This window comes from Colias croceus, chromosome Z (genome assembly GCF_905220415.1).
Source record: "Colias croceus chromosome Z, ilColCroc2.1".
NCBI lineage: Eukaryota > Metazoa > Arthropoda > Insecta > Lepidoptera > Pieridae > Colias > Colias croceus.
This window is the reverse complement of record NC_059568.1, coordinates 7,524,174-7,633,204: the sequence shown is the minus strand read 5'-3', so window position 1 is coordinate 7,633,204 and position 109,031 is coordinate 7,524,174. Positions and strand designations below refer to the sequence as shown.

The window sequence follows — 109,031 nt, the reverse complement described above, 5'->3', positions numbered from 1 at the left end:
ACTTTGCTATCTGACTGTACTTTTGATAAAAATATTTAACTAATAAATATTATAGTACTAAAACGAAATCGGGGGCTTCCACCACGGGGGCAAAACACACTGGGGGCGTAACCTACGGACCCACCTACGAGAGTATCTTTATCTCTATCATATATATCATATCTCATAAAAAATACGTCAATCTGAATGCGTAGTCACTATGCATATCACAATCAAACCACTTTACACATTTTTAAACTGTATTATAGTTATTAATACCTAAAATATATAATTAAGAGCTGAAGACAGCAGAATTCTCATATGTAGAGCAAATATGTGGGTATCACGTAGGATCTTTATGTAACCGAGTCACAATAAAAACCAGCAACTTATTGCTCATGAGTGATTCCTACCTCTATACGAATTAAATATGTAGCCTAGGTACGTACTTTCATATGAACATTTGGGATTCTTGAGTCGTGTCTTTATTTTTCTTCGTAAGCGGTAGCTTCATACAACTAGTTTTTACGTCCAACAAAATAACACCGTTCCGAATGGGAGTTTAAATTGAGGTGTATCTATGTTATGTATATCCATCGCGCCGCTATACGTTAACACCTTGTTTTATCGATAGTTTCACACTTACAGTGTAAAACACAAGGGTTTTAAATGTCGTTCTGCATAAATTATAATCCTGCTTAAAATAAAGTAAGTTACCGTGTACGTTAATTGTGATGGTATTAAGAACATTCGCATGGAGCTTCATTTAAGTGATGTTAGTAAAAGAATCGTGAATAAAATGGAGAAACTAAGCAAGCAAGAAAAAGCGGAAGCGCGGCAGCAATTCGAGAACCAACTACGATATGCGTTCATAAAGTATGATTATGTAGATGACGAAGAAGATAATACGGAGGTCTGTAAATTATGATATAATACCTGGAAATGCTTAAAAAAATTGTATGAGATATGCATAGAGTAAAAATAAATATTCATAGTCCAGGCTATATCCGATTATAGAGTAAACTTTGATTGGTTTAGATTTTTGAAAATAATCTTTATGTAAAGTAGTACTTAGCGTACAGTAGATTTTTCAGTAGTAGTATGGACCGAAATAATTTTTTTTTCTCATTACTGATTTGAAGTTATTTGATTATTTATAATGTAGGTACTAGTAGTTACCGGTATTCCTTACTATAAGGTCATTCCAGATAGTATCCCAAAACAAATTTCATAAACATTATAAAAGTGATGATATAACCTTTTGAGCAAATCAATATAACCATATAACGGAGAACTACAGTCTCCCTGCTGGTAGCCAAGCAGTCAGGTTGCTGCTCCCATGGATTATACACGATAAATAAGGTACGGGAAGGAAATAATGTAAAGATCTAGGAAATCGTTTTTGAGGGAAAAGCAGAGCATGTGGGATTCTTACTCCAGAATCTCCGGGATCTGTTATAGCATCGTTGATCTTGCATCAGAGCCCCTACAGCAATACCCCTGATATGGTTAGATTGCTCATACTAGAGGAACTCCGGAATCCTGTCGATCATAAACAAATAGGTTTTTATAAAGTCCTGCGATATAATAGCTGATTGTATGCTCTTATACACGAATCCAATCTCTTTATAAAACAAGTAGTACAACAAGTACCTAAAATGTCGCTCTTTACGTCTATGTCTTGGGATGTTGGCTTTTCGTGTTCCTTTGTTATTTGTTTTGGTGGGCCACCTTAAGTTGCGTTGTTTGCCACCACCGCCTCTAAATACTAGTTACACTGTTAGTATTATAGGTGCTTTGCAGAATTTTTATGACCAAGTAAGTTCTGCTTTGTTCTATTTTCAGAGGTACATAAGTAGTAAGCGTTTACTCTCTTCGGCATACAAATAATAAAACCAATGTCTATTTTTTAAATGGAGTATTGTAAAGTTAAAAAAAAAAATGTTTATAACGTTAATAATAATAGGTATAGATGGTTCTTGAATAAACTGCAATCTTTCAAAAACATGACTCATCTACTGCTTTCAATTTGGGAGCAGTTGTAGGTAATGTCTGTTCTTTGGTATATTATGATATAGAGGTATTATGTATTTAGATATAAGTTACATATTATGTAATATCGACATGATTTTAAAAGAGCAACTATGGAGTTTCTTGCCGGTTCTTCTCCATAGATCACTGCTTTCCGAATCGGTGGTAAATCATCAATACATATAATAAAATTCTAGAAAAGTCGTGTCTGTACAATCAAAATATATAAAAAAAAAATTAGCAGGTGCTATTATTAAATCGATCCCAAACCCAAAACTGTAGTTAAAAAATTTTTTGTCTGTTTGTCTGTTTGTCGGTTTGTCTGTTTGTCTGTATGTTCGTGCACGCTAATCTCAGAAACGGCTTATCCGATTAAGATGCGGTTTTCACTAATATATTGTGGTAATCTTCATTTAACATTTAGTGTTTATTTCATGTCAATCGGTTCGTAAATAAAAAAGTTATGACCATTTAAGTATTCACGGCGAACATTTGCTAAGACATTCTATACACTGTACGATAAAACGTAAGTTATCTGTTACAATTATTATTCCTGTAAATGTCCAAGTGATCATATCGAAAGTGCCCAAGGGTGGGGGGGGGGGGGTGGTCAAATTAGAATTATGCTTACTTATAGGTAAATTTTATACATAAAATGTCCTTTAAATTATGTCGTATTATACTTTTAACCCCCGACGCAAAAAGATGGGTGATAAGTGTTTGACCGCTATGTGTGTCTGTGTGTGTGTGTCTGTTTGTGCCACCGTAGCTCGCTAACAGGTAATCCGAATTAGATGCGGTTTTTTTAGTTAGGCAGCATATTTTCCGACATTGGTTCTTAGATAAAGTGTATCAAAATCGGTTCATCCATTTATTATACCTAGGTATATAGGGGTAAATGTGGGAATGAAAAAAACGAAAGTTGTCAAATATAAGTACCTAAGTTATATATTAAATGAAAGTGAACGACCTATCAGTAACAAATCGGTTCACCCATTTATTTGATATAGGTATAAAAGTGGTAATAAAAAAAAGAATTTGTCAAATATACTCAAGTGACATATCAAATGAAAGGGCATGACGTGTAAAGTATAATTAGACATATTTTATCAAAATCGGTTCATCCATTTATTATACCTATATAATATGGGTAAAAGTGGGAATGAAAAAAAACGAATGTTGTCAAATATACCCAAGTGACATATCAAATAAAAGTGCACAACGGGTGAAGTACACTTAGTTATATTTTTATCCAATTCGGTTTATCCATTTATTAGATTACAGCGGTAAAAGTGGGAATGAACAATAATCGAATGTGGTCAAATAATATACTCAAGCGCCATATCAAAATATGAAAGGGCAACGTGTGAATTACAAATAGTCATATTTTATCGAAATCGGTTCATCCGTTTATTACATTTAGGGCTTTTTAGGGGTGACAGTGGGGATAAATAAACCAAATGGAGCATCAAACTACAGGATATGACGTGTACATATAGGTACAATTAGATATGGTTTACATCAAAATCGGTTCTGCCATTTACTAGGGATGGAAAGGGAAGTGTTGAAAGTCTGTGAAAGAAGAGGGGATACGGGAGCGAGAGGATAGCCATACCCTGGAAATTTTGAACTCTACTCAAAGCTACATAGGCCTGGCCCTTGGCAATATTTTTTCCTAAGTATACCACTTCTTTTGCCACTGTGGTCCATTTCAATTTGTGCACGGTTACGGCCCAACTTAAAAGATGTCAAGGAGCAACAAACTTATAGATATCAATATGATGTAGGAATGTAATATGGAGGTAGAGGTAGGTCTCGCTCACTTGAAAATATTACATGAAAATAAGAAACCGAAAGGAATAAATAATTATTTTACAAACTTCCCGATTATCTTTAAAATTAAGTACCATATATTTTGATAATAAATAAAATATAGATGATGTTGGTATGGCAGCCCGACGCGACGACTTTGTTTTTTTTATAAATATTTAAAATGGTATTTATTTTTAAAAATCTTCGGGAAGTTTGTGAAATTATTTATTCCTTTTTCTATGCACTTTTCTTCGTAGCGCTGTTTTTTTTTTAATTTAATTTTTATTGCACGGTCTAAACGGTTTAGTTACTACAGGCGTGAGACAGGATTCAGGAAAGATCTGATTTGGATTTTGTGCTGGATTTGATAAAAACTGAGTATCGATTAAGCTGATCAGTTGCTGCACGATACATATTTAAAAACATCCATACAAGGAAGTAAGGAAAATAAATTTGCTCCCCTCCCCCCTGGTGCCTAAAAATAATATGACATAATTTAAAAGAAATTTTACGTAGAAAATTAATAAGGCATTTTTTTTTGTATTGTTTAGCTCAGTTTAGTAATAAATTTTACTTACATTTCTTTTAATTATTTATGGTAGTCTGTGTTTACTCAATAATTAAGATAAGTAGTAACTACTATGCAGTCACTATTCCACGCGGACGAAGTCGCGGGCACAGCTAGTGTTAAAATAATTATGTAATGACGATTCGAAAGTGCTACTAAATAGTAGTCTAATTGAATAAATGAATGTTTGAGTTTGAGTTTGAATGTAACGAGCATAAATGCTTTATATGACCTTGATATTGGAACGGTTCTTGACTCTCGCAGTAAAACACGACATATTACCATGGATATCTCATTATTTGGCCCAAAACTGATAATCTAACGTACCTCGGTACTTTTTATGTCAGCAATATCGAATATGGCCTGTCATACAAATGAAACGAATCAACTTGGTAGTCAGTCAAAAAATACACGGGGCCTTTCCACGACATGTGCTGAACACGGAAATCGGATCACGATTATTCACTTGTTTTCTTCATAAAATAATTTTTAGTGTACAGTGTAGGTACTAGCAAAATGGTCGATTCTACGGTAGTGCAGGTACTGTCTTGAATCTTACCTATATGATACCTTGATGTATGTGAACAAAATTTATGTGAATGGTATTATTATATTTGTGTCTATGGAATTTATAGCACTTTATACTGCAGTAGTTGCATAACTTGTGTATTTGTGAGACAGGTAAGAGTTGTTTTGATGGATACATTCTTCCATGATTTTTTCCATTGTCCGTAATTTTATTTGATTGATATTGAATGAAACTTTTCAGTCACAACATGAAAGGAATGTATCCTATATGCCTGAGGTATTAATATAAAAGGATAATCCGCTATTTATATATCTTAAAATTAAATATTCTACTCACAAGTTCCAAATTTAATTCCTTTTTTATTCTGTCTTGGTCTACGATGTATTGGACATCAGCGTATATTGTATATTTTCTTTCAAAGCACTAACTTATAGTACAGTTTACTAGATACTTTATTAATAGTATAAGTAATATGAGTATTCTACATGAGCGTAGTTTTCCTCTACGTCGTAGCTAATATTTACAAATGTCTACAGCTACGTTCCGCTGTAGCGAAGTAGTTTTTATTGTTTAGGCTCAACATAATGAATAGCCGTAGAGAAAAATGAATGCGTAAAAAAGAAATTTCATAAATACTGCGACAGTTTCGCCGTTAAAGGGCCTTATATGACATATCTTTGATGAAACTTTTTTACTGTATTCGTGATAAATGCCACTTTATTTTCAGAAAGCACGATAGATTTTTATCTTTCGTCATGTGAGCATAAAATGTGAATACATTTCGTGCTGTGTCGCTATTCCTAGCGGTTAGTTCACAGATTTCTTTCGCACGCATTCAACGATATTTGGTCTCTTGACTGTTCATAAAATGAATTAGTATACGGAAAATCTTCGTAGTTATTAGCTTACTTAAATATGCCTAAAACAAGAGAAGAAACTATCGACGATACCATCGTCATAGCTGAATATAAACACCTAATTCTCTAGATATCCTTGGTACTTAAATTTGTTGAGCTATCACGTTCTTTACAAAACAAATATTTTGAAACAACAAAAATGGATTTGTCTATGGTAGGCAGAGTCATCAGTAACTTTGTAAGTATAATTTTAACATCTCAAGTCTTAATAACATGTTTTTACTATTTTTTCTTTATTTTAGTGATGATTAATTTAATGAAAAACTAAATAAGGTTTACATTTATTGTAATATAGTAATAATTTACGTATAAAATAACGTATATTATTTGAAATTATTCAATACAAGTGATAACTGCGTTAAAAACAACCGACTTCAAACTTGCACTTGCAAGGGCCTATCGGGCCTATCCGAATAAAATTTTTATGGGACCAATTCGACCATCCCCCTTCGCACAAAAAAAGAATCACGTAAATCGGTTCAGAAACCTCGGAGTAATCCGAATTGCCGAATTGAAAACCTCCTTTTTTTGAAGTCGGTTAAAAACCAATGCCTGCTTTATGTTAAAACATATTATGTACATACTATAAATAAATATTTTCGCCTTATTCATATCGCTTAAAACATTTTAAACAATTAAAGTTAATAATGAATTTGTTGTAATTCCACTATTAACAAACAACAGCACATTTAAAATCGAATCAATCATTACACATCATTTTTATGGAATGTTTACTACTTCATGATAATATCATTGTATAATAGTTGATAAATATGTAGTAGGTAGGTAGTCTTTAAAAAATATGTTTTTTAAATTAATATTTCAATTTTAAATTCATTTAATTGAATGTACCTATATTGTAACAACGCGTTAAAATTGAAACTAAATAGGTACGGTACATAATATTTGAAACTACTAATACTAGATACGCATTAAATTTGCGTATAGCGTGTTATGATGTTATGAGCAGGGACCGAAATCATATTTAACCGACTTCAAAAAAAAGGAGGAGGTTATCAATTCGGCCGGTATATTTTTTTTTTTTTTTTTTTTTTTTTATGTATGTACACCGATTACTCCGAGGTTTCTGAACCGATTTACGTGATTCTTTTTTTGTTCGATGCGGGATGGTGTCGAATTGGTCCCATAAAAATTTTATTCGGCTAGGCCTAGTAGTTTTTATTTTATGAGCATTTTTGTCTGTACTCGATGACTTAATTTCAATGTAGCAAGTAACTTTGATTCACTTCCCGGTATCCGATTGAGCTGAAATTTTGTATACGAATGTAAATTGGATAGCGATGATGATGGGTTTTGGGCAGGAAAAAGCAAAGATTGTTAAATAAACTTAAGATTCTTTATTAGACGATGCGCGTAGTACGAAGGGTAAAGACGGAAGAGAGAAATTATAAGATGACACATAGGTATTTGACATACACATTTGTTTATACAAACTCTTTTCACCAACACTGGCCCTTAAACAAATGTGTAGGTACATAATTATTGTACAACATTAAACAAGTTTAGTTTTTACAATTTAAGAATTTAACAAATTTATTGTAAACCTAAACACGTTACAAACTTATAATGCTTTTCTTTAGTAAGTGGTTTTGTTAAAATATCGGCAGTCATTTCAGAAGTACACAAATAATTCAAATTAACAATATTATCTTTTACAACTTCTCTTATAAAATGATGCCGCACATCTATATGTTTCGTACGAGCATGATACATAGGATTCTTACACAATTTTTGTGCTGATTGGTTATCATTAAAAATCGTAACAGAACAATGCCTACCTAACAATTCATACAACAGAGTTCTTATGAATAACGCTTCTTTACAAGAATCTGATAGAGCCATATATTCTGCTTCTGTGCTAGAAAGAGCGACTGTTCGCTGTTTTCTACTTTCCCACGATACAGAACAGTTCCCAATTTGAAACACAAACCCAGTGTACGACCTACGATCGACCTCACACGAAGCCCAGTCAGCATCAATATACCCATTGATGTCTAGACCACTTCTACTAAAAACAAGTTTGTAGTTTACAGTACCCTTTAAATACCGTAGTACGCGTTTCGCGGCCTTCCAATGACGCTGATCATAACAATCATTATACTGGCTCAGCATGCTTACCGCGTGCGCGATGTCTGGCCTGGAGCTAACTGAAATATAATTTAAACAACCAATTAAATTTCTATATTCCAAATTCTCCTCCTTTTTATCAGCCTTTACAAGTTTCAATCCCGATTCCATTGGAGTTTGAGCTGGCTTACAGTCAGTCATATGAAAACGGTCTAAAACATTCTTTATGTAACTAGACTGATCAAGATAGATATTATCTTGGTTTCTTGTGATGCGCATACCAAGTATATGGCTGGCTGGCCCTAAATCCTTCATTTCGAATTCTTGCATGAGTTTCTTCTTTATTTCAACTTTCATTTGTGAATTTCTGGTTGAAAATAATAATATATCGTCCACATACAACCCAATGATGACTAATTCTTCACCATTTGATTTAAAATACACGCAGGGCTCTGAAGACAGTCTTCTGAAACAAAGTTTTGTAACCAACACATGGTTTATCTTTTCATACCAAGACTTCGAAGCTTGCTTTAGGCCATAAATTGCTTTATGCAATTTATATACTTTATGCTCACAGCCTTTTACTTTATAACCTTCCGGTTGTTCCATGAAAACTTTTTCTTGCAAATCTCCATTTAGAAAAGCAGTTCTTACATCCAAATGATCGATATCCATCTGCTTTTCAGCTGCTAAAGCCAATAATATGCGAATAGTGGAATATCGAACCACTGGAGAAAAAGTTTCCTCGTAATCAATTCCATAGCGCTGTGTAAAACCTTTAGCTACCAATCTGGCTTTATACTGCTTTAGATTTCCATCAAGATCTTTCTTTTTCTTAAAAACCCACTTGCACTTAATCGGTTTTTGATCTTTAGGTGGATCAGTTAATGTCCAACATTTATTTTTAATAAATGATTGATACTCATCAGCCATTGCTTTCTTCCAGTGAACAGCTTCAGCCCCTCCTAGAGCTTCTTGAACTGTCTCTGGTTCATCTCCAATGCAGGTCAGCATTGCAGTACACGCACTGTCATATTCCGATGTATCCATCGCATCTTCAAGTGTCGATTCACCTGGAATGTAAGTGACATCGGAAGGATCAACAGAACTACTGCTGTCAGAGTCATCTAACTCAAAAATACACTGTCTTCTGGGATTAGTTACAATCTCATTTTCTTCCCCTTTTTCTGGTGATAGTGAATTTTCAGACTGTGCCACTTCAACATGAGAATCATTTGAGTTTAAATTCTCAGTCTGTAAATTATTTATCATCATGAAAAAATCACCATTTTCACATTTTTCAGTGTTTTTTGTATAGAATTTGTTTTCAAAGAAAGCAACATCCCTTGATTTAATAATTTTGCTGAGATTCTCTGGATCAATCAATCTATAACCCTTACTATTTTCACAATATCCTACAAAAATGTAAGGTTTACATTTTGAATCTAATTTCTTACGATTCTGTGTCAAGGCATAAACCACACAACCAAATATACGTAAATGGCTAAGATTCACCTTCTCATTAGTCCATTTTTCCTCTGGCGTGCTACCGTAGACTGCTTTTGTAGGGGACCGGTTCTTCAAATAAACAGCGGTATTGACCGCTTCTGCCCAGAACTGCCCATCTAAGCCTGCGTCTCGTAACATGCTACGAGCCTTCTCGACGATTGTCCTGTTGGCCAGCTCAGCAACACCGTTCTGCTGAGGCGAGTGCGGTATGGTAGTCTGGTGAATGATGCCGTTATCCTTCAAATATTCCTGGAATATAGAATTGACATATTCGCCTCCATTATCCGTCCTCAACAATTTTATTTTTCTATTGGTTTGGTTCTCCACCATTGCCTTGAAATGTTTGAAGTTATCGAAAACTTCACTCTTATTTTTCAGAAAATAAATCCATGTTTTCCTACTACAATCATCAATAAACGTGAGAAAGTAACTAGCACCACCGAAAGATTTCACTGGCATAGGCCCGCATAAATCACTGTGTACAACACCTAACAGTTCATTTGACCTACTTTGTGCCTTCTTAGGAAAAGGTAATTTGCTAAGCTTCCCCTTAACACAAGCTTCACATTGACTGAACTGTGATTTATCATAAGTAATACCACTAGCCATACCTTTCATTAACAAATGCATACTCCTCATATTGAGATGTCCTAGTCTCCTGTGCCATGTCTCCTGCGTAACAGAGTTAGCAGCCGCCTGGAAACTCAGCTCAGTTTCTTTCTTACAGCTCTCAGATGCTTTCTTCTGCACTAAATCTTGAGCTTCTGTATTTACCTTGGTAGTCGCAGATTCTACACTATTCCCTGAAAACATAGAACAGCCACCACATCCTACCACACACAGATCACGCTCTCTAACAGATTCTGCAGTTTCTAATTGATAAACACCATTTTTATGTACAGCTGTAGCTGCTAGCTTTTTACCATAGAATATATTACAACATTTTTCATTAAAAATAACTCTAAAACCCTTCCTAGTTAACGCACTGACTGACAACAAGTTTGTAGCTAAGTTCGGTACATGATAAACTTCACTGATTGTTTTGACGCCTAATTTTAAATTTACTTTTACATCACCACGACCAGCAGTAAATAATTTTTCACCGTTAGCCACCTTGACTTCAGACACATAACCAGGAACAAAGTTATTTAGTATATTCTTGTCATGACACATATGACTACTCGCACCAGAGTCTATTAACCATATATCATTCTGCACACAAGCTGATAATGCTGTCAATAGTAACTGGTTTGTTGAGCTCTCCGCCTTAACTGGTTTCACAGATTTACAGTTCCTCGAGAAGTGACCAAGCTTCTTGCACTTAAAGCATTTGATTTTCTTACGTGCCGCCACCAACGCTGTTGAACTCGTGTCACCTTTTTCATCACGTCGATGCTTCTCCTGCACGAGCTTCGCTTTGACCACTTCACTCGACAACTTGATATTAGAATTTTCAAGTGCCATTATGAGTGGATCAAAGTCTTGCGACAAGCCACTCAGTAAGAGAACTGCAACGAAATCATCTTCCAGAGGTGAACCAATATCGTTCAGCTGTTGACTTAGGTCGCTAATCTTCGCAACGTAAGCTTCCATGCTTTCACATTCGCATAATTTTGTTGCAAACAAAAGACGAAGCAAACTCAGTCTCCTTGACAACCCCTTGTCTTCGTACGCCTTTTGCAAATTAATCCATGCATCCCGCGCCGTCTCTGCGTTCCTTACATGCGTAAAAACCGAGGGCTTTACTGACAAACAGATCTTAGCAAGAGCTTTCTGAGATCTCTTCATATGAGCCGCATCTTTGACATCTTCAGTTTTATCTTCCGAAACGACGTTCCATAAGTCCTCGTGAATGAGTAGCATTTTCAGTTGGAACTTCCAATTACTGTAGTTTTCTATGCCGCTCAACTTCTCCACAGGAGTTAAAGTCGAAACCGATGTCGATGTCGCCATTTTTACATGTATGGACGGGCGTTTTAGTTTATTTATAAAATTACTTTTATTCTGCCAAAACTCAAAAATAATTATATACAGAGCAAAGATAACGTCCTGGGCCCATAACCTGATGGGTTTTGGGCAGGAAAAAGCAAAGATTGTTAAATAAACTTAAGATTCTTTATTAGACGATGCGCGTAGTACGAAGGGTAAAGACGGAAGAGAGAAATTATAAGATGACACATAGGTATTTGACATACACATTTGTTTATACAAACTCTTTTCACCAACAGATGAAACATTATCATGACATGGAGCTGATCTGATGATGGAATCGGAAGGGGGCCATAGGAACTCAGTAATATATTGACTCAACCTTATCGAGTTTGGGCTCGTTTGATTCGTGTTGAAAAATACACTAAAAAGTATTAAATAAAAATAACTGCGTTAAAAACAACCGACTTCAAAAACGGAAAAGTAAGAAATAAAAAAGATTTGATATTATTAATTACTACATATTATTTTTATGTGCTATTTATTAAATAGGTTTGAAGTCGGTGCCAAACACTAAGCACTTAGTATTAAGCCCATGCACCGACATCAAACCTTTTTAGTAAATAGCACATAAAAATAATATGTAGTAATTAATAATATCAAATCTTTTTTATTTCTTACTTTTCCGTTTTTGAAGTCGGTTGTTTTTAACGCAGTTATTTTTATTTGATTTTTGTCCCTAGTAGCCAAGTAGGTAATGTGTATAATTATATAGAGCATGAACACTAGCACATTATTTTGTTAATATTGTAAGAATGTATTTTTTTTTATACTCAGTTCAAGAATTCTACATTCTTTTGTGCAAATGCAATTTATTTTTTTATTATATTAATAAAGTGCAAAATACTTGCAAACTGCAAAATGAATTGTTAATTTTAATTGTATGCATTTATTTAAAAAGGTGTTTTGGAATAAAAACGTCAGAGCTTTGATCCTACAATCGATCTAAATTAGATGAAATTAACATTATTACCGCATTCATGAGATAGGTATAGAAAAAGAAATACCTTGCAGTAAAATAACACCTTCGTATACCCAAGTCTCTCATAAAAAGACTGTGGTATAAAAGCTTTATAGCAAAAGGTGAACAATGGCACCGTTTATAACTGAATTCCATGGCAGCCGATGGATGCTAAATGTTGCGTGTCTTCAGCGGTAATACGAACAAGCACGATGCCGCTCCGTCCCCGCCCTTCTTAATGACACCCCGTCACTTGTCCGTTTAATTTACATATTCTAATAGCTTTGACTAAAGTCTTCTCATAGTTCAACTTTGACTGTGCAGAAAGCGAGTCATCATGCCATTTCGATTAATGTTTTCGATTTAATTAAGCGAGTTTTATTAATTAACACAAATTACCAGCCATTTCAAGATCAGATAAGTCGCATGAAAAGGTCTCTTTAAAATGTTCGTGCACGGCATTAAACCCGGTTCCAGTGAAGAGGAAGAGGAGGAGGATGTCATGGACATTCTTCAGGTTGAATTTAATAAGCGTACCTGAAACGAAATATAGCGAACTGGTGTTTAAGAAATTGTTTCTTCTTCTAGAAAAGGCGAGAAGAATGCGAGCGCAAAGCAAGGAGAGGGGAGATGGACCCCCGTCTGGAGTTCACCTTCCAGCTCCTTATCGATGGGACTGGTTTGCCCAGACATGCTATTATGGACCATGTCTTCGAGGGCAATATGGTAAAATCAGATATTGCCTAAAGTTTAAAATAACTAATAAATAATTAATCTATCCTTAAAGATAATTTAAATACAATTTTATTTTAGTTGGATGACATCAATCAACTCTTTCTTCCGCATATGAGAAATAAGTTACTATGGTACTATCAAGACGTTGAAGAAATAGAAGCCCGGCCCGTACCCGAAGGCACGAAGCAGCGGCAACAAGGGCAAGGGAAACAACCGCCACCGCAAGTCACGCTTAAGAAAAAATTGTTTTTGTCTGATGGATGGGATGTAAAGTTTACTGGAGTATGTATTTACATGTTCAGGATAAATGTCAGTAAGCAGTTGCCTGAAGAAGGCTTTCATAAAGACTTGTAAGTATTTTAATAGGATCGAAGTGAAATTTTTATTAATTCAGCGTATCTTTAATGATTAATTTTGGTTTTATTAGGAGATAAATTCCGCCAATTTTAATAATATCAAATGAATGTCACGTTAGTACACAAAAATACAATCCCCAATGACTCATATTTATTAATTTAATTCTAAAAGATTCTGCGGTATCCTAAACGCTGAAAAAGTGGGGCTGGTGACAGCGATCGAGCGGGTGATGGAACACGTCTACATGAACGCCTTAGCTCACCCCAGCACTGATGGTGATGAAGACGAGACCAAGTTCCCGATCGTGAAGAACCAACTGCTCCCGGGATTGAGGTCGTTCTGTAGCGCTTTGAAAGGTACTGGTTAATTTATAAAACACATAATTGTATATAGTATAGGTATTTCTTATCTTGATATCGTATATTTTATCGACCGTGATATTTTATTTTCTGACAATATTTTTTTTTCTAATAAGTTATAGGTATTTTAATTAAACACGACGCCATCAACCACTCATAACTAAAGCGCGCCAAAAAGTAGAAGATTCTAAAATTTTTGAATTTGCACGCAAGAAGCATGGATAAAAGTTTTATTTATTTTGGGCGGTTATTAAAATTAAGCTTTTATTAAGTCCGTAAATGTAATTAAAGCAATAGTACTATTATTTTACATGCAGTGTGTGAAGATGTCTGTAACCAAGTGAACCTCTTCGATGACGGACAAGCCTTGATGGCGAAGCTACAAGATCACACAGAATTAAAGGAAATGATAAAAAATCCCACCACAGTTACAACATTAGAAGATCGGGTAAACGAGTGGATAAAAAAAATTATGGAGGTAAAGGATTTTCTGGAAATAAAATATATTTGAACTGTTATGGTGAGGCACATTTTATAAATCGGTTTATGTTTTAAGATTTTGAGTGAAAGTGAACAACTAAGACGCGAAGTAGACTCAAGTGGACCTCAAGACGAACTTGAATATTGGAAGAAAAGAGGCGCTCAATTCTCGCAACTCGTGTCTTATCTGCAGGTAATTTATATTTTTTTCTTAAGAAACATTTTGATAAACGGGATGAATTTTCTAACCTTATTGTATTGGAAAACAATAAAAAGTGCTTAAATGTAATCATTATAATGTTTACTAAATTCAATACTTTTTAGGATCAAGAAGTGCAACTCACATTGACATGTCTTCAACTGGCGAATTCAAAAGTAATAAAGACCTGGCGCGACACTGACCATAAAATTACATTTTGTTACAACGAAGCTAAGGACAATGCAAAATTCGTGCAAGCCATGGAGAAATGTTGTCACTCGCTGTATCTGGATGATCCTGTAAAAATCAAAGACTCTATATTAAGTTTGTTGCAAACTGTAAGACTTATTCACAGCGTTTCGCAGTTTTATAACACTTCAGAAAGAATATCTTCGCTCATGGTTAAGGTATAATCCCATAAAGACAATATAAATATTGTAAGATAACTTTTAAATACAAAGACTAAATAATAATTTTGTGGTTTTTAGATAACGAATCAAATGATCGAAACGTGCAAGCAGTACATAACATGTCGCTTCAAAGAAACAATTTGGTCCCAAGAGCGAGATTTGGTTCGAGACAAGTTAACGCACTGCATCAATCTGAACAAAACATACAGAGATACTTACATTTTCGTCAAAAACCAACCCTTTCTGCCGAACACCGAACAGTTCAGTTTCTCAGAAAATTATGTGTTTGGGAAATTTGATACCTTTTGCAAACGTCTCAATAAAATTATAACTATGTTCGATTTAATGGATGATTATAATCATCTCTTTGAAAAGCGAATGGAAGGACTGCTACTTGGAGAAGGTAAATTTATAAATTTGAATGTGTTTTCAGTTGTAATTTATTAAAGAAACGTCATTTATTTTACAATTATTAGTAATTATCGTAAAGAATAAAACATAATAATCGTAATCCTTCATCATTATCATTCATCCTTCAGATTTGGAAGACGCAATGCACGCTTTCGAAGAAGCAAAGAAAGCAGTGACCACTTGTCAATATGATTATCTCGATTATCGTAACAATGACTTCGACAAAGATTACCGAGCGTTTCAGGACAAAACCAATGCCCTCCGTGAATCTATCGGAAACACGATTGAACTAAACTTCGCTAGTGTTTGGGAAACACCTCAAGGCATCAAATTTTTAACAAGGTTTGAAAAGGTAAAACACACCTGACAACGTTAATTTAATAAAAAAAGTTAAATATAATTAGTATGTATGTAATTGTAATTGTAAAATTATAATAAATTATAATAAATTTGTACACATGTATCACACATGTATCTATTGACTGTAAAAAATTTCCGCAACTGTCCTCCTAGCAAATTTCTTATTAAAGTTGAATATTTAATAAAATTTAGGTATATACTTTTTATTAAATTATATACTTATTATATTTTAATTCAGGTCAGCCAGAAGATTCAAATTACTAAACTTAGTGAGAAGTATGATCGAGTTTTGAAATATAGCGAGAAAGAAGTTGACAAAATAATGAAAATGTTCAAAAGACAAAAAGATGACCCGCCACTACCACGGAATTATTCACCTGTAGCTGGTAAATCGAAGCTTAATTTGCCATTTAATTTAATGAATTTGATTGCACCTCTCGGCCCAACAACGTCATAAGTTATGACGTCGTAGTCTCGGCCTAACGACGTCATTCTCGGCATGTGTAATCAATAATGGATAGTTCTTCATATTTATTCTCTCCTGGTAATTGTTGGCGCGTCGTTGGTCGATTGAGTACAGCTTTTTGCACATGCGCAGAAGGTTGCCTGCGTGCGCACGGACGATAGAAATATGTACCTTTTAACATTCCTGTAATCCTAGTACAGGTGCGGCTATTGACGGTAGAAAAATATCCGCAACAGTCTACGGGACACATGGAAATTTAATAAAAATGATATTTATCCACGTTACCCCAAAAAAGGTCGCATCGTCAACCTTCAGACAGTTTTCAGACAAATTTGTACACATGTATCACACATGTATCTATTGACTGTAAAAATTTTCCGCAACTGTCCTCCTAGCAAATTTCTTATTATAGTTGAATATTTAATAAAATTTAGGTATATACTTAAAAAGGAAGAATCTTATAATTGAATAAATAGTCTCAGGCACAAAATTCTGCGTTCATAATTTATAATTTTATTTCAACGGCGAAAACAGGTCGTTGCGACTTGGGAGTAGGTACTGCCACCACCGACCTGCGACCATGTAACAAACAGATAAAGAATATTAATTTATTATGCTTACAAATATCATTAAATTTAAGAAATTTAATAATTTATGCCATTATTGCAGTTACCAGAAAGTTGCTTGTGATGGGATTAATGAGTTACAAACACTGATTACTTCAAAATTAACTTTATTTATAAGTAAAAATACCGGGAACACATGCAGTCGCTATAATGTCACAGAGCAGAGAGAGACCATAGATTATACACAGTAAATGGAAGGCACGCAATTTAGAATAACACAGATAATAAATAAATTTACTTTAACACTCCCTTCAAATAAGAGCCTTCCACAAAGAAAATATGAACAAAAAGTTTCAACTTCACTTAAACAAAAGTTTAACAAAACAATTTACTTCTTATTATAACAGAACTTAATATTCACCTTTTATTTAACATACCAAATTTACTTTTAATCAACATAAGTCTATCTTGCTATACAATCATTTTAAGTTTTCAAATTTAACATACCAATATTACATTTATTCAACTTAAATCTATATCGGAATACAAACACTTTAAGTTCCTAGATTTGACATACCAATATTACATCTTAACAATTTAAATCTATCTCGAGGTAACGCTTTAGTAAAAATATCAGCAAATTGATGATCTGTACTAACATACTTTAAAGAAATAATCTTTTCATTATATTTTTCTTTCACAAAATTATACTTAATATCAATATGTTTACAGCGTTTATGAAATTCACTATTTTTAATTACATTTATAGCACTTTGGTTGTCAATATTTAAACACACAGAACTTTGTTTGTATTCTCCTAAATCACAAAATAATTGTTTTAACCACATTAGTTCTTTGGTGGCCGCACAGGCAGCCATAAATTCCGCCTCAGTAGTTGACAAGGCTACACTATGTTGGCGTTGACTGGACCATGTGATCGCAGCTCCACTTTTCATGAACACATAGCCTGTCATGGAACGCCTTGATATAACATCATTAGCATAATCAGCATCGCTATAGCCAATTAAATCTGAGGTCTGTGGCTTACATTGATAGCATAGACCAAAATCAATGGTTCCTCTTAAATATTTAAATATTTTCTTTACAGCATTCCAGTGAGACTCATTATAATTGTGCAAAAACTGACTTACTAGACTGACTGCAAACATAATGTCTGGTCTGCTTACAGTTGCTAGGTGTATAAGTGATCCAACTGCTTCTCTGTATGGTAGGTTGTATGCAGGCATCGTCTCATTTTTCTGTAACTTTACATGAGGATCAGCTGGAACAGAGTTAGGGTTAGCACTGCTCATGTTGAACTTTTCCAACAGTTTTTCAATATATTTACTTTGATGAATAAAAATATGTCTTTTATTTATTTCTATTTGCATACCAACAAAGTTAGAAGGTGTACAAGTCTTTATGTTAAAGCTTGTTTTCAATTCATCAATTACTTCTTTCAAAATCATCTTATCTTTTGACATTAAAAGACCATCATCCACATAAAGGCATAAATAACATTTAATTTCATTAACTTGACCAATATAGACACACTGATCAGCTAAGCTTTTGACAAAACCAAATTTTTGTAAAACTATATTAAATTTAGTGTTCCAGCACCTAGGAGCTTGTTTGAGGCCATAAAGTGATTTATTAAGTTTACATACAGTATTAGGCAAACATTCTAAGCCCTCAGGTGGAACCATGAATATTTGTTCTTTTAACTCTCCATAAAGAAATGCTGTTTTTATATCAAATTGCATTATTTCTAAATTTTGTTCAGCAGCTATTGATAAAAGTGAACGGATAGAGTCATACCTGACAGTAGGTGAGAAGGTTTCATCATAGTCAATCCCCTTCGTTTGTGCATAGCCTTTTGCACACAGACGAGACTTGTACCGTGGACCTGTTGGCTCATCCTTTATTCTGAATACCCATTTGCATCCAATCACTTTGGCATTTTCAGGTTTCTCAACCAATGTCCATGTCTGGTTTTCACTATGAGATTGTAATTCCTCACTTATTGACATTTTCCACTTCTCAGAATCAGCTGATGTAATTGCATCATTGTAGGTTAAAGGTACATCTAAAATTCCTTCATTATAGCATAAATATGTTCCAAAATCTTTTAATTTAGAGTGCAACTGTTTATTTCTTGGTCTTAATGTTATGTTTGGAACGGGCAGGTTATTAATATTTGTATCTGGTACATAAATACTGTTTGACGATGAGTCATAAGAATCATATTCATCATAATTACTTACTGTGTTTGTGGAACTTGACTTTGTGCTGTCTGAAGGAAGCTCTTCATCTAGAGACTCGTCCTTTGCTTCAGTTAAGTCCACCGGAACATAGTTTCTTGTTACAGTTGATTCTAGGAAGACTGCATCTCTGCTCTTCACAACCAGTCCAGATGTAGGAATGACAAACCTGTAACCCTTGGTATTAGTACAATAACCAGTAAATATTGCTTTCTGTGCTTTTGGATCCCATTTCTTTCTTTTCTCTTTTGGTAGGTGTACCATCGCTTCACATCCAAATACACGTAGGTGACTAACACTTGGTTTATTTCCCGTCCAAATTTCTTGAGGAGTTTTATAATCTAGTGACTTAGTTGGTATTCTATTTAGTAGATAAGCAGCCGTATGGATAGCTTCCGCCCAGTATCTTTTAGATAATTTTGCATTAAGTAACATACACTTTGCTTTTTCCACTAATGTTCTATTAAGTCTTTCAGCGACACCATTTTGCTGTGGTGTATAGGGCACAGTAGTTTGATGTATGATTCCATTACTTTTTAAAAGATCAGAAATATTCTTATTAATATATTCAAGGCCATTATCAGTGCGGAGACATTTGATTTTACATTCTAATTGTTTCTCTACATGTTGTTTAAATTCTTTAAATTTATCAAGCACCTCTGATTTGTGCTTTAAGAAATAAACAAATACATTTTTTGAAAAATCATCGATAAAAGTGAGAAAGTACTTAGCTCCACCGAGAGATTCTGTCTCCATGGGCCCACATACATCGGAATGCACAAGTTCAAGGAGTTTTGTTGCTCTTGTTCCTTTATTTTTGAAAGGCAACTTCGCTTGTTTTCCTTCTATGCATGTTATGCATGTTAAATTGTTAACACTTTTCTTTAGTACTTTCATACCTTCAGTATTTTCCAATAATTTATCTAAGTCACTGAAATTCAGGTGACCCATACGTTGATGCCACAAATATGCATCATTTTCTTCAACATCAGATATGTAGGCATGCCCATTATACATATTTAGTCGATACATATTGTTCACAGCTGTTGCTGTTGCCACTATAGTTTTATATTTATTCAGAATAACACATCCCTTGTTATTAAATTTGACTTGACCACCATTTTTAATTATTTGGCTCACAGATAATAAATTTGTAGACAGCTCTGGCACATAAAGAACATTCCGAAGCAATACTTTTCTGCACTGACCGGTTTCATCACAAACATCTAGATTTAATTCCCCCGAACATTTCACAGACAAGGATTTATCATTAGCAACTTTGATTGTTTTTATTAATGGGTCTTGTTGATGTGACAAAAAGTCAGCGTTCTTAGTCATGTGCATGGAGGCTCCCGAGTCAACATACCAGGCATCATTCTGTGCAGTTGTCGCAGTAAATACAGCAGCATATGATGAACTACTGGAATTTTGTGATACTTCTTTATTTTTCAATTTGCATTCTGGGCTTTTGTGTCCATATTTATTACAGGTGTAGCACCTAGGTCCTTTAGAATGCCTCTTGAAATTTTTCTGAAATTTTTTGTTAACTGCGAATGCATTTGACTCATTTTCATATGGTCTGACATCCTGTAATAATTTTGCCTTTACAGAATCTGAAGTAATAGTTATGCCTGAGCTTTCAATGGCCATTATCATTGGTTTGTAGCTTTCGGGCAGACCTGAGAGCAACATAGTACCTAGCCACTCGTCGTCCACTTTGAAACCAATGTTTCTGAGTTTATGAGCTGTGTTCATTATTCTGCTTACGTACTCTTCTACATTTTGACATTCAGTTAGTGACGTATTACATAAGTCACGCAGTAGCCCAACTCTGCGTGTCAGCCCAGAGTCATCAAATGTTGAGGACAATTTATCCCAAACTTCTTTGGCGGTGCGAGCCTCTTGGATATGCACATAGTTCGTGGGATCAACTGAGAGGATTATCTTTGTTCTCGCCTTAGTATCTCGTTTTGGATCTGATTCCATGTTAGATTCTATGCAGTCCCACAACTCCTCATGTTGTAGATATGTTTGCATTGCAAACCGCCAAGTTGCATAGTTTTCCCGACCGGATAGCTTTTCAATTAATGCCAATTGGTTGTTTGTTGCCATTTTGTTTGAATTTATTCACTTTCAACACAAAAGTTTGTATTAGCAAAAGTCACGTTGCCGGTTTGAGGTTAAGTTCACATATAATGTTTTGATCACTGATTTTACAACGAGATTTCGCACTTTCCTTGTTTCTGAGCTATCTGGGCCCATAACCTGATGGGATTAATGAGTTACAAACACTGATTACTTCAAAATTAACTTTATTTATAAGTAAAAATACCGGGAACACATGCAGTCGCTATAATGTCACAGAGCAGAGAGAGACCATAGATTATACACAGTAAATGGAAGGCACGCAATTTAGAATAACACAGATAATAAATAAATTTACTTTAACAGCTTGAATTATTAAAATAAAGCCCTTGAAAAAAAAATAGTTTTTCTAAGCATAATATGCACCCCAGGTTTATTAATTTATTTCAAGTCACACACAATTGTTAATTTATATCAAGTCTTGGTTTTCTAAGGGCCAATTTTTCTTTCCCTGCTTAAAACTTACCCGTCCAATAAAGTATTACACGATAATATTAAAATGTCAACTGTCAATAGCGTGCAATATGAATACATTTTGAAATGGTAGTGTTATTCGACAAATAAGTTTTAACCGAGGATTGAAAAATCTGCTCTAGCAAGAAGTTAATTGTCAATTACCATGCTATATTGTATTTGTTACACACTTCAAAAGATGACGTAAAATATAGTATTAAATTTATTATTTTTTCACCGTAAAGGTTCATATATTTAATTAAGTTCAGTACCATAAAATAATATTTTATTATTTTTAACAAATCCATGTTTCAAAAGACCCCTTTTATTAACTTCTAAAACCTTGTGATATTTAATACGTGCAAAGATTTCTACAGGCGGTAGACCGGAGAATAGAATAGAATAGAAACACATTTATTCCCAAAAAAGATGATACAGTACGGAGGGAAAACATCTGAAATCGCCGGCACATTGCCGGCACGGAATGCATTTCATTTTAGTTTTTCAACAAAAAGGCAAAGTTGCGACTTTGCCTTTTTGTTACAATTGCCTTTTTGTTTGCCTTTTTGTTACAATTATTTATTAATGAAAGCTGCGGCTTTTATTAATAAATAATTGTAATTAATTTATTCCAAAAAACTCCTTTTAATAATTCCAGATCAACCCATAGATAGATAGCACATAGATAGCCCACAAAGTTCGACTTCGATATTGCCACACTGCAGCTACTATTATGTATTCTGTGACACTGCCCTACTAAGTGTCCTCCACCTCCCTCCTCAACTCCAAATAATTCTGTAAGCCTAGTACAGGTGCGGGTAATGACGGTAGAAAATAACCGCTACTGTAACGGCGTCGCGACGCCGGCTCTATACAAATAATCCTAAAATTACTAAAATTATTGTACGGATACTATTTATCTAATTAATTTGAATTATTTAAATATAAAATTAATTGGGTTATAAAATTAATAGAACGGCTGAATGTATTCTTATGAATTTTTTAGTTTGTTTATCTTCGTTTGCAACCGTTGGACGGATTTGGATATTTTTTTTTGTAACAGTATGCTACGAGAAGGTATAAAAAAAATAGAAATTTATGGGAAAATCGATGATTAGAATATTATATAAGAGTCCATGCAATTGACACTGGCGAATAGTAATTATTCTCTTTGGAAAAAAGCCCATGTGTTTCACTCAAGACGACTACATAATTTGTCGAAATTTAAATAGGTATTTCCTTGGTATTTCGATCGTAATTAATGATTTCAATACAATTTTTATTTATTACTAGTGGTCCGCCCCGGCTTCGCCCGTGGTACATATTTATGTTTTCTCTACATAAGAACCATCTTCGTACTTCAAGGAATATAATAAAAATATAATTATCGAAATCGGTCGTGACAACGCGAAACGGGTTTCATTTTTATATAGATTACGCACACAAAAAATTGTTATTGCATAAAACATAATATATTGACGATAAGTGCTTTTCGATCCGCTAATACCTACTACATATTAGCTTAGCGATAACCATTAATTAAGTCCGAAATAAATAATCTCATATTTAGAGTACATTTTTGACAATAAATCAATTGTTTCATTCATCTATGGTGGTGACTTTTGGCTTGGGATAGATTGTTTAGTAACACCGGAAATTAATCAATAACTTTATGCAACGCGCAATGTTTATCACATAACATACCTCCACCTCCATGTGTTTCTGCGTGTCTAGTACTTACACGTGTAGGAAATGTAGCTACAACATATGTGTTATGTCGCTATATTTCCCTTATTTTTCCTACGAGCGTTGTATTGAAGCCCAATTGAAGCCAACGTATGAAGCCGACGTTTTGAAATAATTTTTTTTATTATTTTATTACAAGACGCAAACTATAAAGTACCATTTTTGAAGCCTAGTGTTGTTGTCATGAATTATTAGGTTGTATGTAACTCAAGCAAATTACAAAAAAAAAAAATAAGATTGCTATGTCATTTAAAAAAACATATCTCGTTATTACTTACTACACTTCTAACTTATACTTTAATGATATACAAAGGAATATAAATTATTGCGAGAAATGTTTAAAATGAAGACAGAAGACTATCGTAGACCGTACCCATGCCGTAGCACTCGAAGCGTAGCGTACTGACTGCTATATCATCAGTAACAATATTTTATTTTAGTCTGTTATTATTGATTGGAAGTATTTGTAATGATGTGCCGAGTATTGTAATTTATAATTCTGAATATTTATTTCTAAGCAAACTTGTTAAATGTTCCAAGTTATAATAAGTAGTAACTACACTACACACGTCCACGTACTAAAGTTATCGAAGTTTTAAACAATTTGTCAAAACAAATTGGCAGGTCGCATAAAATGGGCCCGATGTCTGATGTTCAACATGACGGAGACGGTGGAGAGCGTGTGCGCGCACCCGGTGCTACGCGCGCTGCCGGCGGCCGCAGACATGCTACGGAAGTACCAGGCTACGAAAACTTTAATACACAACTACGAGGGCAACATGAGCGCGGTGTGGATGAATCAAAATGTGAGTTTATTTCCTCGTAGTTCAAAGTTGTTTAAAATATTACTATAATATGTCGATTTATTGGTCTATTTGGTGTTATGAGGTGGTATAAGAATAACAAATATGTAGTTGCGAAGCCACGACGCGAGAGCCTACTTCAAAAATAAAATAAGCAGCAAATAACTTTTATTTCGTGCTAAACTCGATACATGCCAAAACACACCCCATCATCTTCATCCAGCGTTCTTTTTACATGACGAGTACTGTAAACGAATAACGAAATATTCTTATGTTGAACGTGAACAAAATAAATACTTATTGTTGCTCATTTAATATGTAGATATAATAAATATTATCCTTATTATTGCAAAAGTATTAATTTTGAAGTTTTAAAAAACATAAGATAATTAAAAAGATTGACTAAACATAATGGATTAGTTATCAGAGTTATGTTGTTAATAGAAAAAAATCAACAAAAGCTTTATAAAAAGGAATTTTATATCTTAAAATAAGCATATTAAAATTACTATTTTATTATTATGTATACGTTGCAGCTGTGGGATGTGGACGACAGCTTGAACAATACTTTGTTAAAAATCGACGACTCGGGTCTGATAAGCGTGAACTTGGATCACACCATCAGATTGTTGATACGTGAATCCGACTGCCTCGTCAAGATGGGCGTCGACTTGCCGATTGTCTGCCATTCTTTGTACGCTAAGAAACATTATTTCACACTAGTTAATGATTCGCTGCAGGTAATTTAATATATTTATATGAAGCCTAATTTTAAACAGTGAGCTTGAATGTTCAGATGTATAAATATTTACTTACCAAATACTAATACAATTGCATTACTGCAAGCTCACTTAAGCTTAATTGACTGACACACATACCTTATACCATACATACACACACATACACTCTTCATATCATTTTAATCACTGTATCACCTGAATCATCTTAAACTGTATCGCAATGATATTATAATTAAAATTAAATTAAATTAAATTAATTTATTTTCTCATCACAAATGCACAATATATATATACACTAGCTTTCCGCCCGCGGCTTCGCCCGCGTTTTCAGAGAAAACCCCGCATAGTTCCCTTTCCCCTGGGATTTCCGGGATAAAACCTATCCTATCTCTCAAGTTGGATTGAACTGCACATGGTGTGCGAATTTTATTATAATCGGTTAAGTGGTTTAGGAGTCCATTGAGGACAAACATTGTGACACGAGATTTATATATATTAAGAGATTGTTAATCTATGTAATAATTGGACACATTTTGTTGGGTTCGCGTTTGATAACGCCGCTTATAGGTCCAACAAGATCGTGATCTGTTGTTGTATTTATTTTTGCTTAAATCTATACTAATATTATAAAGCTGAAGAGTTTGTTTGTTTGAACGCGCTAATCTCAGGAAGTATTTATTGGTCCGATTTGAAAAATTCTTTCTGTGTTAGATAGCCCATTTATCGAGGAAGGTTATAACCTTCCTCGATAAATGGGCAGGGTGATGACATATAGCCTATAGGCTATATGTCATCACCCTGAGACCAATAGGAGCGGATCAATGCAAGTGAAACCGCCTGCGTACAGCTAGTAAGTAAATAAATAAAATCAGATATAAACTAAATATACCCATGTCCCATAGTTCCTGCTAGAAGACTACTTACGCAGTGTCCGCCAAGTAAAATTAGAAGTTCGTCCGCTCCTGTTACCGCAAGTTGTTCGTCTCTCGTCTCTTCTCCTGCCCGGCTTGAAGTCAGTCACCTGGACTAGTGAGGACTGGAAAGTGTTCATAGATAAAGCGAACGCAGCTATCAACAGCTTTGATGTCCTGGTAACCAGGGTACATGATATATACTCGAACAGGATTATTTACGTCCTGTCCGGGATGCAAGAGGTCACGCTGATTAATTTGCCTGGTAATTTTCGATCAAAATTTAACGTAGTCGTTAAACATTACATCAAATACCTGATTAGTACATGTTAAAGTTATTTAGGCGCAGTCATAAAAAATGGATTTTAATCGATTTCGATCACCTAAAATTTTCTATAATAAATATGTAATTTTTTTTAGAAGAAACTCCGTGGGCAGTTGAGGAATTTATTGAATACGTTGAAACTAACTGCAGGTCAGTGAATACTGATTTATAAAATTATTGACAAACTAGTATTAATTATACTTAAATGGAAATTTAAAATTAAATTATTGGTTTTTAAAATAGAAATGCGTGTGTCGAGTTGAACCGTAAAAGTCTAATGGTAGAAGAAGCTGTGGAGGAAGTACTGGATCTTGTTAAAAAAGCGGCGCATCAAATCAAACCAGCCGAAATTAACCCAGACTTCGAATTTCTTATTGCTGAAGGTGTATATTTAACAAATTATTTTATTTTTATCATTAAATAACTGATACTAATTTTATCATTAAGATATTTTTCAAAATAAATACTCTTTTTTACTTATTTTTAAACACAATTATCATTTATTATCATAATCACAATTATATTTTTTTCACATTATTTGATATTTATTATATTTTAAATAATATCTGTTATTTATGACAAAGAAAGTCCAATAGTCTCGTAGAATCCATCCGCATATCCTTTATAAAAATATTTTTTTTCTATTCTTTGAAATATGTTTCTTTTAAACGCCCAATTTTTACTTCTGTAACAGTTATTTATATTCATTGAAATATGTTCCTTTTAAATATCTACAGACGAGCAGCACACGGGCAGCGGTACGGCGTCCACCCTTGAGAGCACGAGCAGCGGTCAGCAGGACTGGTCGGCGGTCTGGGAGTGCTTCGAGAGCCCTCACCGCCTGCTGTCCATACCTGCTGGCGGGCTGTCTAAGAGCATGCAGGTGACAAAAAAAATAGAAAAAAAAAAACACCGGCCAAGTCCGAGTCGGACTCGCGCACGAAGGGTTCCGTACTAGGGGGGACCCCTGCATATTTTACTTTTTTTAATTTTTAGTATTTGTTCTTCTAGCGGCAAGAAATTTTTTTGTGAAAATTTCAGCTTTCTGGCTGTCACGGTTTATGAGATACAGCCTGGAGACAGACAGACAACGAAGTCTCAGTAATACTAGGGTCCCGTTTAACCCTTTGGGTACGGAACCCTGAAAAGAGAGTGTCAGTGTGAAATTTTTTTGACAAGATTATAAGATATAGGTACAAAATCGTCGCCTTACTCCATGAAGTACGGTGTACCACGTGACCTTGAAATTTTACTCTCGACGCGCCTAAAGAAGTTTCACTTCAAAAATAATTTGAAGTAATGTGGTCGAAATGTCATCATTATTTATAAATTTTAACAATAAGAACATGGCGAATTTAAAAAAAAAATCATAAAATTGTGCTGAAATAAACATAAATCTGCGAAAGAAAACATGCGAAAATTTTGCAAGCTCAATGTAAAGACAAAAAAGAAACCAAAAGTTACAGTTTTGATTTATAACTTTATGCACACACTATTAATGATTATTTTTAACAATTCGATATTTCTAATGCGTGTTGTTTTTTACGTAGGAGATGGTAAAGAATGCTGTCATTGAAATGCGTCGTTACTACAGCCGCAAAGTTGTTGACGTGCTCATCAAAGTTACAAGACGGGCTTTGGACCTCATTATCAAACAATTTTCACAAGACAATGAAACTGCTGGTAAGTTCAATATACGTCTTTTACCATTTTTTAACTATTACCTTTTTCATAATTATCAATACGTCACACTTTAGCATGTTAACTACATTTTAACATAAGCTCTTTTAACTTCCATGTGAAAAGCTCCTCCCACCCCTGTTTTTCCATCTTCTACGCGATCATACTCTCCTAATAACTCAGTAACTAACAAGCCGTACTTTATAGGCGTGTTTGCGGCTTTCTCGTCAAAAGTTATTCTGAAAATTACCGTTATACAATCGCTAGGGATGTTCTTATTGTGAAACACACAATGAAACGAGTTCCAAATAATTTTGTGACATTTAAATTAAATTAAAAAATAATATTTGTAAAAGATTTACGTATTTTTAATTTATATTGGTATAAATTACTAAATGCGGCATAAAAGCGGTACGGTGCGGCATGAAAAGAGAACACAATATATCGCTGTCTAGGCTGTCTACAAAGATGAAAAGCTCCGCCTACCTGTGACAGAATAGTATGAGATTAGTCTGTGGTATGAGATCCCACAGCAGGATTACTGCGTATATATTATTTTTTTCTAATACCAAAATTCTATGTACCTATATTTATAATTAGGATATTTATTTATTTACACTTTATTGTGCTGGCATACAAATAAATCCTTAAAATTAAAACTTATAACTAGTTCAGCACATAAGGCGGCCTTATCACTTAAGAGGATAATATATATCGACCAGTAAAAATTGGCTGCAAGCATTTTTAATAAAAAAAATTCTGATCGATTTTTCGGAAAATATTTCATTCAAATTTTGACTGGCAACCTGGTCGATATAATATTATGTAGTATATTTTCCAGATTATAAATATACATAAAATTTTCATTTTAGCAAAATAACTATGAACACTCTAATCTTGCTGTGGTATCTTAGACTAGAACTTTTGCACCCTCTCGTTTCTTTTAGCGCAGGCGCCCTAATGACTAGAGCTTTCGAAATTCATAATATCCTGGTACTAGTGCGGGTATAACTTTCTATACGCAGACGTTCTAAAATAACTTTTGGACGTAGAAATTTATTTGCGTGCCACAAAAAAGTTGTGTTGTTAAATGCCAAACGGGATAATAAATTATCAAAAACAAAAATAGTTTATTTTAAAATATTCTGATAATATTTTACGAAGTTAATCTTAAAAATTTTCAGTAAATTAACATATTTACACCCACACACCTATAAGAAACCAATTTATCACAAAAACATAACTGGACGTCTGGAACAATTTTCACTCTATAAGCTGGACAGTGAACCTGTTAACATTTTTCAGAACTCCACAGAAATTATGCGGAAGGGGAATTTTGCAACGAAAATAATCAAATTTTATTCAATTACTTTATAGTATTTATATTTTATTTATCAATATATTTTATTAAGTGACTTATTCTATACATATAATCTTGTAAATCTTAGTTATGGTTGCTTTAAAATATTTTTAAAATATGTATAATTTATAATTATATAAATAATATATTTATATATAATATATATATACTTCAAAAATATGACGCAACGCAAAATAGCTGCAATTAAAAAAAAATCCTATTTATTATTAACTTCTCGAGCCCGGCTTTGTCCGCTTTGTAGTAAACTTAACAAATTATATACAAAGAAATGTTTTTTTTTTGTAAATAGATAGTGGTATCTATTAAAAAAAAAACTTTTCCAAACAGACAGACAGGGACAGCGAGTTTATTTTATACCATGTAGCAATTTCTGCACTGATCTTTTGTACATCTAGGTAGCTGTAGTATGCAGCTTGCATTGTCTAAAAAAATGGGCTTGGCAACGTTTAAAATATTTATGAGAATATTGATTTTATATATACTTAAATTTTTTATTTATTTGTTAAATGGTATCGTAGAACCTTATGTTTCTAACAATATAGAGGTACAAAATATGTATATTCCTGTCTCGGCGGTCTACGAACGTGCTACGAACATTAAAATCTCCGCCTAACTAAAACAGTACTTGTACTGCAGTGTACAACCCTTTCGTTTATGTTAGCGCAAGCGCTGTGATAGTTCAACCTTTTTAATTTCGTTACATCCTGGTACACGTGCGGATATAATTTTCTTTCCGCAGACGTTCCAAAATCAATTTTATATGGCAATAACCGCAACCCATTCAAAATTGTAGATTAAAAAAATTACGAAAAAGAATAATGTAATTAATTTTTTTTAATTGTTATCTTTCAATAGAAAGTATTACAAATAATTATTATTATTATTTATGAATAAGGATTTTTAAGAGCTCTACAGAAATTACACGCAAGCGTTCCGGCCAGAAAACATTGTTCCATCGCCGTTCCGCACAAAAGTTACGTCTAACAATTTTTTTTTGCACAAAATACATACTTTTAGCTAAATCGGTCCAGTCAGTTTTTTTTTTATAAGTATAGGTACAGACTACAGAGTAGTATTTTGTCACATCTACTAAAGATAAATTACTCTTGATACTGCAGGTAGACATTTATACTCAAAGAAAACACTCCATTACTTTAAATGAAAGAAAACTGCATGCGTACAATCGTTTATGTAAATCAAAACTCGGTGTGAATTTGAAATTTCGAATCTGAAAATGTCGAAGTCCCAAGTTTACTCAAGTAAACTATAATATATTTGTATTATTGCAATGATCTGAAAGGTGTTACCTTGCTTAAACTTAACAAAAATTTTGAGTTCTAACAACAATAAATTAAAGAACTAAAATATATAATCCTTTCTCGGAGGTCTACGAACGTTCTATGAACATCAGAAGCTTCACCTATCTGAAAGAAAACAATTTCGTTTGTTTTGGCGCAGGCGCTGTAATATAATTTCTACCGTCTCGAATTCGTAACATCCTGGTACACGTGCGGGTATAATTTTCTAGCCGCAGACGTACAATACAACGTAACCCGTTCAGAATTGAGTTAAAAAGTACTAAAAAGGAAAAAACATATTTTAAAAATGCTTTAATTATTTTTCAATAAATTAATTAATTACTTTACTTTTACTGATAATAATTTGAATAATTTTGTTTGTATTTTAAATTCTACAGAATTTACACGCAAGTGTGTCGTATGAAAAATACTGTAGGGAAAATAAAAATAATTCTTTGCAGTTTGTAAATAATAGTAACTACGTTTTGATTGAAATTAAAAAAATGAGCGTGTGTTCTGAGCGCACACGTGTCAGAAACGAAACTTTTTAGGCAAGATTCAAAGATACAAAAATCGTTGTCTTAAGTCTTGCTTGATGATGTGAAGGTATTGCCTTGACATATTACTCTCAACGTACCTAAAGAAGTTTCACTTAAAAATAAAAAAATATATATATATATATAAATGAAACCCGTTTTCCTTGGTCACGGCATCACGCGTGAACGGGTGGACTAATTTTGATAATTCTTTTTTTATTATATTCCTTGAAGTACGAGGATGGTTCTTATGTAGAAAAAAACGTACCACGGGCAAAATATCTTCCACGGGCGAAGCTGGGGCGGATATAAAATCACTTCAAACCTGTGTAATAATTGTGTACTACTTCTACTTATAGCGTCCGGGATTTTATGAGATATTAAATGGGATGGTGCGTATCAATGTGGTATTAATCAAGAAGAGAGTTTTTTTTTTATCTTTTACGTACTAATACTGAATTTCATTGGACTCTTTTGCCTATCTGCTTTTGGGATTCAAGTGTGTAAGAATTTAATGATTGCTGCATTTTGATTTTTGGCAATGGAAATGTTTGTTTTGAATGGCAAATCTGATATTATTTATATGCTCCTTCAATGTTCTGAATATTTTCTACTTAAAACTAATTGAAAACTTTCAAATTAAGTACTTTGTCTAAAACTTAACGTAAAATGACGAGCTAAATATAAGATGTCTACAAAGAGAAGCTCCGCCTACTGGAAACAGAACTTTAGCAACCTTAAGGGCGGCCGTACACGGACCGCTCGAGCAGTTAACGGCTGAGCGCCGTACACGGACGGCTCGAGCGGTCAGCGTCAACTGCTCGAGCCGTCGGTTGTTGACCGCTTGAGCCGTCGCTATCAACCGCTCGAGCGGTTGATTTTTTTGACTAGTCAAGTCATTGATTTTCAGGGGAGGAGCGAGCCGTCGACGGCTCTAGCGCAGTCAACGGCTCGAGCAGTCAGTGTATGCCTCACGACCGCTCGCAAGCCGTCAACGGCACGGTGGAATTTCATCATGCAGTTGACGGCTTGAAGCGGTCGCGACGGCTCGAGCCGTCACGTGTACGGCGGTGAATGAATGCCTATAGTTCACCGCGCGGTCGCGGCTTCAAGCGGTCGGTCTCAACTGCTTGAAGCGGTCCGTGTACGGCCGCCCTTAGGGCAAGCGCTGTGATAGCTAGACCTTTTGTAATTCATATTGTCCTGGTACACGTGCGGGTATAAGTTCCTATCCGCAGTCGTTCCAAATCAATTTTATATTGAAGGTACCGCAGTGCGGAATGTCCCCCCGATTATGGTGATAGACCGGGAGATATTGACACAAAATTTCGAGTCATTTGTAACAGGATGGCGTTTTACAGGGGTCTTAGTACGCAATGACAAAAAGAAAAATGATGGTGTGAATGCTGGTACCGGCGGCTTAGTCGCGTGGGCGTAAGTCGAACTCGTCGGAAAAATAGCGAAAGTCAAACGATTTGTAACACAAAAATTTTAGAATTTACCGATAGCCCATAAAAAAGAAGTAGGCGGTAGTGTCATGCCATACTTTTCCGGTGTGACTTACCGACGACCGACCGATACCGACGCGAATGTGTTGATTAAAAAAAAAACAATTCAACCATTTGTACCAGGCTAACTTTTGCACAGGTAACCATCATCGTGCAGCCATTTACGAAAATCGCCATGCCATACTTTTCAGACGATTCCAAATGGTCGCCATACCGCCGAAAATCTGCGAATTTTTTTTCTCGTCGAACTAACATTTTTGTAAGTAAAGCGATATTTCAATTTTTCCATTGTGCGATATGAACGTCTCCAAGGAAAAAATAATCAAGAAAAACTAATGAATGACTGTTTTGGAAACTCAAATGTACCAAATAAATGAATATATAAATTTTAATTAGGAATTCTTAACCAAAGAGGAGATATTTGAGATCAAAGTGACCTTTACAACAAAACGCCAATTTCATATGTAAGGACCTAATATTTCGTTTATTGCAGTGAATTCTGTCTGCACTGATCTAAAAATTGATCTTTTAGATGTTTTAAACTTTGGGTCCCAACTATTATCACTATTATAAAGTTGATTTGTACCTCTATATAATATGTATTGCTGTCTCGGCGCTCTACGAACACCTACGACACAGTGCTACGAACATTAAAAGCTCCGCCTACCTACCTGAAACAGAAATGTAAACCTTTTCGTTTGTTTTGGCGCAGGCGCTATAATAATTCAACCTTTTTGAATTCATAACATCCTGGTATACGTGCGGGTATAATTTTCTAGCCGCAGACGTTCCAAAATCAATTTTGTATCGCAAAAAATAACACCGTACAATGGAAAAATATCAAATACATAAGTATGCATAAATAGATATTTTTATTCAAGTTCAAGAAAGAACTCAACAAAATGAAAAAAGGTCAATCCGTTCAAAATTGTGGATAAAAAAACTAAAAAGGAAAAAGTAATTTAAAAAAATGCGTTAAGTAATTATTTTTCAATGTACTTACTGACCGGAAGGAAGTTAGCGCGGAAAGTTTATTTTTTTAAATTATTAATATCTCCAAAAATTGCTCCTTAAATGCTCCATCAGAATCTGTAATTGCTCCACTTCTATAATTATTAGTTTATTTATAATTAATTTAAAAAAAAATCCAAATACTGAAAACTTGATTTCCCTATAGAATGAAAAATATTCACTTTTCATAAAAAATTTGTTTGCAAAAAAATTGCTCCCGATTTGCTCTATCAATTACAAAAAAAAATTATTTAATTTTGATAATTTTTACACTAATTAACTGAAAAACTATATTTGCATAGTAAACTACTGCGCTGTGACGTCATCAATTATTGTCGTTGCGACGCATAAGGGCCATATTTACATGTATCAGCACTGCAGCGATATCTGTAGACCTTAATGTTTATGTTTTCTTATTTATATTATTTACTAGATTTCCGCCCGCGGCTTCGCCCGCGTTTTCAAAGGAAAACCCGCATAGACTGATTATTACTAATGACTGATTTATTTTGTATATTGATATACAATTATAATGAATTGTTTTGTATTTTATTGTTTAACTCAATATATTGAATTTGTTGCATTGTTGCTACTTAAGATTACTGATTTATTTGTATTATGGATGTTTGTGTATCAATAATTGATGAATATTTGCCGGGATTTGGTCATGGCGATGTTTATAATCAGTTTGCGTTAACAATTTACTTGCTCCGGCACTGTTCTGAATATTAACTACTTTTTGATTATGACTTTTTAAGTTGTACTTTTTTATAAATAAAATGAAATGGTCTTAATACTTGACGCATACTTCGATTTCAAACAACCTCAAACTTTTTAACTTTGAGACAAATGTATTTCTGACAAGGCGTTCTACAAGGTTATGAAGCTCCGCCTACCTGAAACAGAACTTTCGCTCTCTTTCGTTTATTTTAACGCAAGCGCAGTAATAGCTACACCTCTTGAAATTCATGATATCCTCGTACACGTGCGGGTATAAATTTTTACCCGCAGACGTTCTACTTTGTACCCCCGGTAAGATTGCCGCTACAAACGCATTTTTGAATGATAAAAATTAAAAAGTAAAGAAAAATAGATAAACTGAAATAAATTATTATCCTTTTATTATCTATATTTTTAATTCTTTTTTTTAATGAAACTTCTTTAGGCGCGTTGATAGTAAAATTTCAAGGTCGCGTCATGTCTGTACCGTCACATCATGGAGTAAGGCGACGATTTTTGTATCTTTGAATCTTGCCAAAGAAATTTCACTTCTAACAACACATGCACTCACGCTCTTTTTTTAAACTCTTGAAAAATATCAGAATTCAGAAAGTACACGCAAGTGTACCGCTTTTAAAATTTTAAAATTCATGATATCCTAGAGCACGTGCGGGTATAAATTTTTACCCGCAGACGTTCTAAAATCGGTAAGATGATCGCCGCTTACAAACACAATTTGTATTTTTGGGCGATAAAAAGTAAATAAGTAAATCTTATTTATTTTAAATTTTGCTAAACATTTGTTTTAATTAACCCACAAATCAACCCTTGATAAATATCAGGAATCAGAAATTACAGGCACGTGTGCTACAAGGAAAACTAAGTGAAGGGAAAAATTTACAATAAAAATAAAATTAAAAGTAGCATATTTGATGCCAGCTGCAGAGATTTTTTCATTTTCTTGAAAACAACATTCAGAAATTTTTAATTATAAGAATCAATATTAAGGTTGAGTTATTTATCTACACTCACCGGCACGGAATCTTGGCCACTGCAAATTTTTGCGTAAAATAACACTATTTCTTTTCTACTACAAAATTCAATAAAAATTTAATCAAAACTAGTTACTTTAATGTTTTTACTAACTTTTAGTAATAATTGGAAGTTAATAAGAAGTACTACCGAGTAGATATGAATTAAACAAGAATTTACGCTTTTCCTGTGAAATTTAAATGATTTCTTAAAAAATGCTAAAAAATTAGAAATAACGTTTCCATAAAAAAAAATTGAACCTTTTAATAAAGGGTGTTTCCTTCTCTTGCCTTAAACACTGTTTGCATCCAGTCTGGCATACTCTAGAATACATTTTTGGAGACCACTTGAGCTATAGTGTACCAAACGGCCCCAGCTGTATTTCTAAGCTCATCTAACATTAGTGCTGGGTTGGAATCGAACTTTATGTTTCTTTTAAGCATGTCCCAGATGTGTTCTATTGGATTAAGATCCGGGCTACGAGCTGGCCACTCCAATTTTTCAATAATAACCTCTTGAAGGTACTCTTATACGTATCGTACGACACGCGGACGTGCGTTATAGTGTATAAGTAGCAAATTTTCTTCACTGATAAACCTGTAATAGGGCTGAACATGTTCCTGGAGAATTTCCTCGATGTACCTGATCAAATTTAAGCCATTATCTACGATAAATAACTCCGTGCGAGCATCGGAACTTATACCTCCCCATACCATTATTGACCCTCCATGAAAAATCGCATTTTGAGTGTGGTGATGTGTGAAAACCTCTCTTATCGTCTCCTCTATACTGACTGTTGGCTATCAGAAGCTCGTAAAGTACCTTAGCAGCCATCTGTGAACACCCCACGAGCGCACTGGCTGTGGGTCCAGTTTTCATGTTCTCGTGCAAAACGAAGACGTGCTTCTCTGTGATGTCTGAGGAGTTCTGGACGGCGTGCTGGTCTTCAAACCTTCAAATTAACTTCTTTCATTAGTCTTCTCACCGATTGCTCACTCACATTTATTATCCTGGTGTTTAAGAGCCGGTGGCGTATCCTAAAAACTGTCAGAAAGCCATTTCTGAGTATCTCTCGAACAATAAACGGGTCTTCTCGAGCTGATGCGCACCTCACACCTTCATTTCCTGGTCTGCACATGTGGCTGCCAGTCTCCTGGTATCTTCTCCATGCATAGTGCATTGCTGAACGAGGTACATACTGTACATTAGGTACTTTACGTTGCGGCAGTCATTGGTCTAACATTGTGATGGCCTGAGTAGGTTGTTCAGATGTTAATGGCATTTTTTATTGTTTGTTATGATCATTGACTATAGTACAACAATAACAATATCTTAAAACGGCATAAACGATATCAAAAAAAATTTAAAACGAACAATTCGTAACTTCGGCTTAACCGCACAAATCACAAATTACGAGTAACTCTTAAAAAATGGTAAAAGATTGTTCTCAAACTCAATGATTTCTTACCATAAAATTAAACAAATAATATGTTAACATATCTGCATACAAAAAAATCGTGAAAAACACTTCAAACTTTTTTTATCGGCAAATTTGTAAGTGGCCAAGATTCCGTGCCGCTGAGTGTATCAAGAACACAGTTTTTAAAAAATTTCGAGAATATAAAATACATATTTACTTAGTTTATTACAGTGAATTCTGTCTGCACTGATCTAAAATTTAATCTTTTGTGGATTTTCTTTAACTTAACAACCTGAAACAGATCTGTATTGTATGGCAAAATAACCCGCACTCCGTTCAAAATAATAATTTCTTTTAAATAATAATAAGGTTTTTTCTAATTGAATCATTATTAAAAGAAAGAATTTTTATAAAGAATCACACCAAACGAAACCTGTGAAATAAGAGTACTTCTACTTAAGAATCAAGGGAATAAAGAAGTCGATGATTAATTAATTAATTTAACGGTGCTTATTATAATCAACCATACGGTGGTCAATCAATCAAGAAGAGGGTTTTTAGATCTTTGTCGTACTTTTCAAGAACTATTTTTTCTTTTATTATTTACTAGCTTTCCGCCTGCGGCTTCGCCCGCGTTTTCAAAGAAAAACCCACATAGTTCCCGTTCCCGTGGGATTTCCGGGATAAAACCTAGCCTATGTTACTTGTGGATAATGTAGCTTTCGAATGGTGAAAGAATTTTTAAAATCGGTCCAGTAGTTTATGAGCCTATTCATTACAATCAAACAAACAAAGTTTTCCTCTTTATAATATTAGTGTAGAATGTAGATTATTCTATCTTCTTACATTTAATTTGTGGTTGTTTTTGTCTTATATGATATCTAGTTTATATATTTTATAGTACTAGCGGTTCGCCCCGGCTTCGCCCGTGGTACCTACATGTTTATGTTTTTTTTTTTTCATAAAAACTATCCTATCTCTCAAGTTGGATCGAACTGAACATGGTGTGCGAATTTTATTATAATCGGATAAGTGGTTTAGGAGTTAGGACTCCATTGAGAACATTGTGACACGAGATTTATATACATATATTAAGATGGAGTGGATCTACTTTTAGGAATCAATTGTGTCAGAATTGGTGATTGATTGCTGCATTTTGATAATGGCAATGTTTGTTTTGTATGGCATATCTGATATGATTTGTATGCTCCTGTAATATTATGAATATTTTCTACTGAAAATTTACTAAAATTTTTCAATTCAGTTCTTTATCTATTTTCCTTAAACGTAACGTAAAAATGGGAGCCAAATATGTTGCTGTTTAAACGGTCTACGAGGTCTACAAAGAGCAAAAGCTCCGCTACTCTCGTTTATTTTAGCGCAAGCGTTGTAATAGCCTGGACCTTCTTTAATTCATATTGTCCTGGTACACGTGCGGCTATAATTTTCTATCCGCAGTCATTCCAAATCAATTTTATAGGGAAGGTGCCGCAATCGTGTCCCCTCGATTATGGTTGAGATTTAAAATATTACAAAATGAAATCATATTAAATTATCTAACTTGTTAGGCGTCCTGTCTTCGCGTTAATTGTTAAGCCCGCGAAGTTTTCATATTTTATTAATTTATATTATGAAAATTTTTGGCCAGCGTGGTGGAGTGTGGCGAGGTATCCTCACAGAAGGCCCGTGTCCCAGCAGTGGGAACATAATATATTATGGGCTGATGATGATTATGGTGATTTTTATTTAAGGACATTTTTGATTAATTGGTTTCGTTTATTGGAACTGCCGTCTCGCGAATATTATGTAGATAAATAAATTCATATTAATAACTAGCTTTGCCCGCGACTTCGTCCGCGTGGAATAGTGACTGCATAGTAGTTACTAATTAACTTAATTATTGAGTAAACACGTACTACCATAAATAATTAAAAGAACTGATAGTAAAATTTATTACCGAACTGTGCTAAAAAATAAAAAAAATAAATGCCTTATTAATTTTCTATGTATTTCTTTTACATTATGTCATATTATTTTTAAGCACCAGGGGGGAGGCGAGCAAATTTCTTCCTTCCTTGTATGGATGTTATTAACAATGTATCGTGCAGCAACTGATCAGCTTAATCGATACTCAGTTCTTATCAAATCCAGCACCAAATCCAAATCAGATCTTTCCTGTCTCACGCCTGTAGTAACTAAACCGTTTAGACCGTGCAATAAAAATTAAATAAAAAAAAAACCAACGCAACGAAGAAAAGTGCATAGAAAAAGGAATAAATAATTTCACAAACTTCCCGACGATCTTTAAAAATAAATACCATTTTAAATATTTATAAAAAAAACAAAGTCGTCGGGGCTGCCATGCCAACATTATCATAATATAATATCATATATACCTCTATACATATTTTTTTTAGAATGGTACTTAATTTTTAAGATCGTCGGGAAGTTTGAAAAATGATTTATTCCTTTATCTTCGTTGCTTTGGGATTTTTTTTTTAATTTTTAAATTTTTAAACTTCTGTTTCTTATTTTCATGTAATATTTTCAAGTGAGCGAGACCGAACTATCAAAAGTACATCCATATTACATTCCTACATCATATTGATTTGGGCCGTAACCGTGCCCAAATTGTAATGGACCACAGTGGCAAAAGAAGTGGTATATTTAGGAAAAAAAAAATCCAAGGGCCAGGCCTATGTGGCTTTGAGTAGAGTTCAAAATTTCCAGGGTGTGGCTATCCTCTCGCTCCCATATCTCCTCTTCTTTCACAGATTTTTAACCCTTTCCTTTCCACCCCTAGTAAATGGCAGAACCGATTTTGATGTAAACCATATCTATACGTAATTGTACCTATATGTACATTGTACACGTCATATCCTGTCGTTTGATGCTCCATTTGGTTTATTTATACCCACTGTCGCCCCTAAAGTGCCCTAAATGTAATAAACGGATGAACCGATTTCGATAAAATATGATTAATTGTAATTCACACTTTGCCCTTTCATATGCCCCGCTTGAGTATATTATTTGACCACATTCGATTATTGTTCATTTCCACTTTTACCGCTGTAATCTAATAAATGGATTAACCGAATTGGATAAAAATATAACTAACTGTACTTCACCCGTTATGCACTTTCATATTTGACAATATTCGTTTTTTTCATTCCCACTTTTACCCATATATAGGTATAATAAATGGATGAACCGATTTTGATTAAATATGTCTAATTATACTTTACACGTCATGCCCTTTCATTTGATATGTCACTTGAGTATATTTGACAAAATTCATTTTTTATTACCACTTTTATACCTATATCAAATAAATGGATGAACCGATTTTGATAAAATTTGACTTATTGTTACTTTCATTTGGTCGTTCACTTTCATTTCACTTTTACCCCTATATACCTAGATATAATAAATGGATGAACCTATTTTGATAAGTACACTTTATCTAAGAACCAGCGTCTGAAAATATGCTGCCTAACAAAAAAAACCGCATCAAATTCGGATTACCTGTTAGCGAGCTACGGTAGCACAAACATGTATTATACACATATAGTTGTCAAACACTCATCACCCATCTTTTTGCGTCGGGAGTTAAAAATATAATACGACAATCGACATAATTTAAAGGACATTTTATGTATAAAATTTACCTAGAAAAAAATTAATTAAATAACATACATAATTCTAATTCTCTCCCCTCTCCCCCCCACCCTTGGGGACTTTCGATATGATCACCTGGACATTTTTAGGAATAACTGTAACAGATAACTTATATCGTACACTGTACAGTGTACAATAAATAGAATGCCTTAGCAAATGTTCGCCGTGAATACTTAAATGGTCATAACTTTTTTGTTTACGAACCGATTGACATGAAATAAACACTAAATGTTAAATGAAGATTACTCCAATATATTAGTGAAAACCGCATCTAAATCGGATAAGCCGTTTCTGAGATTAGCGTGCACGAACATACAGACAAACAGACAAACAGACAAACATTTTTTTAACTACAGTTTTGGGTTTGGGATCGATTTAGTAATAACACCTGCTAATTTTTTTTCCATATTTTCATTGTACAGACACCGCTTTTCTAGAATTTTATTATATGTATTGATGATGATGACTGATTTATTTTGTATACTAGTGGTTCGCCCCGGCTTCGCCCGTGGTACCTACATGTTTAAACTATCCTATCTCTCAAGTTGGATCGAACTGCACATGGTGTGCGAATTTTATTATAATCGGTTAAGTGGTTTAGGAGTCCATTGAGGACAAACATTGTGACACGAGATTTATATATATTAAGATTGATATACAATTACAATGAATTGGTTTGCCTTTTTTGTTTTATCTCAATATATTTAATTAGTTACACTGTTGCTTGCTACTTCTTATCACTAGTTTATATTTTATTATGGACGTTTGTGTAAGAATTAATGAATATTTGCAGCAACTTGGTCATGGCGATTATTACTTGCGCCGGCATTGTACTGAATATTTTATGCATAAATCTGACTTTATATGCGTGTTTTTAAAATTGACGTAAACCTTGCGTAAACTTCGATTTCAAGCCACTTAAAACTTTATAATTGAGACAAGTATATTTCTGACTAGGCGGTCTACAAGACTATGAAGCTCCGCCTACCTAAAACATAACTTTAGCTCTCTTTCGTTTATTTTAACGCAAGCGCAGTAATAGCTAGACCTTTTAAAATTCATGATGACCTAGTACACGTGCGGGTATAAATTTTTACCCGCAGTCGTTCTAAAAATATCACTTTGTACCCCCGGTAAGATTGCCGCTGCAAACTTGACGAGAAAAAGTATTATATGTATAAAGAAAGATTGATAAATTGAAATAAGTTATTATCTTATTTACTTTTGCTAAATATTTCTTTTAATTAATTAAAAACCCTTGATTAGGAATCAGAAATACTTAAAATAAATTAATTACAAGGAAAACTTAGTGAAGGGAAAAATTTACAATATAAATAAAATTTAAATTAGCATATTTGATGCCAGCTGCTAAGCCAGCTGCAGAGATTTTTTTCATATCTACGTATATACATATAATAAATTTGTAGAAGGGTCAATTCTGTACATTGAAAACATTGAAAAAATAAATACCAGGGGGTGTTACTGGATCGAAACCAAACCCAAATATGTGATTAAAAAAATTTTTGTCTGTCTGTCTGTATGTGAAGGCATCACGTGAAAACTAACGGTTCGATTTCGATGAAACTTGGTATAATTATACCTTATTATCCTGGGCGTAAAATAGGATACTTTCCTGGATATCCTGGAAAAATACTTATATTTTCAATATTTTCAATGTACAGAATTGACCCTTCTACAGATCCATACTAATATTATAAATGCGAAAGTAACTCTGTCTGTCTGTCTGTTACTCAATCACGCCTTAACTACTGAACCAATTTGCATGAAATTTGGTATAGAGATATTTTGATACCCGAGAAAGGACATAGGCTACTTTTTACCCCGGGAAATAGGATAGGTTTTATCCCGGTAATCCCACGGGAACGGGAACTATGCGGGTTTTTCTTTGACTGCGCGGGCGAAGCCGCGGGTGGAAAGCTAGTTTATTATATGTATAGATATAGGCCTAGCCGTATTTGGGTCCAATAGATATTTATAAGATGTCATTGTCAGAGTTACTCAAAATGGAGAAATAAACCATCCACGCGAAGACCGACAGCCGCGCGGACGGAGTCGCGGGCGGAAGCTAGTTTAACATAAATTTCTTTAAAAGGGTATTTGCGTTTTCTTCTACTGAGTTGAAAACAACATTCAGAAATTTGAATTCAGAATAATGGTTGAGTTTTTTATCTATCCAAGAAGCTTATATCTTATACACTGGAGATTTCGGTATGAACATTTGACGTGTAACAAGAAAATTGTTGTGTTTTATCACTTTCACACCTAACTTGGTATTGCCACTGTTAATACGAAGTTTTCCCAAGGCTACTATGTATGCCGTAATATTCTGTGCAAAAGTTTAGTTTTTGTACATGAGTTTGTTGATAAATTGCCAACAACGTCATTCAGAAGCATTGTTGGATGAGACAATTATTATTTATGCTAAATAAAATAAGTATCTGGACCAATTATTAAAAAGCGATACTCCCTGATTATGGGTAGTTACCATAATAAAATTGTAGCAACTCTCACTTTGACAATATGGCATAAGTGTCAAAAAATTGCGTCGCTTCGAATATTTAAGTTAATATTGTTGCGTATTTAATAAATATTTTCCGAATATAAATAATGTTGCATTGTGAAAAATTGCAGAAGTGTTTGGACACCAAATTCTGGCATAGAATTTCACAGGCAAGTGTATATTTACGTTATTTACAATATTCCTCAATACTCCTGCATGTACCTGTTTAGAATAATTTCAATGGCAAAAATTGTAAAATTTTGCATCATTTTAGAAAGCAGTCATGTTATATTTGTTATTTTCCTAATACTTTATCATTTTTCAACAAGTTTTCAATAAACAAAATTAACAAGTAAGGTAACCATGATGACGAGTTTTTATGGATAGTGAAGAGAATATATTGTAATAACAATATTATGATGAAATTTAGAACACCATTTTCAAGATTTTTACTAGTAATGAAACAACACTCGACATCGGTATTGCACTCACATGTAGTTATAAGATTGTTCGTTTTTACATTGAAATTTATACTTTTTTAACTTACCTCATATTTTTTGTTTTAGGTATTTCAGCTTTCCAAAAAGTAAAATAAAAAGAAATATATGTGCCCATCAAGGGTAAAATTACTGAGGATTACGACCCAGAAAAAAATACCTTTTGAAAAATAAACTTTGTAAAGTTAGCTGAAATTTGTGCAAGGCGTTTATTATAAACAGTTTTTCTTTGATGATTTTAGCTTGAAATTGACCCGTCGAAGCAACGCGTTTAAAAAGAAGATCTGAGTAGCTTACAATTTGGTAAACAGCATCTGATGCAAAACACAACTTTCCTCTATTTACAAAGGATGTTAATGCTATATATCGGTTCATATCCAGGCTTTGTAGCCAAGAGTTATTTAAAACTATCATTCTATACCAATTAAAATTGTATGTACCTATAAAGTATGGCCAGTAATATTATTATTTATAGACCATGATTTTTAGTTTTTTCTATTTCGAAAAATCCTGAATATACAAACCAGTGTGGTCACCCACAGAAAGAGACAAAAAACAACACTGACGTCATTCAAGGTTATATTTTCTTGTGACAAGTCAATGGTCATAGTGCAATCTCCAGTGTATTAGATATAAGCTTCTTGTATCTATCAATATCACATTTTTTTTTTTAATTTTTCGAGTATATAAAAATAATTCGTATATAAACAGTGAACAGTGAATTCTGTCTGCATCTGAAGTCATCTTTCGTGATGTTTTAAACTTAACTAATTAACTTTGGATTGTAACTAAAAAGTTGAATTGTATATGTTACAGTCAAAACCCTAAACCAGTCAATAACCTTATTGACCGGTAAAATTAGTCAATACGGTTATTGACTAAGGACGTCGGTCAAAATCCTTATTGACTGATTTTATCAGATAATAAATAATAATTATTAATAACTAGCTTACCTCCCGCGGCTTCGCCCGCTTTCTCTAAAACGATTTGAGATTTAAACTATCCTATCTCTCAAGTTGGATCGAACTGCACATGGTGTGCGAATTTTATTATAATCGGTTAAGTGGTTTAGGAGTCCATTGAGGACAAACATTGTGACACGAGATTTATATATATTAAGATTATTTATTAATTAATTAGGTTAGGTTTGAACTGCGACCCGTATTTATTGATTTTACTGGTCAATAAGGTTATTGACTGGTTCAGGGTTTTGACTGTAGAATATATATTGCTGTCTCGGCGTTCTACGAACACCTACGAACGTGCTACGAACATCAAAAGCTCCGCCTACCAGAAACAGAACTGTACACCTTTGCGTTCTCTTTGGCGCAGGCGCTGTAATAATTCAACCTTTTTGAATTCATAACATCCTGGTACACGTGCGGGTATAATTTTCTAGCCGCAGACGTTCCAAAATCAATTTTGTATGGCAAAATAACCCGTACGTACCCCTTTCATAGTTGTGGATTAAAAAATACACTACTTTCGTATATATCTGTCAACTGTGCTACTATAAAGGAAAAAAATATAAAAAATGCGTTAATTATTTTTCAATAGGTATTACTTATTGATAATAATAATTTATAAATGACATGTTATAAATCATAAATTTTGTTTATAATTGGGTATTTGAATAATTTTTTTTTTGTGCTAAATGTAAAGATTTTATATATTAGTTTTATAACAAAACTATTTTTTAATTTTTTTTTAATAATTCAAAAGTTATTTCAAAATAAAAATTAGTCTTTGAATCCAGTACCGAAGACACACCGACAACTCCCGAAGCGTCACCCGGACGCGTGTGACGTCATAATGTTAGTTTTCACTCATTGCAGTTGATAGAAAAACTATAACATTTTGACGTCACATCTATGGTGACCAGTCGTGGCGCGTTTATAGTCACGTGATTTTAATTTAAATTTCGTCAATTTTTAATTGCTTATAATGAATTGAATAATTTTTTTGGAGTTTTCTGCATTAAATATCAATATTATTAATAATAAAGTTTTAAAATACATAAAAAAATCAATAATTTTTAATTATTCAAATACTTATTTCTACAGAATTTACACGGAAGTGTGTCGCATGAAAAATATTATAGGGAAAATAATAACAAGGTTGTTGTTTCTAAATGAATTATTATTAAAATAATTTTTTTTTGATAGAGAATCACACCAAATCTGTGAAATAATAGTGTTTACTTCTACTTAAGGAATCAAGCGTATAAAGGAATCGATGGTTAATTGAAAGGTGCTTATTATCAACGGAATAGTGCTCAATAGATTGATATATTTTAGTTTAAGCTTTTTATCTATCACAGTTTGTTAAACTTTTCCGGTTATATTAATATTTGATTTATTGCAGTGAATTCTGTCTACGCTTATCTGAAAAGTGGTATTTTGTGAAGTTCTTAAACTTAACTAAAACTTTGGGTTCTAACAATAAAGTTGAAATCCAAAATATGTAGTATTCCTGTGTCGGCGTTCTACGAGCAACTACTAACGGAAAGCTACGAACATCAGAGGCTCCGCCTACCTGAAACTAAACTGTATACCTTTTCGTTTGTTGTGGCGCAGGCGCTGTAATAAATTCAACCTTTTCGAATTCGTAACATCCTGGTACACGTGCGGGTATAATTTTCTAGCCGCAGACGTTCCAAAATTAATTTTGTATGGCAAAATAACCCGCACTCCGTCCAAAATTGTGGATTAAAAAAAATTAAAAGCAGGAAAAATTAAAAACAATGCATTAATTTATTTTTAATAGGTAGGTATTACTGATAATATATAAATAAATGAAATTTTAGTAAATCATGAATTTTGTTTATTTACTCTATTATTATATACTCGATATAGTTATCGAGTATATAAATATTTGGTTTATTGAAGTGAACGCTGTCTACAATGATCTGAAAACTGATCTTTTGTGATGATCTAAAAATTAAACTTAACTTACAAAATAAAAACTTTGGGTTCGAACAAAGAACCAAAACTTATTTATATACCGGACTCGGCGTTCTACGATCATGCTACGAACATCAAAAGCTCCGCCTACTAGGCCGGGAGATACTAACAGAAAATATTGGGTAATTTCTTCCAGTATCGCGGGTCGTCAAGGGTCTTAGTACGCATTGACAAAAACGAAAAATGATGGTCAGAGCGCCATACCGCCGAAAATCACCAATTTTTTCCCCAAACAATTTTTAAACAATTTAAACAATGATATGATAATTCCATACCTGTGGGAGGTGGCGAATGTGTATAATAATGACACTACCGCCTAATTATTTTTTTGGGCTATCGAAAAATTCTTAAATGTTTATGGAACAAATCGTTTGACACTCGTTATCCGACAAGTTCGACTAACACCCACGAGACTGGGGCGCCGGTACCTGCTTTGAGCGTCATTTTTCTTTTTGTCATTGCGTACTGACCCCTGAAGAACCGTCATACTGGTACCGCCGTACAAATAACCCAATATTTTCTGTCAGTATCTCCCGATCTATACCTGAAACAGAACTTGTACTCCCTTTCGTTTATTTTAGCGCAATCGCTGTAATAGAAATAATAATTCAACCTTTTAAAATTCATGAAATCCTGGTACAGATGCGGGTATAATCTTTTACCCGCAGACGTTCCAAACACAATTTTATAGAGAAAAAAAATTACTGGCTAGTTATAATTAATTATAGATGTAAGGAAAAATTTGTTGAAAATTGTTAAAATAATTAAAGATTGGTGGCTGATCTTTTTAATTGACTAAATAAACACAAAAAATATTAAGAAATATGAAGGAGAAGGCTTTATGAGTTTTTAACCATCCGCAGCCATTATTTATACGCAACTATATATTTTAACTATACTTCATTCAGTAGTAGGAGGAGAAATAAAAAAAAAGTTTGTAAAAATACCTACTAGGTAATTAAAGTAAATATTTATTCAATGAATTTTTTTATCAACTGTCAACTTTAATTAAAAGGCATCAGAAACTGTTATTTGGAGAATATTGTCTGTGATATTGTATTCATAAACAAAATAAAAATAACATAAAATATTTTAATCAAATGTATAAAACGAGTTAGTAATTAATACTTAATGATTATACTAATATCGTAGTATTTATTAATGACTTATTGACCTTGTGGGTACCGACACTTATCTGTTTAGCTGTTCGCCCCGACCCCACAAAATTTAGTTTTTTGTCAAAACGTTCAAATCAAATTAAATCATACGAATCTAAATCCAACTCACCAACATAATTAAAATCCATTCAGCCAAAAGTGTTGTTTAACTAATATGACTAACACTAACATTTGAATGCAGTTTTTTTTATTTTCATGAATAAAGGATCGTTTCCTTTTCTTCAATCAGTTAGTGATAATGGGCCCTCTTCACAATGGGCAGTGTAGGCCCATAACGATTTACTTGCTCCGGCATTTAGTTGAATATTATAGACTGAAACTCTGATTGGGAGTTTTTGTTTGTGTTCTATGTATTTTCTTAAAACTTGACGTACATCTGCGGTTTCAAGAATATTATTTAGAATCAAATGTATTGCAGTTGTGATTGCAGTCTAGCATGCACGACTTTAAGAGGGAAAGGGGAGGAAACACAGGGAACATGTATCCCAACCAAAAATCATACCTGTATTGAATAAATTTCAAGCAATAATATACCTCTAATATTCGCCAATAAAAGAAGATGACATCCATTTTATATTTTTAGTGACCGCCAAAATTTGAAGCTTTGACCGCTGTCTAGGCGTTCTAGAAGGCTATGAAGCTCCACCTACCTGAAACAGAAATTGAGCTTTATTTCCTTTATTTTAACGCAAGCGCAGTTACACCCAGACCTCTTAATATTTATAATATCCTGGTTCACGTGCGGATATAAATTTTATCGCGGAGGTGCAGTGTGAGTCGTCATCCCAATAAAAAATATCAATGGATAAAAAAAATATCTCAAAAGGATAAAATTAATAATTATCAATACATATAATAGGAAAATAAATTTAAAATATGTATTTTTTAATTTTGCTGTTTTTTATCGATTTAATATAATAATATTATAGGAGTTTTTAGCCATCCACAGATATTACTTATATTATGCAACTATGCCGCACGAACGGAAAGGGAAAGTGTAGTTACCTAACATTAATGTAATGAAATGATTTTTAAATTGTGGTTACATTTTATTCAATGATTTTTCATGCATCAGAATGTGCCGTCTGGGCAATATTATGTAGATAAATATAACAAATAAATTAATCTACTCCCTACCTCACCACAAACTTATCGATCATGTAATACAATTAATAAACATCAATTTAGTTCCAAGGGCCAACCGGTGATACCTGTTAAAACACATTTTAGACACAAGCTTCTCCTAATCCAAAATTGATAATTTTGTATACAATTTGTTGCTGCTGCTGCTTGATAAGCGTTTCAATAATAACTTTGTCATGGCGATGTTTATCTTAGTTTACGCTAACGACTTTTGACTCATTGTCGACTCGGTGGTCAATGGGTTAAATGTAATTCTGACTTTTAAGTTATACTTTATATGTGTGTTCTTAAAACTTAACGTAAACTTTGCGTAAACTTCGATTGCAAATCACACAAAATATATTTCTGAGTAGGCTGTCTACAAGGTTATGAAGCTCCGCCTACCTGAAACAGAACTTTCGCTCTCTTTCGTTTATTTTAACGCAAGCGCAGTAATAGCTACACCTCTTGAAATTCATGATATCCTCGTACACGTGCGGGTATAAATTTTTACCCGCAGACGTTCTAAAATCACTTTGTACCCCCGCGCCCGGTAAGATTGCCGCTACAAACGCATTTTTGAATGATAAAAATTAAAAAGTAAAGAAAAATAGATAAACTGAAATAAATTATTATCTATATTATTAATTCTTTTTTTTAATGAAACTTCTTTAGGCGCGTTTATAGTAAAATTTCAAGGTTGCGTCATGTCTGTACCGTCACATCATGGAGTAAGGCGACGATTTTTGTATCTTTGAATCTTGCCAAAGAAGTTTCACTTCTAACAACACATGCACTCACGCTCTTTTTTTAAACTCTCGAAAAATATCAGAATTCAGAAAGTACACGCAAGTGTACCGCAAGGAAAACTTTGTGGAGGGAAATTAATATATTTTTTAAATAAAAACCCTCCTTATTGCAAAAACAAAAAATAATAATCGAATTACGTATTTTATTTAATTATTTATTTTTGTTGTCTAAAAAATATGTGACTGGCTACGTTTAAAACTTAAGAGATTTTTTTTAATATTCATTAAGATTTTTTTAAAAATAGCTTCAGAAACTTCTACAACTATTAAAATCATTTAGAAAATTTGAATTACAAAAATGAATTATTTTATTAATTACAACTTTATGTACCAACAACACAGTTTGTCAAACTTTGTCGAGTATTTGGTTTATTCTAGTCAACTCTGTCTGCACCTTTGTGATGTTCTTTAACCTAAACTTAATGTAAAAACTTCAGTTTTTAACAATAAAATTAAGAACTAAATCTTTCTCGGTGCTCTACGAATGTGCTACGAACATCAAAAGCTCCGCCTAACTGACACTGTGCTGAAACAGAACTAATAAGCCCTCTCGTTTATTTTAGCGCAAGCGCTGTAATAATTCAACCTTTTCAAATTTATTACATCCTAGTATACGTGCGGGTATAATTTTCTATCCGCAGTTGTTGCAAATTCAGTTTTTTATGGCAAAAAATAACCGCACCGTCTATTTTGGATTAAAAAATATATGTACCTACATAAAAGAAAAAAACAAATTTAAAAAATATTGCATTAATTAATTATTTTTCAATAGAAAGGTATAACTGATAATTATAATAAAAGTTAAAAAATTATGAAACTCAATTTTTAACGTAATTTAATTTTCTATTTAATTTAATTTTTTTTACAATATTCGTCACGAAAGTTCTTTACTTTGGGTTAGTAATAGTTTGTAATTAATTTATTTTAAAATGAAATAATTTTTTATACAAAATCACAACAAAACACGATAAGGACACAAAGAATAACAGCAAAGAGGAGGTACGTGTACGAGTAGAGACTGTGTCTTTTTGTTGTTTTCTTTGGTTCAAACGTGTTCATAATATGAGGATGACAACTTTTTTAATCGTAAAGGAATGGCCGGGTCACGGCAAATAAATGTCGATGGATATCGTTTCGTTATCCCGGCCCGAATTCGGCACGGTCGCGGTGTAGCGTGAATCTTTCTTTATATTTTTATCTCAGATATGATGCCTCTTACGAAAAATGTATTGATTTACCTTTTGACAATCTTAAAAAGATTTTCACGTTTTATTTATAATATGCTTCTGTAATAAATATTGCACACATATTGTCTTCTGAAATTGTTTGCACATTTTCAAGGAGTACTTTATGTATTTTCTTACAAACTTATTTTAAAATGAAAAGCATATATTGCTTTTTAGACTATCACAAAGAGAGAGCTCCGCCAACCTGAAATAGAACTTCACCACTCTCAAACTTTGCGTTAACTTCGATTTCAAACCACTTCAAACTTTACAAAAAGACAAATTGTATTTAAAAAAATATTTTACGTGATCTGTGAATTGTGCTAAATAATGTAATTTTTAATAATTTTTTTTAACCTCAATTGTGCTGTGTACATACAATTAGGCTGGCATTTTACCGCAACATGATTGTGATTAAATTTGTTTATAATAAGTCAAAATTGTCAGCTGTGGTGTGTACCTATTTAAATAAATAAATAAATAAAAATTTACTTCTGACTAGCCCACAAGGTTATGAAGCTCCGCCTACCTGAAACAGAATTTCAGCACCCTCTCGTTTATATTAACGCAAGCGCTGTAATAGCTAGGACCATTTGTATTTCATTATGTCCTGGTATACGTGCGGGTATAAGTATCCGCAGTTGTTCCAAAATAAATTTTAGGTGCAGTTGCGAGTCGTCCCAATTTGATGGCATGAATTAACTTAAAAAGATAGAAAATAAAGAAATTAATAATTTATAAGACAATTTTAATATGTATTTTTTTTAATTTTGCTGATTCTTTTTTGTTGATTTAATAATTTTAAATTAAATTTTGATGACGTCTAATCTAATAATCTAAAACTTGGTTCCCCTAGATATATATATATATGTATACTGTATAGGTACTCCTTGTTAAAAAAAAATTAAAAATTTAATCGACATAAAATTTTGTTATTACAAACAACTTACAAAAAGAAATGAAATCCCACCAAAAACATTTTCATGTAAAATGTTGCCAAGACGAGCCCATATGACTCGCACTGTCAAAAAGTTATCAGATCTCATGTAGAGCCAAGCTTCTAATACTACACGCCCTAACTCTACAAGGCCTAACTTCACAAACTCTACACCTTAATCAAAATATGTGGCTTGGCCGTTCGTTACTACAAGAACTATTGTATAACACAAAAGTAATGAACAGTGAATTAATTTTTCACCTTACGCCGATGTGAATGTAGCGAAATGGCCAAGCCACATATTTTGACTAAGGTGTAGAGGATGTGAAGTTAGGCCTTGTAGAGTTAGGGCGTGTAGTATTAGAAGCTTGGCTCTACATGAGATCTGATAACTTTTTGACAGTGCGAGTCATATGGGCTCGTCTTGGCAACATTTTACATGAAAATGTTTTTGGTGGGATATTAATTATTAATAATTATGAGTTAGTCATCCGCAGCTATTTCTTATAAAATGCAAGTACACCGCACGGAAAACTTCAGAAGGAAGGGAAAGTGTGGTACCTAAAAATTTGTCATAAAATTATTTTGAATTGTGGAAAGTAATTTTTATTGAATGACATTTTTTTATTTCTTAGTTTTGTTTATTTTGTATCTCAACTAGTAAATATCCTTCAGAAATTAAGAAGATAAATAAATTAAAAATAACAAACAATTTAATTAATTGTAAAAGAATAATTGAGGTTTAATAATAATGATTTATATCAGAGACAAAATCATTTATAATATTATTAATAACTTATTATTTATTAATGGCTAAATGCCCCAGAAATCTTTAATCAATGTAATATATTTTCCATTACTTTTACACAAACTCTGTCCAGTCATTCTCGAACTTACGCAAGACAAACGAACAGCAATTTTTAGTATTTATAGTTTTTGAACTTTGTCATGTACAATTATTATAATGGTCTTTGTCTTACATTTTTAATCTATCACATTTCATTTGAAATTTAACTGGTATAACTAACGATTTCTGATTTTCATTTGTATTTGCGGTACGTATTGACTTTTGTGATTCATTAGTTGTAAGAAATTGATGAACATTTGCTGCAACATGGATTGCCATGTTTATAATCAGTTGGCGATAACGATTTAATTTATTTTCTACAGAAATATGATTTGGATTTTTTAAGTTCTACTTTCCATATTTTGTTTTCATAATTAATAATTAAATTGACGTAAACTTCGGTTCCCGAGAATATAATTTGGAGACAAATGACAATTCACGTATATCATAGGCGGTCTACAACGTTATGAAGCTCTGCCTACCTGAATCAGAACGTTAGCTCTCTTTCATTTATTTTAGCGCAAGCGCTGTAACAACTACACCTGTTGCTATTCATAATATCCCGGTCCACGTGCGGATATAACTATATACATTCTATCCGCAGACATTTAAAATCATTATGGGAGAAACTGCCGCTTATAAATAAAATTTGGATTTACTTACCCTATTTAGTATTTATTAGCCAAAAAGTAGGGAAAATTCCAAAATTGTTATTTTATTTATTTATCTTGAAAAATCAAAAATTGTGATTGTGCCTGCCGCACGGAAAGCTATGTGGAACGGAAATTGATGATATTATAATGAATCGTGTTTTTAACGAATAAACTAAATAATAACTAACATTAATATTGTATATTTAAGTTTATTTTATGGAATGTTTTAATAAGTAAATATACCTATTTTCTTCATTAATATAACATGAAATTTGATTTTCGTTGCCTAAAATAACCTTAATAATAAACTAGAACTAGTGAATTGTGTTTTTATTTACTACTAGCGGTCCGCCCCGGCTTCGCCCGTGGTACATGTTTACGTTTTCTCTACATAAGAACCATCTTCGTACTTCAAGGAATATAATAAAAAAAGAATTATCGAAATCGGTTCAGCCGTTCTCGAGTTATGCGCTTACCATCACATTTTGCGATTCATTTTATATTATTTCAATAAAATTTTAGATTTATCAGTTTGGTTTTTTTTAAGAGAGAGAAAATTTCGCACCTAACATAATTAATGAATGACATAATATTAAAAAAAGCATTTTTTTATAGTTTTGTTTAATATAAGCTTTAGAGATATTAATTATTAATAAAACCTTGAATTATCATCAGGAATTCGTAGTGTTTCAAAACTCCTTTAAAGTTACTATTCTATTGTTAGTAACCTCGGTTACGGCACTACGGTTCTACTGTTAACCGTAATGCCGTAACATGGCCGTAACCAAAAACCAATAAAGAGACAAATATATATTTCTGTCTCAAGGTTCTACGAACGTGCTACGAACATCAAAAGCTCCGCCTACCTGAAGCAGAACTTTAGCACCCTTTCGATCATTTTAGCGCAAGCGCTGTAATAACAGATTGATAAAACCTTTTGGAATTCATTACATCCTGGTACACGTGCGGGTATAATTTCCTTTCCGCAGACATTCTAAACTCACTTTTGTATGGAAAAAGTCCGCTCCTTGTCCGCTCCAAACAGAATTGATAGGTAGATAGATATTGTGCGTTACTGATAAAGTTATTTAATTTATGAAATATCGAAAATTTTGAAATTTTCATTTGAAATTATAAATCAAAATTTTTCGATTTTGATTTATGATTTATATTTTATTCAGATAAAAAATCTCTACAGAAATGACACGGACGAAAAACATTGTACGTAGGTAAGAATTTTTTAACTTAACGGCCGGCCAGTCGAGTAGACTATTCGTGTATTGTCTCTTTTTTGATGGAGGAATTCCACCTTCCTGCCTCCACACCTTCAAGCCACACCTCCGCCCGTCGGAGTGGGGAGCGTGAGGTTTTTCGTTACGGAATTTCTCGATTCGGTCCCCGCGCTCAAGGCCCGCGATAGAAGCTATGCAATAGCTTAAAAAAAATTATTGAATCAACTGTATTTTTTATATTTGTGATGTGGTAACGGTTTCCTTGCACGTATTGTGTGGAATGTTTTCTACTGAAATCTTGTTTGTTTTTAAGTTGTACTTTATATGTTTTTTTTCTACAAACTTGCCATCAACTTTGTTTCCAAGAAATAGACATACTATCAAGGTGGTTTACAAAGCTATGGAGCTCCGCCTACCTGAAACAGAACTTAGCTCTCTCTCATTTATTTAAACGCAAGCGCTGTAATAGAAACACCTGTTGAGATTCATAACATTCTGGTCCACGTGCGAATATTACTTCTATACTATTATATTATTTATATACTTTTGTACGCAACTCAAGTTATGAAAAAATTGCCGCAAATGTGTCGCAATAAACAAAATAGTGGATTATAAATACTGAAAATCAAGAGTATAAAAATATTATATCAATTATTATCTTTCAATAGCTATAACATTTATTTCAATAAGAGAAAACGGGTAACGGAAGAAATCGACTTATCAGATTTAAGAGAAGAGATGAAGCTTATGATAGAATCTGTATTCAAAGCGCAAAAGCAGGGATTTGAAAATAACACCACAGCGCTATCAGAAATAAAACAGACAAACACTAACATTGAAAATGCCCTTGCTTTTTTGACCGCCCAAAACGAGGAGATGAAAAAGAAGATCGAAAAGTTGGAAGATAAAATAAAGGAAGATCATAAATATATAATTAGTTTGGAAGACAAAATTGAAAATCTACAACAAGAAAATAGAAAGCCCAATTTCGAATTAAAAAATGTTCCGTCAAAACCAAATGAAACGAAACTTGATTTAGTAGACATGGTTATGTGCCTCTCCAAAACGATTGGGTGTGATTTAAATAAATCTGATATAAAAGATATATATAGAGTACGCGGCAAGAAGCAGGATGCAAAGAATATGCCCATTGTGGTGGAAACTTCTTCAACGATCTTAAAAAACGACATTCTTAAGATGTGCAAGGATTACAATTTTAAAACTAAAAACAAGTTATGTGCAAGGCACTTAGGATTTCGTACTTTTGAAGATACACCCATATACATTTCAAACCAACTAACTTCAAAGGGAGCTCGCCTATATTTCCTAGCTCGAGACTTAGTTAAACAAAAACTGTACAAATATTGCTGGACTGCATATGGAAAAGTATACATTCGTAAAAATGACACATCTTCAATCATTTTGATAAAGTCTGAGGCACAAATACAAGATCTAGTGAAGGACAAATGACTATCAATAAGCAACCACTGCCGAGGAATCGTTCCATTATTTTATAGTTCTAAATTTAACTCCACGGTTCTCCTGATCTACGTATATAATAATATGTATCCACTACTTAAAATTGTAAGCATAGTATTAAGTTATTCTTTTTCTATAAAATCAGTGAAAAAATGTTTGTACTCAATCACACACTCACACACCTCTCACAATTACCCACAAAGTATTATAAAATTTGAATCACAACCAAACAGTACGACCTCTCAAGTCATAATCCCATTCCAAATAAGATACTTTAAATTTATTATTTACTGTCGAATTATTTACAATATATCTGCTGTAAAACACATATCTATTAAACCTAAGGTGCTTAGTTGCTATATAAAAGCTATCACGAATTATCTAAAACAAAAACTTACTTCAACTGGTTATGAATAATTATCTACAAACAATAAATGACATTGACAAAACCAACATAACACTTTCGGTCAAATGCGATATGCATGAATTAAAAAATCATTTTCAAATTAATAATAAGGACTTGACAATAATTTCACAAAATATACGAAGTATTTATTCTAATTTCGACGATTTACAAGTTAACCTATCTAATCTCAATTTTAATGCCGATATTTTGGTATTGACTGAATGCCGCATAAATATTCACAAGAACATTCCACAACTAAATCAGTATACCTGTTTCGAATCCACTAATCACCTTAATCAAAATGACGGAGTCGTGGTCTATGTTAAAGATAATCTTAAGCCTATCATCCAGGAAATTAAATTAATTCATGCATCATGTATTCAAATCAACATTTTAAATACTACTATATTAGGTATATATCGTTCACCCTCCAAAACAAATGCATCTGATTTCATAAACTCATTAGACTCTTACTTAAACACGATTACATCTGAGAATATAATTATAACTGGAGACATAAATATAAATTTGATATCCAAGCAAAATGAAATCTCTTATGATACTAATAATAGAGAAAAATATTTGAATATGCTGGCAATGCACGGTATAGTACCTGGTCATAATCTCCCGACAAGAGAAAATAGTTGCTTGGATCACTTTATGGTTAAGTTTAATAAAAAGAAGTACACTGCTAACATTGCTATTTTTACAACTACTATAACAGACCACTGTTGTACATTTCTAGCACTACATTCCTTAAAATCAAATAATTATAATAATAAGACTAGACGAGCAACTTTCGAATTTACTGATTACGAAACGGCATATACAAAATTATTAGAAAAAAATATATCTGTACTTTTGTTAAACGAAAATCCGGACATTGTTATAGAAAAACTAACTACGCAGATAAGGCATTCTCTGACTGAAAGTAAAATAATTAAACATGTACCAAGATCAAAGCGCTGCATTAAACCCTGGATAACACCTGGAATTCTTCGATGTATTAGGAACAGAAATAAATTGCAAGCTAAATCAAAATCGGCTCCTTTTGATGAAATTTTAAAAATTTCGTATATAAGATATCGCAACTTCTGTAACAAGTTAATTAAAAAACTGAAACGTAAATATGAAATAAAACAGTTGTCTCTTAACAAAAATAATCCTAAAGCACTTTGGAACACAATAAAAAATATAACTTACATTAATAATAATAAATCTACTAACGATCACCTACTTAAAATTAAACCAACCCCAAATGAAGCAGTCGAATACATAAATGACTACTTTGCGACCATAGGAAAAAATCTAGCAAACAATATAATTAATAATGAGCCCCAGATTATGTTACACAACAATAGCCCCGTTCAAACTCGTCACTCGTCTTCCTTTGTACTGTTAGATACAAACCCAGCGGAAGTAGAGAGTATCATCTCGAGATTAAAGTCGGAGAGCGCGCCTGGATGGGACAATATTCCAACAAAATTTCTAAAAATTTCTAAAAATATAATTTCACCTATAATTAGTCATCTCGCAAACCTTTGTTTTAAAACTGGCTCATTTCCCGACATGCTTAAAAGATCTTTAGTAACACCTATTTATAAGGGAGGTGCGAGAGACGATGTCAACAATTATAGGCCCATTTCTGTTTTATCTGCAATCTCAAAAGTAATTGAAAAATTAATTAACAGTCGTCTAATAAATTATCTCACTAAATTCAAACTATTATCACCTAGACAATTTGGTTTCAGGAAAGGGGTCTCAACCGAAAATGCCATTGATTCCCTAACAACATTAGTCTCAAAACATCTTGATCGTGGTAAAAAGTGTTTATCTGTCTTTTTAGACCTTAAAAAGGCATTTGATACCGTCTCTTTACCAACCCTTATAACCAAACTTGAAAATATAGGTATCAGAGGGACTCCACTTAAACTTTTTAAGAGCTACCTACTAGGCCGTAGTCAAAGTGTTAAAATTGAAAATCTAACAAGTAATTATTCAGACATAACATTTGGAGTTCCACAAGGAAGCGTATTGGGTCCAACACTGTTTTTAATTTATATTGATAGTTTATTGAATCTAAATATTGAAGGAGGTCAAGTCTTCTCATATGCTGACGACACTGCTATAGTTTTTACAGGTTCATGTTGGGAGTCTGTTTTTAATTTAGCTGAAAAAGGACTTTTGGTAGTAGCCAAATGGTTAAAAATAAATCTCCTAACATTGAATGTTAAAAAGACCAATTACGTATGTTTTTCATTAAATAAGAGAACTCAACCAAAAAGTAGCCTAACTTTAAAAATACACCAAGATTGCACAGGAAACTCAATGAGCTGCAGATGCGATACCCTTGAGCGATTACGTTCTGTTAAGTATTTGGGAGTCGTTATCGATGACAGGCTTTCGTGGCATGATCAAATTGATTTTGTTAACGGAAGGCTCCGCAAACTTATATGGGTTTTTAAATTACTGCGTGATGTGGCTACAGTAAAACTATTAAATCAAGTATATTTTGCTCTGGCTCAATCTATACTCAACTATTGTATTTCAATATGGGGCGGTGCCAATAAATCTAAAATAATATCTCTTGAGAGGGGCCAGCGATGCTTATTGAAGGTCATGTTCCACAAACCAACTAGATTTCCTACAGAAGATTTATATAAACATTGCGGTCTCTTGTCTGTTAGAAAATTATATATTTTAAACTCTGTCTTAAAAACTCACAAAAACCTGTTATTTAATCCTTCGCTTGATTTTGGAAGAAGAAATGATATTATTAAAATTCCGCATACTAAAACATCCTTTGCTAAAACACAATTCACTGCTCAATCTTCAAACTTGTATAATAAAATAAATAAAAAATTAAATGTAGGTAAATTGCTCAATAAAAACTGTAAAAAAGTATTAACGGAATGGTTGAAACCCTTAAGCTACTCAGATACCGAAGCTTTGCTCCAATATAAAAAATAAACGTGCTGTAACACACACACACACATACACACACACACACACACACACACACACACACACACACACACACACACACACACACACACACACTCATACTGAGATTTTGTTAAATTCTTTCTTTTCTTTTGTGTTTTTGCATTGTATTCATTCATATTGTTTTATTTCTGTGTCTAATAGTGTTAAGGAAGAGCGGAACCTCCTGACACAAGCATTTATTTGCTTACTAGGAGTGTTCCAATCACAAATTAGTTAAGGACCTATTGTAAAAGGAAGAAATAAATAATTTGAATTTGAATTAATTTGAATAACATGTGGTTGTTACTGATAATAATTAATAATTAAACTAAAGAAACATTGAAAAATATGAATTTTAAGTTTTTCAGATTTACAGATTCACTACATGCGAGTGAAAGACAGTAATAATTTTCGAAACAGTAACTAACATAACAGTTAGTAATTAAATTATTGTAATAATAAAAAAATTGAAACCTGTGAAATTACACGCTGAGGAAGTACCTACTCAGCGCGTGTTTTTATTATCACACGGATATGGATCAGGTAACTGTCACTTTTATGTAAGTAGTTTCACAGGTAGTTTCTTACAAACTTAATGTAAAATGAAGAGTGAAATAAGTATATTGCTGTCTAGATGACATCTAGATGGCCTAGAAAGAGCGAAAGCTCGGCCTAGAAAATGAACTTTACCACCCCTCGTTTGAGCGCAAGCTCTTCTTCTTCTAGAGACCTTTTAATTCATAATGTCCCAGTACAGGTGCGGGTATAAGCTTCCATCCGCAGACCCTCCAACATTAATTTGGTGTATGGATTTGCTCCAATTTATTTATGATTTTCAAACGTTATTACTATTTATTTATATTAAAAGGAAAATATTTTTTTTTTAATTATGCTGATCTAAATTATCTGATCTAACATTAATTAAATAAAAATATAGGTAGTTATAATTAATAATTAATTTGGGAGTTTTTTTATCATCCGCAGTTATTACTCCTGTGTCTCACGGTTTATTTCAGTAGGAATACAAAATTATTTTAAATTTTTGTAACTTTTATATGCATTGAAATTTTTTATTTATCGGTTTGGTTTATATAATATATTTCAACTTTTATATTTGCCTTATTGTCAATACCGATATGAATAATCATTTTTTATGCTACTGTGAGTTTTCTGAATCTGTTCTGCACCAACGAAGCAGCATTACAATCATCTTGCGTAGATCTCAAAACGTGATTTCTTATAACTTTCCGTAAGAACTTCGATTTCCAAAAGTAGAATTAAGTTGGCCTTGAAAAAGCCGTGAAATTTTAGTTCCGTCTACCTGAGAGATCTTTAGTACCCTCTCTTTTATTTTCGCGCAAGCGCTGTAATAGCTAGACATTTTATAATTCATAATGCCCTGGTGCAGGTGCGGGTATGATCTTCCACCCGCAGCCGTTGAAATCTTCTAGGGGGGGGCAGCAACAAAATTGCGGATTTAAATAAAATCACAGAATACATGATACTAAACGCTAGTAAAACTAAAGGAAAAACAAATTAAAAAAAACGAATAGGTATCAGATACTTTTTAATTTTACTACCTACTGAAATTACGAATTTGGAGTTTAAACCTATTTATACGCAAAAATGTAAACGCAAGTTTGCCGCATGGAAACCATACTAGAAAGGCAAAATAATTAATAATTGAAAACTTTAACAAATTTTAAACTACTACTTTTTATTTCAAACGAAAGTCGAAACTAGATCAAAAATAAGTTCAATAATTTATGTGAACATTTCATTATCCATCCGTAATTTAAGTATCTTAGCTTTTACAGGAGGAGGGTAGCAATTTTTAAACGTATAAAATTGGTGTCCGAAGAATTTTCAACCGCTTTATGAGACTAAAATAAAAAAAAAGACTTAAAATGCGCTTCAACAGCGTCAAATACCTACGTTAAGTGATTAATATATTAAGTGGTCACATGGTTGCGCGAGCCATCCGCAGTGAGTGATATACGTTTAACCTACCTTACGTTTAGCCTAAGATATGACCCTCTGACTACACGATTCATTGTTTGAGATGTGCAATGTAGGCGAGAACATAAGGTACTTTCATTTACACAATCCTCGGTGTGCTAAAAAAAATTCATGGATTTTTCTCAGTGTCCCCGGCGATTGATGTTTTCAAGGTCAGGACGTGGCTCATCAAAAATGATAAATTCTTCGTCATTAATCATTTTTAAAAATTCATTGTATTTAGAGTTTCGTATGACGATTATATGTATTTATATATTATATATAGTATATGTGTTTTTTATTTGTATTTTTTCTATGTTTAATTATTGTGATTGTCAGCTGTTGTAATAATGTGTTATTTTTGTGAATAAATGTTTGTCTATTGTCTATATAGTTGATTATAGTTAAAACTTTGATCTTTGAGCTATTCTTCGTATCAAAATGTGAAACAGAATTATAATAAGAGCCAAATATATTGATGTCTGGATGGTCTACAAAGAACAAAAGCTCCGCCTACCTGAAACAGAACTTTATCACGCTCTCGTTTATTTTAACGCAAGCGCTGAAATAACGAGACCTTTTAAATTTCATAATATCCTGGTCCACGTACGGGTATACTTTTCTATCCGCAGACGTTCTACAATCAACTTTTAGTATGAAAAAATTGCCGCACCAAAAAAAAAACTGATTTAACAGAGTAAAAAAAGAATAATAATTAAAAAAATTAAAATTATGTTGTTTTGTTTTTTATAAAATTTTTATATAAATAAAACATTAACAATTTACAATTTTAAAGTACCTATCTACAGAAATACCTAGCAAATGTTGAACGGAAAACGAAGTAGGGAATTTTGTAACCTACCCTTAACCTTTCTTATTCCTTATGAATCGCAAAATGTGTTGGTAAGCGCAAATCTCGAGAACGGCTGAACCGATATCACTAATTCTTTTTTTTTTTAATATTTAAGGAAGTACGAAGATGGTTCTTATGGAGAGAAAACCTAAAAATGTACCACTGGCGAGGCCGGGGTGACCCGCTTGTAATCCATAAACATGACTGTTTTTTTTCTTACCATAATTAATTTCTCTTCAAGTTTTCCGCGCTTCCGTTGTGATTTTCTGCGCTTAGTTTAAAAATAAATATTCATTATATTTTTCAATGGTCTGTTACAAAAATAATAGCGTTAAAATAAAAATTAATAGAGCAACTAAATTTTAAAATTTAATTTATTTATGGAAAATTACAGTATTGATTTAATTTTGTTAGTTATGCAGCAGCTAGCTTAGCCGTGAGCTAAGCCTAGCTTCTTCATACAGAAAAGCGAGATCGTTTTCAGATCGAAAGTTATACCCGCACGTATACCAGGATATTATGAATCGTAAAAGGTCTATCTATAACGAACAACGCTTGCTGTAATAAGTGAAAGGCCCTTTCGTTCAGTTTCAGGTAGGTGGAGCTTTGATCTTTACAGTCCGCCAACATAGCAATATATTTTGCTCTAGGTTAGCCCTTAACCCGAATTTACAAAAATTTGACGGATCTTTTATAGTGTATTTAACTTTGTGTTTTTCATTCCGGAGTGGTTCACGTTAAAACACCGATTTCGATTAGGAAGGCGGTCCAAAAGATCAAAAGCTCCGCCTACCTGAAACTGAACCCTTGTACTGCAGTAATAGCCAACAACTGTTGAGCTTAATAATGTCCTGGTACTCGTGCGGATATAATTTTCTATCCGCAAAGGTTGTACAGTCTCACTTTTAATAAAAAAATGGCTGCACAATCAAAATACCTACTAATTTTTAAAACAGTTTTATTTGATTTCAATGTCAGTAAGAACTTAATAAAATTTAAAGTAAAATATGGAAAATATTGCCGTTTCTTTCAACTTAGGGGAGAGGGGGGCATAATAGGGACGTTAAGGAAAATACATAGTAACATGATTACCTAACGCAATGTATTTTTAATTAAAATGAATCACAACACTTTGGGTACATACTTATTAAACTATCATTTGGCATAGAATTTGGTGATGTAAATAATCATATCATTTATAATTTTTACTTTCTCATGTCAGTTACATGTAGTAAGTTAAAACCGTCAATATTTTATATTACCATTTTAAAGCCGCTCGCGGCTTCGCCCGCTTTGTCTAAAACCTAATAAATTATATACTAAAACCTTTCTCTTGAATCACTCTATCTATTAAAATAAAACCACATCAAAATCCGTTGCGTAGTTTTAAAGATTGAAGCATACCAAGGGACCTAGGGACATAGAGACAGAGAAAGCGACTTTGTTTTATACTATGTAGTGATACCTCACTGTAGTAGGCAGTAGCTGTAGGCACCCATCTCTATTATTGCTATACACTGCAGCCAGGTAAGGAAAAGTAGATAAATGTAGCTTATTTCCCTTACATGTTAGGGTACAAGTGAGGTATATAATATAGATTATTGACGGTTTTAACTTACTTCATGTAACTAACATGAGAAATTAAAAATTAAAAATAAATTTCGGTTTCTGAGAATAGAATAAAGAGTCCAATAAATTTATTTATTTATCCGGGTAGGCGGTCAAATGGATCAAAAGCTCCGCCTACCAAACAGGACTTTTGGGAGCCAGATATAGACATAGGTCGTCACAGGTATGGGGTACGCCACTGCCAGCAGGCAGAAATGATAACTCAGGGGTGGATGTCAGTCTTTACTAATAAAATACTTATACAAAGGTTGTGGATCAGTGGTCGCCATACACTATATTATGAGAATACACACAAGATCAAGTCGAGGATTAACCGCGAAAAATGCACCCTTTCGTTTATTTTAACGCAAGCGCAGTAATGAATAGACCTTTCGAGTTTCATAATATCCTGGTATACGTGCGGGTAATTTTCGATCTGAAAACGATCTCGCTTTTCTGTATAAGCTAGCTGCACAAAAAAAAAAAGACACGTAGTTTTCCAAAACGAAAAATAAATTTTAAAATTTCCTTGTTATTAATTTTTATTTTTTTATAATTGTTTTATTAATTGACCATTGAAAAATATAATAGCCATTTTAACAGGCAGCATTGGATGTCTATCAGATTTATCTTCATAGAGAGATGACCTGCTTAAAAACATCGATTGCATTTAATTAATCGTTATGGGCTTGAAACTTACGTCAATTGTAAAAATCACCGGGCAAATCCCTGTCTCACTAATATATTTTCCTTTATAAATTTAATGAGCAAAATAAAGACAAATATCTACAATTCTACATACCTACTTTAAAAAAAATGCATTTATTCAGGTGTACTTTATTGTAAACTTTATAGGTTGGTAATTATAAGAAAAATATTTTACCTATAATTCTGTTTTATTATAATCACAACGCATAATTATTAAATTATTATTAATAATTATTAGTTCAATTCTACATATCAGCCTTCGATTTTTACAGTACCTATTATTTCTAGTATTTAAAAGGAAAATAGGTTAACTACCGCAACATTGTCACGACGTCAGCTTTTTGAATCCAAAATTGTTTATTACATTTAGAATGGGTTATTGGATAAATAAAATGCTAAAATTCGTAATTGAAAAAAAGTTATGCAAATGTGCAGTTCTTACAAAACGAAATAATATATTATTTTGTTACGTTGTTGAATTGTGTTAAACTGTCACATGTTGCCTATAAAATGGCTCCAATATAGCAAAAAATAGAATCGCGGAAAACTTTCTGGGAAAATAATTATGGTATGAAATAAAAAGTCATATTTATAGATTACTAGCGGTTATATTTAGGTTTTATCTTTACTTCCAGCAATAACATAGAAATAACGAAATCGGTTCAGCCGTTCTCGAGTTATGCGGTAACCAACAAATTTTGCGATTCATTTTTATGTTATAACATTATTCGAAATGATAGCAGTATTCATTTAATCATCAATTTTTAATTATTATCAACTTGTACCTATACAATTAAAAAAAACTATGGATGGAGAATTTTGTTAAAAATAATAAAAAAAATGTGTGCGTTTACTAGTGTACACACGTAAGAAGTGAAACTTCTTTATGACCTTATTTTTCAAAAAAACAATTTATTATATGCAACTTTACAGAAATACGTCGAATCACGCGTGGTAGGATTAAGAAAAAGTTGACGCGTAACCGAAAAATGTCACGCGTAACGAATAAATGTTACACTAAATTTTTTTCCAACCCCGATAAAGAAGTTTAACTTCAATAAACTAATAATAAAAAAGTATGATAATGAGAATGAAGGGAATAAAGGGACCAATATATTGTTTGGGTAGGCGGTCTCAAATAATCAAAAGCCCCGCCTACCTGAAACAGGACTTATGCACCCTTTCGTTTCTTTTAACGCAAGCGCAGTAATAACTAGACCTTTCGAATTTCATAATATCCTGGTATACGTGCGGGTAATTTTCGATCTGAAAACGATCTCGCTTTTCGGTATGAAAATAGAGGCTGCACTTAACACAAAATGATAATTGAGTAACTTACTTTTAACTAACTTATTTTTTCGTTTTTAACGAAAAATAAATTATATTATTTCCTTGTACTGTTAATGTTTATTTTAAAGATATTAATTAATTGACCATTGAAAAATACACATAAATATATAAATAACAAGCGTGGAAAATTTGAAAGGAAAATTAATAATGGTTTAAAATAAAATTTAATATTTATTATACATATATAATTATTTGAGATGCTATCAGTATTTGTTCAAACATATTTTTGTTTATTATTTTGTCTAAGTATCAACTTGTAACACAATTCGAAAACTATCGTTTGGAGAAGCCTGTAAAAAAGAATAAATACCTCGACTAAATAGAAAAATTAATAACAAAAAATATAATTAGATGTTCCTCAAAATAATTTGTATAAGGTATGTATTATTTCTTTTTCTCCTCTACTTGAGAGACGTGAAGCTTACAAGACCACATTCACCACATTATACACAGGTCTATGCATGCAAAGGGATAGAATTAATTTAGTAAGTGGATAAAGCGAACTGATTGGAATATTTTCAGGTGTAGGTATGTATTTTTACATTCCTATATGGTATAAATTTTTCTGTGTTCCTCACGATGAAATTTCGGTTTCTGAGAATGTAATAAAGAGTCCAACATATTATTGGGTAGGCGGTCTAAAATTATCAAAAGCTCCGCCCACCTGAAACAGAACTCATGCACACTTTCATTTATTTCAAAGTGCAATAACTAGATCTTTCGAGATTCATAATATCCTGGTATACGTGCGGGTAATTTGCGATCTGAAAACGATCTCGCTTTTCTGTGTATGAAGAAAATAAAAATAAGCTGATGTACAAACAATTATTAAAATATGTCGAGTTAATTTTTATTTTTATTAACCTGTTTGAAATAAAATGTAATGTTTTCATATAAAATTGATATAAAATTATTTGAGGTGAATTAGGATGGAGGCTTTCTTTTAATTACATGTTTTTGTTATTTTGCCAACTTTGTTGTACAAGTTGTTATAAAGAAGGATAAACTCAAAATAACAATTAACAAAAAAAAAAGGAAAATTACATTCTTCAAAATAATTTATATTTAGATATTGTATTTTCCTCCTCTACTTGAGTGATTTGCCACAGGGCCACATTAGACGCAGGCCATGCATCCAAAGGGATGTATTAATTTCGTAAGTGGATGATAAAGCGAACGGATTGGAATAGTTTCACGTGTACTTTTGAATTCCCACGATAAAATTTAAAGTGTCTGAGAACAGAATAAGGATTCCAGTGTAGACCGGTAGGCGGTCAAATGGATCAAAAGCTCCGCCTACCCGAAACAGAACATTAGGACCCTTTCATTTATTTTAACGCAAGCGCTTTAATAAATAGACCTTCGAAGATTCTTAATATCCTAGTACACGTGCGGGTATAATATGTATACCCACAGACGTTTTAAAAATCGCTTTTGTATGGAAATTGCCGCACTACCAAAATTATTTTTATTTTACAGAGCAAAAAGGAAAAAAATTATATGCAATAAGGCAATAAAATTAAATTAACTAATTTAAAATTTTTATTGATGTTAAATTTAATTTAATTTTAATTGAAATGTTTAGTTTATACTAATAATAATTAATAATTAATAGTATACGTAAAGCACACCGCGCGGGAAGTTCAGTTAGTAGTTAGTACTTAGTAGGAAGTAAAGTTTTGAAAACTTGAAGTGACGTTAACCTTTATTAGATTGTTTGAAATATAAATAACTAGTGGTCCGCTTCGTGTCCCGGCTTCGCCCGTGGTAAATATTTCGCAATAAAAGGTAGCCTATGTCCTTTCTCGGGTATCAAAATATCTTCATAACAAATTTCATGCAAATTGGTTCAGTAGTTTGGGCGTGATTGAGTAAAAGACAGACAGACAGAGTGACTTTCGCATTTATAATATTAGTATGAATTATTTGATGTGCCCTATGCGGGACATTTACGTGCACGAGTAAACTCAAACTCAAACATATAGATGGATATATGTATCGTTGAAATAATTTGTGATTAAAATTAGCCTACTTATAATTTAATTTAATAAAAATCATGATTTTTTTATATCATTCCACATTGTATTTTTTTTTAATTCAGTATAATTTTATATATTAACAGTTTGCTTTTTTTATTAGGAAATATTGTCGCGTCGCGGAAGAATTCTAATCAATACCCGCGGCCCCATCATTAAAGCGGCTCGACGGAACACAGTGGGGTTTTAGTCGGTAAGAATCCGACATAACCCACGGCTCGTTCCCCGGGGGCCGTGGGTATCTTTGGAAGATTTCCCCACTATAAAAAAGGAGATATTGTCGCAACTAACCAAATTTTGTAGTAGGGCGCAAAGTAAAGAAAAAATAATGTTTTTTTTTTATTAAATAACTATCTAGGTACATAGTTGCAATTTTTTTTTTTTTTATTATTATTTCACCATATTTAAGATTGATAAATTGGCCTATCTTTCAGCTTAGCACACAAAAAAAATCAAGCATCTAGCGTAATTATAGACGTCACCATGAGTGAAAATATCATCGTACTCGGCGATAGGTGAAAAATTTAAAAAAACGTCATAACTTCGAAAATACGAAAAATCGCATAACATACATGGAGTGATTCGGATAGCCCTCTAGGTTCTCTACCTCCCAGCTTCCGTTCATCATTACTTTTTGTGATACCCTCTGTATGATCAATTATGAAAATTAAACAGTTTTCATTAGTTATATAATATCTAATCTAAGTATCCATTATATGGCTCACTTTAAAACTTTTTGAGAATAGAATCGAGAGCCCGATAAACTTCTGGGTAAGCTAGCATGTTCAACTGTTCGTAATATACGCGCTAGATAAAAGTGCTTTTAATTCAATTGCATTGTTTTTTGCGGATAAATTTCTGGGTAGGCGGTCTCAAAAGTTCAAAAGCTCCGTCTAAAACAGAACTTTAGCATCCCTTTCGTACATTTTAGCGCAAGCGCTATTACAACGCGACCTTTTCAAATTCTTAGTATCCTGGTCCACGTGCGAGTATAATTTTCCATCCGCAGATGTTGTCCCCTATTGAAATTTACGAGGGGAAAAATTTAATTTATTTTATTTTATTGATTAAACCACATTTTAATATTGAAAAATATTAGACATTGAAGCATTCTGTATGTCAGACTGCAAACGTAGTTAGTTATCCTTCGTAGAACATTGTTTAAGTAAAAACTACCTAATATTTCTTATGTACAAAACAATGTACAAAAAAATGTTGAATAAATGTTAATAATATTGGTGTTCAATGTTAAATTGTGGATTCGGTATTTATTTTTGTATTACATTAACTTTAATTTACACGCGACTGAAATATCTGTTGATAATATTGTACGAGAGAATCAAAATATAAAAAGCATATTTACGTAATTTGGTCATTAATAATAAATAAAGTTTAGAAATATATATTATATATTTTTGTAATGAAAGGTGAAAACAAAAAATAATTTTAATTTTCTACCTATACCATTTCTACCATTCTACCATTTCTAGAGCTATCTATCTATCTATGGCGGCTTGAGAATATTTATGTTAAGTCCGTGTTTCAAATTTATTGAGCAGGTAACGAGTGGTGACCGGATTTGCGGCGGACTTCAAAGATCCCAAGCCCCGCTCTGAAACAGAACTTTGGCGCCCTTTCATCTATGTTAGCGCAAGCGCTGTAATAGATAATCCCACCAAAAACATAAATGTAAAAATTGGAGCCGAGTTCAATCGTTGACTTAATTTTCCAAAAAAAGAAATGAGATCTAAATGTGTGCCAAGTTCTGCAGACAGTCCAGAAATTTATTTACAAAGATGTATTAAGTTCTTAGGTTGACTGAAAACTCAATTGTTTTATTTTCCCAGAGAACAATGTTTATTCCAAAATATAACTTTTTTCATTTGAATAATATAATTATTTTCACAAAGCAAACAACTAATGACCTATTGAACCCCATAATTTGATGAGGCTAGTTTTTAGAACCTCACAAAATATAAACAGTATGTAAAACTAGCCTCATCAAATTATGGGGTTCAATAGGTCATTAGGTGTTTGCTTTGTGAAAATAATTATATTATTCAAATGAAAAAAGTTATATTTTGGAATAAACATTGTTCTCTGGGAAAATAAAACAATTGAGTTTTCAGTCAACCTAAGAACTTAATACATCTTTGTAAATAAATTTCTGGACTGTCTGCAGAACTTGGCACACATTTAGATCTCATTTCTTTTTTTGGCAAATTAAGTCAACGATTGAACTCGGCTCCAATTTTTACATTTATGTTTTTGGTGGGATATCATTACTTTTTGTACAGAAAATTACTCTGCAAATTTGATTTACTTTATAAATATAATACTTTTTATATACGATTTTTTTTCTTGCGGTTTCTCTGTATGGTTTGTTTAGTATTATTTTCTATATTTTCTTGTATGTTATGAATGTCAGCGCACATTGCCCCGTCATTATCTGCAATTTTTTAAACTCGTTTTCTGTTTAAAAGATTACATGATTTTCTAAACATCCAGCGTGAATTTGTACACACACTATTACCAAGATGCAAAGATCGTTGTAGAAGAATCGTCGCCTTACTCCATGACGTTACGGTATTGCCATGACGCGATCTTGAAATTTTACTCTAAACGCGCCTAAAGATGTTTCACTCATATTAATATTACGCAAATTAAATCATTTCGACCTTCGACGAAGCCTTCTTCCTTTACACCATTTATGGTAATTATTTTTGCATGCTTGTATTGGCTAAACATGTTTGTGCTTTATTAATATAATTGTATCACCATTGAATACCATGTTTAAAGCAAAATAAAGATTTTATTTATTTATTTACACTGAAATTAAAACTAAACTAAACACTCATAAATAAAGAATAAATAAATGTGAATATGTAAAATTATATATTATTTTTAAATGTATGAGCAATAAAGGCAATATTTTTATTACAATTTTCTTTTATTTTACGTTTAATAACAGTTTTGAATAAAGAAATCATGCAATCGAAGTAATCCGCCCTAGAGATACTAGCGCGAGTGAGTGTGATGTCAGAGGCGCTTCGAATCTACAGATGTTTCGTCCTAAAATATGTAAACTTCAATAATCTATATCTCAGTCATTTATTGATAGATTTCAAAATTTTTTTCGGCCACTGATTAGTTTTGATCTATTTTTTAAGACTAGTAAGGTGAATATACTATTTTCTTTTTTTTAAACTTTTCCATTTTTCCATACAAACAAAATTTATGTCATTGAAAAAAAAATTAAATACAAATAAATTCAGTATTTTCTGATTTTTTCCTTTGTACACTCACTATTACCTAGTTGATTACAAAATTTGAACTTTCTAGGTCATCTGGAAGTGGGTTAGGTTTTGTATATGTCTATAAGTCAGTCAGTCTTAAAAATTGCGATTTTTGGATATTAATATCTACGCAACTGTTTAATCTGTATTTATGAAATTTAAGGTTCTTGTTTATCTTGAGGTCCTCTTGATATGTACCAAATTTGGTTTATATAACTTAAATAGTTTTCGAGTTATAAGGGGGTGAAAAGTGGCTCGAAATGGTTCGTGTAAATATACACACGGCTGCTGCTCGCCAGTTCTCTTCGCTTGAACTCGGCTTGACACGCTGCCGCGTGTCTAGATTATATAGACCTTTTGAGATTCATGACGTCCTCGTACAGGTGCGGCTATTATTTTCTATCCGCAAACGTTTTCTGAGGGGGAAAAGAACTAAAATGCGAATTAAAATATAACAAAAGTTTATCAAACAAATTTTAAAAATCTATATTTCAGTATTTATAATTTTTCTATAATAATAAATATAAAGATAATTAAATAGTACAAAAAATGGGAATTTGGAATTCTAAAATATCCGCATAAAATACGGAAGTGTGTCTTACGGAAACCGTACCACAAGGAAAACTAAATTATTATTTGAAATTTAAAGTAGGTAGGTATATTTGTAATAAAATACTTATTTTAAATTATAGTATCTTATTTTTTATGAAGATCAAAAGTTTCGCCTTTAATGCAACGAACTTTAGACTAATAGCATTAATGTACAATATGAAAACTTACGTTTCCGTTCGGTGTACAAACATCAAAAGCTTCGCCTACCTGAAACAGAACCATCATCCTCCTTTTATTTTAGCGCAAGCGCTTTAATTGTTAGACATTTTAAGATTCATAACGTCCTGGTATAGGTGCGGGTATAAATTCCCATCCGCAGACGATCGGAAATCATTTTTTATGAAAAGTTTTTCCTTGCCACACACCAATAAAATTGAGATATAACTAAAAACTAATAATAAATATAAAATACTGATTTTTAAATATTTTATTTTTATTTTGCTGCAATGATTTTATTAATGGAGCATGAAATGATTTTAGAGATTTGTAATTTATAACTATCCGCAGAAAAATAACACACAAGTGTTTCCGGACGGAAACCGTACAGGAAGTCTGTATAAATAAATATTGTTTGAAACAGAGAAAGAAACATTTCTAATATTTTTTTTATAACAGAAATTACTTTTATCATGAAAATTGCAATGAAGATAAAAAAAACTTTGTTACCCTAAAGACTGAAAAAGAACTTTAATCTAACTTAAAACTTACATAAAAACTTCGACTTCCTTTCATTTACTAAGATCAAAACCACCCTTTCGTGTATTTTACCGCAAGCTCTGTTTATGTATTCTGTGGCTCTGATATTGCTCGACAATCTTCATCCGCCGATTTGCGGAATTCACTTTTTATGGGAAAATGCGAGAAAGTAATAAATAAAAAAAGACTATAGGATATACCTCTATCTATATACATATATTTATTTAATTTTGCTAAATTTAATTTAGCTAAAAAAGCATGGAAACAAAATAGGATTTTGGCCAGTAACTGTACTAGGAAGTCAATTATTTCACAATAAATGGTAGATAGCTTTATCTACCAATGATATTTTATGTATAGATACGTTATATACTCACAATATATCCAAAAAAAATGCTTCATATGCAGTGTCAGGCACACACAAATACAAGTTTCATTTTACTTAATTTATTACATTGACAGACTGTATATGAGAGATGGCTCTAATAAAATGATATAAACAAAAAAGACAAAGATAGTTTGTCACTTCCGCGCAGGTGTAAGCAAAAGTCATAAGAATTCACCAATTAAATATGAATAAACAAATAGTTGCCATGGCAATTGGCATAGACTAACGACACAGAAGGTTCAATGTTATAGATGTTACGTTTCCTGCACACGTAAACAAATGTGACAATTTCATTTACTATTTAATTATTATTATGAAGTTGTATTAAAATGAAAAAAACTTTTTTGGAGATATAACTGTATTAAGCATTTATTACTAGCTGTGGTGTTCGTTTTCGGTCATCATCATTTCACCCGATAAACACCCACTGCTGAGCATAGTCCTCCTTATAGAACTCCATACGGACCGATCTTACGCTATTCGTTTTAAGGCAGTTACCGGAACCCGTAGAAGGTCATCACTCCAACTTGTAGGATATAATAATAGTGGTGCCTAGATGAAAAAAAGTATGAAATAAAAGAAAGGATGAAGTATAAGCCTTTTTTATCTAAAACACAAATAAAATTTATGTTCAATAGCTATTTACAGAAAAGCAAATAGCATTTTTCGTCAGTAGCGATAATCTTTTCTTTAATGTATACGTATATTCAACATCATTTTTGCAAACAAACATTTTTGCCATCACGATTTCATTGTATATAATAAATAGATATATTTGTTAATTACATGCACTGTGTGGATTTAAATATAAAAATAATCAAGTATTTACCCAAATCGAAATTAATAAAATAACCGTTCTATTTTCAATAATCGTATCTACAAAGTATCTACATGATAATCTTTGAACACAGTGTGCGCTAGCTTTGTCACACTAGTGATTGAAGCAATGTTTTATCCCTTTCATTATTTCAATACAAGTGTCAAGCATGTGTCATTCATTAATAATTGCAAATTGTTATTTTTGCTCTAAAATTATAATATTTTAATACATTTACCTGTGATATGATATCCCTCTATCTTTCTTTATTTTACTATCGTAATTTGTGCACTTTCTGAACACACAAGAAGGCATTATTGATAATTTTAACGTTTATATCAGCATGTGCGTTCGCTGTCACAAGTCACAATCTGACTGATTCCACTGGTCCCAATTAGGACCAATTCACGGTTTACGTTTTGGTGCGTTGGTAACGTATCTACCTCTTGTTTCTATATATAATATCATTGTTATCTACTATATAAAAATAAGTCGGGTTTTTCCTTCCTGACGCTATAACTCCAGAATGCACGAACCGATTTCCACGGTTTTGCATTCGTTTTAAAGGTCTCAGGCTCGTGAGGTTTATAGCAAAGAAAAGGTGTCTCTGGTGGCGAAACGGAGTTCGCCCGGTTTGCTAGTTTAAGATAATCCATACTAATATTATAAATGCGAAAGTATGTCTGTCTGTCTGTTACTCAATCACGCCTTAACTACTGAACCAATTTGCATGAAATTTGGTATAGAGATATTTAGATACCCGAGAAAGGACATAGGATAGGTTTTATCCCGGAAATCCCACGGTAACGGGAACTATGCGGGTTTTTCTTTGACAGCGCGGGCGATGCCGTGGGTGAAAAGCTAGTTATTTATAATTGAAGTTATTTCTTGTGAATATTTCAATGAAATAACTTTAACCTTTTATTGAACTAGTATAAAAACTTCCTTTCAATACCGTGTACAAAGATCAATTAAAGCTCCGCCTACCTGAAACAGAACTTTAGCACTCTCTCGTTTATTTGAACGCAAGCGCTCTATAATAGCTAGACCTTTTAATTTTTATAATATCCTGGTACACGTGCGGGTTTAAACTTCCATCCGCAGACCCTGCAATCACGGGAGTTTGCCCGCACCATGGCCGCACCAAATAAATGCGGATTTATTTATAAAAAAATAATAATACATGTGATGTGATATTATTAAAATAAACAAAATCTGGAAAAACATTAGGAATTCAGAGTTTTAAAACTTAGCAGATAATATACACGCATGGAAACCGAACTAGGATAGGAAGTACTAGTAAGACAAAACAAAATAATAAAAAGTACGTACAATTTCATATCGATAAAAAACTCGGATCACGATTTAAGAAGAAGAAGAAGAAGAAGAAAAGTTTATTCAACACCACACACATAATAAAAGGAAAAAAAATAAACACAAAACAAAAGCAACAAATTAAAAAAGAAAAAAAAATAGAACTTATTCCTAATCAGTGTGGTGCTAAAAAGGGTCGCTACTCAGCATGTGCTGCACTTGTTGTGAAGCGCTGATTTTCAGTAGCCCCTTGTTGGAGTGCCAGTCAATAGACTTGAATTATAAAATATACGTATTATTATTTCTCATGTATACTTAAATATAGGTAATATATAAATATATAATAATTAGTAGAATACACAACACAAGTACATATTAATAATAATAGTAATGTAATATAAACAAAACATAATAACATAATTTTACATATAGGTAATATAGATATGAAATACAATATAACACAATAAACAATAAACACAATCGTACCCTGTAATATCCTACGCGACTAAGGCTGGTTACGAAACTCGGTAAGAAGCTGCTTTTTAAAGCCATGTTTTAAACTTGATAAGGTCCTATATTTATAATTTAGTTTCATTATTTTTCCTTATAACTTAGGTTATAAAAACTGTTAAAATCGTTTGAGAAAATTATGAAAAACATAAACAAAACGCACGAGCGGAACCGGGGAAAAGAGTTTGTAATATTTTTTTATTGCACTTATTTTTATGGAGATCATTATAAATTTCGCATCCTAAATTTAATTTAATTTATTTTTTAATTCCGAATCGGATCTTCAAACTTATTCAGTAACTTCAAGTTTAGTTCTATTATCGAAACTTTACTTTAAATTTTAGCTCCGCACACCTGAAATGAAACTTGAGTGCCATCTCGTTTATTCTAACGCATGCGCTATAATATATTAGGACCTTAAGATTTATAATGTCCTGGTACAGGTGCGGGTATAAACTCCAATCCACAGACGTCCAATATTTATTTATTTATTTATTTATTTATTTAATGATGAAAAATAGAAAACAAATTGCGGATTTATAAGTAAAATGGAAAAAGACATCGAATAGTATCTATTATTTTTTTTCAGTGTAAGTAATAAAATTAACATACATACATGAAGAAGAAGTATAATGAATATTTTTTTTGTATTGGTAAAAAAGTACCCGCAAGTATGTGCCACAAAGGGTGTGAGCGTAGGAACTACAAAGGAAGACTTACCTACTTCAAAATCAGAGGATCAAATAACTGGAGTGTGTTGTAGAGTTCAAATACCATATTTCGAGGATTTTTATGCTTGTTCTGTCTTCATTCATTAATTTTCGACAGATTTAAAACTTGATTAATCAACAAATTTTACCAAATTTAATCCTATTAGGTTATGTTTCTCGTATGATGTTTTTTGCCCGTTTAAACTGAACAGAAATGTCGATATTGAAAACACGTCTATTATAAACAACATGATTACAAGGAAACTCTCGGAAGGGCACTGGGCTCACTCTACAATTTTTGAGTAACACAGTACAGACCGCACTGTGTATGTAACTATACTTGCTATTGACTTTAATATAAGTTCCGTTACATTGAAACGCGTTCTATATATTTTTTTTTTGTTATTATTTAAATCCTATTCATATACATATATATATTTCTTGAAATCATTTCCGCTAATGTGCTAAGGTGCTATCCTTTAACATTGTAGGTGATGGTTCTCGTTTTATCAGCTATTCTTTGAGACTTCTAATGTGCAAAAGAGCCCAATATAATAACCGTCGAGTGTAGACTGCTCTACGTGGGTCTACTACATCTAAAATATCCGCGTAGAACGGTCTACACTCGACGTCTCTTTTCTTTTAACGCAGGCGCTTTAAAACCTGGACCTTTTTCGATTCATGATGTCCTGGTCTACGTGCGGGTATAAATTCTTTCCGCAGACATTCTAAAACAAATGCATGCCGCACTAACAAAAATTTTTAGATTTTTTGATTTTAAAAAGATCCTATGGTTATCCTATGTTATCCTTTATTTCTTGTTAATTTCATTTTAATACTTTTAAAATTTTAAGAGCTGAAATTCGTTTATAAATGATGAACTAACTGTCTATATGTACTATTTGCAATTAAAATATATGAATTTTATTGAATGAGATATTTTATTAACTGTTTATTGCTTATCAGCTTAAAATTATATCTGGCAAATTATACATTTGAAGACATTTTTTCATATCAATTTAAAAAAAGATAAAATATTTCATATTAATTTTATACAATAAAGCATTTTTCTATTTACATTTTAAGATATTTTAAAAAGGTATGTACTTAGCCTTAATTTCTACACGCAGTTAAAATTATTCTGACTCTATCGTGATTGCCTCTCTTGTACTCGCCCAAAGCTACCCATTGTGAAGAGGGCTCTATAGTGAAAGTCCTGTGTTACCTTTTGCGATTGATAATATCCTGGTACAGGTGCGGATAAAATTTTCTATTCGCAGACTTTCTGAAATAACTTTTGTGTCATTTTTATTGCCCCACACGATTTTATCGATTGTGAAATTATTTAATTATTTTATTTTATCTTTTAATAAATTAAATTCATTTGTACTCATTTTGCTTTAATTATCTATATATATAAAACTCAAAGGTGACTGATATAGTGATCTATCAACGCACAGCCCAAACCACTGGACGTATCGGGCTGAAATTTGGCATGCAGTTAGATGTCATAACGTAGGCGTCCCCTAAGAAAGGATTTTAGAAAATTCGTCCCATAAAAGGGTAAAATAGGGGATAGAAGTTTGTATGAAACTTCTTATTCCTTGGATGTATTTGCATGAAATTGGGCATGTAGATAGATCATATGACGTAGACGTTCTGTTAAGATTTTTTTTTAATTCATCCCCTAAAGGTGTAAAATAGGCAATAGAAATTTGTAGGAAACTTTTTATTCCTTTGATGTATTTGCATGAAATTGGGCATGTAGATAGATCTTATGACACGTAGGCGTCCGGTAAGAAAAGATTTTCGAAAATTCATACCCTAGCTTTGCCCTGCGGTTTCAGTCAGTAATCTATATATATAAAACTCAAAGGTATCTATATCAGTCATAGTGATCTATCAACGCACAGCCCAAACCACTGGACGTATCGGGCTGAAATTTGGCATGCAGGTAGGTATCACCTAAGAAAGGATTTGGATCAATTCTACCCCCAAGGGGATTAAATAAGGGATGAAAGTTTGTATGAAACTATGTCAATTTTATACCGATCGGGCTTAGACTTTGCATGCATAAAGCTACTATGACGTAGGCATTCCCTAAGTAAGGATTTTGTCAAATTCCACCTCTAAGGGGATAAAATATGTGATTAAAGTTTTGTAGTTTTGTAGGCCCTAAGTTTTTACATACGCTAAAAAAATGTACCAAAGCCGCAAAAAATATACCTAATTAATATTAATACTTCTTAACGCGAGCGAAGCCGCGGGTAAAAGCTAGTTTTATCGATAAAATTAAACATTTCAAGCTTAGGATATTATTATTTGTTTTGTTTTGGAAAAAGTATTTAATTACTTACTTTAGTTTGATACAAAATTGTTTTCAATTATAGATTTTTTTATCCAAATTTACATTTTTAGAGTGTTTATTTTTTCAAACAAACATCAATCAAATTAAACTTATACAGTTACTTATGGTGATAAATAAACTTAAAATATTAAATTAATCAAGTTGATCAATTATTATTATATTATAAAATATTTTTCTTGGATGTTATATAAAATATTTTTTACTCGGCACGTAATCAGAGCATGTTGACTGTGTGGCGGAATTTCTAAATAGGTATTAAACTAATCGGTATTTTCTCTGTATAGTGTAAAACTTATATGAACAGTTTACACATTACACTAAGTAGGTTTAAATTCAATAGCAAATATTTCTTTATTTTCTGAAATGGTGTTTAAATTAGTACGACTTTATTTATCTCTCATTTATTATGTATTTGATGTTGTACTTTATGTAACTTTTTTCAATTAAAATTAAAACTTCGCAAATTTAAAATTCTATTATTTCAATTCGGTAGTAGACAAAATCATTTATGAGACGAGAAGATAAAAAATGATGTACAATGTATACTTCTTTCAAATTGCATCATTATTTTGTTTGTTTTCAAGACGGGACTATGAATTAGTTTAACGATAATAATTACAAATAACTAAGATCTTTTGTGATGCCCTTTATCTATTTTCTTTAAACAACGTAGAATCTTCGGTCTAAAAATGTGCTACGGAAATGCTACGAACATCAACATCAAAAGTTCCGTCTACGAATCAGAACTTTGGCACCCTCTCGTTTATTTTAGCGCAAGCGCTTTAAATTGTAATAGTCTAGACCTTTTTAATTCATAATGTCCTGGTATACGTGCGGCTATAAGTTTCTATCCGCAGTCATTCTAGTACCCATTTTATAGGGAAGGCGCCGCAGTTCGCGTCGTAATCATGTCGTTTGTGCCAATATTTTTTTATATTGTTTTTTTTCTATTCATTTAACATAAAAAAATATTACGAATTGTGAGTTTTGTCTGTTTTTCTTTTCAACCATCCGCAGCCATTACTTACACGCAAGTGCACGGTAGGAAAGGATTAATAATTGTTTAAAAAATACCAAATATTTGTATTAAAATTCTTTCAAATTACAGAATTTTTTTTTATTTAAATTAAATTTTAGATTTATCATTGTGGAAATAGTAAGAGAAAAAATGTGCAACTAACAAAATTCTATGCCTAGAAGGAAATATATTAATCGTAATTTTTAATAACTTTGAATAATTTCAGGAATTCGTAGTATAAGTATTGTTTCAGATCTCCACAAAAATTGTTCGCAATGTGCCGCACAAAAAAAGGGAAATCAATAAATATTTTTGAAGTGAAACTTCTTTAGGCGCGTTGAGAGTAAAATTTCAAGGTCGTGTCATGGCAACCGTCACGTTCTGGAGCACTACTGGAGTAAGGTGACGAATTTGATTGATCCTTTACATAAAAAGGACATCTAAAGTTTCTTTAAACTTAGTGTGTTAAAAATTTCGGTTAAATACTAAGAATAGAAAGAAGAGACAAGTATATATTCCTGTCTCGGCGGTCTACGAACATCAAATGCTTCGCCTACCTGAAACGTGCTGAAACGGAATTTTAGCACCCTCTCGTTCATTTAAGCGCAAGAGCTGTAATAGCTATTTCGATAATTCGATATTCGATATAAACTTTTCCGATTTATGATGTCTTAGTAGAGATGCGGGTATAACTTTGTATCGGCAGTCGTATAATAAATAATATATAATAATAATAAATATTTTGTACCTACAATTAATTGCCACAATATTAATTCAATAAAGGAAAAATAAATTCAAAAAAATGATTTTTTATTTATTTTTTATTTTAAGAAATGTTATTTACGCTTATTTAATTAGTGCAACGTCAAAAACATGAAATTTGGAACTTTACATTTTATCCGCAAGTTTGCCCCACTTACCGTATGTTTAATACAATAAACTTAACTAATTAAAAAAGGATTTTATTTATAAAATTAAATTATGAATTATTTATTTATCTAAAATTGTTGTGTTTGCGGTGTTTTATATAGTATTAATTTTAATTTACATGCATTGGAATCTACATCTGTAGAATATCCATAGAGATAAAATATAATTATTATTCTTGTAAATATATTTGATAAAAAATGTATTCTAAAAAATGATTTTCTTTCCTCCTTTTTTATATTATTCTGATAGTGTTAATGAGTACTTGCTTTAAATAATATGTATTTAAATTATGTAATGTAAAATTGTTTTCACAGTACACTGGGACTTTATTAGAAAAAATGAAAATGAAATTAAAATTTATTAATAAACAACGTTCATGAATTTTCTGAAAAGGTTGAGCGTATGGCGTATATATACAGAGTAGAGGTATAGTTTTATCTACCAAGAAGATGGTCGGTTATTTCTTGTATATTTTTTATTGTTTATAGATTTTTTTTTGTTTTCTTGTTCTATCCAAGTATTTCTGTGTAATATTTGTAGTATATATATATATATCAAATATACATGCTCCTATAATTTACTGAATGCCTTCTTCTTCCTTATTCCAATAGCAATGTCTGGACATCTGAAGACTGATTGGAATCTTCTTAAAATATCTTGTTAAAAGCTCCGACTGCAAGTCGGAATAAAAGAGACAAATATATATTGCTATCTAGGCGGAGTTCAATGATCAAGAACTCCGTCAACCTGAAACAGAAATTCAGCTCTCTCCCGTTTATTTTAGTGCAAGCGTTTTAATAATAGTTAGACCTTTTGAATTCCATAATATCCTGGTACTCGTGCGGGTATAATTTCCTATCCGCAGACGCAGACGTTCTAAAATCAATGAAAAGTGTGAGATGAATTGTGATGAAAATTGACCCATAAAAATAATACAAATCTTATACAAAATGTTTAAAAATAAGGAAAAAATAATATTTAGTAACTTTTACAGTTACTTAAATTAATTTTCTAATGAATAATTGAAAAATGCTTTTGAAGTTTTAAACTATCCGCAAAAATAAATTCACGTACGTATACCGTAAAGCCATACTATATAGCAAGTCAATATGAATAATAATAAATAATAATTATTGTTTGAAACAAATAGAATAGTAGATAATATTAATTGTAATAATAAAATTATTTTTAATTGTAGTTATTTATTCCCAATGAACATTTTAATGAAGATTTTAGAAAGTTGCGTCTCCATGAAACAGATTTAAAGTAACTTTTAAATATTATAAAAACTTCATTTCAGTTCCGTGTACAAGGTTCAAAAGCTCCGCCTGCCTGAAACAGAACTGTATCGTTTATTTTAGCGCAAGTGCTTTTCTTTAATAGCTAGACCTTTTGAAATTTATTTTTATTTATTTGTCATTTATTCAGGAAATTATTACAATAATTCTTAAAACTAAACAATTTAAGAATTATAATATATATACTTAAAAACTAAAATAACATTGACATAAAAGAAAAATAAAAATAAAAGCAATATTCCCTGAAAAGGTCTTGGCTCAGCACAATGCCATAGTTCTTTGAACCATGGTGCTGGTATTCTGCCAAGACCCGTTCGTTAAACTCATAATATCCTGGTATACGTGCGGGTATAAGTAGCCGCAGTCGTTCCAAAATCCAAAAGTCCCGCAGTGTGCGCCTTGCACCCCAATATGGATTTGACAAATTAACTAAAAATTAATAAAAAAAATAATATTACGCATTTTTTTAACTTTACATTAATTTTACTGTGGATTTAACATAAAAAATAATAATTTAAAAGTATGAAGAATGAGTTGTAGTATGGGGATTTATTTTTATCCGTCTGCAGCCATAACTTACACATAAGATCCGCATTTAATACTTCGTTGTTTAAAAAAGTACCTAAAATTAGTACATATTCAAAATCCTTCCTAATTGTAGTAATTTTTCTTGTATTAAATTTTAGATTTATTATTTTTTTTATCTCAAAATTTGTACTGTACCAAAAATAAAGGTATATTAAGTCAATTCATTAGTGATTAGATAATATTCATCTGGACAACTCATGAAATAACTGTACCAACTCTCATAGTTGCAGGAAATATGGTCTCTGAAAACTTTGCTTATTAAAAATAGAATGAAGAGACAAATATATTTTATTCCTGTCTCAGCGTAGCACGTTCGTAGACACGAACCTGCTACGAACATCAAAAGCTCCGCCCACTTGAAACAAAACTTTAGCACCCTTTCGTACAATTTAGCGCAAGCGCTGTTGTATAGAGACCTTTTCAAAGTCATAATATCCTAGTCCACGTGCGGGTATTCCATCTATTCCATCCGCAGACGTTCTAAAATTCATTTTTGGTGAAAAAATTACCGCACCTGAAAAAATGGTTTTAATGTGGTATTAATTTGATAAAGGAAATAAAATTGAAACAATTAAAGCCATTATTTACGTTTATTTTTCCTGAAATTATTTTATTGTTTAAACCACATACATTGAAAATTAGTGTAGTAGACGTATTTGCAGACATTACAGGTTGTTGTATGCATGAAAAAGGTAGCGCACAAATACACGTTTTGAGCCGTAGCAGTAGCCATATCCGTAGACGTGCGTGTGTAATTTTCTAACCCCAAACCAAACGCTCTAAAATCACTTTTGTATGGTAAAATTGCCGCAACACACAAACCACATTTAAGGCTTCCCAATTTTTTTTAATTGCTTAAAATTAATTTGTTAATTTTTAATCAGTAAATTAATTATTCATGACGTGTCATCGTTTCGTCTTGTGTGTTCTCCAAATGAATAAACAAACAAACGTTAAAAAATACCATGAAATATTTCAGAAATCTATTTTCATGCAAATGTGCCAAACGGTTAAGGGATCTTTAAAACTAACTAATAATGATGCATATGCATGAAATTAAATTGTTATAAAATGAAAGAAATTTTTGATACAGAATCACAAACTTGTGGAAATATTCCTACTGAGGAATCCACATGACTCATGACAGCACAGAGTAGTTAGGTGAGCTCTTTGTTATGTTTTTTTCTGTTGTTTTCTTTGATTATTATCAATGTGGAAACGTATTCATATTATGTCCATAGCTTTCCATATAACTTTTTAAATCATTAAGGATGACGCTACACCGGCTAGGGGCACGGCGTAGAAATGTTGGTGGGTATTGTTTCATTTGTTTCTCGGCTCCGGCCATGCACGTCCCCGGCACGGTGTAGCTTCAATCATTCTTTATATCTCAGAAATAGTGCCCCTCAGGAAAAAGGTTCATTTATTTATCTTTTTACAACCTTAAAGACATTTTCACGCTTTCAATGTTTATATGCTGCTGTAATAAATATTCTGAATATTTTCTAATGAAAATTGTTTGCAACTTTTCAAGTTGTACTTTACAAACTGAAAAGCATATATTGCTGTCTAGACGGTCTACAAAGAGCGAAAGCTCCGCCTACCTGAAATAGAACATTAGCAGCCTCTCGTTTATTTTAGCGCAAGCGCTTTAATAGCTTGAACTTTTCCAATTCATAATGTCCTGGTACACATGCGGGTAAAAGTATCCGCAGTCGTTCCAAATCAATTTTATAGGTGCAGTGCGAGTCGTCCCAATTATAATGGGATATACTAAAAGGATAAAATTAAATTATAAGAAAATAAATTTAATATGTTTTTTTTTTAATTCATTTAATATAAAATGACTAGCGGTCCGCCCCGGCTTCGCCCGTGGTACATATTAACGTTTTCTCTACATAAGAACCATCCTCGTACTTCAAGGAATATAATAAAAAAAGAATTATCGAAATCGGTTCAGCCGTTCTCGAGTTATGGAATTACAACGAAAAGTGGCATTGATTTTTATATATTAGAGATTAAGAATTTGGAGTACTGTCATCTATTTTTTATAATATGAAAACTTCAACACCGCACGGAAAACGTAGGAAGGGAAAGTGAGGTACATTTTTGCAATAATATTAAATTATTGTGGAGAGTAATTTTTATTCAATCAAATTGTTTATTTATCAGTTTTGTTCATTTTGTCTCTTAACTTTAACATGCATCAGAATATGTGGGCTGGAGAATATTATGTAGATAAAGAAAATAAAATCAATTGTATAATAATAATAGGTAATTAATGTTAAATAATAATTATTTAAATATCAAAGACAAAATTATTTATATTAAATTATTGACTTATTATTTATTAATGGCTAAATACCCCGGGGAAAATTGTTCCTACATGTACTTAATGCAATTATTTTCCTTTCTTTTACACAAACTGTGGACAGTTTACAGGGTTTACACTTGGGAAGGTGAGCAAGGGAATAAAGAAGTCCATATTAAATTAGCATACAACAAAGACAGGGTTTTTGTTATTTTTTTCTGTCATGTATATTATTATAATGAGCTGTTTGAATAACGATTCATATTTTTGATTCAATTGTGTAAAAAAATTATGAACATTTGCCGAAAATTGGCCATGGCGATGTTTATAATCAGTTTGCGATAACTTTATTTTCTACTGAAATCTGATTTGATTTTTTCAATTTGTACTTCAAATATGTTATTTTAATTTGACGTAAACATTGGTTTCCATCAAGGTTACCATTAATATAATTTAGGTGGTCTACAAGGTTATGAGTTATTAAGTACTGCCTACCTGAGAGAAGAAAGAAGAAGAGAGCTAACGTTCTGTTAGCTCTCTTTCATTTATTTTAGCGCAAGCGCTGTAGCAACTACACCTGTTGCTATTCATAATATCCCGGTCCACTTGCGGATATACATTCTATCCGCAGATATTCTAAAATTATTTTAGGATGGGAATGAAAAGAAACCTAAGGAAGAAACTGCCGCTACAAATAAAATTTAGTAGAGAAAATTCCTAAATTGTGGATGGGTTTATTTAAGTTATTTAAAAATTTTCTGAATATTATTTTATTTTTTAAATCTTGAAACTCAGGACTCAGGAGAAGTTTTTCATAACTGGAAATAAGAAAAGAGTGAGAGAGCCGCATGGAGTGTGCTATAGCACCATTAGCACGTTCCATATATGGAACGAAAATTTGTAATATAATTACTTAATTGTATTTTTAAATAACTACCAAATTAATTTTTTGTGGAAATATGCAATAAGTAAGTGTAAATAACCTTACATAATTAAGTTTATTTTATGGAATGTTTTAATAAGTATTTATACACTATTTTCTACATATTCAAATTTGCTTTATTAAATTAAATTCACTTTATATTGCCACAAAAAATGGTTATAATTATATTGAACAATTTATTCATATTTATTTTTATAACAATCTTAAAAAAAAGCTGCAGCTAACAATAAAATTAAGAATTAAATATCTGTCTCGGTGGTCTACGAACGTGCTACGAACATCAAAAGTTTCGCCTATCTGAAACAGAACGTGTAAACCCTTTCATGTTAGTGCTGATTTACACAGGGTCAGTAACTGACTACAAATTCGAGGCAAATCAGTGCTGACCCGAAAAAAAACCTTGTGTAAACAGATTTGAAGTCAGTAGAGAGGCTTGAAGTCTATGTAAACAGTTAAAGTCAGTCGCGGCGCCAATTTCGGCGCCGCGACTGACTGACTGACTTGTCTACTGACCCTGTGTAAATCAGCACTTAGCGCAAATGCTCTAATAGCTAGAACTTTTTAACCGACTTCAAAAAAAAGGAGGAGGTTATCAATTCGGCCGGTATATTTTTTTTTTTTTTTTTTTTTATGTATGTACACCGATTACTCCGAGGTTTCTGAACCGATTTACGTGATTCTTTTTTTGTTCGATGCGGGATGGTGTCGAATTGGTCCCATAAAAATTTTATTCGGCTAGGCCTAGTAGTTTTTATTTTATGAGCATTTTTGTCTGTACTCGATGACTTAATTTCAATGTAGCAAGTAACTTTGATTCACTTCCCGGTAACCGATTGAGCTGAAATTTTGTATACGAATGTAAATTGGATAGCGATGAAACATTATCATGACATGGAGCTGATCTGATGATGGAATCGGAAGGTGGCCATAGGAACTCAGTAATATATTGACTCAACTTTATCGAGTTTGGGCTCGTTTGATTCGTGTTGAAAAATACACTAAAAAGTATTAAATAAAAATAACTGCGTTAAAAACAACCGACTTCAAAAACGGAAAAGTAAGAAATAAAAAAGATTTGATATTATTAATTACTACATATTATTTTTATGTGCTATTTATTAAATAGGTTTGAAGTCGGTGCCAAACACTAAGCACTTAGTATTAAGCCCATGCACCGACATCAAACCTTTTTAGTAAATAGCACATAAAAATAATATGTAGTAATTAATAATATCAAATCTTTTTTATTTCTTACTTTTCCGTTTTTGAAGTCGGTTGTTTTTAACGCAGTTATTTTTATTATAATATTTATAATATCTTGGTACACGTGCGGGTACAAGTATCCGCAGTTGTTCCAAAATAAATTTTAGGTGCAGTGCGAGTCGTCCCAATTATGATGGGATTTATATTAACTAAAAAAGATAAAATTAATAATTATAAGACAATAAATTTAATATGTTTTTTTTTTACTTTTGCTGATTATATTTTTTATTGATTTTAATATAAAAATTGCTATTAATTGGGAGTTTTTAGTCAGTGCAAGTACACCGCACGGAAAACTTCAGTAGAAAGGGAAAGTGTGCGTGAAAAACTAAAATTTGTAAATAAATTATTTTAAATTGTGGTAAGTAAATAATTTTTATTCAATGAAATTTGTATTTAGCAGTGCGTCGTCTTCTCACCCCAATTTATGGATTTTTTAATTGACTTTTAATGAAGTTTATGAAAACTATAGAACTACCTACATCTTTTTAAGAAAAAAAATGTGTGCGTGTACTAGTGTACACACGTAAGAATTGAAACTTTATTATGACCTTATTTTTCAAAAAATTATTTACTATAATATGCAACTTTACAGAAATACATCGTGCGTGGTTGTTATAAGAAAAAGATGGCGCATAACGGAAAAATGTCACGCGTAACGAAAAAATGTTCCACTAAATATTTTCCAACCCCGATAAAGAAGTTGAACTTCAAAAAACTCATAATATAAATATATTTTTTATTTACCTCAACATTTTAATTGAATTAACATAAAAATGTTAAGAATTGTGTGTTGCGTGTTTTTATTTTTAACCATCGCAGTCACGCAAAAACGGAATAAAGGGAAATTAATAACGCTGTAAAAAGTAACTAATATTTGAATAAAAATCCTTCCAAAGTATAGTTATTTTTTAATTCAATTAAATTTAGATTTATTTGTATGTTTTTTTAACAGAGAGAAAATACCAAACTGTAAAGTCATAATATTAAAAAAGTAATAAGTTTTTATTTTATTTTTTAATATAAGTCTGTTAATGAAGTCTTGAATAAATATCAGGAATTCTTAGTGTTTCAGAACTCCACAGATATTGTACCCAAGTGAACCGCACAAAAAACTTTGTAAAAGTAAAATTTATAATGTATAAATTTAGCTAGCTATTATAAAATTATTAAAATGTATTCAATGACATATTTTTAATCATATAATAGGTTAATATATTAATGTAAAAAATTGAAAGTTTTTTCCCCGCCCCTCTCACCAGTGGCCTGTCCCTCTTGTTTATTCATCTGGACACCTCAAGAAATAACTGTACCAACCCTCATAGTTTCAGGAATTATGACCTGAATTAATTTATTTTCCCAGGCTTTATATTTCCTTTATATTATGATATATTTTCTTTTAACTTAGCAAAAACTTCGGTTACTAACCAATAAAATGAAGAGACAAATATAATATATTCCTATCTCAGCGGTCTACGAACGTGCTACGAATATCAAAAGCTCCGCCCACTTGAAACAGAACTAGCTCCTTTTCGATCTTTTTAGCGCAAGCGCAGTAATAACTTCATAAATAAACCTTTTGAAATTCATTACATCCTGGTACACGTGCGGGTATAATTTCCTTTCCGCAGACGTTCTAAACTCACTTTTGGAAAAAGGTAAAAAAAACAAATATTTAAAATATAAAGTAAAAATAGTTTGAACAAAAAGTCTTTGTCATTTTTTTAAATTCTAATTTTATTAAATTTTACATAAACCATGTACCTACTTTTGTACTTTTATTTTAATAAGTTAAATTTTTTATTATTATTTTGTCCATCAAATTTACTTTACAAGTTGTGTAATTGTTTTCATTTAAACAATAACAATATCAACCTAATAATGGGTTCTAATTAATTAACTATTATAATAATTAAATAAAAATAACACTTTAATTTGTAAAAATTCCTGTTGAGATTACTATAGTACTCTATTTCCGCAATTTTGTTTGTTAGGTGCGGCGTGCGGCAATTTCTTCATACAAAATAGAGTTTTGGTACGTCTGCGGCTAGAAAATTATACCCGCACGTGTACCAGGATGTTATGAATCGCAAAAGCTCTAGTTGCCACGTAGCGCATGCGCTAAATTGCACGAAAGAGTGGAATGCCACGTCAATTTGACACAATGAAAGACAAAAGTCATGCAAAATACTAAAATGGTTCTAGAATCGAATGCGCATGTCTCAAATCCTGACATGCGTAATAGGAAATAATGGGAATTCAATTTCTATCATGTTCTGATGTCCTAGTACACTCACGTATAAATTTTCTCGGTAGGCCGTTGTGTATTAAATATTTTTTATATGAATTTTTTTTGTATGTTTTGAATTTATGATAAAATGCGTTTTTGTTTTCATTATTTTAATGTTAACGATTTACATTAATAAATTATCTAATATAATATTTATAATTATTATACCCTTAGATTACAAAATAAAAGACAGATGGAGCGTTGCCGAACTAAACCGAATGATTAATCGTCATTTTCAATAAAGCTATGTGTGCTGTCATTTCGCCGCTGCACTGTACGTACACGATGCTTCTGTGTGCGTGTAATGTTGCCAGTTATTGAAAAATTTCCCAAATTTTTCCCCGACTACGGAAAAAAGAGGGTTATGTTTTTCGAGTTTATGGATGTATGTATAATATTTCTTTGACACGCCCTGCAGTATAAACCGTTGTACCGATTTTGAGTTGTGAGGTTTCATTGCAATGATCTGAATTATTATGTTAGTGGCGGTAGTGATATACAGGGTTACTTGTAAAACACCGGCAACCTCGCAGGACAAGATAGCTAACATCATAAGCAACAACATTTGTTCTACGACTTTTGATAATTTGTTAGATTTTATTTTCATACCAAAATAAATATTCATTTAATTTTCCGTTTGAATATTATAAACTCTACGCCTCCCAAAAATTACGTGAACAAGAAGCGAACGAGAGGGGGAAGGGGGTGTCGCGTCGTCCATCCGATAATGAATAGAACATAGACTTACAAATGTTAGGAGGGTACAATAAAAGTTTAAAAAAATCATTTAAAAATAATTTATTGCGTTATGCCAAAAGTCGTAGAACAAATGTTGTTACTTATGATGTTAGCTATCTTGTCCTGCGAGGTTGCTGGTGTTTTTCAAGTAACCCTGTATACATAAATGAGAAGTCAAGTTTTAATTTTTATTTTAATTCTTTTAGGTATTACATAAAGTACCTGCCTACTAAAGTTATATATGGACAAAATAATTGTATTCAATTTTTTATTAAATAAATTACATAAAAAAAGTTTCAATATTAACTATAATAATTATATTATTTTTTATTTTTCATAATATATGAATACGAATAGCGGTAGTTTTTAGTCGAGAATACGGGACATTTTATTTTCATCATGTCCATCATGGAGTTCACATAAATTAAATCGCTAGCGAAAACGACTATGACGTTTTTAAGCTTTATAAAAGTAACAAAATAATGTATTATGCTTATTAAAATAATCTAATAATTATCATGAACCTTTAGTGCACTATACAAATAATCACATTCACGATCGAAAAATCCAACAGCATTACCCTGAAGATCTTTTAACCATTTTACCGTTTTACCAATAAAAATGGCAAATTCATTTTCAAAATACTGGCAACATACGTTGAAGTTTTGTATTCCTTCATATCTGTAAAATTATTATTCGTATTAAAGAAATAAATCAGCCAAATAATCTACAGAAAACCTGTGAAACGATGTTTTATCTTTTTTTTTGTTTTCGGGAACAAATTTTACAGCGTTTTATTATCACAAGACGGCATTTTTTTACTAAAATTGCAAACCCTTTTTGACGTATTGCATGACACTTTATGCGCTATAGCACTGGTGCAGCGACGTATTTGTTTTTGATTTCGTATTTTCTTTGACAAGGGCGACGGGCGGTTGTCATGCTCCATCTGTACTTTATTTTGTAATCTGAGATTATACCTAATTATTTCTTTCGATCACACAAGGAAAGGCTCGAGGAATACAAAATTAACACTTTATATTTTTAGATAATTCATAGTTTTTATTGGCCACCTACTTTATTGTGAAACAAGAGTTATAAAATTATAATTATGTACATAAAAATATGTGTATATTCGATACACACAATTTAAACACGCAGCTTCGTTCGTTCTCAAAATAAATATTTTTTTCCATTTTTCAACAATTCTTATATAAACATGAAATACTTCATATTTAAAGTTTTATCTTAGAATATAATTTATTATATCAATAAGTTAATACTTAAAATAATTAATTAATAATTGTATGAGTTTATACCTTTATTTTAAGTTACCTTCTTTCATTATTTATCAAGTTATTCTTCTCTATCTATCCATTAGTTAAACTAAAATCATTTTGATTCGAATGATTTTCTGAGATTTGAGGAAACAAACAAACTCCCCTTTGAAGCTCTATAATATTCCAATTGTTGAAGATTCTCGAAGAAAGGAAATAGCTGAGAAGGAAGTTTTTTTAATTACTAAGCCTTCTTATGCAATACCTGTTTATATTTTCAGGATACCATAAAAAGCCGATGTTTTTGCTAAATGCTGCTTTGGTAATACCAAATGTTCTCGTCAAACCTACATTAGAAGAAATACAAGAAGTGCTCGTGCTGGCTGGAAAACACATTTCAGGCCTGTCAAAAGGCGTAGCCCAGTGGACAGGAGGGAAGTCTTCCAGGGTATGTTGAAAGAAACATATTGTGAGTGATGTCAGTAAACGAGAATTGTATTAAAAATAATTAATAAAGTAATATTTTGAATTTTTGTCCATTGTCTTGAGTTTTATGAATGATTGTATATTATAAAAAGATTCTTATTTTAGCCTTCTGCTCACCATACAGATTCGACCCAGGTCGGTGATAACAAAACTATTCACCTGTGAATTATCATTTTGCTAGGTGTATACAATTTAGTCTAACCAATTTAGAATGTACCTAAATCACAGATACTTATGAGAAACTTTTTTTTTTCCAAATTGTGGTGTTCATTGTTGTGTCGTGTCCATACTATGTCTATACTATGCACAAACTATGTGATCTGACGGTGATGTCGTCTGCAAATATTACCTGTTGCTTAAACGCTTTTTTATAATTTTGTTTTGCAAAACACTCGGTGTCGCTTTATCGGTTGGTCATTTGTATATAACACAAACATTATAATTTAATTGTTTGTTTATTTGCTGCGCTCCCTCGTTTGTGCACGCTTCACCAAATGTATAGGTCAGCTGGAAGAAACTGACAGGCCACCAGTCAAACCAACTCTTCCAAGTAGTCACAAAACTTGACGAACAGGTTCAAACTGTGGCGCCAGTGAACATGGCCAAATCCATGAAAATGATAGAAGCAGCGAAAATGAGAAAAAAGAAATATTACAGATTGGAATCGGAAGAGAAACCTGTTTTCCCATTCCAACAGAAAAGTTTTTACAGTCACGTTATGGAAAATAAAGAGATTATAAAGACATTGACTCTTTTGTCGATGTGTACTCAAAATATTAAAACGGTTGGATTTTATTTTATAGAAAAATCTTCTTCGTTGTTCATGTTTGCATTTGTTTTAACGTTATTAATTTATTTTAGGAACTGAATACACTAGTAAAACGCTGGCGACCATACCATTACTTGTGGAAATGTGAAAAGACCTTAAGACAACTTTTAACTTGGAATTTGAACGATTTTGAGCTTGCTTTGAAGAGGCACAGTGAGCTTGAACTTAAATTGACGACTGAACCTGATGTTCTAATCATTGGAAATTGTCTTGCAGTTTCTACGGAAAAGCTTAAACTAGGACTTATAACTGAATTAAAGAGTAAGAACTAAGGATATATAGATTGCAAAATAAAATAAAGAATTTCTCGAAATTGAATGAAAATGTTTCTTTTCAGATGGCACGCATAGAATAAGTCAAGCAATGCGTAAAAAATACAAGCGAGAGATGGATTATGTTTACGCTATTATGAACGATTTAGAACGTAAATTGGAAAGGCCGATACGAGATTTGGATGATGTAAGAACAGTCATGGAAACATTAAAGAAGATAAGGGAACAAGAAGTGGATATGGAATTGAAAATAGACCCAGTCGAGGTATTTCTCTTATAATAGTGTATGATATTATAGAGGTATATTGATTGATGTCCAATTTTAAGTTTATTCTCAGTTTAACGATAAGTTCAGTAGGAAAAATTGTTTCTGAATGTTCCTCAAGAAATAGTTATTGGTTGTGAATAATCTTTCAAAATGTAAGCGATATAATAAAATGCTAAAAATTTCTTTGAATTAAATGTAACCAAATTTGATTTATATTCTTAATTCTATTCGTTAACCTTGACTATATGTATATTAATTCATAGGAAGCATTTAATGTAATAACAAGATATGAGCTGCCAGTGAGCAAAGAGGATATGGAACAAGTCGATAACTTAAGGTATAGCTGGCAACAGCTGCAAGCCACTGCTCTAGCGTCTCATGTTCAACTTCTCAAGATGCAGCCGCAATTCGAAGAAGACTTGAAGAATAATTTGGATAAATTCCGAGATGACAATGCTGATTATTGTCATGAATACCGACATGCAGGTCCGATGCAATCGGGACTTAGTCCCAGGGAAGCATCCGATCGATTAATATTATTCCAGGTTTGATTTCAATTAACAGGATTACCTAAAACTAATTTCTTGTGTATTTTTATTATTACTCAATCAATAATTATAAGGTAATTTACAGAATAGATTTGATGGAATGTGGCGCAAATTACAAACATATCAAAATGGTGAGGAGCTATTTGGCCTTCCTCATACTGAATATCCGGAGCTGGCTCAAATTAGGAAGGAACTAAATCTTCTTCAAAAACTATATAAGCTTTATAATGATGTGATTGATAGAGTAAGCAGTTACTATGACATACCGTGGGGAGAAGTCAATATTGAGGAAATAAACAATGAACTGATGGAGTTCCAGAATAGATGTAGAAAGCTTCCTAAGGGGTATGTTAATGAGGACATAATTTTTATATGGAATTTGAAACTGTCAAGAAACGGCTACTTTCTTTGGTTACTTATTCTTAATTTTTTTTGTTTCGATAAATTTTTTGGGGTCATTGTCATTAAAATTTTTTTCGCGAGATGATAGCATCTTACCTACTTTACCTGCGATGATGAAAAAGTAATGACCATTACTACAAAATTGTAAATAGCATTTTTATCGTATTTATGTATCGTTGTTTTAAAAACTCTCAGCCTTAAAGAATGGCCTGCCTTCTACGCACTCAAAAAGACCATTGACGACTTCAACGACATGTGTCCTCTACTTGAGCTCATGGCCAACAAGGCAATGAAACCCCGTCATTGGCAACGAATTATGGAAGTCACAAAGTATATATTTGAATTAGACAATGAGGACTTTTGTTTAAAGAATATTCTTGAAGCTCCACTCCTGCAAAACAAAGAAGACATTGAGGTATATCTTTAAAACCAAATAGGTATGCATTGCAAGTATCATGAAGCACCATAACATAATTGTTATTCCATAGGACATTTGTATCTCAGCAATGAAAGAAAAGGATATAGAGGCGAAACTTCGCCAAGTGACTAACGAATGGTCTGTACATGAACTGACCTTCCAAACCTTCAATAACAGAGGCGAATTACTATTGAGGGGTGATACAACTGCTGAAACTATTGGACAGCTTGAGGACAGTCTTATGATATTAGGATCCTTATTATCAAATCGGTAACAAATCCAATTCTCTAAAATTATTTTGTTTAAATACTAAAATATGTTACGTCATGCTATATTTCTTTCTACAGATATAATGCACCATTCAGAAAACAGATCCAACAATGGTTATACGATCTACAAAGCACCAACGAAATTCTAGAAAGATGGCTTCTAGTACAAAATATGTGGGTTTATTTAGAAGCTGTATTCGTTGGAGGTGATATCGCCAAACAGTTGCCTAAAGAAGCCAAACGTTTCTCAAAGATTGATAAATCTTGGCAAAAGATCATGCAGAGAGCACACGAGACTCCTGGGGTCGTGTCTTGTTGCGTTGGAGATGATCTATTGAAACAATTGTTACCACATCTACAAGAACAACTAGAACTTTGCCAGAAAAGTTTGAGTGGATATTTAGAGAAGAAAAGGACAATGTTCCCGCGCTTCTTCTTTGTCTCAGATCCAGCATTGCTTGAAATTCTCGGCCAAGCTTCTGACTCTCATACGATTCAAAACCATCTGCTGTCTATATTTGATAACATACGATATGTTAAGTTCCATGATATAGGTAAATTTTAAGATTAATTTACTTATTAACTGTTCTTTTGTTATATCTACGCATTCAGAATGTTTTAGGACCGTACACAAAATATAAAGCCACTTATTTATTTGATGCCTCTACTGTTGTGAAATAAAAACCAATTAAAAAATGTCTAAATATTTTAGAGTACAACAAAATGGTATCAATAGTATCTTCAGAGGGTGAGGAAATAAAACTAGAGAGGCCGGTGCGGGCGGAGGGCTCTGTGGAAACCTGGCTGACTTCACTACTGCAATCTGCCCAAAGCAGCCTACATTCCATTATACGTAACGCTGTATCATTCATTAATGATCCTACATTTAACCTCCTGATGTTTCTAGATAAAATGCCGGCACAGGTTTGAAACTTTAGATTTATATAATCATCCATTTTTAATTGCTTTAATATGCCTTTGATTTTTTTTTAATAAATTCTCTTATATCTTATTTTGATAACAATACATGTTTTTTTTATAATTATAAAAAAAACATGTATTGTTATTATCAAATTTTAATTAGATTGGCCTTCTTGGTATTCAAATCATTTGGACAAGAGATGCAGAACTTGCTTTGATGCAAGCCCGACAAGACAAAAAGATAATGTTGGAAACTAATAACAAATTTTTGGAGTTACTCAACACTCTGATTGATCAAACTACTAGAGATCTTACGAAGATTGAGCGAATTAAATTTGAGACTCTTATCACCATTCATGTACATCAACGAGATATTTTCGACATGCTGGTAAAGTATACGAAAACTAGAAATAATAGTATTATTTAGTAGTGGTATGTAATCAAGTAAAATGAATAATTGCTCTTCCAGTGTCGTCTAAATGTTCGTTCAGCGAATGATTTCGAATGGTTGAAACAATGCAGGTTTTATTTCAAGGAAGATGCAGATAAAACTTGGATATCCGTAACTGATGTTACGTTTACATATCAAAACGAATACTTGGGTTGTACAGAACGCCTCGTAATTACGCCTTTAACAGACAGGTGAGTTGTTATATAGAATTTTTAATACTTTATGTTTTAATCGGCATTAGATGAATAAAAAACTATAATATCGATAAATTGAAGGACCAGTCGTGCTAATATTTTAGATTTATTACTCTTTAAAACACATTCGCACCACTTCAACTTTGTAATGTTTGGTACCAATGTATAATTCAGATACAGAAGAGTTTGATTTGTATTCCAGATGTTATATAACACTAGCTCAAGCATTAGCCATGAGTATGGGAGGAGCTCCGTGCGGACCGGCGGGAACGGGTAAAACGGAAACTGTAAAGGACATGGGAAAGACCCTTGCAAAATACGTGGTGGTCTTCAATTGTTCAGACCAAATGGATTATAGGTCTTATAATTACGATATTTACTATGCGCAAATTGGTCTGTAGACAGTTCTTGAGTAAAATATTCAGAGAACTGTCAAATTTACATATAATCGCAAGTTATGCAAAGCTATGGAATCTAACATTTGATAAACATTACTCATATGCAGTAGCCAGTCAAATATGCATGATAATATTATCTCTTTTTCTCTTGTTATAAACTACTATATCATCTTAGTTAGTATATGTTGAATAAAATTCCTTTTTAAACATTTGATCTGTTAGTAAGTAGTGCAACACATATTATGTGTGTGTGTGTGTGTTAAAACTTAAAAGTAATATGTACGTATAAAATGAAAATATATCTCTAAACATAAAATAAATTTATTCTTACAGAGGACTAGGTCGAATCTACAAAGGTCTTGCACAGTCTGGCTCCTGGGGATGTTTCGATGAGTTCAATCGTATCGAGCTGCCCGTGCTGTCGGTAGCTGCACAACAAGTTGCTGTTGTGTTGGCTGCTAAGAAGGAAAAGAAGAAGACGTTCCTATTCACAGATGGTGATATGTCGGAAATGTGTCCTGAATTTGGTATATTTATTACTATGGTGAGAATTTAGCTTGCTTAGCAAAAGTAAATTAAAATTGTCAGACCGTGTGATTTGATAATTTATCCGTGTTTTGTTTTATACAAAAGAATCCAGGATATGCTGGTCGTAAGGAATTACCAGAAAACTTAAAAATACAGTTTAGGACTGTTGCTATGATGGTGCCGGATCGTCAAATCATTATTCGCGTGAAACTCGCCTCTTGTGGTTTTTTAGAAAACATTACTCTTGCTCGAAAGTTTTATACGCTTTACAAACTCTGTGAGGAACAATTGACTAAACAGGTCAGTGGCCTAAATTCTGTTCACCTTGGTATTCTTACTGTTTTAAATGGTATTGTTGAAAATAATACTTTTAACTTCTAGGTTCACTACGACTTTGGGCTTAGAAATATTTTATCCGTTCTAAGAACTCTTGGCGCTGTTAAACGAGTGAATGCTAAAGACAACGAAAGTACTATCGTTATGAGGGTCTTAAGAGATATGAATTTATCAAAACTCATCGATGAAGATGAGCCGCTTTTTATTTCTCTAGTTGCGGATTTGTTTCCTAACCAAGTTCTGGAGAAAACAACTTACCCTGGCTTGGAAGAAGCCATTAGAAAACAGGTTGACGCAAGTGGTTTAGTTTATCATCCTCCTTGGGTTTTAAAAATTATACAAGTACGTTAAATAAAGTATTGGTGAAATAATTTGAGATATTTGTGTAGGTACTCACTCATTCTTTCACATTCATTTTTATGATATTTCAGTTGTACGAAACTCAGAGAGTTCGACATGGTATAATGATATTAGGGCCACCAGGAGCTGGAAAAACAACATGCATCCATACAGTTATGAGCGCTCTATCAGACACAGAGGATCCTCACAGGTATTTATTCAGCTAAAAGTAAAGTAAAAAAAATATGTATTACTTAAATGAACTTAAATTGTCCATTGCAGAGAAATGAGAATGAATCCAAAAGCAATAACAGCAGCTCAAATGTTCGGACGACTAGATGTTGCTACAAATGATTGGACGGACGGTATTTTCTCAGCTTTATGGCGGAAGACGCTTAAAATTAAAACCGGAGAACATATTTGGCTAGTTTTAGATGGCCCAGTAGACAGCATATGGATTGAAAATTTAAATTCAGTACTTGACGATAATAAAACTCTGACTCTCGCTAACGGTGACCGTTTAACTATGTCCCCAACTTCCAAAATAATATTTGAACCAGAAAACATCGATAATGCATCACCTGCTACTGTTTCTAGAAACGGAATGGTATACATGAGTTCTTCGGGATTAGATTGGGAACCTGGTAAGAGTACAACCTATTTAAACAAGAATCAAATAACTTTTTAATAATTAATTAATGAATGAAAGAAAAATACTTTAGTGTACACCATTAAAACACAATTAAACAAATATGATTAATTAAACATGCTTAATCCTACTAATTTACTTTCAGTTTTAAATGCCTGGTTAAAAACACGATCGGCAAGAGAAATGGAGGTGTTTAGTTCACTTTTTGAACAAACCTTTCCAAATACATACACTTGGTGTACTCAGAATCTCCTATTTAGCATGCGCGTTCTTCAAAGTAACATTGTTTTTCAAATGCTTAATTTATTGGAAGGTCTTGTACCTCCACAAATAGTAGAAACAGAAGATCCATCTGCAAGCAAATCAGTCAATGGAGACATGGAAGATGACGAGGAGAAAGAAAAAACAGAAGAAGTCGTTCTTTACACGCCTGAACATCTGCACAAAATTTACGTTTTTTGTTTGGTTTGGGGTTTTGGCTCTCTTCTAGAAACAAATGACCGAAATAAGTATGATAAGTACATCAAAACAACTTTCAATGAAATATTGGACATACCCAAACATCCAAACAACAAGCCCAGTATACTATTCGACTTCTATGTTAAGCAACATGGAAAGTGGGAATTATGGGAAGACTTAATGACAAATTACCAATACCCTGATACAGCTACTCCCGATTACGCGAACATTCTTGTTCCGATCGTAGATAATGTCAGAATAAATTACCTGATACATTGCATAGCAAAACAAGGGAAAGCTGTACTACTTCTTGGAGAACAGGGCTCTGCAAAAACTGTAATGATGAAAGCCTATATGAAAAATGCAAATCCAGAACAGTTCATGGGGCGCTCGTTCAATTTTTCATCAGCTACGAGTCCTTATCAATTTCAAAAAACTATAGAAAGTTACGTAGAAAAACGGAGTGGAATGACATTTGGTCCTCCTGGGGGAAAACGAATGCTTGTATTCATTGATGATATTAACTTGCCTCAAATCAATGAATGGGGAGATCAAATCACAAATGAAATAGTGCGACAAACCATGAGCATGGGAGGTTTCTATAGCTTGGAGAAGCCCGGAGATTTCACGACCATTGTTGATTTACAATTTTTGGGAGCTATGGGACAACCTGGTAAATGACATCTTATAACTCTTATCATCTATGTTTTGTGTAACAGTTCTTAATCTCTGTTGACCCGTATCATAAATAGTTTAAAGTTATCTCGGTCACCAGTCTCTTACAAATGTTAGTCAGAAGCAATAGATTTGTGATGAAAATAAATAAATTATAAAATCAATTATTTTTATTATACCGGATAATTCTCTTCTAATTATTACTTTCTAATAATAATTTACAGGTGGTGGTAGGAATGATATACCAGCTAGACTAAAAAGACAATTCTCAATTTTCAACTGTCCCTTACCAAACAATGACTCCATTGATAAAATATTTAAAGTGATTGGAGAGGGACATTATAATGCTAAACGTGGATTTACAATTGAAGTACGCTCACTCATAAAGAAAATAATCCCTTTAACTCGAGAGCTGTGGGCTAGAACAAGAGTTAATCTACTTCCTACGCCTGCTAAATTTCACTATGTATTTTCTATACGAGACCTATCGCGAGTATGGCAGGGTATGGTGGGTACGTTACCCACTGTGATAGAATCCGAAAAATGCTTAATGTTGTTATGGAAACATGAGTGTTCTAGAGTTTTCTCGGATAGATTTACACATCAAACAGATAAAAACTGGTTTAACAAAGCATTATACGACATCACCGAAGAAATGTTAGGACCGGAGTATAAGAAAATGATGGAAAAAGATCCTGTTTTCGTGGACTTTATGAGGTAAGTATAACTACTTATATTTTTTATTTTTAAAACAATTTTATTTATTATTTAATTAAAAATAGACTTTAATACATTTTATTTTATTTTAGAGATGCTCCAGAGCCGACTGGAGAGGAAGGTGAGGATGCTGACATGGAATTGCCAAAAGTGTATGAACCAGTTTTTGACTACAGTGAATTAAGAGATCGTTTAGAAATGTTTTTGTCACAATTCAATGAAATGGTTAGAGGATCGGGAATGGATCTTGTGTTTTTCCCAGACGCCATGCTACATTTAGTAAAAATATCACGTGTTATAAGACATCCTCGTGGAAATGTAATGCTTGTAGGTGTTGGTGGTTCAGGAAAACAATCTTTAACAAAATTATCTACATTCATCGCTGGATATCGTTCTTTCCAAATTGCGTTAACGCGATCGTATAATGTTGGTAATTTCTTAGAAGACTTAAAACTCTTATACCGATCTTGTGGGGTACAAGGTAAAGGCACTACATTCATCTTTACTGATTTGGACATAAAGGAAGAAGGATTTTTAGAATATTTAAATAATATACTGTCTTCTGGAGTTATATCAAACTTATTCACTAAAGATGAACAACAGGAAATCATATCTGAATTAACACCAATTATGAAAAGAGAAAACCAGAAGCGATCTTTGACTAATGAATTGGTTATGGAATATTTTCTTAATAGGACATGCCAAAATTTGCATGTCGTATTATGTTTTTCTCCTGTAAGTACATTAGTTAAAAAAATAAATACTGTGCAGTTCTTTAAAATCTATTTTAACACTCATTTTCTTTTTAAGGTTAGTGAAGCCTTCCGTTATAGAGCTTTAAGATTCCCGGCATTAATATCAGGTTGCACGATAGACTGGTTTCAACCATGGCCAAAAGATGCTCTAGTTTCAGTAGCTGATCATTTCTTAGCTGAATTTGAGATCGAATGTACTAAAGAAGTAAAAAAAGAGTTAGTAACAGTTCTTGGTACAATACAAGATGTGGTCTCCCAAGTTTCCACAGAATACTTCTCAAGGTTTCGACGTTCGTCACACGTTACGCCAAAGTCTTACCTTAGCTTCATAGGAGGCTACAAAACAATATACCAAATGAAACAAAAAGAATTAGGCGACGGTGCACTTCGCATGGATACTGGTTTAGAAAAGTTACGTGAAGCGTCGATATCAGTAGAAGTCTTAAAAAAAGACTTAGCGGTAATGGAACAAGATTTAGCATTAGCATCTGAAAAAGCAGATCGCGTACTTACTGAAGTGACTGAAAGAGCCATGCAAGCTGAAATAGTAAAGAATCAAGTCCAAGTTGTGAAAGAAAAGGCTGAAGCTTTGGTTGCATATATAGCGGAGGAAAAAGAAAAAGCTGAAAGAAAACTCGAAGCTGCGAAACCAGCTCTTGAAGAAGCAGAAGCTGCCCTCAATACAATAAAACCAGCACATATAGCTACAGTTAGAAAGCTGGGTAGACCTCCACACCTCATTATGAGGATTATGGATTGCGTTTTAATCTTATTTCAAAGAAGACTCCATCCAGTCATTCCAGATACGGCGGCACCATGTCCAAAACCTTCTTGGGCTGAATCGTTAAAGGTAAACTTAATTTTACAAATATTCTCTATTCTTTTTTTTTCAAAAGTATTCGACTGTATTGCATCTGTCTTTTTTAGATGATGGCAAGTACTACATTTTTGTTGCAATTACAAAATTACCCTAAGGATATTATTAACAATGAAATGGTAGAGCACCTTGTACCTTATTTTGAAATGGAAGACTACAATATGGATACAGCGAAGCGTGTTTGTGGTGACGTGGCGGGTCTGCTCTCATGGACTAAAGCTATGGCATTCTTTCACAGTGTAAATAAAGAAGTATTACCGTTAAAAGCTAGCTTGATGCTACAAGAAGCAAGGCTGAAGGTATGATTATTAAAATTTTATATTTATACAGGATTTATATATGTACAATCTATAATATAATTTAATTTTTAGGTCGCTATGGAAGATTTAGCATCTGCTGAAAGACAGCTGGAAGAACGTGAAATGTCGTTAAGAAAAGTGAAGGAACAATATGAATCTGCAGTCTCCGAGAAACAACAACTTACAGATGCTGCAAATGTTTGTTTAAGAAAAATGACTGCGGCAACCCAGTTAATCAATGGATTGGGCGGAGAAAAAATAAGGTGGACTCAGCAGAGTAAAGATTTTAAGCAACAATTAGGGAGATTAGTTGGAGATGTTGTATTAGCTACAGGATTTTTATCTTATTGTGGGCCATACAATCAGGAATTTAGAAACAATCTGTTTAATACGTGGATGGGTATTTTAAAGAGTAAACAAATACCTGTCACAGATAACTTAAATATAACGAACATGTTAGTAGAAAGTGCAACTATATCTGAGTGGACACTTCAAGGCTTGCCCAATGACGAATTATCCGTACAAAATGCGCTAATCGTTACCAAATCTAGCTCCTATCCACTTTTAGTAGATCCACAAAGTCAAGGCAAAAATTGGATTAAAAATAAAGAAAGTTCTAATGAGCTTCAGATAACTTCATTAAATCATAAGTATTTTCGTACCCATCTTGAAGACAGTCTCTCGTTAGGCAGACCTCTTTTAATTGAGGATGTAGGAGTTGAATTAGATCCAGTTATAGACAATGTATTAGAAAAGAATTTTATCAAATCGGGATCAATCGAAAAAGTAATAGTTGGTGATAAAGAATGCGATGTAATGCCTGGTTTTATGCTTTATATTACTACAAAGTTACCAAACCCAGCTTATTCCCCTGAGATTAGCGCAAAAACCTCAATAATCGACTTCACAGTGACAATGCAAGGGCTTGAAGATCAATTACTCGGTCGTGTTATTTTAATGGAAAAATCGGACTTAGAAGAAGAACGTGTCGCTCTTTTTGAATCTGTTATGAAAAATCAAAGGAGTATGAAGGAACTAGAAAGCAATTTACTTTGTCGTTTAACATCTTCAGAAGGATCGTTAGTTGATGATGAAGCTTTGATACAAGTATTACAAATAACAAAAACGACTGCTGAAGAAGTCAATGAAAAACTGAAGGTGGCTGAAGTTACAGAAAAAAAAATCATCAAAGCAAGAGAAGAATTTAGAGCAGTCGCCGCTCGAGGCTCTATCTTATATTTTTTGATAGTTGAAATGAGTAACGTTAATATCATGTATCAAAATTCGTTAAAACAATTTTTGACTATTTTCGACAATTCTATAACAAAATCGGCCAAAAGCAACATTACTGAAGAACGTATAAATATAATTCTTAAATACTTAACCCACGAAGTATGGGCTTTTACACTCCGAAGTTTGTACGAAAGACATAAAGCATTATTTACACTGATGTTGGCTATGAAAATAGATTGTCATCGTGGCCTGATATCACACGACGAGTTCATGGCATTTGTTAAAGGAGGTGCATCACTTGACTTAAATGCGGTAACACCTAAACCATTCAAATGGATTCTAGATATTACATGGCTAAACTTGGTGGAAATAAGTAAATTGAAAACATTTTCCGATGTTCTTAGTAAAGTAAGTAGTACTTTCATAAAAAATATACCTCCTATTTAAATCTTTTTCTATGTGTTTTCTTGTATCTTTACATTTTCTATTAAATAGATTTCAACAAATGAAAAGGAATGGCGAACATGGTACGAAAAAGCTAAACCAGAAGAAGATACAATTCCCAGTGGTTACCACGAAAGTCTCGATGTATTTCGTAAATTACTGCTCATTAGATCTTGGAGTCCAGATAGAACACTTTCACAAGCTAGAAAGTATATTGTCGGTAATTTATTTCAATGATATTCACGTAAATTATAGTTTTAAAATGCAATTCATCCATTAGGGTAGATAAGACTTGAAAAATATACTGTGCTTTAGATTCACTCGGTGCTGAATATGGTGAAGGCCGCATTTTGAATTTGGAGATAACATGGGAGGAGTCTGAACCAAGGACGCCACTAATTTGTATCTTGTCTATTGGATCCGATCCATCAGCTCAAATCGCATCCCTTGCAAAATCTAAAGATATTGGTAAGCATAAAACCTACGGTAAGTTACTTTTTCCAGTAAAACAATACTTATTTTTTTCGTTTATACAGTTCTTAAGGCCGTTTCAATGGGACAAGGACAAGAAATCGTCGCACGTAAAATGATTTCGGACTCCATGAATGAAGGTGGTTGGGTTTTACTTCAAAATATTCATCTGTCTCTTCCATTTTGTGTGGAAGCCATGGATGCTTTGATTGAAACTGAACATATACAAGAATCGTTCCGTCTTTGGTTAACTACAGAAGTGCATACAGATTTCCCGATAGGATTATTGCAAATGGCTATCAAATTTACGAACGAACCACCACAAGGGATAAGAGCGAGCATGAAGAGAACGTACCAAAATATAACTCAAGATACATTAGATTATTCATCTTTGCCACAGTGGCCACCGTTACTGTACGCCGTCGCATTTTTACATACAATAGTACAAGAGAGAAGAAAATTTGGGCCGTTAGGTTGGAATATTCCGTACGAATTTAACCAAGCGGATTACGCTGCAAGTGTACAGTTCATACAGAATCACTTGGATGAAATCGACCCGAAGAAGGGAATATCTTGGCCAACGATTTGCTACATGCTAGGTGAAGTGCAATATGGTGGTCGGGTGACAGATGATTTTGATAAGCGTTTACTAACTACGTTTACTAACGTTTGGTTTTGTGATGTTCTCCTACGTCCCGGGTTTGAGTTCTATAAAGGATATAAAGTACCTCAAACGAGAAATCTTCAGGGGTATGTGGATTATATCAACCAACTACCATTGACTGATACTCCAGAAGTTTTCGGTCTTCATGGTAATGCAGATATTACCTATCAAATTAACAGCGCTAAAGACATATTAGATACCATTTTAAGCGTACAACCAAAAGAAGGAGGTAGCCAAGGTGGAGAAACTAGAGAAAGTATAGTTTATCGCCTAGCAGATGATATGTTAGAAAAACTGCCCAAGCAATATATTACATTTGAAGTACGAGAAGCTCTCCAAAAAATGGGTGCTTTTCTACCAATGAATATCTTCTTAAGGTATATAAAAGCTTTCTGTAAAGCAATTTAATGTAGTAGGTATATCATCCTGGACATTAAAAAGTCTAATGAACATATTATTTTAGACAAGAAATTGATCGAATACAGAGAGTTATTAAGACCGTCTTCACAACTCTTTGTGATCTTAAATTGGCAATTGACGGTACTATAGTGATGAGTCAAGGTTTGAGGGAATCTCTAGATGCCATGTACGACGCACGTATACCATCACAATGGTTAAAGGTATCAAACATTATTATAGTCTCTCTGTTGTGTTAAAAGTTATATTGACACTATTTTTCTTAATCAGGTCTCTTGGGAATCTGCGACTTTAGGTTTCTGGTACACAGAGCTTTTGGAACGTGAGCAACAGTACCGTATTTGGCTACGTAACGGAAGGCCTAATACGTTTTGGATGACGGGATTTTTCAATCCTCAAGGGTTTTTGACAGCTATGAGACAGGTTTATTGCTAAGATATTTTAAACTTTATTAATGGACCTAATTAACACGAGGTGACTCGAATCAATGCTCGAATTCTTATTTACTTTCTCTACGTTTTTAGGAAGTAACACGTAGCCACAAAGGATGGGCATTAGATTCAGTGGTACTACAAAATCACATAACTAAATTGAATCGAGAAGATGTTCATGAGGGACCAACTGAAGGAGTCTATGTGTACGGACTATTCCTTGAAGGTAAATTAAAAAATCCTTAAACAAATACATTTTTATATACCTACCTCCTAAACTTTTTAAACGTTAATTCAAATATTTAATTCTAGGAGCATCTTTGGACCGAAAAACTGGGAAGCTAATAGAATCAAAACCGAAAGTTCTATATGAGCAAATGCCAGTCATCTACATTTTTGCTATAAACACAACAGCAGGAAAGGATCCCAGACTCTATGAATGTCCAATATATAGAAAGCCACAAAGGACCGATGCCAAATATGTGGGCTCGATTGATTTTGAGACAGACAGCAATCCTAGACATTGGACATTACGAGGGGTGGCATTATTGTGTGATATAAAATAAAATATATTATAAATAGTATTAAAAAATATTTTAATTATTGTTTATCCAAAGTTTATTCGTTCAAAAAAAAGTTCCAAAGTAAAGTAGCACACCTGACTCTAGAAATGTTAATTCACCTGCTTATTTTGAATCATCATAATAAATTTCCGAACTCTTTCAATAATTTTATTTCTCTATAAATTATTCTAAGGTAAATATTATGAGGTATGTGTTAGGTTCTGACTATAAAATAAAACACATATGTTCAATAATATTTTTTATTTGGATCGTGATTCAGTGCTAATAAAGCCCTTCCCTTTCGAAGATTAGTCAAATAAAATTTTAATATCTATTACTAATAGTCTATTACGAATTTTACAACACCACAACACTTCGATAGCAAACAAAAGTAAAAAACTACTTATAAAATAACTTCCAAATCGAACATCACGTTTTAGAGAAGATTTTTAATGACGTCATACAAAACGAGCACAAATGCACCACCAGCGCCTCGAAGGACGTTAGAGAAGGCACCTTTGAAGAACGCACCAGGCCCCTCTGTACGCATTATGACCGCCCAACAATGAAGCGTGTTCTTATACAGGCGCTCGTTTACTGGTCGACCTGACTGCATCATCATACGTCGCCGCACTGTGTCCAAGGGGTACGATGCAATACCAGCAATTGTTGTGACAGTCTGTAAGAAATAAAGCATAAATATGTTGTCATTTGGTGTTTTATTTCCATCACCTACACTGCTGTTACCTCTTATATAACGAATCCATCTGAACATAACTACTTAACCGATAGCTATTAACTATATAAGAACCTATGACGTCGTAATATTAGTACATTATATGAACATAAGTTATACATTAAACGTTAAATATAAACAAAAATCAAAGATTACCTGAGCTATAATCCATGAAAAGAATATAGAAGTATTCTTTGGATCTGTTATGAGTACACCTCGAGCTGTGTCGTATAAACCGAAGTACGTAGCTCGATAGATTATAATGCCTTGTACTGATACAACAAAACCCCGATACCAGCCAATGGGACCATCTGACTTCAATGTTTTCATTAAACAGTCCACGAGTCCATTGAATTCTTTCGCCTTGCCTTTACCGACATCGGCAGCTAATCTGTTGTCAAAATGAAATAAGTACTTAAGTATATCAATCAGACATTAATATTATAAAGAAAATAATTAAATATTAATTATGTAACCTTGTTCGTGCAAAATCTAAAGGATAGACGAAACACAAAGACGTCGCACCAGCCGCACCACCAGATGCCAAATTTCCAGCAAAATACCTCCAAAATTGTGTATTTTTATCAACGCCCTCCAAAAACATGCCTTTGTACACATCTTTAAACGCAAAATTCAGAGCTTGTGTGGGGAAATATCGAATTACATTCGCTAGGTTTCCTCTCCACAACGATCCTATCCCTTGCTCTTTTGGTATACGTATAAAAGCGTCCACAATGCCTGCAAAAATAAGTGTTTACTTTTTCTATTACTGTTATTTTATTTTAATTCAATTTGTACTTTATGTAAAAGTTTACCTTTATAGCGTTTATCCTCTGCTATTTGTTTGGAGACGTGTTGTACTTGTAAAATAAGTTTCACCCGTTCCATTGGTGCCATAGCAGTTTTTGATACAGCGGCGGAAACTCCGCCTGCTATGAAATCTTTCATGAAAGCGCTTGGATCGTGAGCTTTACCATCCTTACCTTTGCCATCTTTTGACATATTGTCTCTAAATACTTAATGGATTTTTTCTATTAATAACTTGCAAAACAATCTATACTTGAACACTTCTACGAGGAGCTACGTGAACATTCCGCGGCGACTTTTGCTTATTACACCGCACTTTTAGATACCATTGTCAAAATCCATTATTTATATGAAAACTAATAACAGAAAATCAAAATCATTAATTTATTATTGTGAAAAATTCTGTCATCAGCCGTTGGCAGAATTTATGAGTTATAAAAGAAGTTCATTTTTGTTTGAAATTAGAACTCCATCAAGAAGTCTTTATTCAGCAGAGATAATAACATTATCTTGGTTTTTCTGTGGTTTTTCTTGAATATTATCTTTGTTACTTTTCGGACATCATATCCAAAAGCGTCCAAAAATTATTTTTTACCTATTATTTATAACATTTGGCACTATACTAATCTGTGACTATACCTCTCCAAATGAATGTTGTCCTGTGGTTGTCTCTCAAAATGAGCCTAGATTAAAAATTATATATTAGCAGGAATCTGTGGCAGGAATATTAGATGCCTGCCCGCGGCTTCGCCTGCGTTTTCAAAAAAAAATCCGCTTAGTCCCCGTTCCTGTGGGATTAGAATTAGCCTGTGTCTTATTCTGTGTCTTCAGGTACCTACGTACCAAGTTTCATTGTAATCGGTTCAGTAGTTTTCACGTGAAAGAATAACAAACATCCATCGGTCCATCTCTCCATTCATCCTCAAAAAGTTTCACATTTTTATTATTAGTAGAATGTGCACAATTTTGATAATTTACATCGGTGAATTAAAGGTACGAAGATTCCATTCCGTTAGTAATCTAATA

At 32.7% G+C, this 109,031-nt stretch overlaps 3 protein-coding genes across 3 annotated transcripts; 1 reads left to right on the top strand and 2 right to left on the bottom strand.

Annotated features, from left to right (window-relative positions):
* The first annotated feature begins 12,828 nt into the window (after positions 1-12,828).
* On the top strand, positions 12,829-106,465 carry LOC123705095 (dynein axonemal heavy chain 5). The gene is given in 48 exon segments (XM_045653721.1): positions 12,829-12,900; positions 12,972-13,109; positions 13,197-13,468; positions 13,647-13,750; positions 14,152-14,312; positions 14,391-14,507; positions 14,639-14,920; positions 15,002-15,326; positions 15,463-15,686; positions 15,933-16,080; positions 23,956-24,137; positions 24,671-24,874; positions 25,777-26,050; positions 26,206-26,260; positions 26,354-26,493; positions 26,848-26,993; positions 27,661-27,793; positions 91,431-91,597; positions 92,138-92,419; positions 92,497-92,725; positions 92,802-93,001; positions 93,268-93,549; positions 93,638-93,897; positions 94,150-94,369; positions 94,443-94,642; positions 94,720-95,195; positions 95,354-95,565; positions 95,726-95,950; positions 96,032-96,204; positions 96,410-96,565; positions 96,939-97,149; positions 97,239-97,433; positions 97,515-97,811; positions 97,901-98,019; positions 98,091-98,452; positions 98,603-99,589; positions 99,816-100,107; positions 100,374-101,043; positions 101,119-101,913; positions 101,991-102,239; positions 102,312-103,880; positions 103,968-104,136; positions 104,232-104,384; positions 104,453-105,428; positions 105,515-105,671; positions 105,739-105,891; positions 105,993-106,125; positions 106,212-106,465. Coding segments are annotated over 48 exon segments (13,800 nt in total).
* Positions 18,769-21,252, bottom strand: LOC123705097. The gene is made up of 2 exons (XM_045653722.1): positions 20,293-21,252; positions 18,769-18,890 (listed from the first exon to the last, which is right to left on the bottom strand). The coding sequence occupies exons 1-2, from the start codon at positions 21,097-21,099 to the stop codon at positions 18,888-18,890; spliced, it is 810 nt and encodes a 269-aa protein (XP_045509678.1). The 5' UTR covers positions 21,100-21,252; the 3' UTR covers positions 18,769-18,887.
* A 243-nt stretch (positions 106,466-106,708) lies between the features above and the next one.
* Positions 106,709-108,404, bottom strand: LOC123705477 (ADP,ATP carrier protein 1-like). Its single transcript, XM_045654260.1, has 4 exons — positions 108,014-108,404; positions 107,675-107,936; positions 107,355-107,589; positions 106,709-107,141 (listed from the first exon to the last, which is right to left on the bottom strand). The coding sequence occupies exons 1-4, from the start codon at positions 108,198-108,200 to the stop codon at positions 106,899-106,901; spliced, it is 927 nt and encodes a 308-aa protein (XP_045510216.1). The 5' UTR covers positions 108,201-108,404; the 3' UTR covers positions 106,709-106,898.
* Positions 108,405-109,031: the final 627 nt, after the last annotated feature.

Bases quoted from the DNA above. Each gene is read 5' to 3' on its own strand.
- LOC123705097 (XM_045653722.1), bottom strand. From the start codon at position 21,099: ATGGCAACAAACAACCAATTGGCATTAATTGAAAAGCTATCCGGTCGG.
- LOC123705477 (XM_045654260.1), bottom strand. From the start codon at position 108,200: ATGTCAAAAGATGGCAAAGGTAAGGATGGTAAAGCTCACGATCCAAGC. The intron at 107,937-108,013 runs GTAAACTTTTAC...TTATTTTTGCAG, and splicing joins AGAGGATAAACGCTATAAAG to GCATTGTGGACGCTTTTATA. The intron at 107,590-107,674 runs GTTACATAATTA...TTTTGACAACAG, and splicing joins TTAGATTTTGCACGAACAAG to ATTAGCTGCCGATGTCGGTA.